General features: G+C 40.3%; 2 protein-coding genes across 2 annotated transcripts; one reads left to right on the top strand and one right to left on the bottom strand.

The window, feature by feature from the left end:
* Nucleotides 1-789: 789 nt before the first annotated feature.
* Nucleotides 790-68392, bottom strand: LOC117384235 (uncharacterized). Its single transcript, XM_055228094.1, has 5 exons — nucleotides 68270-68392; nucleotides 20499-20636; nucleotides 9237-9367; nucleotides 1123-4260; nucleotides 790-1065 (listed from the first exon to the last, which is right to left on the bottom strand). Exons 1-5 carry the CDS (start codon nucleotides 68390-68392, stop codon nucleotides 798-800), a joined length of 3798 nt encoding a protein of 1265 aa, XP_055084069.1. The 3' UTR covers nucleotides 790-797.
* Nucleotides 68393-118944: 50552 nt separating this feature from the next.
* steap4 (STEAP family member 4) lies at nucleotides 118945-128133 on the top strand. Its single transcript, XM_033981525.2, has 8 exons — nucleotides 118945-119159; nucleotides 120635-120742; nucleotides 121278-121348; nucleotides 121635-121719; nucleotides 125622-125900; nucleotides 126373-126467; nucleotides 126953-127106; nucleotides 127825-128133. The coding sequence occupies exons 1-8, from the start codon at nucleotides 118968-118970 to the stop codon at nucleotides 128131-128133; spliced, it is 1293 nt and encodes a 430-aa protein (XP_033837416.1). The 5' UTR covers nucleotides 118945-118967.
* Nucleotides 128134-129843: the final 1710 nt, after the last annotated feature.

Here is a 129843-nt window from a genome sequence, read left to right on the forward strand (position 1 = left end):
GGTGTACAAAAATACATTCAGTTGCAAATGAAAAATAACGAAGTAAAATCTACTCTTTATAGGTGACTGAAGAATTCGAAGAAAAAGATACCTATGGCTGCACGCATATGTAATGATGCTCTAAATCAGGTGTTAATATTGTGTTACCATGGCATCACAACATTCAATCAAGTTTAAATTTGAGCTGGAGGACAGATGGAGTTTGCTGTTTCACATTGCACATTTGTGGACGTGGTGTATGATTTATGGGTTAATATCTCTGTAATTACTGGGCCTATCCACATGAAACAAAAAATGGCACAACATTCAACATCTCCTCTGTTAGTGTGAATGAACTTTTTTAACAGTAGCTTCAGAACTCAAGACATAATGATTGTCAGCTGTGAGAACTGAAAGCCATAAGAATAGTGCAAGTTTGTGGAGCCAATGCCTATAGATTCAACATTTGTGGTTCATATGTTTTGGATATATATAATATTTTTTTCAGAAACAGTGACTTATAGTGAGTTATACCGGCTCCTGCCCTGCATCTGAACTGCTTACACATTATAAAATTCTAGTATGTGAACACAACCTGTGCTCTATATATTGGCCCAAAAACTTGCACTGTTTATATTTTGCTCTTGCCTGACAAAGCACAGTGTTAAGACTGATTTGGATGTGCCCCAAAATGAATTATTTTGCCCTGGGCTCATTGCAACTAAAGGACTTTGATCATGAAAATCACTCCCTGTGTCATGCGTACACCTTAAACCGTTGCACAGTGCTGTAGATTAATGTCAAACATGATGTGCCAGTCATAAAGCCTTCTGCGGGAACCTGACCGTCCATGTTCTGTCCAGAAAGTGCTGTGGGGCCAGAGGCTGCAGCGCGAGAGGAGAGAGGGAGGACAGGGAGGACAGGGCTGCTGTGTGGAAGGGGACAGAAGCGTGCAGGAGAGGGAGCGGTCGATGGGACAGCAGGATAGAGGGGAACAGCTGAGGCAGGTGCATGGGGGGAGGCCCAGGTGGAGGTATGTGGTGAAGAGAGAGATGGTGCAGTGGAGGAGCGGAGGGCGAGGGAGCACTGGGAGGTGCAGAGGAGGAGGGAGGCAGAGGCAGGAGGATATGGTGTAGAGGAGGAGAGGGGGGCAGAGGGGGGATGGGGAGGGGGATGGGTGAGGAGTAATTTTCATGTGGGAGGGGCAGAGGTAACTGTAGCGAGTGCTGTAGAGCAGGAGGCTGAGGAACAGTGTGTACAGGTACGTAGTGGTCCTCTCCTGTTCCTCTCTCCTGAGCGCGCCCGCACTCTGAGTACTTTGTGTGGGGTGTTTTCTCTGCTGTGTCTTGGCTGAGCTCCAGCACCTTCTGCATGTGCTCTCGGGCCTGCTCCTGCAACAGTCTGTACTTGTCCATCTCGTCTGCTCTGTAGCTGACAGGCGGAGTTGCCTCTGCTGCCCCCTGCGGGTCCTGGGCCCTGAGATTCAAACTGCTGCTTGTGCTTAGCTCTTGACCTGTGTCTTGATTGTTCAGTTCTACTGCTGTCTCCATCCCCATAACTTTGGCCTCTTCCATCTCGTCGGCTTCTTTGTCCTTACCCCTGTCTATCAGATTCCTCTTCAGCCTGGCCTTCCTCTGGATAGCAGGGCGTTTTCCTATCAGGGGAAGGTGTAATGTTTTAGCAGTTTTTTGGGACAAAGTCTGAGTGGTACAAAGTCCTGGGAGGATATTGTTGGAGGTACAGTCTATGTCTGGGGAGGTGGCCACATGAGAGCCGGTCTCTCGTAGTTCACACAGAGGTGTGCTTGCATTATGAACAGTCAGTGGAGGTCTGTGAGGGGAAGAACTGGGACAGGAGCCTGAGCTGAGGCTGCTGATACTCTGTGTCTCTGGAGAAGTGTTTATGGAGGCTGGAGTGAGCCTTTTACTGGAGCTCCCTGTCATCTTGCCCACAGAGACCCCAGAGCAGGTGCTCCACTCCCAGCTCATCTCCGACAGGGTGGTGCTGCAGGGGCTGCAGGAGCGGGGGCTCACCCGGCTCACACTGGGGGGACTGTGGGCCTGTCTGCGCCACCAGTCAGGACTGGACACGTGACGAGCACTGGAGGGCCTGTTCCCCCAAAAGTGAGCTCCTCCTGGGCTGTCTCTTCTGGAGTCAGACCTGAATGTGCCAGGATCGTCCCAACTGTCGGTGCTGCCACAGGTCCATCTGTCCCAGTCGCCCTCGCCTGTGCTCCCCCCTGTGCTGTCCCCTGTGCTGTCTCCTCTGTTGTCCAATCTGCTGTCCTCCGTGTGTCCCCAGGTGCTGGGACTAACACTGGACCTGAGTGGATGGTGCCACTCCTCAAACTTCTGCTCTGACCTCCAGCCGTCTGCTGTACTGATGTGTGCAGCGCCCCCAGGACCTGCCCCATTCCTCCACTCCCACTGCTCTGCGTCACACACAAAAGCCCTGTCACAGCCCTGTCCTAATTCCCTTCCCCTCACCTCCTCACAATGCCTCAAGTTCTTTCTTTTACTATGAATGGATTTCCTGTCCCTGTGGAGGAGTTTTCGCTTTCTTACTGGGCTGTTACTGCTGCTGTTGTCAGGGTAACAGCAGTCAATGAAACTCCTGGGGTTGCTATGGTGACCTCTTTCCCAAAACATCTTGGAGTCAGATCCTGGAGAGAGGGAGCGGGAGGAGAAGTGAGGCCGCCAGGGAGGAGAGGCGGTGTGCCCGTGCCCCTCCTGTCTGCGATGGCGACGCTGATGCTCGGAGCTCCTGTGAGGCCTTCTGCTCTTCGACGAGACACATCCAGGCATTTTCTCACCACTCCCCCGGGGACATCTGCTCCCCCCTCGCTCCCCCCCTGCTGTCTGCCTCTCCCCCCACTCTCCCTCTCTTCCCTCTCTACACGATGACACCACCACACTCTTCACTTTGCACATTTGCCGCTTGTTCGAAATCTTTTGCCTCTTTTCCCTTCTTCTTCGTCTCTGCTTTCCTGTCCTGTGTTTCCTAATTGCGCATGTCCTCTTTTTCCTTGACACTTTTGCTACGCCTACATTCGTCTGCCTTGCACTGCTGCATATTGTCTCACTATTGCTAGCGCACCTGGTTGGGCTCGTGTACGTCTTTTGGGTGACACCATCTACTTTACAACTCAGTGATGTGATAGCTTTCGCCGTCGCAACCTCTAATCTGCCCACCTGACGATTCTGGGTGTTGCAGTCAAAGGCGTCAATCTTATAGCCACATGAATGGGAAGTTGGCACAATGCAATTTTCAGTGTTTTGTTTCTCTAGCCATTCTCCAGTTGATGTAGGGATTTTGTCTTCGAGAAGCAGGTGCTCTTGTGTCTTGCCTTCAATGTGCTGAGTTTTCAATGCCTCTTCAGTTTGCCCCTGCACCAACTGTGTTTGGTTTGGAACAGAAACACCTGACATATACAAGAAGTGATTTGGATCCTCTATTCTCTCCTGGAGTTGCTCATGATCATGTAGTTTGCTGCTGTACGAGATACGCGGCTCAAACTTTGTAAACTTTAATGAACTTGTCGGCCATTGCAGCTGGGTGGTCCCATCTTTTCCCAAAACACAAATAGTCCGACTCTCATCTCCCTCTGATTTGTTTTTTGTCGTATCTTGCGGTCCGGTATACGCCTCCTCCAGCCCCGTGCCACATGCCGACAAGAACAGTGAATCATTGCTCTGATTATCTTGTGCTTCCGTGGAAATAGAGTGTTCCTTCCCCAAATCTCTTTTTTCAATTTCAGTGTCTTCCGAGGCGGGCTCTCTGGGGATCGGCTCCATGCTGCGCAGTCCGACACTGTCTGAATTCTGCTCTTCCTCTGTCCCAATTTCTCTGTCTATGTCTCTCAAGATGCGTCGTATCCTCTCTCGCATCTGCTCCTTTTTCTTGTACATTTCGTCTTCCTCCAGGTCAGAAAACACAGAGGCACAAGGTTCCAGTTTGGGACCCCTCCGAGAGAAGCAGAAAGACACCCCGAGCCGGCCTCCGACCCGCCTCCTCCCTGGAGGTAGAGGCAGCGGTGAGAAAGGGTCAGTGCAGAGCTCAGAGCTGTGGATTTGGGGGGATTGTGCTGCTAAGACCGTAGGAGACTGCTGAGAAAGTGGACTAGGGGGACGGATGTCTTCAGTTCTGGAGCTCAGTGGGGCAGTTGTTGTTGTTATCGGGGCAGAAAGAGTGTTTGGGGTGTGAGTGCGATCTTCAGGTTTGTCGTCCTGGTTGTGGCTGCGTTGATCACAGCTTATCAGTCCATGGCTCCGTCTCGTAACCCTACAGAAAGAAAAAAGAAAGAAAGAAAGAAAAAAAAAGGAGATTATTTCTCTTCCCTCAATGTTTCCATGAACATGAATTATGCTTTTTATTTATTTAATTCATCTGAAGCTTAAAACTTTGACACGGCAGTACAAAAGAATGATATGTGGAAAGATTTTATTGCTGGGTTTCAGTTGACATCACAACATTCTATAGGCCAATCATATTTAAGATGGGGAGCGAGAAAAAATATTATCATTCAAATGCTGATTTTTGTACTAATACGATGGGTTCTTGGGTCTAGTCACTAATAAAAATAATGCAGGTTCAGTATTTGTGAATTCTCTTTTGGATTTTTCATGGTAAGGTATAATCTGAAACCCACCAAAAGCTTTGAAGGTATTTGTGGGTTTCAGACAACACCACAAGATTCTATAGGCAGATAATATTTAATATAGATGACGGGCAGAAAAAAAAATATCATTAAAATGCTGAGTTTTGTTCTAGGCTCTGATCACTAATAGAAATGATCAGGTTTCAACATTTGTGAAATTACTGTTTGGATATTTCATGACAAAGTACAACATAATCTCAATAATGAAATCTAGCTCTTTTCCCCATCTGGGAGAATGACATCATCACATTCAGGAATATGAAAAACACCAGTTTGTGTTAATTTGCATAAAACAGTATTGAGTTTGATGCAGTGGCACAAAAGTCTCCAGTCTCCAGAGTTTTTTAGATTTAGATAATCAAATAAAAAAAACAACCAGTATCACATTGCAAAATTATATATATATATATATATATATATATATATATATATATATATATATATATATATATATATATATATATATATATATATATATATATATATATATATATATATATATATATATATATATATATATATATATACACAAAGTTAAACTTGTGAAGTTTTAAGCTTCACAAGTTTTTTGCCAATTTCACTATTAACTAATGAATAATAGCAATAACAGTAATGAAACTGTGAATACTTCTAAATGGGACTGGATAATTATAAACACAAACTTTAACTTTAATTAAAGACACTGCCATTTAATACAAAGAAATAGTTTAATTTATTCCTCCAAAGTCTGAACTCTGCTCCAAACCACATTCATTTGCACTGACAGAAGTTTGGCTGTAGACATTTAAAACATAACAACCCCAAGCATATCACTGACAATTTGAAATGATTGATTCAATTAAAATTCAATTAAGAGCACAGCTCCCCCTTAAGAGATACATACAAATGCATCAAAGAAAACTGCACAAGCTCATTATTATGGTACATAATATGCAATGGATCAAGAATAAACCTTTAGATCTCAGTGTAATCCCTCATTTCTCCAGAATTCCTTCAAACTTTGTACTGAAAGGGCTGCAGTATACAGTAGCCTCAAAATAATTAAAAATATAACTTCAAAGCCTGTGATGTCCCTGACCTTCTTTTGAACAGTGCCCGCCAGATGCACAAACTCTAGGGGGCGCTCTCTCACTTAGGCCAGTGGAGCCCTGCTGTGCTTTGGACCCACTTGTCTGTTTCACATTGCCACAAGCGCAGCTGCCTCTTGAAGGAGATCTGGCTCTTTTATTTTACAGTGATGTTTCTTTTTAGTTTATTTCAACTGCAGCATCTATAGATTTCTATGCTACAGGGCCACATATAAAACTACACTGTTTTCTACAGAGGTAACTTCAGAATAATAGTACAAGTAGTCCAAGTCCAAGTCCAAATGACTCAAGTAAGAGTAAAAAAGTATTTCATTAACTGGACATAACTAGACATAAAACTTTACTTACTTAATTCAAAATTTGGTATATGTAAAGTTCCTATATTATGCTAAATTGACTCTTATGAGCTTTAAGCCATGTTATAATGCTGTGACCTCATCAGAAACACACCTGGAGTTGTGTGTTGTTTCATTCACACATGTTTCAGTAACCTTTTATGATTCATTTATCTGCATCTCCAAAGCTCAAAATGCTCTGTTCCACCTTGTGAAGTTACAAAGCGGGAGTTTTCAAGTAAGTATCACCCTTTTATCTTTTGTTCAGTTGAGACCGACAATTCTAGGGCTGAAATTAGCAAAATGATTCCAGTGAAGGTGTATGAAGTTTAAAAACATAGTGGGGCACTTCCTGTATTACCACATGACACTTGAGAAAAGAACTCAGCCTTAATATGCAGGGTTTGTGTGTGAAACAAACACAAATCTGGGTACGTTTGTGATGAGGAAACAACATTATAACATAGCAAGGGCAGTGCTAGAGGGGAGGGGGCACTAGCCACCCTTAGAATAGCTGATGCACCCTCATAGCTCCCCCAAAGATTTTTGCCCCTCATCCAAATGAAATGATTAGTGTGTACCCTCACTGAAGAACTTAGCACCCCATAGCTCCTCCAACCAAAAATGTCTGGCGTTGCCCCTGTAACATAGATTAAAAAATAGCCTAATATAAGCCCGTTAAAGGATTGACCACAAAAATGAAAAAAAACAAAACAAAAAAACAACAAAAACTAAAGGAGCAATATAAGAAACACAAATGTTCACATCATTTAATATTGTCAACAAAGGTTTTTTGTCACTTGTAGGATCAATCAAAGAGGGGAGAGTTACAAAAACCCTTACTCAAAATGACTCAAGTAGGCGTATGGTGTCTAAAAACTATTTCAAGAAGTACAATTTTATTAAAAAGCTACTCAAGTAATTGTAACTGACTACTGCCCACCTCTATAAGACAACCTATGTCCAAAAGTACAGTGCATATGGATTCTAGTGTTGGCTCAATCCAGTTATTAGAACAAGACTGATTTGCACATTTTAAAAAGCGGTTGTAAATATGGCCCCCATAAGCCATGCAGACAGGCTTTAATGAACCAGCGTCATTAGCGTAAACACAGAAGCCGTAAACATGTATCAAAACAATGAGACACGAGCCGCGCTGCTCTCATCCTCCATCACGGCGCTCATAAAACACTCTTAATTGCTTCGGGAATAGGTGCAATCAACTTGATCATTAGCTAAGTTTTTATTTCACTTGTTTTGATTATGGACCTGAAGGCAACTTTTACACATCTCTTAAATACTTCAGACTACAGTTACTATATTACCTCAAGTGTTTTTGTATTGGGCTCTGGCTTGAAAAGAAAAGATTTGGAATAACAAACATTGTGAGACTCTTGTAAAAATTGAGAAGTACCTATTGTTGTCAGAATTTACAGTAAAGATGGCAATATGAGGAGTAAAAGTAGAAAGGCAGCAGTGGGTCTAGTTCACTCTGCCGTGTCCTTAAGCAAGACACTTCACCCAAACTAGCTGAATGTAAAGTGTGCGTGAGCGTTAGTGGTTGTAGGAGCTGATGGGGCAGATTGGCCTCCGTCAAACTCCTGTTAAACTCCATACAAGTTTGCTAGATTAATTTGGATGATTTCAGCTGTGGAATTTCCAAATTGTACTGAACAAAAGGTAAAAGGTAGCAGTTAACTTGAAAACTGCTGCTTCATGACATCACAACGTGGAACAGAGCATTTTGAGCTTTAAAACTGTAATAAAGGACCTTTTAGTGCAATATTATGATTATAGTACTTTATACTTTTCACTCGTATTTCACTTAATATTCTTTTATAGGCTTTTTGAGAGTTAAAAAACCTAACTTCAGTGTTTTTCTTCTTCCTTCTCTGGTAACGTATCAGAATCTTTCTTACACATCCTCCTTGAAGAGTATATACAGGTACGTGTTTGTGTTTTCATATTGAACATGCCTCAGCTGTGGCCCCTGTGTGACTAGAGCCATCACATGTAAAAGAGGCTGACAGGACATGACAAGCTCTGCCCCCAAAGTCACGTCCTCCCTCCATGCTCTTTCTCTTTGTCTCTCTCTCTCTTTCTCTCTGCTCCTTTGTCCTTCTCTCTCTGTCTCTCTCTCTATTCCTCTCTTCTTTCCTCTCCTACTCTTTTCCCCCTTTTCTGTCTCTACCCCATCTCTCTTTCTGTCCCTGCCACTGTCTCGCTTTCCCCCTCGCTTTCCCTCCTCTCTTCTTTCATGTCCTGCTCTCTTTACCCCTTTTCTCTCTCTACCCCTATCTTTCTCTCTCTTCCTGCCACTGTGTCTCTTTCCCCCTGTCTATCTCATTTTCTCTCTCCTTGTCACTCTCTACCTCTCTCGCTCTACCCCTCTCTCCATTTCTCTCCCTTTCATTTTTTCTTGTTCTCTCTACTCCTCTCTTCTTTCTTCTCCTGCTGTCTTACCCCTTTTCTCTCTTTCTACCCCACCTCTCTTTCTCTCCCCACCACTGCCTCGCCTTCCCCCTGTCTCTGTCATTTTCTCTCTCCTTGTCACTTTCTACCTCTCTCTTTCTACCCCTGTCTCCATTTTTCTTCCTCTCATTTTTTCTCTCTCTACTCCTCTCTTCTTTCCTCTCCTGCTCTTTCCCCTCTTTTCTCTCTCTACCCTTATCTTTCTTTCTCTCCCTGCCACTGTCTCGCTTTCTCCCTGTCTCTCTCATTTTCTCTCTCCTTGTTCACTCTACCCCTCTTCTTCTCTTCATTTCTCTCCCTCTCATTTTTCTCTCTCTCTCTACTCCTCTCTTCTTTCCTCTCCTGCTCTCTACCTCCTTTCCTCTCTGTCTACCGCTTCTCTCTTTCTCTCCCTTTCATTTTTTCCTTTCTCTCTACCCTCATTTTTACCCATTTTTCTCATTTTTTTCTTCACCCCTTTCTATGTCTTTCTCTACCTTCTCTCCAGCACTCTTTCATTTTATCTCCACCCCTCTCTCTCTACCCCTCACCCCTTTTTTCCCCATTTCCTTTTCACTCTCCCCTTCTCTCTCTTTCTATCTATATATCTTTTACCTCTCTGTCTCTTTCTATATAACTTTTACCCTTCTCTCTCCTTTCCTAACTCCTCTTGTCCCTCCTTCACCTCCTCCTCCTCCTCCTCCTCCTCCTCGCTCCGTCTCTCACCTCCCCGTCTGTAGCTGCAGTTGGGCGAGTTGGTGCAGCCTCCTCAGAGCTCGCTCCTGTTTGCGTTGGTCCTTCCACGATTTGGACGCCACATTTCGAGCGAACTCTCTGTGCTTCAGCTCCTTCAGTCTCTGCGGAGAGAAAAACAAACAATTCTTTTTCACTTTATCGTTTACTGCAGTGGTCCAAAGTTATTCCTCACTTACATTATGCATTCTGAACACCCTAATTATTCACCATGATGAGTTTATAAGCATTTTCCACAACATTTATAGGCCATAGCATAGTGTTCAGCTGAGATGGTAATGCTAACAACAACTAACACGTACTTCCTGATTATCGGACAATAAAACACTTCTCAGAGCTCCTTCTAGATTATATAATGTCCTGGGACAATTTTCCTCAAATACTTCAAGAAAAATCAGGTGCTTTAACCGAGACAAACATAAAAAACAATACTCCAGTGAATCACATTAGATCGTTGTGCCAGTACCAGCTAAAACCTGTACCGCAAAGTTACAATGTGTTACAAGTTTTATTTAAAAAAAAAAAAGTTAATAATGTAATGGACAAAATTATAAAGTTTCGGTGTTGGTTAAATGCCATTCTTGGAGATAAATTGCACAGTAAATCAATGGCTGGCACTATTCACCATTGCGGGATAAAAGCAGTACCTTGGCAGTGGTCGCTGCACTTTACGCACTTCCTCTTTCGATCTTTTCATTTTTTCTTTTTTGTCTTTTTTATGATGATGCACCTTAAGAGCTTTTCTTAAAACCCTGCTCCAAAATGTGACTGGACGGGGAGCAGTTTTTGGTGCCAAATGGACAAACTTATCGCTGAAAATGCTGAAGTTTGCAGATATGAAATGATACAAAATGCTGATATTCCTACAGAAACATATTAAGGTTCATAGAGGAAGGTAATAAAAATCAACAGAGTGGCACTTCTGTGGGCAACCGGAGCTTAAAGGAAGAACGCCCGACTGGTTTAAGCCTCACAGCGCATGAGCTACTGTACCACGTAATTAAACATGCTAACACATAATTACAAATGCATTTTAATTAGGTGTGAAGTGCACCTATAGGCACTTAGTTTGGAGCTCAAGTATATGATTTACTTACTACATTCTTTGTTATTGAGACTGTTGAGTTTTATGAGCTAGATGACTTATTTCCCATGTGGATTAATTACTTAAATATAAATAAATTACGTTATAGGATATGATTTTATAAGAAAATAAAAGGCCAGTATTGAATTTCTGAAGAAAATACTGTCTAAATCTGCCTCACATTACATATTTGGATCACTGTGTAACTTTTTGCTGTTTTGAACATTTGCAGAAAACAGCGTTTTAACATGTTTTATAAGTTTTATTGTTGTTTTTGGCGCTCTGAGTCCGCTCTCCCTTTGCTCCCCCTTCAGAGCGTTGTCACAACACAATCAGCGCACTTCCACTAATGAAACTACAGCACATCACGTCAGGTTTGTGAAGTTGTATGTATAATTATGGGAGATTATAACGCATAAAAGCAAAACATAATAAAAAAAAAAAAAAAAGTATAAAGACAGAAAAGCAACAACCAGACATTTGCAGCAACAACACATTAGTGAAATAGTAGCACTAGTTAAAGCCAAATCATAGAGGAGAGTCTTTAATACATTTTTAAAATGATCAATAGATGTGGCGTTCTTTATATGAATCAGGAGCTTATTCCAAAGTTTCGGGGCTATGACAGAGAAGGTCCTATCGCTTTTAGTTTTGAGACGGGATGGAAGAACGGTCAGTAACTGCGGGGATGTTGATCTGAGGGCTCGAGAGTAAGGAGCCAGGAGATCAGACAGCTAACCTGGGGCAGCATTATTGAGAGTACAAATAGTACAATTTAAAATCTATTCTAAACTTCACTGGCAGCCAATGGAGTTGAGTTAAAACTGGGGTGATGTGGTGGTCAAGCTGTAATCTGCCCATGCTGGTGTTTTGGGAGATCCACATATAAGAAGCTGCAGAAGTCCAACCCAGTGCTTATAAATGAATGGATTATTATTTCCAAGTCTTTGTGAGGCTGGATGTGTTTTCATTTAGCTGTGATATGGAGTTGGAAGTTTGAAGAACCTGATTCTAATAACATTACTTATTTGTTTTTTCAAAATTCAGAGGGAGTCAAGATAAAAAACAAGATTTGTGACTGAACTATGAAGGTTGACAGACAATGGGCCAAGAGCATCTTTAAGGTGATTTGTGTGGGGCCCAAATAAAATCATCTCTGTTTTGGTTTCATTTATCATCAGCAAATGGCTTGACAGGCAGCATTTGACTTCTTCTAAGCATTTATGAAGACTCGTTATAAAAGAACTGTCTCACATACAAACTTACAAACTAGTATGCTCAAATAGTGGCCGGGAGAGATCACTAGATTACTCAAACATGCATGGATGGCATATAAACCCACTTGAGGCATGTTTTTGATGAGGGAACAATGTTATAACATGGTTGAGTGTTCTAAAAAGTTGATTTTGCATAATACCCTCTGTTTAACGTATGTTTTTGCTTTGCCTGGAATTGATCAAAGTATAGCGTTCAACTGATCTATTGGGTCAAACAGATGACGTCAACAGAACAAGTTATAGGTCACATCTGCAAGCCAGCTCACAGCCAGAATGCATGTTTTTCAGGGGATTTTCTTTAGCAGTAAAAATACAATTGAACAAATGCATAGTAATAGTGATAAAAAGTACTTTATGTTCAGTCATCAAATAATGTTCCATGGGCTGTATATATAAATAGCCACAGCTGACCTGCTAGCCTCTGTGTTCTAAATAGGAGCTGAGCATGGGCGCGCTTCCAGCTCCATCGACTCTGGCTCCAATTCACTTTTTATTGAAAAACTGTCGGCCCTTTCTCTGTAACTGCTTCTGTCAGACTCGTCATTTTGGTCTTAAAATGTTTGTATTAACATCATCCTGGGGTTTTTATTTGGCTATTTTGCCCGTAAACCAAGACAGGAACATTAATACCACACAAATCAGGCGCCTTCTTTCCCTGAAGGTCTCTCCTGCTAGCCTTAGCAACGGGTTTGAATGACAGCATCGCTAAGCACTTGTCCCCTACCTTCAGCCTCACTCTGAACGGGCTCCTTGGTTACTATGACACTCACGAGGGCATGTCCACTAGCGGTCGGAATTCCGTATTTGGAATTCTGACCGTGAGTGTTGCCCTTGTAACTGCTTTAGCCTCGATGAGCTTCATTTGACTGGAGCTGAACGCTATGGTGACGTTACACTCACTTAGTGCACTTCTTTATACAGTTTATGGTATAATCACAACAAACTGCCAATTTTTGCAACTGTGGTGAAAAAGTAGTTTGTTTCTTTAAGGTGGATTGGACCCATAATTCGAGGTACAAGTTTACCAACCTAAACCAAACCAAAACACCTGCTTTTTGTCAATTTTACCGTAAATTCCTTTGCAGAATGGACCAGCTTCTACCTCATTGTTAATCATGTTCATCATGTCTGTTTCAAATATTGTGACGTCAGGTGAGAATCAGTATGGATGTTGCATGGGGTTAAACTATGTAGAAGATGAGTCTAGTTTTATAAAAGTCTCAGTGGGCAGCTGTCTTTCAAACAGCATACATCACTTGTTCTGCAGATGTTCCCCTTCACAGCTCATGTCCAATTAGCTCCATAGAGAAGAGAAGAAAGGGCTTTTCTCTGGAGCGCAGCATGAGAGCAAACAGCAGCCAAATGTTCTACGTGAGATTACAGATAGTGAAGATGACTGACAAGAGCCATTTAATTATAATGATCCTGACTCTGTTCTGACTGGCGTGAGGTTTCTGCGCTTGGCTGGAGGAAATGTTGATGTCGACACCAAACAACTGTGAGCAATTGAAAACGTTTGTCAAGACCAGAGGTAAAATGCAGTAAACACTCCTAAGTGTGTGCTGTTACTTCACAATGAGAAGAATTACACAAAAAGTAAAATGGCTCAACTAAAATCACTTGTTATGTCGATGGAAGCTGATCTGATTGCTACCACAGTAGAAACAACTTCAGTCACTCAGAGGTGGGTAGTACTCTAGCTGTTTGAGTGACTTTAAAAAGTATTGTAGTTTTCAGAGACTGTACTTTTTATATTTTACAAAGTACCTATATTTGAGTACAGTTTTTTGTTACTCTTCTCCACAGCGAGAATCAGCAATTCACAAAAGCTTCATGTGGACAAATATTAAATGAGTTCAACAGATACAATGGTGGAACTTAACAAAGTAAAAGTACTACCATACTAAGGTGAACATTTCAGGTATCTGTACTTTACTTAAATTGATTCAAAAGTGGATATTTTTACCTTTACTTTACTTCATTTGACTGCAGGTATCTAAACTTTCTACTCCACTATATTTTTGAACAGGACTGAAAAGTAAAAGTATTTTTTATTATTGTCTGAAACCTGCTGAAAAGCCTGTGGGTTTATTTTTAACAGAATTTGAGCAAACACAAGTATACAATGAAAAGCAAAGAAATTCATTTGTTTCTGTTAAACAAAATTCAGTACAAATCTTTATAAGAAAATCACTATATTTGAAGCTTTTTAAGATCTCAAAATCTGTGCAAAATACTTTTACTGTTTACTCTTTAAGTAAAATTTTAAACCGGTACTTTAATAGTTTTACTTAAGTAGATTTTTCATGTTGTACTTCGGTATCTGTACTTTTACTTAAGTAACAAAATTGAATACTTCTTCCACCACTGATGAAATATTATTGGCTTTTTTCATTTTTGACTTTGTTCTGTTTCTTCCACTTACATTAACTAAAAAATAAAGATGAGAAATGAGATGTGTGACAGTTATTGTTGATTTGAAACCATTGTTTGTTATATAAAATATCATCTCTATTATCACTGTAGCATGAGTACTATTTATGCTTCTAATTATACTGATAACTGTAACTGCTATTAAAGCACTCTCGCCCATTTAAAGATATAAAGTACTTGATACGCACACATATTTTTCTGTTTTTAAAAGTTAAATTGGATATAGTGAAACAGTTGCATCCACATATGGCCTTATAAACTTACACCTTCACAGCTGACTTCATAGTAGTAATATTTTGTTCAAGCAGGTGGTCTACTCCCAGGCTAAATCCAGACTGGTCCTATTTCCAGAGGAAGCGAATATAATTTTGTGAAAGTATTTGCAGTGTAGAGCAGTTCTAGGTGTGCCAGTCCTCTCAGGGAAACAATGATTCATGCCTCTTCCCGTTTCTGACACACTTAATCTGCTGCATTACCTCCGTTTGGCAGGCGGCTGGGAGTGGGTTGTTTTGTTTATATATGAGCCTAAAAGCCGAGTAGTAAGTAAAAGCCAGGACTCAAAAAGCAGTTTGCAAAGCTCTCACTCAATATCGCCTGTCTGATTCACTTTTAACTTCAAAGTGGGGTGTAGGAATATAAAGTAAGATGTATTTTATTATGCAAGTATAGAATGAAATTATTTCCTGACCTTCAATGTATCGCTGGGTGCTTTGGTGACAGAAAGAAATGCGTTGGTGGTAAGAGGAAAAAACTAATCGCTATACTGTATACTGCATACTTTATGTACTTTTAATACAAGATCCCATGATTGTTTAAGTAAAAGGACTGGCCACACCTCGACTGAGATGGGAAAATAAAGGCTTTTGACTGTTTTGCTTCAGAAAAATTGAATATATTTCAAGAAAAAATTGGATACTTTGATCCCACAAATGGCAACAAACTTTTATTCTCACACCTGCAGCAGTTTTTAATGTTTTAAATAGACTTATATACGTATTTGTTTTGTTTTGGGTCTGCCTGTATACATAAAGATAAAGAAGAAAAGATGTGGTCCATATATATTTTAAATGCTATGGCACCAGTCCTATTTTTCCATCCCTGTGAAACGCATAAATATATGATGCGTTTTAAAATAAGCTTAGTAACAATTGTGATGGTAGCTGCAACTATTATCTTCAATTCTTTATCCTGTATGGTTATAATCTATGACACCCGTGGATCAATATGTTATAATTTGTACATTTTAAATCGCAATTTTCTATAGCGACTATAAAGAAACAAATCTGCTGAGTGGTGCCCAGTGGGAGCTGACGTCTACGTAAACTTCATCACAACAAAGAGCCGACTACGCCACACAGCCAAAACCTACACGTATCACCAAATAAGAAAACAAAACTGAAGAACGGAGTGAGTACAGAGCAGTGGGTTTTTGCCGGTAGCGGTGAAAATACATTGATTGGCAATATGGCGTCTTGAAAATAAGTGATTAAAGATTCCTCAAACATGCACGAATCACTCCAAATACAACTTCGAGAGGGTAAATGAGAAGGAAACAACTACATGGTTAAAACCTCTGAAAAGTCAATTATGCATAAGAGGTCTGCTTTAAGAATCTCCTTGCCGGTGGTTGTTTACTGTGTATAAATATAAAGTTTAACATTAGCCCTTATTTTATTTCACTGCTTTCACTCAATATCTTTTGATGAGCTTGCCCTCGAACTCTGTACGAAGCAAAGGGAGGTTCAATTGCATTCACTAAATACCAAGAGTACCAGTCATATTATGAGTAATCATCCAATTGGCAATAAAAGTTTTTAGTAGCTGAGGTAGTAAAAGAATTGTAGGGGTAGTAGTCGTAGTATATGATGCTTATGGCAATGTAGTATTTGCCTGTAATAACACTGACGAAATATCATCAATGGTGAGACTGTGGAGCTGCAGCGTTTTGGTTATAAATATAGTGTTGGGATCACGATTAGATTTGGCATTTATGTTTTAAATGAGGGAGCACTGTAAACAACTCCAGAAGTGTCAGCATTTTTTTCAGAGGAGATGGGGAAATGAACTGATAAACGAATATAAGAGTCCTGTGAATTTCAACATGTTTGCAGAGGGCTAACACACAGGTACAACTGTTATAAAGAAATTTGTCTATTATCTATTGTCTATTATCAGGAGATTTGTCTATTATCTAAATCATCGCAGCGATTGCGATTTCAATTCCAGTGCAGCCCTAGATAGTATAGTAAATACTGTAGAGTTCTAGTGTAAGGAAACACTCCAAATTTCCTCTGGTTGTTTATTTTCTAAACACAAGGGCCTAAGGGCAACTGTAGGCCGTAACCCACGCCAAAACAACAGCAAAACAACAGCAATCTCAACTCGCTCGAGCCGGTCTCCCAAACAGACCAGTTACTGACAAACAGAGCCTTCACGTCAACTTGTCGGCATAGCAACCGAGTGTCAAACGCAATCACATTAACGACATAAACACATAAACAGAAGGTGTGCTAAACAACTCTGAGCTAAACACAAACTCAGATCATTACAATACGTTGATTGACTTGAGTATTTTAACTCTACTAAATGCGTCATTGCAATAGCTTGGTTTCTTACTGTTTATAATTATGCCTGAAAACCATTTTATGAGCAGTAGGTCTACATAAACTGTTGAAACCCCTTTCTTTCACTCAGTATCTTTTGATGAGTGTGCTGCGTGCGTAGCCTATATATACGTGGAATGTTGTTGATCTATTTTGTAGTGGGATTACACCATAGATTGAGTGTTATCCTAGCGCAGCAGTATTCATCAGATTAGCCTTTCATACATCATATTTATTTATAGACCCGCTCGCGTTCACTCACAGATCAGAGCCAGAGCTGACAGTTTTTCAGGTTAATCTCTGCTGATTCTCACACAAGCGCCTGTCTATTTATATTAGAGCATCAAGCCAAACATCCCATTGACAACAGACAGGCTTTGTAGGCTGCATTCTACCTGCTAACTGTAGGTACTATAGCCTGAAATGTAATCTATATTCTATACGGTGTGTTTTGAGAGCGATCATCCGGGGAAAATAAATACAAATTTGAAAACAAGTAAGGCGTAACTTTAAGATAATAACAATGAAGATGAAACAGCTTTTTCAGCAAGTTGAGGTTGGACATGAAGAGCACTTCATGAGGCCGTTTACGTCACCATCACAGAAATGACCATGCGGAAAATGACTATCAAACACTACATGACTGTTGGAACAATATATTTGGGGATCAATATTTACAGTATATACTTTTCACCATCAGGGAACTTTATTTAATTTATTTATTTAGAAGTACGATAAAATTTGAGCTGTAAAAGTTTGAAAAAGGAGCATATATAGATACTCACTAAAGATTTTATTTATTGCAGTTCATGTTTTTTTTCAAATATATATTTAGAATATGTGCTTTGGGGACTATCCTAAGTCAATTCAACTAAATTCATATAGCACATTTAAAAAACTTTAGCTGACCAAAGGGATTCACATAAAAATCAACAAAAAACAAATATACTGATAACATGATACATAGGAAAAAAAATAAAATAAAACACCAAGATATCTTGTCGAGCTTCTATTAAATGCCAGTGGGGAGAGGTGGGTGTTCAGTGCAGTCTTAAACTGTTTTAAAGACTGGGGCATTAAATAATATTACCATTTATTGTAATATTTTCTGTAACGACATATAGCACCTCAAAAAGTGGTTTTGTGACCGGCCTTAGTAATATTTCTATATTTGGTTTATTGCATTTTACAAGCTTGGCAATCGTCCCAAATGTAAAACGCCACACAATGACTAAAACCTCTCCCTTTACCCATTTGATCCTTATACAGAAAGGCTGTCTTTTTCTGGTAAAGATCAGAAAAAAGCTAATACACATATGCATCCCAACTCAATAATGCAATAATGAAGAAATGTGATGTGTGCACATCTCCTGTCAGGAGTCATAATGATATGCTCCATTGTGAATAAAAGCTATTTAAGGATCTTAAAAGTAATCTATTAAGTTGTTTTTCAAGCGCCATGCCAAAGACTATCTTTAATAAAGCAAGTGTCGGGTACAAGGCACTGCCAAACAGAAGAAGATGCTGCAGTCAAAAGTATAATATAAAACTCACAAATTACAAAAAAAAGTCTCATTGACTCTGAAGAAACTGTACTCCTGCGTCAGTGTGTAAATGTTATCGCTTTTAGGGCAGAATATCTCATAAAAGGTCATGTCAATGTGTGTCTCTTTAGGTTGAGTTGATAGCCCATTATGCCCTTTAGATTCTGACCCCGTGGTACATTCTACACTATGTACTTGTTAGCATTTGATATTGTAGGTACTTTGATGCCAAACTCATTCTATAGAAATATTAATCACACTCACGCAGAGAGCGATTCATAATGAATGACTGCGGGCGCGGCCAACAGGCTGAAAAAGTGCTGCTGCGGCTGTCCGCGGAGCAGAGAGGGAGGCTTGTAAAAGATGGAATATATAAAGATGGATTCTTCACCACCTCCTGCATTTGTACTCTGCCAGCTTATTGTTCCCTCTTAAAAACAAGTCCCACTGCAGCTAAACCTGTGGCTATATTTAGAGGCAAACAAAAGTATGGAGCAGAACGTTTCTCTCTGCACACACAGGTTTGTGTGGCTTTAAACAGCAGGGCATGTCCTAACAGTGGGATGTGATATTACCCTGCTCTCACATGCCACTCAAGCTCAGCGCTCTGAAGCCCAATCCGCCTGTCAAAGGCCGATCAATATTCCTTCAGAAGTGTTAAGGACTGCACAATGAGGCACACACAGGCACAGTGGGGACGGATCCGGCAGCTCTCTGGAATAACACATGAAGTTTTCTTAGAGATGCCAAATACAGGCTAATGCTAATACGCTCCGATTGCTTTTTTATTTAAAGGCAGTGTAGTCCTTATGTAATGAGCCATTTCTGTAATCAGCGGTAAATGCTGATAAAGCAGTGCATTCAGACATGTTTATCCCCGAATCGATGACAAGAAATGGAGACAGAGGAAACGCAATCAGCTTCCATTCTCCAAAGCCAATACTCCTGCAGGGGAGCTGTCTGCAGCTACAGTTTCATCTATGTCTGCTCAGTGTGTACGCCCGCCCACAGATGTGTGCCCTGTGTACAAGTGTGTGTGTAGTCCAATATGTGTGTACTACAATATATGTGTGTACTACAGTAAGTGTGTGTGGGTATGCGTGTACAGGATGGTACAGAGCCACTGGCTCCTGTCAGCTCACTGCCTCACACAGCTCGTTTCATGCGTCTGCCGCTGGCTAAAACAAAGCATTAACATTGGCCTGAAGTTGCCTGGATTCATTTTCAAAGAACAATGACAGTGAGGGAACAGTCTTATTTAATGTTTATTTCATGTTGCCCAGTGTGGGCGTTCAGAAGTGGGAGCTGCTTGGCTGCTTCATGCAGGGCCTGTGTGTTAGATCCAGTCTGTTTGTGTGAGGAGGTTCTGCCTGACAGCACTGCTACAGGAGTCCACCACAGTGGAGACGATACCTGCTGTGGGCGTGTCCTAATGCACCACCTCACAACCCAGACTCCAAACATACAAAGCTCCGTGTGTCATGGTTCATAGTAAATGGACTCTCTCTATGTCATTACACTGATCTGTCCAATTGAACAGATTAGAATCATATGGACATTTCCATGTATATATACTAAGCTTTAAATATAAAGCATTGTGCAAGTATATACTTTTGAATTTGACTTTTAGATGCAGTGGAGAGCACGTCCTCTTCAAACCATCACCGTTGGGCTCAGACTGAGTGCTGAAGCAAACTGCTGTGAATATGTGCCATTCACTTGTAAAGCAGTATACTTACACTATTGTAACAACGCTGCTCAGTATCTCATAGAGGAGGAAACATGGATGTTTACTACAGTTTATCACACGCTTGACATGAATTGCCTTCACACTTGTTTGCTGATGTGAGGGATGTGGTTCTGGTTGATGTGTAAATGACTTTGATGCTGTGGAGCTTTGATGTGGCCCATGTCAGGCTGATTACACTGTGGCCATGGTGGTCCAAACAGCAGTACATGAGTCTATAGCGATACAAGGCTAACACTCCGAGGGTCACTGTAGTTAAGGCTTAAAATAGATGCCCAACCCAAGGCTTCATAATAGTCTTTTATAAATTACATTTTCTTGTTTGGTTGCTGCTGTTCTGAGACTTGTGTAATTGTGAGCGCTGCTGTGTCTGGCCCCTCCGGGTGTCACTTCTAACAGATGATGGCAGTTGTCATACTCCCACTGTCACCCGCTGGGAGTCACATAACCCACCGGGCACACTTAAATGAAAATGTAAAATTGCTTGATTCTAGCAACACAATCAACTCAGCCCGTATCTATTTGCGTCCTGTTGTCATGGCGTTACCTGCTTGTGCGCATGGTCGTAGGAGTTGATGTGGTTGTCAAACTCTTGGTGTCTCAGGTACTGCTTGTCGCACAGCTCACAGTAGAAAAGAGCTTTCAGATCCTCCACTGAGCAACCCAGGGCTCTCTCCACACGCTCCTGGAAGAAAAAAAAAAACATGAAGGGAAACAAGTGAGAAGACGTCTTTGGAGGGGTAGGAAAAGCCTAGAATGTAGATCTAAACAGACAGAGACATAAAGGCCGGGATGGGGCATGAGATGGCACATTGTTAGCCGTTTAGAGCCAATCTGCATTCGGGCACATCAGCTGTAATAGCCTCCACATGGGAGAACTATTAAACCGCTTCCCATTAAAGAAGTGCTGCCGGAGGTCGGACAAAAGGAGCCGCAGCACTGTCCCCACGGCAACTTGCGCCCAGGGATGCATTTAATACATAATGGTAATAATAGGATGCAAATAGAGTGACTTGAAAGTGACAATTGCGGCTAGGAGACAAATAGCGCAGCTTAAATGCATGACTTTGTGCACGAGGGATGATAAGAAACGTCTAAATGTAAGTTATTTGTAAGTTATCATTACTTTATTAAGACTACCTTGTACCCAATAAAGAAAACGCACCATATATTTTGTGTTTATATGAAATACCGCTGTTTTTACTCATAAAAAGCCTGACCCTTTCCTCTGATCTCTGTTATCAACAAGATATTTCAACTAGTTAACTGCCAACCATTGACATTTTCTTGCTCCAATTAGTCTTTGCAAAATGTCCAGACTTGTTTCTCAAATATTAAAAAGTCCATGCTGTGTTCAAAGTATCCACTGTTTAACTTTCCCCGTGGTAAGTCTGCTACCTGCTTTTCCATGATGATATTGCTTTGCCTGAAATGTTCCACAGAATGCCATTAAAGCAGACCTATTACGCAAAATGAACTTTACAGAGCTTTTAACCATGCTGTAGTTGTTTCGCCTTCTCATTTACCCTCTTGAAGTCGTTTTTGAAGTGAATATTCGAGTAATCTTTAATCGCTTATTTTCAAGGCGCCATATTTCTCCCCAATCTCTATTTTCACCGCCCACTGCTCTGTACTTACTTCGTTCTTCAGTTTTACTTTCTTAATCGATGATACGCGCAGGATTCGGCAGTGTTGCGTAGTCACCGTGATACAAGTGAAGGAAAAAAAAAATCCGTTATTCGCTAGTGTGATCTGCAGCTATTCATAGGAGAGGCCGACAGCTCCATGGCTCTTTGTTGTGATGACATTTAAAGCGATGTCAGCTCTCATTGGGCACCGCAGTTTTCTAACGCAGAAGTCATCGTACTTGTTTCTTTTATTAAGTTGTTTTAGATGAATATTGCGATTTAAAATGTGCAAATGGCAACATAATGATCCACGGGTGTCGTAGATTACAGCTATACATCAGACACAAATACAATAGGTCTTCTTTAATAAGTGCATGAAAGATAAGTTTAATGCCATACAGTGGAACATTCCAAGCAATGCAACAACATCTCTCTGTAGACAAGCAGGTGACACATCCTCCACTAGAAACGTTACATAGTGGACCTTTAAAGCTGTGTCAAGTCTTTTTTTGGTTAAACATGTCTTTGTATTAACTGCTCTGTGATTGGCTGATGAGATATTTGCTTGTTATTAACTGCTCTATGATTGGATGATCAGATATTAGCTTTTTCTTAACTGCTCTGTGATTGGTTGAGCAGATATTTGCTTCGTATTAACTGCTTTGGCCTGACAATTTGCGGATAATACAGTTCAACTCAACATAATTGCAAGTAATTTGTTAATTTCTTACCGGACAGGAAAATGAGAAATGCTTTGACAAGAGACTAATTACGACGGCTAGTTCAGAATATCTCCAAAATTATAATTCTTGTCTGTGATCAAAAGTTCTATTGGTCGATTCAGGTTTCTGCCAAAAGTCTGGTTTTATTACCAATCCATTTGAATACATAATGCAGTACAGTCTGTTGGGGCGAGACAGGTCCCCTTAGAATTATACATTTTATTGAAATTCATTTTTCTGATTACCTTCTATACACTTTTTATCAAGAATTTATAGCGTTTGGTCGTTTTTTAAGGTTTATATGAGCAAAAACCCATTTCGCAATTCCACTGTGCTCTATGACAACTACCCAGAAGGCAGATTGAACCTTATAACTCTAAGTCTAAGGGGGCGGGTGGTCGTAATGTAGTGGCTGATCTTTGTATTAGTAAATAGCACATGGTCCAGGCTGTGGGGGTTAAGTGCTTGTCTGCAACCAGGATTTTCTCTGAGTTTACAACGCACAGGTTTAGGTCTGTGTACATGGTGTGTGTATATATGTGTGTGTGTGTGTGTGTGTGTGTGCATTCATGCTCTGCTTCAGAATGTAATTTCCCTGAGGCGAGGGGCTGCCAATAAACACTATTGAATTCTGTTCTACTCTGACATGATGGGAATTTAATTTGAGCTTGTCACTTCTTTCTCTCGTCCCTTCTCTCTCTCTCTCTCTCCCTTTCGCCGCTTCTCTCCGTCCATCCCGTCTTCTCCTCCTCCATAAATCCCTCTTTTTCTTCCCAGCTCCCAGTTTGATCCCATCTCTTTGGCGTCTCGTTTGACCCGGTTCTGTTTGGTAAGCTCTGGGTTGTCGAGTGTCTATTGGCCCCAATTTGCCTCTGTAATGCGCCTGCTCCGAGTGGCAGAGGTGAGAGGAAATGGACAGAAGCGCAGAGAAACTGGCAGAGGAGAAGATACACACTTAAACACTGAGTGGAGGTGATCGCATTACATACACTATAAGATACACATGGCTTTGGGGGTCTGTAGACTGTGGACTTTAAATGATACCGGCACAGTGTCATAACTGTTCAGCTCAGGCATTGCAAAGATCTCGTTGTCAGTAAATAGATGTAGAAGTCCAAGAGCCATGGTCAAAAAGGTTATAAGCATAGGCGGTAAATATAAATGGACATAGCTAACCTTCTGGCCTCCGCGCTCCAAATAGGAAGTGAGCATGGGCACGCTTCCTAGCTCCAGTTCACTTTCTATTGAAAAACTGCCACCTCCTCTCCGTAACTGCTGCTGTCAGGCTCGTTATTTTAGTTTTAAAGTGTTTGTATTAACCTGCTGCTGGTTATTTTTTATTTTTATTTCTCTATTGTGTCCATAAGTCAACATATTAAAATCAGAAACAGACAAATCAGGTGCTTCTTTCCCCGAGGTCGCTCCTGCTAACATTAGCAACAGGTTTGATTGACAGTATTGCTAAGCGTCTGCACCCTGAAACTAGCAGCTCCGAATATGGGACTCGGCTCCGAATTTGCCTCAGTGAACTTTGTTTGACTGGAGCTGAACGCTGTGGGTGATGTCGCTCTCACTTCACTCAGTCCACTTTTTTATACAGTCGATGGCTATAAGTAAATAGTTCAAAAGCACAATGAGATTACTGCATATTCTCAGTAGCTGTAATTATGTGGCTTTTTTGTTAAAATGTAACAAAACTCAAAAGTGGGTTTGGTTTAGTTTTCAGGAAGGTTTAAACGTGAGAAAAGGTAGAACACAGAAATTATAGATAGATTTCCTTATGAGGTAGGACTGCTATTTTTGTTGCCAGATCCTGTGCCATTGTAATAATAATAATAATGCATTTTATTTATAAGTGCCTTTCAAAACACCCAAGGACACTGAACGAGATAAAAATGAGAATAAAAATTTGATAAAAACATTTTTAAAAATCGAATAAAAATTTGATTTAAAAAAAAAAAAAAAAAGGTCAATAGGTAAAGCAATTACCTTGTCACACAATTTTAATAATAAACTCCTAATAGGCTTTTAAAAAATGATTTTGTTAGTGAAATAACAAACTTCACCTCTACCAGAAAAGTCATAGTCCACATTTAACCTTATATCGTCAGTATATAGTCAATAGTCAATAGCTCAGTCTAACTTTGGCTGTTTAGAGACATTTTCATACGTTTAAAATCTGTTCATTCCACACAGTTTTTGGATTTTGGTCAGGAGGAAAGCGTCGGTACGAGAAGCTGAACTGGTGGCTCTCCTCTCCGCTGAAATCCACAGACTGGTAACTAATATACATTGATTGTAGCGTGAGTGTGTGTGGTATCGATTTGCCTCGTGGGCTCAGAGTCACAGCCAGGAAATCATCCAATCATGAGGAGTGGGCCACCTCTGTGCTGGCGGGGCATCTGGAGTAATGAACACCGCGTATATATGTGTTCACTGGGAGCACATCACGGCTAAATGAAGCCATCCTGATGAGGGATTTACTACTTTATGGCAGAGAGAAGGGCTTTTTCTCTCCTTCAGCAGAGCAGCAGCTTAAGCCAGGTGTGAAAAGGCTGTTAAGAGCGCTTTAATAAATAATGATTTTCCTTTCTCTCTTTTTTGGGCGATGAATATTTGCAGTAATTGAAATGGTCAAAGATAATTTTAGCGCGGAGCCTGGAGAGTTTTAGCAGATTCTGTGTTTTTTGAGGTGTGAAGCACAGATTTTAATTTTATTCAGTTGAAAAATGTCTGTATTTTTGTAGATCATAGTCCATTGCTGTTCGAGTTGGGTTGAATGAATAGAGCAATGGACCAAAAACATCCAAATCAAACTGAAAGAGGGTGCATTCCAGTTCCAAGTTTAAGCCTAATTACTTAACCTAACCGGTTTAAAATAAAGGGGCAAATATATTAAAACGAGGTTGCAATGTACCCTTTTGCACCCCTGTAGACCTGGACCTATGCCCCAATGACACTGAAGAATGGGTCAAATACAGAGATTAAACTTCCTTACTAAAACGATACCTTAAACCTGTGAATTTTGTGTTTTTTTGCTCTTTAAGGCTGCCATTGTGACAACTTTTGCCCATTTAAAACCTAGAATCTTTCGTTTTTTAATTGTTAACTGCTATGGCAACAGTCCTAATTTGTAATTACCGTGAAAACTACATTTACAACTGCAAGATTTCTGTCTGTATTATCAAAAAAAACCCTCCACTTTATCCTTGCTGTGCCTTATTTACTACGATGACAGTAGCGCAATTGGTAGAGTTTTTCTCCACTGATCCGAACGTTGGCGGTCGCATCCACTGACCCACAAGTTTCAGCTCCCGGAGATAAATGCTGTTGTTGTGTCCTTGAGCAAGACACTTAACCCACCTTGTCTGCGTACACCCGCGTACGAAAGGGTGAGCGGCTTCTCGATGCAAAGCGCTTCGAGTGCCGTGGAAAAGCGCTATTATAACAACGTGACCATTTACCACTTCACTAATAGCTTCAATCTGTTTATGCCAAGAACACAATGGCCAGCACTTGCTACGCTGTCATTATTACACAAATACAATATATGGAAAGGACATTTAAACCACTTATGCCCATTTTGTGTTTATCCCACTTCTACAAATACGTCCGAGCACAAACCTACACAGCTCCGCGTGATGTAACGTCTTTAGCGGCTGTGGAGACGAAAGGGGTCGAGCTCAAAGTGTTTTACTCACTACTTTGGCATTTGCCTCGGAAAATAATGAGATCAAATGTGTTCATGGGAAAAAACGTAAAGTCCAGGGAGAGTTTCTACATTTAGAACGTGGTCGCACCTGTCACATGCAATTAACCTGCTACAGCTGGTGTAACCCTGTCAAAGTGCCCCGGCAGAACAAGCATATCCAGCCTAAGTATAGAAGTGACTTTAATCATTGGAGTAGTATCTTATTCAACAAAGAAAGTGACATTTTACACATTGTGCGAAATCTACTTGCACAAGATTTGAGCCGTGTTATAACAATAGACGATCCTTATCCTACTTCCAGTTGTATTTTGATTGATTTGTCCATGTTTAAGTCTTGCAATAAAGGCTTGAGTGCTCAGAAATCACATTTACTTTTCACCTACCTCTTAGCTCCGCCCACTGCTCTGTACTTGCGATTATTTAAAAAGCTAAACTCCAGATCATACGGTTTAAAATTTTGATTCTTCAAGCATAAAAGACAAGGAATTTTGCATAAACGGCCACACATATGTTATAGTTTAATATTAAGTACCAGAAAAAGCATATGTCTTCAGATTTATACAGTTCTTTTGTGTTTAATTATAGTCTTGTTAGGCAAGTTTTTCCATTTGAACCACCATTGATTTCCAAAAGTGTTTCCGCTTTTGTGCTGGCGCTGTTGTAAACACAGATCAGAACCATATGGTAAATGGATTAGGGTTTGGCACACTCGTCTGGGATAACGGCTGAACAAATTTGACACATTTTCTGTTTGGGAATTGTAGCCACACACCAGTGTTTTTATAGCTTATTGTGCATATGGTCAATGAATGGATGGGTATGACCAAACAGAATACACAGCAGTATTTGACGCTGTTCATGCTGCAAACAATCGGAATATTTTTGTAAAAGAACCAGGATGTGCTGTAGTGATATAGTGATCACGAGGATTTAAGGTTGTCTGGACTTTTACAAACCTAAAAGTTATATTACTTGAATATCAGTTTATATTTCTAAACTGCACTATGGCCTGGGGAGCACATTTTAATGGCCCTTAGGCTTCCTGCTGAATTGGCACAAAAACTCATATACTTTTACTATGCATTTAAAAAATTCTCTTACCAAAACCTAAATAACAAATGTTTTGATTCATGTTCCACAACTTCTCAAAGACGAGGAGGCTCTGTCAGACCGATGTCAAACTCTGAATGATTCACTTTATTGTCCTGTGTGTGGCCCTCTGGATTGTCCTAAACACATTAACCAGGTGCATTTTACTTATGGTGATCAGACGTCCCGTTTACCTGGGACAGTCCCAGTTTTGAGCCCTGTGTCCCCTGTCCCAGTAGGTTTAACCGTTGATTTGTCCCAGTTTTATTCAAGAGATGTCCCAGGTGTCCCTGTTTTTGACCAATCTGATCCCCAGTAGCAGTAAAGGGAGGAAGATATTGTCATTTGTTTAGCTAAAATACAGAAAAAAACATACTTGAAAATGAGCATAAGGCAAAACTGACAGAAGTCCTTCAGATTATAACTGTCCCAGAAAATGAGTTAAGAATGGACAATATTACACGGCCTTTTCACAATTTTATTCATACCAACCATCCCAACCTGGGTGTGTCCTAGTTTTGCTTAAAAGTCTCCAAATATTGTAGGTATTTCATCGATCCAGATTTGCTCTTAATTAAGAATAATACTATGTCTGGATGACTTCTCTTTTATCTAAATCCAAACTCAAACTAGCCTTTTAATAAACGTTCTGTGCTCTGTGCTCTGTGAAATAATCATTAAGTTACACCACAATGCTGTCTTACTCTCATACTGGTAACAGACACATGAAGATGTACTATTTTTACCAAGCACAATTTGAGATGTCTGACTTTCTTCACCAAACGCCAAAGTAATAATAACCTCAAGTTGGCTGAAATTCCTTCAATTAAAAAAAATCAATGTTGCCTCTAATTTTATCACTGGCAAATTCCACATGGGTCTCAATCCAAAAGTGCAACAAAGTACAAAAAAGTACCTCAGTATTCATTATATCCAGAGTTGGGAGATGTTCAAATGGGATGTGCAAACGTTTTATCAGCATCAGGTTTGCATGTTTTTCTTTTGTCTTACACAATTCGTATTGTCCTGCTGTTTTTACACTTTGCGTCGCAACACTATAATTTCCTCATTGTGGGAGAGGTAGAGGTTTTTTAATTATTTTCTTATTAACTTATTTTAATATGACCATGTTGTTTTTTTACAGAATTGTCATAGATCAACACCATTCACTTAACATTTAGGAAAAGTCACATTTCTGATTATTTTAGTATCTAGTTTTAATCGTAATTAGTCATAGGCTGTATAGATGTATGTATAGATGGACATAGCTAACCTGCTAGACTCGTCGCTCCAATTAAACCATGAGCGTACTTCATCGGCTCCGACGCTCCATTGACTCTGGCTCCAGTTTACTTGCTATTTTGTCCGTAATTCAAGATATGAACATTAATAACAGACAAATCAACTGCCTTCTTTCCCCGAATTACCTCCCAGTACCATTAGCAACAGGTTTGACCTGCTAAACCAGCGGTGCAGGCGGGAAGCGGTGTTACCTTCAACAGCCTCGCTCTGGATTCACGCTTTGGTTGCTATGATACTCGCGGTCGGATTTCTAAATATGGAATCGGCTCCAAATTCGCCGCTATAACTGTTAGCCTCGATGAGCTTCTTTTGACTGGAGCTGAACACTATCGGTGAATTCACGCTCATTTAATCCACTTCTTTATACAGTCTATGTAATTAGTGGTATCTGGGAAGTGATTTTTTTAACAACCCTCGTAGTAATCTGAGAAATTCGAAAGTAGTCAGTCTGAAATGTTCCTAATAGTTAAACGTGGGCGAAAATAATGTTGTGTTATTGAACAGTAAGTGTCTCTTTACGAGTCCTACACTCCTCCGGCCCATAGTTGCTGTTAAACGATACAGCCACCTGCACAACACCTATCACAGTTAAGCACTTTGATTAATGAATTTAATTAACATGGCTCAGCAACATTAATTATGCGAACATCACAGCCTTATGCTTTATGCCTCTTCAGCGCCACTCGGCTGTCAGCAGTGATCAAATATTGAGTGTGTGTTTTCACGGACAAATGGATTCAGACAGCATACAAACCGCCGCTCTTAAGTCTACAACAATTCTGCCTCTGGAAATACAGGCTTTCAGCTCATCTGACAACTCCATCTCAACTATTCCTGGCATTGCTGATCAAGGTAACGGCGACAATCTAATCGCTTTTTCACACTACTGAGGAGGAGACTTGTACACGGAGTTCGATGTGTTTCTGCAACAAGTGAGTGCATGGGCTGTCTGGTTTAATTGCAAAGCTCAAGTCACAGTTTTTAGGAGCTGGAGACGGGATAAACAAGGCTCATATGCAAAGAGAAGATGCAGAACAGAAGAAAACAGCAAGCTCAGATGAGTTACAAAGTACAGCCGGATATAGAGTGATTTTACCTTATAATATGAAGGAAAAAAATCGACTCGACGAGTTTTCAAGTGTTTTAAAATGATTCAGTTTAAAATGCACTTCTGGAGAATCAAAGGTGAACCTATTACTGATGGTTAAGATGGAATCAAGAAGTACAGTTTTAGCCAGTGCTGGAAGAAGTACTTGGAACAAAAAAATACTCAAGTACAAGTAAAAGTATCACATGGAAAAAAACTACTTCAGTCAAATTAACCATTTCAAAATTGACTTAAAGAGTAAAAAGTAAAAGTATTTTGCGCCAGTCTTGACATCTAACAAAGTGTCAAATATTCAAATGTATTGAGATTTGAAACACTTGAATTGATTGTTTTTTTTAGTTGTTTTAATTTGTATATTTTTGTTTGTTGCTCATAATTATGCCGTGTTCAAAATAAACCCCTCAGGCTTTTCAGCAGGTCTCAAACTGTAGCAAAAAATACTTTTACTTTTACAGTCCTGCTCAAAAATGTAGTGGAGTAAAAAGTACAGATACCCTCTCTCAAATGTAAAGTAAGTAAAAGTAAAAAGTATCCACTTTAAAATGTACTTAAGTAAAGTACAGATACCTAAGATTCACAGTAGTACAGTACAGCACTTTTACTTCATTACGTTCCACCATTGGTATTAGCAGTAGTAGATATAATTGTTTTGGTAATGATAGTAGCTGCAATATGTGCCTGTGCCTGGATTTCTAGTTGTAGTAGTTTTTGCAAAAATGTATTTATTATCCATATAATATCTTAACAGTCGGGTTGCAAGATTTATCTCATTTGAAACTAAATTAGCAAATTGTAAAGGCAACATTTTGCGGTATCATAATTTCCTCCACAAACAACCAAATCTCCAGTCTTATTCTGCATAAACCGCTCCTCCTGTAGTTTAGATCTGTACATGCTTTGAAATGTGATTCTTGTGTTAGTTTGTCAGTTCATATTTCAGGGTTTTTGTGTGGAGTTATACGGGCTGTGTTTAAAATGTGAACTTTGAACAGAATCCTATTATAAAACATCAATCACAAATCTAATGGCAATGCTTGAATAGCAATAACGTATTTTTTTCCCAAATCGTTCAGCCCTGCTAGTATGACTCTGAGGTCTATCCAAAATGAAGGAGTACATTTGTTGTAGTGGTGCGAACTCTTGTAAAAAACAGGAGCGGTAATAACTTAGTTAGGAGTGACAAAACAAAGGTTGGTGGTTCAATTCCTGTTACCATGGATACTGCTGTCACCCATGTCATATCTGCTTTGAATGAGACATCGTGGGGCCATTGGTGCCAAATTATAACCACATCTGTTTTGTTGCTCTTATTGAATGTATACTGGACTGGACTGTCATACTTGTAACATACAATATAAAGACATTACTTAAATTAGGGGTGACAGTAGCCTGCTCTTGACATAAACATCAGAGCTTGAGCAGTCAGATCCACTGATACACAGGTTAGCGGTATGATTCTAGCGCCCATATTTCAATACTGCCTTTGCACCCTTGGGCAAGACACTTAAACCCTCTTTCCCGAAGTGTCTGTGTACACTGATGTATGAATGTGTGTGTGAATGGGTGAGTGGTTCCTTGATATAAAGCGTTTTAAGGGGGGAGGTGGAAAAGCTATGTATAAAAATGTGACCGTTTTGACCATTTTAGTAGGAATGGCTGATAATAAAAACTTATTCAGACAATGATACGACAGTCGATCAGATTTGTGCTGAAGCATAGATGCTATAGTTGAGATTCAGATATCACACAAAGGTGCAGAACTATCACTGTATACACTACTATACTACTATATTACACAACAGTTTGGATTTTGTTTGTCCAGCCTTTTGTAGTTTTTATAAGATCAAATACATCACATTCCAATTTTGCATAAATCTACACGACTCAAACCATATGACGAAGTGGACTAAGTGAGTGTGACGTCACTTATAGAATGCAGCTACAGCCAAATGAAACTCGTCGGGGCTAGAGCAGTTATAGGGGCGAATTTCAAGCCAAGATTCATATTTGGAGCTCATACATTTAGTATCATAGCAACCGCTGTTGTGCATGAGGCAGGTGCACTCTCAATTAAACACTGTCAATCAAACCTGTTGCTAACACAAGCGACCTCATGGAAAGAAGGGGCCTCATTGGTCTGCTATTAATGTTCATATCTTTTTTAACGGACAAAAAAGCAAATATCATGTAGAGTGACTTAATACAACCATTTTAAGACCAAAATGATGAGCCTGACAGCAGCATTTACGGAGTGAGGGGTGACAGTTTTTCAATAGAAAGTGAACGTCGATGGAGCCTATTCAGAACGCGGCGGCTAGCAGGTGTCCATTTAAATATACACCCTCCAATACAACAAATGCACCTCCCACCTCTAGCTCTAAGTAGTTTTGTACCACACTTCCAGTTGTTAGCAGAACTCCTTGTACTATACTCCATTATAATAGACTACTTCACTTCTACATAATAATTTGACACATTTGAGTAGACCTGCGTTCAGTCCTCCTCCTCGCTCTCCGCCGTACGCAGGTGCTGCACATAAATTGAGAGAGAATCCGGTGACAGTGACAACAATGGCTGGGGACATTAACAATTTCACACAACTTCTAATTGCCAGTGTGCCGCACGAGAACAATTCAATAAACAATTCATAACTGTTTATCAAGCCCAATTAAACCTTCCATTATCTGCCGCTGTTCTCCCCCATTTTTTATACTTGGGCTATTGTGAAGAAGAGAAACCATTTCACTTGCGATAAAAATAACTATGCAGTCTTCCTTCAAGGTCTGTTGGTGTGTTTCTATGTGATTGTATTGAGCGTGTCTGGCAATGCAAGCAGATGACCATTCTTCTGTAGCTAATGACGACCGACCTGAGGGCTAAGTCGCTTGTTACCGTAATAACCTGTAGAGTCGTGCACGCGAATACACACACTCACACGCTCGCTGCCAAACAAGATAGCGTTGCGTTAATGGGCTCATATTTGCAGGCTTTAACTCGGCTCCCTCGGCTGCACTTGCCTTTACAGCCACAGTCCGCCCATTCGCTACGTAAAGTGTGTGCTTCTTTATACAGTGTTTTGTGTGTTTTGTGTGTGCTGCGGATTATTGCAAATGGTTATAAGCAATGCCAAAACAACAGCAAAATCCCAGCCAAAATGGGCCATAGATACACTCATTATGGAGGTTTGAAAAGAGCCAAAAGAACAGATGTGTTGCTAACAGGAAGCTGCATGCCGAGCCAATATACAAATCTGGGGGAGATAAATTCAAAATGTCCGCCCATTAGCTGTCCCATGTCAGGTGCGTTATGAGTCACTCACTTCCCGCAGAATCAACAATATATGACTTTGAACTGAGAGAAAGAAAGTAACCGCATACTTTTACCAGGTCAATATAAGGTTACATATCTCACTGGGATAAGTAAGACAATGTATAGACACTATATATTTGGCAGCTTTTGTACTTTGAATATTTTTGCTTGAGCTTGTATATTCAACCTTTGTCAAACAATAGACATATTTGTGCAGTGGGAGCAGTAAAAGGAAGCATTCACACCTGCACACAAAGCACATCAAAACTGCAACAAAGCTGGGACTAAAGCTGAGACTTAATCTGGACCAGGACTGGACCAGGACTAGTACCAAACCAAGTCTACATCAGAACTAACTGGGCTCAAACCAGCACAAATGGGCACGCACTCTAAGTAATAATAAACTCTGAGAAGGCATTGTAACATAGTTGTAAAACGAGCCACAGCAGTAATGGTAGTAGTCATCGGTAGTGCTTTATTGCAGATGGCTGGACCCCAAAATAGGCAACCAGGACCTCCACTGCAAAGGGAAATGTATGTTTATCTAACCAATCTGAGCAGGTTTAGTTGTATTTAAATAAAACGTCACAAAATAGTACAAAATAGATGAAATGCAGTGTCATGATTTTCTTTCAAGTTGTCTCACAAACCTCAGTGGCTCACTCCATATGGAAACCACAGCTCAACACTATTGTACCAGCAACAACAACAGTGGCAGCAGCTGTAGTTTGGAGAAAAAATGGATGCCACCATTGAAGCTCAAGTACCCAACATTTTTCCTGATAAAATTGTAAATTTTGGTTTTCCTTCTAGAAAGTGTATTGTAAATTGTAGGTCTGATCGGCTGGTTAACAGTGGGCCAACCTGCTTCACTTTTCTGTCAAAAAAAAATACATAGATTGTATAAATAATGGACCAAGTAAGTGTGACGTCACCCATAGCGTTCGGCTCCAGTCAAATAAACCTCATCTAACAGTTATACGGGCGAATTTGGAGAGTATCATAACAACCAAAGAGCCAATCTGGAGCAACTTTTGAAGGTAATGCCTCTTCCCACCCGGACCCCTGATTTAGCAGAGAGCAGGCGCTTAGCAACGCTGTCAGTCAAACCTAGTGCTAACGCTAGCGGGAGTGACCTCAGGGAAAGAAGGTGCCTGATTTGTCTGTTATTAATGTTCATATTTTGATTTACAGACACATTAGTGAAATGAAAATACCGGGATCTTGTAGAGCGGGTTAATATGAACATTTAAAGATCAAAATGACAAGGCTCCCAGCAGCAGTTACAGAGAGAGGGGTGACAATTTTTCAATGGAAAGTGAATTGGAGCCAGGGTCGATGGAGTTGGAAGCGCGCCCAGCTATTTCGAACCCAGCGGCTAGTGGGTTAGATATGTCTATTTTTATATTCATTTTATATTCTATTCTCTTATTCTATTATAACAATTTGGATGTGTACTTCAACTTACCAATAAACAGGGTTGGAAGAAGTACTCAATTTAGTTCAGTAAAAGTATAGATACAAAAAGCAAAAAAAGTAAAAGTATCACATGAAAAAACAAACAAAAAAAAGTACCTGTCTGAAAATGTACTTAAAGGGAAAAAGTAGAAGTATTTTGAGCTGATTTTGAGATCTTTAATTCAAAATGTAGTGATTCTGATACAGATTTGTGCTGAATTTGGTTCAAGAGAAATGAATAAATCAGTTGTTTTCCAGCTTGTTTCGTTGTACATTTTTGTTTGCTCGGATTAATATTTAAGTTGATAAAAATAAACCCACAGCCTTCTCAGCAGGTCTCAAACACTATTTAAAAACCCTGACTTTATGATGTTTACTTCGTTACATTCCACCACTGCCAGTAAGTGAGTAACATACATACTTTTGAAGTGAAAGTGCATTCGTACACTGAAGTTAATGAACATTTTCGAAAGCCTGTTGTTGTGTTTGTGGACCTCTTACAGTGAACAACCCTCTTTGTTTGATCCTGGATATTTCTTTGAGCTGCAGTTGGCTAACCCGGCGATCTCCCTTTGACCTTTCAAGTGGAGCGGCACGCACAAAACAAACAGCATAAATAAATGATGAAGAGATTAGATTTGCTAATTTCCCCCGGTGCCCTTTGATGCCTTGTTGAATCGCGCTTATGCATTCCCTCAAGCTCATCTTTAAAGTAGGAGAAGAAAACAAAGCAATATGAATAAAAAAAAACAAAAAAACATCTAAGTTAAACTCGTGACTGTATTTGTCTGGGGCAGAGGGTCTATACATCTCATCACTGACTTTCATTTACTTTGAATTCCTTCGGAGAAACTATCAGGCCAAAGATTCTGACCTCAAAATACCAGGATAATACTGTTTTTATTTACGTATTTATGCATTCATTCATTTATTGCACTGGCCGACTCACTTTGAAACACTAAAACTGTATAATTTTCAAAACAAGTAGTCAGATTTCCTTCTTTTTCTGAACCCAAATGTGACTGCTGGGAATAAAAATAAATTCATTAAAAATAAACGAACAGCTTTTCATAAATTATATCAGTCTTTGAACCTACCGTTTTGAAATTTTTACGGAAGATAATTTAACAATTGCTGGCCACTATTATCACAAGAAAATAGCACATTTTTCATAAAGTAGTACGCTTCCCCCTCTTGATTTTTGATTGCGTATTTCTATTCTCGTGCTGTTTCTTTGGCACAAACAAATACTGTCTTTTCTTATCATTATCTTTTCACTGAGTACACTATTTACCCAGGGGATTTAGCCTGTTGAAAACTATTTACTGCTTATAAAATCTGAAACGTTGTTGAAACTCACACTTGTTGACTATGACCGGTCAGCATCGAGCCTCCTCCTCATTCGAATCTCCTGTGTGTTGTAGAGCGGTGCACTTCACAGTCTGTTCTCTTCAACAATATGTTAGCGTGTTTTCACATACACACATATAACCTGCCAAAGAGGAGACGCACAAGCCCCCGCGCGCCTGCATACTAAACACCAGCCTTTTTTTGTTCTCCATTTATTAATTAAAATAGTTTCAATGACGAATAAATCGGCCCACACATCTGTCGAGGCTCTGACGACGATGACAACCGCGGCTTAGCACTAGACGCCGACTCGATTAGACAGCGACACGGAAGCTAAATTAGAAGGTTAAAAATAATGAGTGGTGAAATTGTAACTCTTTTTTTTTTAAACGTAAATTTCACTGGCCTCTCGCTGAAGGCAAATCTATTAAGTCAAATGTTCACTCTGTGTGCAGATATTTGAATGCACGGCTGTTTATACTGTGGACAAATACTGATGTTTCATGTGTTTAACCGTGTTTTATTCTCCAAACCTGCTGCATCTGTGTCATTGACTCTGTCCTCTGCCAATCAGAGAGACTTTAACAGCCAAAGAAATACAAATCACACATTATCTTGACTTATGAAGTTTCTTTTTCCCAAATCTTTCCCGAAAAATGACACGGCAATTATACTAGACTTATAAATGTGACACAGAAATACAAGGAACACTGAAATATGATCCCAAGTCTCACCTATAGTCTCACCTCTGTCCCACATTCAAATCCATGAAGACTTTTGATGTGAAGTGTTGTTCCCACATTCCCTTGAATATTTGAGGGTACATTCACGCTTGCACGACTCACATTAGAATTTGGATTAAACCCAAAACTACATCAAGACTCGAACAGCACTAAATCAAAAGTGTAATTTTCCAGCCATAGATTCTCCTGTTCCTCGCTCACATTTGGAAGAGATGGATAATTGTGACAAATGATGACACTTGTTTTACTTTAGGGATCAAACGTACACTCTTATAATGGCAATAGCCCCACATAACAAGGGTTAAACGCCTTTTGCTGCTTCGGGTCCATTACCCAGAATATATAAGCATGTATGCGGTAATTTACAGTGTTCATACAGGATTAAGGCTAGGATTAGGATTAGGATTATTCAAACCATGAAATGAATTAGAGAGACTGATGTGTCCTGTTTCCATGAGTAATTACCATGTAATTACCATAATGACACTGTTACGTAACATCACATCCCATTACTGCGCTGTATAAAGTAAAGTGCTACAGCCATAACTATTCACTGAGAAAACACAGGCTGAAGTGGTAGGACATTCTCTGAACAGTGAAAGCCAGAGTTATTGTAGTTCTCAAGGTACACCATATACCAACGTTTCTGTGCTTTTCTCCACAGATCTGACCTGTAACTTGGCCTAGTGGTGTCACCTGCTTGTCTGAATGTAATGCCATACTGCGAAACATTCTGGGCAAAGCGATAATCTCTAAGCAGGTGGCGGACCCTGACCTGAAAAGTTGCCTTGTGAAACTATAAGAAATCCAATTAAATTCCGCCATCTTTATAAGGATGTTTTTGCTGTTCGCTCACACCAACTCGATCAGACGATGACACAGCCAAGACCAAAATAGAAGGTTAAAGATGTTACTCTTTTCTCTGGTCTCAAATCCCACAGGCCGCTCGTCAAAGTCATAAATGTAGAAGTCAAACGATCTCTCAGAACGCAATCAAAGTTTAATTCCCCGTCCGTCACCATGCAAGGCTGTCTCTATCTCTCTTCCTCTCTTCCTCACTCTCTCCTTATATTCTCTCCTTCTTCACATTCACAAAAACAGGCCTCCCGGGGTCTGGTCCGGACTTATTCATGTGCCATCTCGCTGATCAATCCACTGCGCATTTAAAATCTAGACGCCTCTTCGCATTATTCCTCTTTCTCAATTCTCTGCTCTCTGCGCTCCCCTGAATACCATGTGAGCTTAAGCTTCTGACTTGAGCAATGACTCCGACCCGGTAGGCACACACACACACACGCACAAATACACACACGCACACACAAAGAATCTTATATTTTCACTCGAATAAGTACGACCCACTACTTTCTTTCCAGTCATTTTGTGAATAAAAATGGAGCGTGGGTTTGGACGGAGGGAGGTTGAGAAGCTAAGAGTGTGGTAATGCGAATTCTTAAAATACTCGAGGATGGTGCAAGTGCCTGCTCCTCTGTGTCTTCTAATGTATTTTTATGATCCTACAACTGGCTTTTGGGGCTCTTTAGAGACTTGGGTTTGTTTCTACAAGGAGGCGTAGGGGAAGAGGGTAAACCGATTATGGATGGTCTGAAGATGCTATTTGGAGCGTAGGAGAGTGTTGTCATGTAGAATACACATAATCTAGTTTGGATTATTCTGTCATGTCTTCAGGCTTCTGTAGAGAGCATTTAAATTTTTATGTCAATTCCTATTTTTATATTCTGTAAATACTATACTGTGCTATTGCATTTTCGAGTGCTGTATATGTATGAGCGGTGGGTGGGGATAGGGGGTATGTGAAATCTGCAGTTTTCAGATAGCTCAGGCGTTGAATACTCAAATGTTTATGAATCAATCAAAGAAAACGCATCTCTGAATGACCTTATGATATAGAAATGACATCATTAGATTGTTAAAGGTCCCATATTATTATAAAAACTGAATCTTATGAGCTTTTAGTCTTGTTATAATGCTGTTACCTCATCAAAAACACACCTGGAGTTATATTTTGTTTCATTCGCACATGTCTGAGTAATGCATTATTCGTCTGTCTACATCTCCATAGCTCAAAATGCTCTGTTCCACCTTATGATGTCATGAAGTGGTAGTTTTACCTATCTTTTACCTTTTGTTCAGTGAAGTTTGAGCCAGTTTAAGAGAAGAACGCCGCCGAAATATGCAGGTTTTGTGCGCTAAACATGCGTAAATTAAACAAAATGCAACTACGTGTATGTTTTTTGACAAAGAAACAACAAATAGATAAAAAAAAAATTGCATAATATGAGCCCTTTTAAAGCTCGTACAAGTCCATTTTGCACAACACGACCTCTTTAAATTGTCTACTCCACGCGTCGCCATAGCCCCAATCAAAAACTGTATAGCGTTACCACCTCTACTATTGTATATGTGGAATAATAGTAATAATAATCAGCCTCACCGCACAAATGTTTAGTATGTAATTTACTTTTTATAGTGTCCAGCTGCACAAAGCCCTACACGCCTTGACTGTATCCATAGTAGCTGCTAGTACGCCACAAAAGGATAATCTTTAATAACTCAACAGCTCATTGTAATTTGCAGTTAGTAATTATTATGATTTAATTTTACTCTGGAGTTTTCTCCCAACTTGCTTTTCATCCTTGCTCCTTTACACAGGCTACTGCCCTCCTCCACATTATAAGCACTTGTCAGTTCTGTCGTATCCATGTGCCTATTGAGCTCCCCCCTTCTCCTTTTAAATGTCATTTCTTGTATTAAATGCTCTCCACTCTCGGCTGCCGGTGAAAAAAAATGCAATTATGGACCATACACTCATGACATTTAAAGTACAGACACAATGGAATAGTGAGAAGCATGGAGAATAGATATACATTATGGTAGAATGGGAGCGAGGGCAGGTCTATAGAGTTGTCCCCCTGCTCCTGTCGGCTCCTGTCAGTGTTTAGACGAAGCAGATGACTGACTGCTTTAAAGCGGATTGTAACGCTATCTTTTAAAGTGATCAAACGCCACTGTAATCTGTCAGAGAGATGCCGCAGATTAGAACAGCCAAGAAGATGGGGGTAATCTGTTTAGGGAAGAGACAGATTTTGAAGAATGGGATTATTGAGAGCTCAGATTACACGCTCACTCAATTTTTAACTCAAATGTGTATAGACGGGGAGGATGACGTTGAGAGGGAAAAGGGACTCCAATGAAGAGCCCGGGGGACGATCATGAGGCGCTGTGAAATTTGGAGTGCTCTGACTTTATAGCAGCCTCTTCCAGATAAGAGTTTTATATGTACATTTAAAACAGGAAAACAGGAAATACTACATTGTGTTAAACTGTTATATATGTTTTTATTTTGTGATCAACATTTTATCAAGTTACACAAAGTAAACATAGCTCCGTGGAGACAAGCTGACGCCACAAGGCTAATTTAAAGGTCAGATCTGTGGAGAGGCGAGCCCTGTATACTTGTTTTTCAAGGTATTTACAGCATAATTAAAACATATGTATTGGAATTAATGCAAAATGGAGAAGTTTAACACCAGACTGTGGAACATTGAAACCAAATCAGGTGACGACCCATTCGCCAGGAAAATGACATACTGTAGTGTACCTTAAATTTGCAGACTGTGACACCATTGAAGTTCATCTAGGCTAGCAGTTATGGGGCGAATTTGGAGCCTGTTTTCATTTTTTGCATTTGGAATTTCAGCTTCGAGTATCATAGCAACTAAAGAGCTAATCCTGAGCGAGGCTGTTAAAGGTAAAGGTCCCGCCCGCACCGCTGGTTTAGCAGGGAGCGGGTGCTTAGCGACACTGTCAGTCAAACCTTTTGCTAACGCTAGTGGGAGCGATGTTGGGGAACGAAGGCGCTTGATTTGTCGATGGAGCCCATGCCCACTAGGATGTTAGCTATGTCCCATTATATATATACAGTCTATGTTTCTAAGCCATGTATACCACGTACTGCTTGTGATCTGAAAATAGTTCTGTTTTTGAAAGTAGATTTGTAAGATTTGTTCACAGTGTTTTGGCCAAGTAATTGGAATGAAAGCTCACTAAGACTAAACAAGAGGAACATTTCCCCACCCTTACATCTGATCCTCCTCGGGGAGAAAAATGTGTACATGGCTGCTCTACAGAATGATGTAGTGCTGTTGTCTGGGAAGTCCTGAAATAATTGCTTGTCTTGCTAGCGATGCTCTGTCACAGTGCACAAGTTACTAAAAGCCGGTTTGCTCTCCTCAAAAGACCGTGTAGCAGTTAAGACCCCACGTTGGCTGGGATTGAATTCTCTCCAAAGCTCCTTACTTCCTCCTCTACCTCCTTCCTCCTCAGACATTTCCTCTCCTCTGTCTCCTATCTCGTCCAACTTGTATCCTCTCTACGCATTAGTATGTATGACCATGCAGCGGAGGGTTTAGGGGTTTATGTCTCCTAATCGACACAGATTTGTCCTGTCCCGACACCCACATACATCTTACCGGTGTGGTGTTGCAATCTGGAAAATGAACAGTTGCTTCGTGCCCTACCTCGCCAAGAAAAAGGCTTCATTTCAGAACAATCATAAAGCGTTCATTTGTAGCTTTTGCTTTCCAGTGATTTTTTTTTTTTTTTTTTTTGAAATGATTGGATTAAGACTAAAGAAGAAACAGACTGAGAAGATGAAGCAGGGATGAGAGCTTATTAAACATGTGAGAGGTGTGATGACTTAAGTCGAAAGGGAGAGATTGAGAGCGAACGGAGTGTGTGTGCGTGTGTGTGCGTGTGTGTGCGTGTGTGTGCGTGTGTCTGTATTTGGGGAAGGTGTAGGGTGAGGAAAAAAGGGAGGAAGTGAGCCGTTTAGCCGTGGAGCACTTTAATCAAGGGGCGAGCGATCCAGCGTGACCCGTTCTGTCATCCATTATTGATGCCTGCTCCGGCTCCAGCCTGATGAATCATTAAGCCACTCATCAGGCCTGGGAATTCACACCCTGCGTCGGCCACTGGCTCTCATCTGCATAAATCACACACACACATTTTGCACACACACTCACCGAGATAGGAAGGGGCATAGGATTTCACATGTTTCATCACAGACAGGAAAAAGACTGTGCTAATGAGGAGCTTTGTGGGTAAAATAAAGCACGTGGAAGCCATTGAGTGATAAATCTATTCAAAGTGTGGGGTTTTAAGTGTTGAACGAACAGCAAATCAACAAGGCATGTACTGTGCAATCCACTCACGGTCACATCTGCACTTGTGAATCAGGGTCAATATTTAGATTAAACTGTAGTGTGACTAAATAATGAACTGTTTATCAAATGACTGTGTTGACCAAATGGTACGTCACTCAAAGACACAATAGTTACTTGATTTGTCATGCTACTTCATACTATAACAAGAGACCATATAGTAAAGAATGAGTTTACATGAAGTGTAAGATGAAATATACTTAAATGTGTTCTCTCCATTTGACCTATAGCTCCTGGGGTAATCTGTCTGGAGTAATGGGTGACCGCAGACCAAGGGCCCACCTCCGGATAATGAGCTACAGTATGTATAGTCAGGCTACCTAGCTGGAAGATTAATTATATTGCATGTTTTATGTTGAACTCCAGCAAAACCAATTTTCATAAACACATTCTAGCTAATAAGCTGGACACCACTGAGTCAAAATATCATGTAAAAGACCAGAAAATTTAAATTTCAAGTTGGAATTTGTTTCTTCCAAAAACATGTATGTGGAGTATATACAGGAAGAATGGATATAGAGTAAAATGATCCTCCTGAGATAGGAGAAAAAGAGCAACATCAGCAAACACCCAGGGGTCTGTTTTGACAGCACTTTTTTCACTGCAAGAAAAGTGGCTTTTACAGCCTGTTCAGCGTAAACAGTGAATCAAGATTACATTCACAGAACTGAATGATGTCATTGTTTCAGATGGACGGTACAGTATTACTATATCCAAACTTATGATCCAAAATATTTAACCTTATCATTCAATTTAGTTCAAATATATTTATATAGCACATTTAACAACTTGAGCTGCCCAAAGTGCTAAAAAGTCACCAAAAAACAAATATACAGATAACACAATATATTAAATAAAAACACCAAGATATCCTGTCCAACTAGTATTATTATATCATTAATTCTAGTATGATTATTAGGGAGAAGTGGTGGGTTTTCAGTCTTTTTAAACTGTGTTAAAGACTGAGAGGATCTGACAGGGAGGAGCTGGTCAGCTGACCTCAGGGCTGCGGGTGAAGTACAGGGCTGCAGTAACTCTGGGAATAAAGAGGACCCATAAAGTGCAGACATTTAAACACAATCACATAACATTTGGATCATCATGCTTTGATAGGGATTGTCTCATGTTATAGCTTCCGTCCAGTTGAAAACAATCAAGTCTACGAGGTTGAATAATGGTGCCACTTTATGAAATTACTGTAAAAAATATAGTTTAATTTTGTTGACAAGATGTTGAACTTTGTGCCAGTTTTTGTTCCACGTAGACAGCCCCAGTAATTACAGAGATATTAACCATAAACCAGGTCAAAACATCTGCAATCTAACAGTTAAGCACCAAAAGCCACCATAGAATTTTTATCTAAATATCAAACTAAAGAGCTTCAGCAGTTGACATGTCTACTCAAGATTATTCCAGGTCTTTCTACGTCTCAAAATAATCTGCTGTATTGTTTACTTCTGTGTCTCCAAACTCAAGCTGTGATCACACATGTAGATGAATACTAGTGTTTTCCCTCCTGATGCTTTGCTCACATGAACGTAACAAGACGTTTCACCAAACCACAAGTTGAGACAGACGAACAATGACAGGAGGAGGAGTGGAGCAGCCCTATCTGAGTTTGTGTTTACCTCTCGCCTCAGGGCCTGTACGGAAGAAACTGGGGGAGCTGGGAAATTGATGAATACCCATGACATGCCAGCGCCGTACCCACAATCACGCAGGCATCCCACACAGCAACAGCAGCCCCATCTTTGTAGGTCTTTTGCTCACTTTCTTTTTTTCATCTCCTCTGCCTCTTTCTCTCTTTCTGTGTTTCTTCTTTTCAGGCACTAATCCGATACCATGGGGTAGAGAGTATACCTCACAGCGAGAATAGCATAGGCAGAGATGATTGTGGATTTGTGGGGGGTCTGTGTAATACTTTTTTGGGGGGGGCGGTGTTTTGTCAGAATTGAGATTTTAACCAAGAGTGACCAGATTTTCAAAATTCAAAACTGGGACACACCCGGGTTGGGATCACTGAGACGGTTGGTGTGTATAAAATTGTGAAAAGAACGCCAGTATATAATCTGAGAGACTTCTGTCAGTCTATTTTTTGCATTTTCAAGCCTCTTTTTCCATATTTTAGCTAAACAAATAACAGTATATTGCCCTCTTTACTGTTAGCAGGTATCAAATTGGTCAAAAATAGGTTAGCAGGTATAAAAATTGGTCAAAAATAGGGATACTTGCGACATTTCTTGAGTAAAACTTGGACAAATCAGTGTTTTTTTATAAATCTACTGGGACATTGGACACAGGGCTCAAAACTGGGGCTGTCCCGGGTAAATAGGGACGTCTGGTCAACCTAAGATAAGGTTATGGTGTACTTTATAAATTAACTGCACTCGACTGACCCGATACCGCTGGGGCACAATGAGGGCCTGTCTTCAGATGTTTAGCTTGGTCAGGACTGTCATTACCCAATCTGAGTTATTTACCCAATTTGTGTCAATCATGCTCGCTGTTGGCTTGACTACATTTCATTATTTCACTCACCAGAACCAATTAAAATGTTAACTGTCAGTCGTAACCTTAGTCTGTCATTTAAGTTAAATCGAGTTGGCAAAGAGAGTTTCGTAACATTTATTTTTAGATAAAGACAAGCAAAACATCTACCTGCTGTCATCACTCACGCGTTGTTACACTAAAGTCAGCTGACCTCAATGTTTCTCCGTACTGATCTGTTCACTGATCTAAGGTTTATTAGGAGTTCAATGGGATGTTTTACGCAAATGTTGGGCTCATATTTCATGTTAATGTTTAAAAGAGTAAGCGCCATAGCATTTTAGATGTAGTTTGTCCTTGTATATGTTGCCGTAGTAGGATAAGCGTTCATCTGGGAATGCACAGAGCAAATTTGGTTCTTCAAATTGGGAATCACCAAGGCCACTGATTTGGAGGATCTTGCCTGATGTGCATGTTTTGGGTTGATGGGGAAACTGGAGAGCCCAGGGGAAACCTCGCTCAGACACAGGGAGAACATGCAAACTCCACACAGAAAAGCCCCGCGAAGTCGAGTCAAATCATGGACTGTATAAAGAAATGGACTAAGTGAGTGCAACATCACCCATAGCGTTTGGCTCCAGTCAAATGAAGCTCATCAAGGCGAGCAGTTATAGAGGCGAATTTGAAGTCGAGTTCCATATTTGGAAGTCTGACGCTAGCGGGAAAAGAAAGTGCCTCATTGGTCTGTGATTAATGTTCATATCTTGATTTATGGACAAAATATCCAAATAAAAACACCAGGATCATGTAGCGTGGGTTAATATGACCAAAGACCAAAATGACGAGCATGACAGCAGCAGTTATGGAGACAGGGGAGACAGTTTTTCAATAGAAAGTGAATTGGAGCCAGTCAAAGGATGCTCATTTCCTATTTTGAACGTGGTGGTTGGCGGGTTACCTGAGGTCATTTATATATACAGTCTATAAATCAAACCCATGCCACAATCTAATTTTTAAGCCGCTACAATACCATGTAATACAGTTTAAAAGAATGAAACAAAATTAGAATACGATGTACGGTTTTTGGAGGTTTTAGGATAATTTTTGGAGGTTTTAGGATGATTTTTTAAGGTTTTAAGATGATTTTAGGGCTTTTAGGATGATTTTTGGAGGTTTTAGGATTGTGTCGTCTGCATTTTTTTGACAACTTGCATGTTACTGGTGATATGAAGAGAGAAGAAAAGAGAAAGACGTTAAGTATAGTTATTACATTCACATTACGTTTATTTATGTATGAATTAAGCAGACCACTTCATATTTGATGCCCACTAAGGTAAATGAATGCTTTAGCACACCTATTCGACAAGACCAGTAAATTGCACAAGCTGCCTATGCCAGGAAACTGTATTAACAACAGCCCAATATGTTACAGCCCATGAAGCATGCAGTGGGCAGAGGAGTGGAGGGGGGAGACAGCGCTGGTTGTCCGGAGGCTTTCTGTAGACTCTGTGATCCTGCCACAGTGGACACAAAGCCAGGACATTTCTGCACTGAGCTAAACCCAAACCTGGCAACCCTGATCGGCTAAACATAGAAAGGCTACTGCTACTGCTGCTGCTGCTGCTGTCTGGGGTCATTGTAACTGCGGTGATTGCTCAGTGACTATAAAGGAAATGCGACCTCCCTGAAGTAAAATATACAAGCAGCGTTGGATTCAAATGAATAGAATTTCAACGACTATCCGTGGGTTTCAGAATGATGAAGAATTAGGGTTTTGCTGCAATGGCGATTACCAATTTAAAACAAAACAGTATATCTTTTGGATGGTGAATAGTCCTCAAAATGTCATGTATAACAGGAAGCTTAAACCTGTAAATAGCTGAATTGTCTTTTTCTGACCCCATTGGAAGAAAAACGAAGCAATATCTGCAGACCAAATCTAAAATAATCCAAACTACTGCATGAATTAAAGTTTAAATAATCCAGATCTTCAGTTTTTGAAGTGAACACTGAACTTTATATAAAACCATATTGTGGAGGAGTTCAGTTGGTCTTTATATAGAACCTCTTATGCACTGAAGCAAAAGATGGTCATGAAATATAATAAATAGATGTTATAAATGGAGCCTGGCTGATGATTGGAGGAGCGGACTGAAGAATATAAAGGACAGTAAACATACTTGTTACTGAAGAAAGATTATTCACAACCCAAAGAGCATGCAGTGAAGCCAGTTTCACCATATCATGTCATTATAGCACTGCAAACATTGACTCCAGTTCTTCAGTTCTTTCGATATCACCTACGAACAAACAAAACTCACACTTGTTTCATTAATCCCGTTTACAAGGTCGAGAACCACCGAGCAGTACTCCAATAGTTCAAATTAGTTTTTAGCTCCTGGTATAATGCATTCAACTTGTGTTCAAAACTAACACATTGCTTTATTAGCATGCTACGGTGGTCACAGTGCTAAATGACTGCATTTATTATTTGTTCATTGTTCATTCCCATGGCTTACATCACTGTACTCTCTGTGAGAAAGTAGGCTGGCCGTCACTATTTACTAGAAGAGAACAGCACTGTATGGAATGTATCTATAAGGGAATACTTCAAAAACTGTCAGAATACCTCACCTGCTCAGAACATTTAATACCAGATCACATGACTGCATAAGACTAAGGACTAGCCGCACCAAAACTGAGACGTGGAAGAGGCTTTTAGCTGTTTAGTATTCCAAGGAAAAGCAAAACCGGATACGTTGGTGACAATTCCATAATCTGGTAACAAACTTTTACACACACACACCTGCTCCTGTTTTAATATGGACTTGTATACTTGTTTGCTTTGTTATTTTTCTGCTTGTATTGTATTTTAAACAGACCGCCCATGAAAAAGACAACCCAAACGCTCTCATTGGGTTCCCCCGCTTAAATAAAAATAAAGAAAGAAGACAGAAGAGGGCGCTCCAACAACTAAACCGCAAATAGAGATACAGTTTTTGAAAGCGTTGTTTACAAAGACATGGTTTAAAAAAAATAAAAAATTAAGTTGAATAATTACATAACAGCTGCGTACCACCCTGCTTCTGTCTTTTTCTATCTCTCACGCTTCAGACCGAATGGCACGGCTTTGCAGCGAGCTTCAGAGGTAAATCTGATTTAATTCTGCACATTGTTACTGATGCATGACCGCGCCTGAAACCAGAATGTCCTAGCAGGTCCACAATACATAAACATGAGAGCACAATGAGCACACTCCAATGCACTCACAATGTTATTATAATCTGACAGTGGTTTTTGCAGCGCTTGTGCATTTTTCCTCTGTGCGTTCCACTGCTCATGCCTGATACGTGCAAATATTTCAAGTGCATGGTGCCGGTAAAATGTGATTTAATCAGCTATTAGCTCAATAGTTTTCTCTGGTAATCCTTGACCCTCGCATTGACCTTTCGGTGCAATTATTTTACTCGGGAAAGAGGGTCAGAGGGCAGAGGTGAGGGGTGGGAGGTCAGGTGGGAGCTGAGGTAGGAGAAAACAATAATAAACTCTAGTGCTGCCGGTAGTACTTTATTCATTACTGACAGTAGCATTAACATCATGAAATACAAATTAATATGTTTACTGTGTCTATAAATTATATTCAAATACACAATATTTACAAGTTATATATGGCTTAGCTCAATTAATTGTAATCAACTTTTATCCAGCTACATCTCAGCCATGTTAAGGCAAGTTTATTTAGCACAATTTGTACACAAGGTAATTCAAAGCGCTTTACAGAATAAGAAAGAGATTAAAGTCACAATACAACAATTCAAAACATAAATAATGACAAATAATCATTATGAATTTAACATTAAAGGAGAAAAGTGCAGAATAAAAACCTTTCAGTCATATGCACAGCTTAAAAGAACCGTTTTGAGCCTGGATTTAAACATTGTCAAAGTAGAGGCCTGTCTCAGTTAACACTTTATAGTCCCAACTCTGGTTAAATAAAGAAGGTTAAACTAACAATTGCGGCAGTAGCTCAGTTGGGAGAGTGTTTGTCTGAAGGTCGGTGGTTCGAATCCCGCTCTCGACGTAAACATCATTGGTTGAACTGTCAAATCCACTGACCCCCAGGTTTCTATTCCAGCTCCTACAGATGAACGCTGTCGTTGTGTCCTTGGACAAAACACTTAACCCATCTCTCCTCTCTCTTACACTGGGATATTAATGGGTGAGTGGTTCATTATTATCCATATTATAGACCAATTTGTCTTTCTGTCTTTAGTTGAAATTTTGTGTTTAACCCACAGTATATTATGGTCCCAACCCTAGTTAAATAAAAAGGGTTAAACTGATATTGTTACTAGTTGGTTAGTGTCTTTGGTTACTTTAAATTCTATGCAGATTTTTTTCCTCTTGTTAATAATATGCAAAATTTTGAGTTTAATCCTCTTTGTGCTGAGGAATGTAGCAAGAAAGACATCCAGTTTAAACCATATAATAGGCCTACGTTATCAATATGTGCTCAATCATTCCATATAACAAAGCTAATGATCAGTAACAACAAACGTTGTCAGAGGGAATCACAAAACTAAAGGTCTTTGTACCAGTTCCAATCCCAGTTAATTGATACTGATGCCAGATGCCGAACTACTGCACTTTGTAAACGATCCTTCACCCAAACCCAAAAAGAAAGACTAACTCGAATCTGAATACACATTTGAACAATTGACACAAGCCTTTTATTTTCATGCGCGGCTTCGCAGTTGCGCACTTATGAATATTCCTGTCCCATTTTTCATCACTCTAAAACCCTTTCTATCCAGGGCACAGCGAAATGAAAGCCTTGATCTTATGTCAGGGTCTTCTTCTGGGGAGTCAAACTTGTTCGCATGCATTCAAATTCCTCTCCCACTTTGATCTATAAATGCAAAGTGGCTGCTCGGCTTACTCCAGTCTCTGTTATTTTTTTGAAATTGGCCGATTGCACTTGAAAAGAAAGAATATACATACGGTGCGAAGGTGCTTTTTTTCTTACAGGCAGATCCTTGGTCAGGGTTTGAGGGCCTGCGACTCTAAAGTCTCATAGACTCTAAAGTCTTCTACTCATGGATTTCAGAATAATAAAACATGACTGTCACCTTTGCAATTAAGAAACACATGCTATCTTTTGAGCCTATGATAACACTGGTCAACACGAAATTTATTGTCTAAGATTGTTTAGCTGATTTAGGATAATTTTGATGTGCTGAATCCAAAAATCACATTGGTTTTGCTCAATCAGGTCAACGTTCTGAACTAAGCTACATATTTGTTTTTGGACGATTTTGTTTACATGTATGAGTATTTTCAGTCATATGATGCAAAATTCTGTTATATTTCTCGCTATAAACAAATTCTGAAGACTTTGCATGTGCCAACTTATGACTAATTGTTTTTTTTTTATATTACAAGTGAATGAAATGGCTTCGACTAGAAGATCTTGCAAAAATAAGCCTGACATATTCTGCTACATCTTCGGTGAATACACCAATGTTCCTAACAGGAATCAAGTCACAAGTTTCATAAAGCGTGCTTACCATGCTTATTTTGGTATTAAACTTGGTGACCAAGATGAAGCTTGGGCACCACACATGGCATGCAAGTCATGCACCGAGTATCTGCGTCAGTGGACTAAAGGCAAGAAGAGTTGTCTGAAGTTTGGAATTCCCATGGTTGGAAGGAGCCGACATCAATAGCTACTTCTGGGCTATTGATGTGACTGGGATCAACAGAAAGAACCGAAGCAGCCTCAAGTATCCTGACCGTGAATCAGCTCGTCGTCCTGTAGCTCACTGTGATGAAATTCCAGTACCTGTCTTTGTAGAAGTTCCTGACATCAGTGACAAAGATTCCTCCAGTGTGGTTTTAATGATGATGCTCCACATCCTTTTTCCCAAAAGGAGCTAAATGTTCAGGTTTCCTGAGAATCTGGGATCACTGAGTGATGAGCAGGTGGAGAGATTCCATCAGGACATAAAAGAGATGGAGTCCAGGTATCAGGGACGCTGGGATGCAGTCATGATGGCTGATTACTGTTGGACTCTGAAGAGAGACATCCCTGCTGCTGAGCATTCAAGGGGTTCATAAAAACAGAAGTTCATGTCCTTGTCCTAAATTTTGCACAATGATAACGTAACGTTCCAATTTACATGTACTTACCTTTATCAATTAACATAACGTAACATTTAATTAATACATTCTGTTAGAAAACTATTTTTTATCTCCTAAAACATTTTTGGATGAGAAATATTAAACAAAATCAACTAATAATGTCTTATCAGTTGGATTATCATTTTTGGATTCAGCGGTGCTAAATGGTCCTAATTCAGTTGAAAAAACACAGACAACTTTCAAAATTTTTTCTTTTGTAACCCAGTGTAATTTGATCATAATTTCAGATGGAAAACAGGGGCGGATTTATGTTTTTTAAAGAAATATCCAAGCTTATGATCCACAATCGTTGACTCTTATCATTATTTGTTAAATACCATAGCGGCTAACAGGCCTTTCAACTTCAATTCAATTATTTATTTTTTTCCTGAAGCCATAATGAGAAGAGCTTTGTGCATGTCTTTGTTTCATTCGGATAGCCTTGGTAATTACAGAGACATTAACCAAAAACCAGGCCAAAAACGTCTGCAACCCGACAGTTAAACAGCAAATTCCACCACAGAACTTTGACTTGACTTTAAGATTGAGGAATCTTAAATTATTCATGGGTTTCAGCTTCCTTTTATATGCAACATTAAGCTATAATATTTAGTTTGAAATTGTTAATCACTATGGCAGGGTTCCAAATTTATTATCACTCCAAAAAAAAAAAAAACACGGACAGGGATTATATTATAGATGCTGTGATGTCATGTGAACTCAGCCTATTAGTGAGTCATCGCCGGCTCCATGGGGAGATAATTCATTTGCGTTAGTTGCTCTTAACCCAGACCTGTTTATCAGCAGAGACAGGCATTGGAAAAACCAGGTGCCAGAGTGGCATCTGCACACCTACGTACATGCATTTACAGCAGCACTGTATGCTAATAGGCTAATACAGCGCTAATTGTCTGCTACATCTGCTCATGTTATAGAAAAAGCTCAGCAAAGGTGGTGGAAAGTACAACAAAAAATGCAAATATTTTAAAATGTGAGCTGCAAGAAAATAACACGGCCTAAAATGTGTTTATGCTAGGACTTAATTAATGAAGATTTGAAGTTGCAGTAGTAGAAATGGATGTTGTTGCAGGACGGATGTAGTAGTAGTAGTAGTAGTTGTAGTAGTACTGTATACGTTACCACATTTATACATAAGAAATCCTATAACAAATCCATGTCTCAACCATTAGGACAAATTTGGAACAAAAACATGGAAAAAACACTAATACTAAATACTCAAACGTGAAGCTTGAATTCTGTACTAAGGAAAATACTTGATACTGAACACATTTTGTACACTAAAATGTAACTTTCAACACAAAATCATAGTAGTCTCATTAATCTCTGCTGTTCTGTACTAATCCTGGTAGGTCAATGGATCAAGACCATTCGAAAACAAAAGTATTCACTCCTATTTATGTGTTTTTCACTGTCAATACTTCAAATGAGTATCTAGTTCGAGTACCCTCAGTGGTCCCAGTACCACAGTTTGAGATCCACTGTATTAGAAGAATAGTCCGGGCCAAAAAGCAGACAGCAAACACTCGGCCAAGCAGTAAAATAAAGCTTATTGAAAAACTGACCACAACAAAATATATTATATAAGCCTCTATTTTCTGTTATTCCTTCAAGGGATCGTCCTAGATATTGCCACTGCAATATTGCTCGCCTCCACACACGGCTCCCATATAGGCAGAATGTACACATAAATAAAGAGGAGAGGACGGAAAAGTCAGACCTTTGACCAGGTAAAGAGCTGAGGATATAAGAGGAAATATGGCTTTAAAGAGAAGGTCAATGATTGAAAATAACACAAAGAATGAAGCTGTGAATCAAACATGTCGACTATTACACGCACTGGACACGTGAACGGTAATCACATGTCCACATTGAAGTAACATTAATTCAGTCTATTCAGTTTTTCAAGCTGAAGACCCTGAATGTTTCAATAAGATTCAACATCGTGACAGGTGTGAATCATTGGAGTGATGCGTTGATGATGTGTTGCTCAAGGACACAATCGCAGTTCGCCTTAAGCAAGGTTTGAACCCATGTCCTTCTGGTTGTAACGCACCTTCACACGCTTACCACCTTTTTTTTATTTTTTTATTTATCCATAACATTACCACAATAGTTTCGTCTATTCTGTGTATCTACTCCATCTGTCTATATATTTTCAGAAAAAATCAATACCCAGATACTAAAACCAAAACTCATTTAAACAAGTAGGGATGCAATATTGAGTGTATAAAAAGATTGTATATTATAATGGTAGTATTGAAATTGGTATAGAGGTGCAGTATATAGCTGGGGTACCTAACTTTTAAACTATGAAAGAAGAAAGTGTGGAGCTAGTTCGTATCTGAAGACAAGTTACTGCTTTTACAATACAATACAATACAGTTTCTATAGAGAACAGTGTAATCCAGCCATAAATTGTGTCCTTATCAAAACTGTGTAGAACTTTTTACTATCAAGACAACCTTAAAGTCTCATCTATGTATTTTATAAAGATTTTAGCATTCTTGCTTTGTTTCTTCCCTGATTATGACACCAAACGCCAGCACTTTAAAGCTTTTACCCGTCCCCTTTCCTAATGCGCTCCTTTGGTACACCTGACTGGTTAGACCTTTGCAAGCGGCCCCATCCCTCCGTTCTTTTAGACCTGACTGAGCTGTGTTTCCAGATGGTTCATCAAACATGGCATAATTATCAAACGTGCACTAATTGTATGAGAGTGAGTGTTTACGGGCTCCAGGTAATTATCTAATGCGGCCATCACTAATGACCACACACACACAAACATCTGTCCCAAGGCACCGTCCCCAATGAGGGGCCGGCCATCTGCTGAGAGGAGCCCGCACTCCTGGATGTGTCACTGTATTGTCAGAGAAAATGTGCAAAGATGAAGCTGAGAGGAGGAGGAGGAGGAGGAGGAGGAGAGGGAAACAGGGGAAGATGAAGCTGAGAGGAAGAGGGGGAGGAAGAGGAGGAGAGGCAAAAAGGGAAAGATGAAGCTGAGAGGAGGAGGAGGAGAGGGAAACAGGGAAAGATGAAGCTGAGAGGAGGAGGAGGAGAGGCAAACAGGGAAAGATGAAGCTAAGAGGAGGAGGAGAGGCAAACAGGGAAAGATGAAGCTGAGAGGAGGAGGAGGAAGAGGAGGAGAGGCAAACAGGGAAAGATGAAGCTGAGAGGAGGAGGAGGAGAGGCAAACAGGGAAAGATGAAGCTGAGAGGAGGAGGAGGAAGAGGAGGAGAGGCAAACAGGGAAAGATGAAGCTGAGAGGAGGAGGAGGAGAGGCAAACAAGGAAAGATGAAACTGAGAGGGAAACAGGGAAAGATGAAGCTGAGAGGGGGAGGAAAGGGAAACAGGGAAAGATGAAGCTGAGAAGAGGAAGAGGAGAAGCGAACTAGCACTACTAGTACTGCTGCTGCTACTACTACTAATAATAATAATAATTTTGTGACTAGTGAGATCATTATGTTAACTTTAAAGGGGCACTATGGAACTTTTCTGAGGGGGACCTGCATGCTTGTTTTTATGAATTTCACTGCCTCTTTTATTTCTCTGCCTGGACATTAAACATCACCTTCAGCATGCGTTTATTCAATCATAATACATTCAAGAACCTCATTGAAACACATCGATTCTGACCTCAGATTCTGACCTGTTGTCTTCATGGAGATATTTATGTTTAATACCATACCGTGGGACGTTCCAAAGCAATAACATCTCCATTGAGATGTTAAGTAGAAAATCAACACATAATTAAATCAATCTTTCAGAGTACGCTATAGTAGATATTTTCTTTTAAGACAGGTTCACAAGGGAAATTACTCAAACATTTAATTTAGCTTCCAACAAAGGCACAACATAAATTGATATTTCTACTCAAGCTTCACGTTGCAATTTTGCAGATATTTTCACAATAATACTTTTATTATTGAATCTTCTGAGTAAACACTCTAGTTTTATATAATTAATATGACATAACATCTGAATGAGTGATTCTGGCCTTGGTGGCAATAAGGAGATCATAGTAGAAACAATCACAGTAACAACTCTAGATTAGTAGAAGCGTTAATGATTATTGTTGTGTTAGTAGTAATAGTATTCATAGGAACATCCATCCATCCATTTTCTTCCGCTTATCCGGAGCCAGGTCGTGGGGGCAGCAGTCTAAGCAGGGACTCCCAGACTTGCCTCACCCCAGACACGTCCTCCAGCTCCTCTGGTGTGACCCCAAGGCGTTCCCAGGCCAGCCGAGAGACATAGTCCCTCCAGCGTGTCCTGGGTCTTCCCCGGGGCCTCCTCCCGAGCCACCTCAACTGGCTCCTCTCAACGTGTAGGAGCAGCGGCTCTACTCTGAGCTCCTCCCATGTGACTGAGCTCCTCACCCTATCCCTAAGGGTGCGCCCAGCCACTCTGCGGAGGAAACCCATTTCAGCCGCTTGTATCCGCGATCTTGTCCTTTCGGTCATTACCCAGAGCTCATGACCATAGGTGAGGGTAGGAACGTAGATTGACCGGTAAATCGAGAGCTTCACCTTCCGGCTCAGCTCCTTCTTCACCACAACGGACTGATACAGCGACCGCATCACTGCAGATGCTGCACCAATCCGCCTGTCAATCTCACGCTCCATCCTTCCCTCACTCGTGAACAAGACCCCGAGATACTTGAACTCCTCCACTTGGGGCAGAGACTCACCACCCACCCAGAGGGCAAACCACCTTTTTCCGGTTGAGAACCATGGCCTCGGATTTAGAGGAGCTGATTCTCATCCCAGCCGCTTCACACTCGGCTGCAAACCGCCCCAGTGCCTGCTGCAGGTCCTGGCTCGAAGAAGCCATCAGGACAACATCATCCGCAAACAGCAGAGATGAAATCCTGTGGTTCCTGAACCAAACCCCCTCCGGCCCCTGGCTGTGCCTAGAAATTCTGTCCATAAATATAATGAACAGAACCGATGACAAAGGGCAGCCCTGGCGGAGTCCAACATGCACCGGGACCAGGTCTGACTTACTGCCGGCAATGCGATCACAGCTCCTGCTCCGGTCATACAGGGACCGGACAGCCCTTAGCAAAGAGCCCCGGACCCCATACTCCCAGAGAACCCCCCAAAGGACAACACGAGGGACACGGTCGAATGCCGTCTCCAAATCCACAAAACACATGTGGACTGGTTGGGCATACTCCCATGAAACCTCAAGGACCTGATGGAGAGTATAAAGCTGGTCCAGTGTTCCACGACCGGGACGAAAACCACACTGCTCCTGCTGAATCCGAGGTTCGACTATCGGTCGGATTCTCCTCTCCAGTACCCTGGAGTAGACCTTACCAGGAATGCTGAGGAGTGTGATTCCCCTGTAATTGGAACACACCCTCCGGTCCCCCTTCTTATACAGAGGAACCACCACCCTTGTCTGCCACTCCAGTGGTACTGTCCCCGACCGCCACGCGATGTTGCAGAGACGTGTCAGCCAAGACAGTCCCACAACATCCAGAGACTTGAGGTACTCAGGACGGATCTCATCCACCTCCGGAGCCTTGCCACCAAGGAGCTTGCTAACCACCTCGATGACTTCAGCCAGGGTGATGGTCGAGTCCACCTCCGGGTCCCCAGTCTCTGCTTCCTCCTCGGAAGACATGACGGGGGGATTGTGGAGATCCTCAAAGTATTCCTTCCACTGCCCGACAACATCCCCAGTCGAGGTCAGCAGCTCTCCACCCGCACTGTAAACAGTGTTGGTGAAGCACTGCTTCCCCCTCCTGAGGCGTCTGATGGTTTGCCAGAATTTCTTTGAGGCCGTTTGATAGTCCTCCTCCATGGCCTCCCCGAACTCCTCCCAACCCCGAGTTTTTGCCTCTGTGACTGCCCGAGCCGCGGCCCGCTTGGCCCGCCGGTACTCATCAGCTGCCTCAGGAGTCCCACGAGCCAACAAGGCTCGATAGGACTCCTTCTTCAGCTTGACGGCATCCCTTACTTCCGGTGTCCACCACCGGGTTCGGGGATTGCCGCCGCGACAAGCACCACAGACCTTACGACCACAGCTACGAGCAGCCGCATCGACAATAGAGGTGGAGAACATGGCCCACTCGGAGTCCATGTCTCCAACCTCCCCCGGGATCAGGGAGAAGCTCTCCCGGAGGTGAGAGTTGAAGACCCCCCTGACAGAGGGCTCCGCCAGACGTTCCCAGCAGACCCTCATAATGCGCTTGGGCCTGCCAGGTCTGTCCGGCTTCCTCCTCCGCCAGCGGATCCAACTCACCACCAGGTGGTGATCAGTTGACAGCTCAGCCCCTCTCTTCACCCGAGTGTCCAAGACACGCGGTCGGAGGTCAGATGACACGACAACAAAGTCGATCATCGACCTCTGACCTAGAGTGTCCTGGTGCCACGTGCACCGATGGACACCCTTGTGCTCGAACATGGTGTTTGTTATGGACAAACTGTGACTAGCACAGAAGTCCAATAACAAAACACCACTCGGGTTCAGATCAGGGAGGCCGTTCTTCCCAATCACGCCCCTCCAGGTGTCACTGTCATTACCCACATGGGCGTTGAAGTCCCCCAGGAGAACAATGGAGTCCCCAGTCGGTGCACTGTCTAGTACCCCTCCCAGGGACTCCAAGAAGCCCGGGTACTCCGCACTGCTGTTTGGCCCATAGGCCGACACAACAGTGAGAGACCTGTCCCCGACCCGAAGGCGCAGGGACGCGACCCTCTCGTTCACCGGAGTGAACCCCAGTGAGCCCACACCAGCTCGCCGCCTCTCCCCGCGGGCAATGCTATAGAAATGGAGAGTCCAGCCCCTCTCAAGAAGTTGGGTTCCAGAGCCCAAGCTGTGCGTGGAGGTGACTATATCTAGTCGGTAACGCTCAACCTCCCGCACAAGCTCCGGCTCCTTCCCCCCCAACGAGGTGACATTCCATGTCCCCAGAGCCAGTCTCCATGTCCAGAGATCCGGTCGTCGAGGCCCCCGCCTTCGACTGCCGCCCAGATCTTCAAGCACCGGCCCCTTACGGATCCTCTTGCGGGTGGTGGGTCCACATGAGGACGGCCCCATGTCACACCTTAGGGCTGAGCCCGGCCGGGCCCCGTGGGGAAAGGCCAGGCGCTCGCTGTCGAGCACCCACCCCAGGCCTGGCTCCAGGGTGGGTAACAGCTCTAGATTAGTTCTAGTGGTGATCAGTATTACAATTCCTAGTAGTAATAGCAGTCATAGCAACAGTAGTAGAATGCTACACTATCCATAAGTTTCAAAAAATATATTAATATATATTTTGAAAAGAAAAATCTTCACTGTTTTCCAAATACCGGGAAGCTGCACCCATGAATACAACCCTTTGGCCGTGTTTGTTAAATGCTTTTATTGCAAAGCAGTTTCAATACACAAACAATAACTCATGCTGCTACTACTTCACTTTTACATAAGCCACAATTGTGTGGTATATATTTCTTTTTTTATCCATTGAAAGTAATATAACAGTGACTTTAGTGCAAACCTCTTCTACCTTTCTCCACAATACTTCCCCAGCTGCTACTGTTCTGGCCACTCGCCTACGCAGGTGTGCGGCAAGCCACACAAGCAGATTGTTTTTACCTCTTAGAAACCAGACCCAAACATCGATAAATCACCACATTCAATTCATAAACTCACATCGGAGAGGCCCTTTTCAGAAAACAGGGTGAGTGGTGAGTGCAGGGAGGTTAACACCGCAGCCCAGTCCCTCTAGAAGAAGATGTGTAGCTTTAAGAGGTTGTTTAATTCTTAAACTGTGTGTCTGGTGTATCTGAACGGCAGGTCAAAGCAGCACCAAAAGAATGACAGAGACAAATATAGAATCAAAATAACTATGATGCACTAAGACGCTTTACCACAATACAAAAATACAAGAGCAAAGAAATAGGTGTATTTTAATGAGCAAACAACAGTGAAATCTTACATTTTCTTTCAGTACTGTTGTCTAATACGTTATCATTCACAATTATGTCAGCGGGGTTATGACGTAAAACTTCTAAACGCTGAGGTGTAGTTAAAGATACACAAGGTACAGTGTCATTTTTTCTGGTTGAGGGTCCACTACCTGCTTGTTTCCAAGAAGATGTTATCGTTTCGCGTGGATTACCACAGTATAGCATCAATCTAATCTCTGTCCATGGAAACAGAAATTAGATTGACGTGACCAGGCCAAGTTAAAGGTCAGATCTGTGGAGAGGTAGAAATGCTTATTTTTCAAGTTATTTTTAAGCAGTAAGACACTTATCGTTACATAAATGCAAGATAATCAAGGTTAATGCTGTACTGTGGGGCATTCCAAGCAAAGCAACAGTATTTTCATTACATAGTGCCCCTTAAATGTGACACTTTTGTTTTACGGAGGCAATCAAAATACTAAAACGTGCCACTGGGACTTTAAACCGGGACAAGGGGGCCCTTTTTACTGTCACACACCTGGGATACTGTCCTGAAGAAGTTGGCCTGTAGATTGCGATGTTATCCTGCTTCTTCTTATGATTGTTTGTGATATGAACAATCACAATTCAATTACTGAATAATCTTGACATTCAGCATCATGAGAGACAGTTTTATTTTTACTGTCATAGGCATAGCGACAGAAAACATAGTAAACATGTTTATAGTAATTCGGCACAGGGCCAGTAGTCTGTATAATAACATAGCTATAGCTGCAGGTTCTTTCAACTTAAAAATAGCTTTTACAATTATTTGCCGTCACTTAAAAACCTTATGCAGTACTTTTTCCTCCTCTTAATTCAGTCACACAGCAAAAATTCCTACGACACCTAAAGGCATCTTAGAGGAGAGCGGATGCAGCGCACTGTCAGGGGGAGCCATGTCCACAATCTGGCGTCTTATGTCACCTCCACACAGCAGGTTCATTTACAAGTTACACAATGTCGCGCAAAACAAACACGGAAAGGGGAAAAGAACAGGCCCGGTTTGTGGGAACGGAGACAGACTATCAAAGTGACGAGGAGTTTGGGCGTAAAGTTGGGAAATAGCTGCAGACGTATATCCTCCGGGAGCCTTCCTGGTTTTCAAGTAGAAGTTATTATGCTACGACGCGTTAATGAATTCGTTAGCTAAATGAGATGTCAATAAAGGCTTGAAAGTGTGTTCAAATCAATGGTAACTGTCTCCGTCCCCCCGCGCGCACGCCTATGCATTTGCTGTCTCTTTATGCGGCTTCAGCCATCTCCCCCCACCCCAATTATTCAGCCCCCCTCACGCGCGCTCCCACCCCCCTCCGAGTGTGCGCGGTGATGGAGCACATTAGCGGTGATCAGTAGGGGCACTTTGCTATGGTCAGCAGGAATGGTTGGCTAATACGGGCCCTTAGTATGCCGCGGTGCTCACCTGCTCAGACTCCAGCACCTTAAGACTCTGTCAATGTGTGTGTGCGCGTGTGAGTGTGTGTGTTTTTAAAGAACACGATGACTGCAGCATTAGCGAGAAAAGTTTAGGTGACATTTTCTTTTAAGCTCTCAGATATACCGAGACAAGCAGGTTCCTGAGCCCACCTGTCAAAAGGCGTCTCCGCTTCAAAGATCAACACTGCGCGGATTTATAATGTGCGTCATGCTTGTGCTACATTTACCTTTTTATTTCTGCAACTAAAGCAATGCATTGTACGAACAGGAATCCTCATTTTTTTAAAGTTATATTTTGACTGTGTCTTTTTAAACCAGAGGTCATTACAGCAAACTATGTACCATGCTGATTAGACTTTTTTTTAATGATCATTTTAAGGGTTATTATGTAACTTTTACGGTGAGCAGAGATCGCCTTCCCGCAGATCTGGTAAACAGTAAATGGTCACAGTTTTATGTAGCGTTTCTCCACGTTCAAGCCACTCAAAGCGCTGTAAATCAAGGAACCACTCATCCATTCACACACACATTCATACACCAGTGTACGCAGACACTGGAGGCGACGTGGGTTAAGTGTCTCGCCCAAGGACACAACGACAACGTTCATTGGTGGGACCTGGAATCGCACCGCCAACTCGTGTGTCAGTGGATGTGACCGCTCAACCACTGATGTTTATGTCGAGAGCGGGATTCGAACCGCCAACCTTCGGATCTTAGTAACTTGGCCTAGTGGTGTTACGTGACTGTCTCCATGGAGATAGACACGTTTTGTGCTATACTGTGGGATATTCCAGGCAAAGTGATAACACCTGTATGGAGAAAATGAAGTGGCAGACCTTCAAACATGAAAAAAGTTACATAAAACAGCTTTAATTATGCTCTTAGAGTGGTAATCATTCGATGTTTAAGTGAAATTTGATCTAGACACCTTCTGGTTTGGTGGCAGACTTAGCTTTCGTTCTTTTCTTTTCAATTTTATGGTAAATGTAAAGTCATGTAGTCACTCACTGATGACATAACAACGCAAGTAAATTCACTCTTTTCACTCTTAAACAAAATGCGGTCTTCTCCTGTGAAAGTTTACCCACCAAAACATGTAAAAATCAATAGCTCACATATTTGTTTTGCAGAGTTCTTAATTTATCCTCTAAAGGCCAAGATAAGACTGGAGCTTTTCAGATCTCCCTCGCGCTGAAACACTGCCGTATGCCGATCATTACCGGAGCTTGATATTCCGGTTGCTTGTTGTGCACCCGGAGCAGATTGGGACACCAAATGGCACAGCAGTTGGCTCTAGTCGCCCCGGTCCCCTCCTCATCATGATGCCTTCACTTCTGTCGCTAAGCTCTTGACTTTTCTAAACACGCCACATGTTTTTGTACAACTAAAGAGCAGTTTCAGGATAATTGCCCAGGCATATGTTTAAATGCCACCTCATTTCCATAAACACAGCTCAGAGCTCCTGGAATCACACAAGGGTACAGACGCAGAGGCATCCCCGGATTTGTCCTCACTTTAGCAGAACGCTTCAGAGACAGGAATTATTTGGTTTTCTGCAAGACCAGTGAAATATACATCAGAGGGACTTTACTGCTAAGCACGCAAATATAACCCAATGCTGTTCTACTGAGGGGCTTTATGAGGGAATCTGGTCAGAACTGTTACTAAATATAGACACTTTTTAGAAGCTTTTTATTTTTATTTTTCAAAGGTCCTATATTAATCAAAACTGACTCTTGTGAACTTTAAGACATGTTATAATGCTGTTCCCTCCTCAAAACATACCTGGAGTTGTGTTTTGTTTCATTTATGCATGTTTTAGTAACTCTTTATTATTAGTCTGTCTACATCTCTAAAGCTCAAAATGCTTTCTTTCACCTTATGATGTCATGAAGTGGTAGTTTTCATATTAACAGCTACTTTTTACATTTACTTTGATAGAGATTGGCAATTCCAGGGCTGAAATCATCCAAATGATTCTAGCAAAGGTGTATGGAGTTTGATAACACAGTGGAGCACTTCCTGTATTGCCACATAATGACATCACAAGGTGGAACGGAGTGTTTTCAGTTTGAGAGAAGAACTCGGCCTAAATATGCAGGGTTTGTGTGTTAAACTTGTATGAATGAAACAAAACACAACTCCGAGTACTTTTGTGATGTGGAAACATTATAACAGAGATCAGAAAGTAGCCTAATATGAGCCTTTTAAATGTTAAGAAACAATTTAAACCTTGTAGAAATAACAAATGAAAATGAATCGCTCCTGTTTTTCTTAGAGCATAATTTATGATTTTGACTTTTGTACATTTACTGAAGCGTTACATTGTCCAACCGATAAGGCTGGGTGGGAAAATGGCTGTGGTAAGCATAAAGCTGTTTTATAAAGAAAAGTTTGGAATAATAATATACGCTGTCTCCTGAAGTTATCTTAAAGCTGCCCTATGTAACTTTTCTGGTAGGGCTCCACCCCCTGCTTGTCTCCTTAAAGATGTTATTACTTCTCTGGACTGTTCATTAAATTTGATCTTTAATTTATTCAATTACAGATGTTTTTATGGCAAATATAGACGTTAAATACAAACATTATTCATTTAAGTGGGCTTGCTTCTCCACAGATCTGACCTGTAACTTCACCTGCTAGTGTGTAATGTGGAATATTCCAGCTTAAGCAATAACATGAAATGATTTTTAAAGCAAACCTATTCTGCAAACTCGACTTTTTAGAGCTTTTAGCCGTCGTGATCTGCAGCTATCTTTCGGACGAGCTGAGTCTTTGTTGTGATGTTTATGGCGACGTCAGCTCCGATCGGGCACAGCGGTTTTCTAACGCAGAAGTCAGCGCACTTTTTCTTTTATTAAGCCATTTTCGATGAATACTGCAATTTAAAATGTGCAAATTATACCATAATGATCCACGGGTGTCACAGACTATAGCTATAGAGCGCACACAAGCACAATAGGTCTTCTTTGAATTGAGCCATGATTGACCTCAAATCTGAGGAAAAAAAAAACACATTTCTCTTTACTTTCCTCCGCTTTTATGCTAAACCGAGGAACAAAGACTGAGGTGTTAATTGTATTTTGCAGACTGACTCATCAAAGTGAATAAGCCTCTTTTGAAAATTTGGTTTTACATATAAAAACAGGTAAGCATTGGAGGACAATTGTTGTGGTTTGTGTCCAGGCCATAGACTGTAAATGCAAATGGACGTAGCTAATGCGCTAGCCGGTGTGTTCTACATAGGAAGTGGTCATAGGCAAGCTGTCATCGCTTTGGTCTTAAAATGCTCATATTAACCCACTCTACATGATCCTGCTTTGATTTTTATTTCGTTATTTTGTCCGTAAATCAAGATATGAACATAAATAACAGACAAATCAGGCGCCATCTTTCCCTGAGGTCGCTCCCGTTAGCGTTAGCAACAGGTTTGATTGACAGAATTACTTAAAAATAAAAACTCATGAAACAGACCTGGACAAAAATGATGTTACCCCTAGAAAAGACTGAAAATAATGTGACTAAAGGGACATGCTAATCCAAGGTGTGTCCACTAATTAGCATCACGGGTGTCTATGATCTTATAATCAGTCAGTGGGCCTAGATATAGGACTACAGATCGTCACTGTATCGTCCAACAATTTTGTCCATGTGCGTAGTCCACTTTTATAGTCCAGGTATATTAATGTTTTTGCCTGCTGCGTTATTTAACCAGGTAATAATATTAGCAGCAGCAGGTTAGCGTAATCATTGTAATTGCAGTGGCGGCAGTTGCTGTATGTTTGTGACAAAAGCTAAAGCCATTATTATCATTAAGCTGTTTAGTTGTTGAAGTGAATATTTTGCTGAATACGTCCTCTACTTCTCCTTTTTGTTTCAGGCTCCACATCAAATACTCAGCTTCCTCTGCGTAGATCTTGTTGTTAATCTGCATACATATTTTGTCAGATACTCCCTGACTCCGACTCTCCTCCTGTCCTTACGTGCCAATGCAGATCTATTTCTCCTGGTATAATTAAAGGCCAATGTCATATCTTAAAGCTGCACTGTGTAACTTTTCTACCAGGTGAAGTTACACGTCAGCTCTGTGGAGATGCAAACCCGCTCACATTGAATAATATGCATGTTTTTCAACTATTTTGGAGCAATTTAAACGTGTGTAATTGAGTAAATGTGATGTGAATCTCTGTCTGCGACGTTTACAGTTTCCGTAGAGATGTTATTGCTCCACCAGAAAGTTACATACTGCAGCTTTAAATCAACCAAACGCAAAATATAACAACGATTGGGCGGTGTGTTATGAATGCAAATCCGGGGCTATACTTCCTCCTGTAGTTTTCCCTGTCTGTCTGGATTTTTGCTAATGTTTCGGCGCGCAGCTTATCAAAGACAGCTGTCTGACAAATCCCTGTGTAGCTAAATGCTTTGTTCTTTACTGATCTGATTCAAAGGCGATCTATACAGACACACTTGTTCCGCAGTGTAATGGACAGGAACGAACGGGGCGCCCCTTCATACCGTACCTCACCCAGGACAAGCCCTCTATGCTAAACCTCTGTCCCAGCTCACGGTAGGTCATCTGCGGACTGCCTGACCACTGCACTCTTTATCATGCTGACAGCCTCGTGAATTGGCTCACGTCCACACTAATAAGGATAAATCTGATCGGCTTTGGTGACCTTGCACAGGCCACCATTTTGAACCTAAACTATCCCTGTGCAAATGCGGATTCGCGATGAAGCCAAAGAGCGGATGTCCTTCACCGCTATAGTTCAGCACAATAATAACATTTATATTATTTGAGGGTAAAAAAAAACACACAGGGAGCGAGACCTTGTAAATACTGCATAGGGAAATTAATTTTATGAGGGTCATTCAAGGCACTTTCTATTAAAAATTCATGTTAAAATAGAGCTACATTTCATAGCAGTCCCGAGCAGAGATGAATAGGCTACGGTTTGCACTAAGTAGGGCATCTGGTTTAAAATGAACACCAACTCCTAAAACCAGCATAATGAGTAATACTGTACTGCTAGAACCTGCATAATATGGGCAGGTGATTTGTAATAATCTTTTCAACTATTTTATTAAAACGCCCACCAACACAGCTCGACATGTAGCCTGTGCACACTTTACACTGGGTTAGCTTTAGCTTCTTATGTCATATGTTATCTCTTCGCTGGCCTCTGCTTTGTCTAAATCAGGGGTCTCAAACTCAAATTAGCTCATCAAGTGTTCCACAAAAAAAGCTTTGCTAGAATCTTCTCAAACATCATCACTGTTTTCAACATACATGAGGAACTATGCCATTTCTTGTGGATTTTATGGATGTACATCGTTATTTGTTGAATCTTTTGTGACGGGAGCACACAGCGAGAGTGCTACGTGTGTTTGGGGTTTACCGATTTGGCGGAACCTTCTAAACGCAACAAGGTAATGCCACACTAACATTAAACTTGTCCTGTCTTGTTCTCATATTGTCCTGCGGGCCACAAAATATCGTCTCGTGAGCCGCAATTGGCCCCCGGGCTGCGAGTTTGTGAGACTCCTGGTTTAGATGATCTGATGATAGTGGTTGCTCTGGAATTAGAGAGGAATAATGCAAAACAAATCTGGAGAAGAAGTGGAAAATGCACATGATAGTGGTTGAAAGTAGCAAAGTAAAAGTAGTAAAGTACTGCACTTAAGGAAAGATTTGGGGTATCTGTACTTAACGTAATTACATTTTGAAGTGGATACTTTTTACTTTTACTTCACTACATTTGAGAGAAAGTGTCTGTACTTTCTACTCCACAACATTTATATGACTGAGACCTGTTGAAAAGCCTGACAAAAATATACAAATAAAAACAGCTGGAAAAAAAAAAAAAAAAGAAAAACTATGAATTCAGTTCTTTCTGTTCAAATCTTTAACAAAATCAATAAATCTGAAGCTTTATTAGATCTCAAAATCTGTGCAAAATACTTTATACTCTACATAGTTTTATACTTTTACTCAAGTAGATTTTTTCATGTGATACTTTTACTTTAGTATTTTTTTTATTTTATTTTTTTGCTTTTTTAAACTTAATTAACAAAATTGAATACTTCTTCCACCACTGATGATATCTGAAACAGTGTATGGTTTTCAGCTCCTTATACACAACATTTTGAGGACCATTCAAAAGATAAACAATTAAGTTTTAAATAGTTAATATCAATGGTCCAAAATGGTCATCATTCTGAAGCACATCCATAGAGCGTGCGTGACAGCGTGAGGGCGTGGTCAGTGGTCAGTTACATGGTTCCAGTGGTACGTTTTGGGATATGTTAGTTTAGATTAATTAGAGAGAAAAGCTTGCAGTGTTGGACTTATACCGAGGAGGTAGCCCAGTTCAATTACTAAGAAGGATGCTGCTGTGTTCAAGCTGCTGGTGGAGTCTGGGGACGATTTATGGATGTGGCGATATAAACAATACGAAGTTAGTTGTTTGCTCTTGGAAGGAAATGCAGAAGTTTATATAGAGCTTTGGATTGATCACAAATAAGATACAACGTGAGTGAAGACCATGTTCCCTTCTTTCTCTCACCCAGATGTTGCCCCGGGACTGTGTGGAGGGTCATGAGCAGTTGTTGTTTCTACATGGTTCTCTCCAACAACGTCTCTTGGATAGAACTTCCTGTTTCATGAGGTGTTATCTTATATTTGCATCAAAATGTCTTCATCTATTGCGCTTGTGTCTGCTGTATAGTTATAATCTATGACACCCATGCATCATTATGTTATAATTTCTGCATTTTAAATCACAATATTCATCTAAAACAACTTAATAAGAGAAACAAGTCCACTACTTTCCGCGTTAGAAAACAATGCTGCCGAATCCTACACATATCATCGATTAAGAAAATACAATTTAAGAAAAAAATAAGCCTAGAGCAGTGGGCGTGTGCCAATGGAGGTGAAAACGGGAACTGATCCTCAATATGGCGTCTTGAGAAGAAGTGATTAAAGATTGCTCAAACATGCACGAATCAGTCTAAATCCATCTTTCAGAGGGTAAACGAGAAGGAGAAACAGCTATAACATGGTTAAAAGCTCTGAAAAGTTGAGTTTCCATTATAGCAAGACTGCAGTACTGTCCAGTTAATGTATGTATTTATGTATTTATTCACAAATGCGTGCTTTTACAATTATGGACCAACAGATTTTTCCTGGAAGAATTGAAAATCAGATACAGGGCTTTTAAAAGCTCTGGGATCTTTGAAGATGCCTCACTGTTGTCCATCAGTCCAAATGAACTCGAGACCCGCTTATTGGATATACATTTTTAAAACTCACCCAGAGGCAAAGTTCTGTTATTACAAATCAAACCATTATGACCAAGAATACGCTACTGAAGATGTTTTCTAATCTCGTCTGTCTCAGAGGGAAAAGTGCAACCCAGGTTACTACAATTTACCAAAACAAAAAATCTTTTCAAACGCGCAATTTAGGAGATGTCAAAAAGTTTCCACGTGCGTCCTCGGTTTGTGCAGAACGCCCCTCTCTTTCACACTGTGTCTGCTGCTATGCGCCGCTCGCTCATTCCCATCACATAGCGGAGCGCGGGTTGAACATGACAGACTGGTAATGACTTGAGCACGAGCGCGCACACGTACGTACCCACGAACACACACATGCACACACATACACACACGTACCAGCTGCTCCTCTCCTCCCTCCTCATCAAACTTGTCATCAGCTCCGCCAGTTTGTCTCGTCTCACATTAAGAGCTCATGCATAATGTGTGATTACCGCGGACCCTCCTGAACCGCGCGGCGCTCCTCACTTTTACGCACGCTCCAGTTTAAAGCGCCAACACATTTACATACTCTGACAGTGTTTAGCAGCACTCATCGCCTCTTTGACATTCACCAAAACAAAACTGAAACCTCTCACAGCCAAATACAGAACAAAAAAAAGAAAAAAAAAAAGCCAAGTATAGTATATGGAGCCAAGTTGTTCTTCCAGGTCATTACAGTCCATGAGTCAAACATAAAATAACAAACTGTTTCTGAGTAATTAGAACTATTTTGATTCACTCATCAACCCACAGAGCTTAAACACTACGCTTTCCCTTCCCCGACCTTAACTAATGAATCATCTTCTTCCTCAGCGCTTAAAACTTAGCAGAGAAACCATATGCAAATAAATCCAGTCATGCAGCGGACAGCAGGCGGGTGAGATCCATCTGTCATTCTCCCACACAGCCACCGAATTCAACTCTAAAAGGTGCGTTTTTTTGCGGGATAACTTTTCTGGAGTGTCTGCTGCCCTTCTGTCTCCATGGAGATGTTATTGCTTTGCTGTGATGTTGCACATTGTGACATTAAACGTGCCTCTCTGAGTCAATACCAGCGGGGTAAGCTACAGGTCAGATCTGTGTTGAGCAATAAAAACACATGCAAAGGAAAAAATAAATGCAACATAGGCTTAAACTCATAATGTTGCCCTCAGTGGAGACAGTAAAAGATGGATCCCCTCCAGAAAAGTTGCACAGTTCACCTTTAAATACCCCACCAAACTCTTGCCCCAGGACAGGAATAGTTTATGATGATTAGACACGTGAGTTACCGGTGAGTCAGTGCTGGCAGGCGCGCGCAGAGGTCCCCTGAAGACTCCTTTGACTCTCCGGAAGTGTCCATTGTTCAGGTGCGTGGAGCTGATGACCAGGTAGTAGCACGCGCCGCACGCCATCCCCCTCTTTTTTTTTTTTTTTTTTTTTTTTTTTTTTTTTTTTTTTTTTTACCCCTTTTACCAACCAGCGTGCTCAGTCCCCGAGAGCGTGACGATGGAGTTGAATATCACTCCCCTGTTTTGCTGAGTGGATGTCTAGATGGGAAGATAAGAGACGGGATAAGTAGACCAACAGCATGCGCGCGTAAAAGCACAAAAAAACGCACAGTGCAAGTGGGTGCTGTACTAACCGAACTGTAGCGCTTGGCATGCTGTCATCCACCGGCTTTAGCGAATCATTAGGCGCCTGTAGAGTGCCAGAGAGAAGGGAGAGAGCGCGTTTTCCCCTCGTACACACTTGTTCTTCATTCACGGAGCGCAAACTATAACGAGCCCAAGGACGTTTCGGTTGGCAGCGTCTCCTGAAGAAGTGTCACGGATTTTCTTCTGTGATAATTCAAAAAAGAAGTCCGTTCCCCCCTTTCTGATTATCTCAAAGCAGCGACCAACACATCCAGGCACAGCACACAAGTCGCAGTCGTGTCGTACGCGCGGACAGTAGGCAGGCTCAAGTGCGTCTGGATCTTTTGCGAAGCGAGAGCACATTCCTCTCTCTCTCTCCTCTCCTCTCTCCTCTCTTTCTCTCTTTCTCTCTGTCCCCTGTGTTATGTGCAGTCTGGGTCTTTGGATTTGGATTGGCCAAATTGTTTCCCACGTCTGTCAAAGTATCCTCGAGTTCTTCTCTCTTCTTCTTATTCTTCTTCTCACTCTTCCTCCTCGTGATGCCATCAGTGGAGTAAAAGTATCGTGCCTGCTGTTACGAGTCTGATTATGGTGAAAGAAGCCACGCTCTGCTCGCCGTTCCTGCGCATACACGAAGCCTCTCTCAGTGACGAAGATGTGGTTACAGATATAAAAGGTCCTTGGCTGTGTGGAGTAGTGCGGGGCTGCGCCGTTTAAGCAGCCCGTCTGTGTATGAACGCCGTGTGTCTGAGCTGGAGCTGTCCAATGGCGCGGTGCTGAAAGTAAACTGCGAACACAGCACTCACAGAAGCGTCATGCATATTCAACCACATCAGAGCCCTAACCTCAAATACTTAACCAGGGGAACAGTGGGATGCCAGCCATGTTTTTTTAGTGGGCGTCAGGGTGAGGGTTTTAAAGACACGTTTTACATTTGAATGGGGCTGGTTTTAGTGCTACTAAAAGTCACTATTTTGAGTGAGTTTTATTCTTGGTTTACGTTTGCAGTCGCTGAAGCTTTTTGTTCAGTCGTTTGTTATTTTTTAGTTTAATCCGAGTCTGATTTTATCCAGTTTTGTCATGTTTAAACAGGACATATGCTTATTCTCATGTTTACTATTAACTTACTATTATACATGGATCATTCTTTTACATTTTGTTCACTGTAAACTATGATATTGATCTAAAGCAGCTTCGATCAATATCATAGCTCAGTTGGAAGAATGTTTGTCCACTGCTTTGAAGGTTAGCGGTTCAAATCCCACTCTTGACATACTGTAAACATTGTTGGTAGGGCGGTCAGAGCTGTCCACTGACCCGCAGATTGGTGCTGTGATTCTGGCTCCCACAAGTGACTACTGTTGTTGTGTCCTTGGGCAAGACGCATGTGTGAATGGGTCAGTGGTTCTTTGATGTAAAGCGCTTTGAGTGTCTTGAAGGTGGAAAAACGTTATATCAAAATGTGACCGTTTACCATTTATTAATAGAACTGCATCCAATCACTTCCTTTTCATAAGTTCAAAATGGAGAGGATGTGGGTGGACATAGGGGGTAGGTGAAAACTGAATTCAGATTCAGATTCAGATTCAGAAAACTTTATTGATCCCAGAGGGCAATTCATTTGCAGCATACTCCGAGCAATTCAACATACACGCAAACACACAGTGTGTCAGTCCAAGCACAATCTAGGAGCAATATACATAAAAACAACAGTGCAAAACTTCAAGAACCCCTACCCTTGGAATTTAACAATTTAATCGCTGAGGGCACAAAAGAATTTGAAAAACGATTAGTTTTCCTTATTGGAGCATAAAAGCGACGTCCTGAAGGCATCATGATGAAGTCAGGAGCCAGAGGATGGAGGGGCTGAGCCAGGAGACACTTGGCTTTGCTCAGCACCCGCTCCTCCCACAGAGAATGCAGCTCCCTCTGTTTAACCCCTGTAATTTTTGAGCAGGTTTTAACGATGTTTTGCAGTTTGTTCCTATCCTTCAAGGACAGAGACTGAAACCAGCAAATGAAGGAAAAATGAGCAAACTCTCGATAAAAGAACAATAAAAGTTGTTGAGAATATTTCTGTTTACATTAAAAGAGTTCAGTTCAAACATGCATCAAATCAAAACGATCAATAAAAACACAACTCTTGAGTAAATTCATCATGAGAAAAGCTTATAAAAGTTTTTTGTACTGTGAACTTTGATGTACTGTGACGTCTTTGAAAGTAACAGCAATAACATACTGCCTGACTGACTGGCAAAGGTTATGAGCCATAAATATCTGAGATGTACAGTGGGAAAACTATTGACCGCAGCCTGACAATAAGACATGTTTTATGCTCTAATCACATGTAAGTCTAACCACGCTGTTCTCTGCTCCATGATCCTTGCACTTTCACTTGTTATTTTCTCCACTTTCCTCCTACTACTAACGGTCAACCCGTTGACTGCAGCCTACTCATCCTCTGCTGTATCGCCCAGCACCAGTAGTCCATCAATACAGTCATGTTTGATTGGCCTCAGAGGTGGCACGCACATGTTAGCGCTACAATGATAGTGAAAAGACCAAAACACAGTGACATCCTGAATTCACTTGTATTCAGACTGGTTTATAAATCATCATTATGAGTATGTAAACAGCTTTACCAAATCAAAAAGTAGTGGTACAGCAAGGTAAAAAGCACTCTTACTCTTTATTCTTAAATTCACTATTATGCAAAATCAACTTTTCAGAGCTTTTAGCCATGTTATAGCTCTTTCCTGGTCTAATTTACCCTCTTGCAGTCGTTTTTGGAGTGATTCATGCTCCACTGCTCTGCACATACTTTGTTCTTCAGTTTTATTTTCTTAATCTGTGATAAGCATAGGATTCAGCAACCTTGCATAGTCATTTGGGTACAATTGGAAAAAAAAAAAAAAAAGTCTCTACTTGCTAGTGTGATTTACAGCTATCCATAGGGCCGACAGCTCCACGGCTCTTTGTTGTGATGAAGTTTGCGGCGACGCCAGCTTCATGGCCACAGTTTTCCAACGCAGAACTCACCGGACTTGTTTCTGTCATTCAGTCGCTTTAGATGAATATTGCGATTTAAAATGTATAAATTATAATATAATGATCCACAGGTGTCATATATTGTAACTACATAGCAGACACAAGCACAATATGTCTTCTTTAAAGCCACACTTTGCAACTTTTTTGCCCAAAACTGAAAGCTTGTTTTTTTTTTCTTAATAGATGTTTTTATTGCAGGGGAAAACACAGAAAAAACATGTGTCTTTACTGTGAACAGGCTTTTATCTCCACAAAATAGACCTTTATTTGGCCTGGAAGAGGATATCCTCCTGCTTGTTTCCATGGAGATGTTGTTCCCTTGACTATAATATTCCACAGTATGACATAAAACTCGTCTACCACGGTCTGAAGTATGATTTTAACTTTCTATTTTGGTGGAATCGTGCAGTTCACCTCCAGGAAATGTTACACACTGAACCTTTACGTTGAGTTTCTTTGAGCATAGATTCAACTGAAATGATGTATTTTGCTTTAGTTCTAATAATTATTTTTATTTTTATTCTGTCATTATGTTGTAACTTGTTTTCAGTGGTGGAAGAAGTACTCAGTTTTGTTATTTAAGTAAAAGATCAGACACCAGGGCAAAATGTACTCAAGTAAAAGTATTAAAGTATGTTTAAAATATACTTAAAGAGTAAAAAGTAAAAGCATTTTGATTTTGAGATCTAATGACGCTTCAGACGTAGTGATTTTTATACAGATTTGTGCTAAATTTTGATCAGCAGAAACAAGTGAATCCATAGTTTTTTGTAGCTGTTTTTATTTGCGCAAATTATGAATGTGTTAAAAAATAAACTCCACAGCCTTTTTTTTTTTTTTAGCAGGTTCTACTTTTACTTTTCAGTCCTGTTCAAAAATGGAGTCGAGTAGAAAGTACAGATACCTTCTCTCAAGTGAAGTAAAAGTAAAAAGTATCCATTTTTAGTACAGATAACTCATGCTTTTCCTTAAGAACAGCACTTTACTACTTGAACTTTGCTACATCCCACCACTGCTTATGCTTATTATTATTTCAGTAGTCGATGTGGTATTGATCTTTGATGCACATTGCCACTTGCGTCATAGAAAGTCCTTACACAGTACAAGTCAAAGCTGCGTTACATATGTTATCTGATGTCTTGTGTTTTTATGTGCGCGCCCCTTTTATACGAGAGGTCTGGTCTCTGGGGGCGTTTGTGTGGATCGTGCCTACACATCCCTCCTAATAAACAGCCTGCATATGTACTCAAAGCAGCTCTCTCTCGCACATCTTTCTTTACAGGCACGTGTGGTGACCCTGCACTGTTTCCCGGGAGACCGCAGACAGGCGTCCCCACGGTGATTGATTCACTCCATGTTGTAATGGTGCTGTAAGTGTACTGTGAAGTGTGATGTAGAGAGACAGCCGTGTCACTGTGCGCTGCATCATCTGCGTATGCCGTGTACAAAATATCACATCAGATACCGGGACCCTATACTTCAGATCTGCACCATGTGGAGATGTCTGGATACGCTTTGGCACAACAAGAGTGGAGCTTGTCCGTGATCATTACTCACAAGCAAATAAAGCAGAGACAAGAGGAGTACCCGAGTATAGAGACTTACTTTGGTGTATTGCAGTCAGGAGCAGTACGGGCTTATATGTGAGGATCTGTTGTTTGAAGGGTGCACAAAAGCAGCAGCACGGCGGTCCACTGTCAGATTCACTCTTATTTATTTTTAGCTGGCACAACATTACAAACACGTTCATCTCATTTACAGTGTTGACCAGGTTCTAATGTCCACCCTGAACACAAGTGCTAACCACTCTACCGCAACAAAACGGTCAATTTTTTGCTCAAATACCAAAGTGTAAAGCTTTTAAGTTTATTCATTTTAAGTTTTATATCTAGTAACATCTGCCAGGGCGAGGTGGCTGAGTTTCTTGCCCTCACAACATTGATTCCTTCAGTATTCCTGGCTTTCACACAACATCATAAAAATCTGTAGACTAATAATATTTAATACAGATCATCACAGTTTTGTATTGAGAAATGAATGGGTCTAGTCTCTCATAGAAATCATCCGATTAAACATTTGTGAATTTACTTTTTATATATTTCACAAGCACGGTTTAGTCAGTACATGTAATCATCATGATCTAGACCACCAATAGGACCTGTCTGTGTGGAGTTTGCATGTTCTCCTTATGTCTGGGTTTCCTCAGGTTCCCCATAAGCCATAATTTTACTCAAGATCTCTGGAAATGGTCTCTCTGGTGCTGTATTGCATAAGCCCACTCCTGACAGGTTTTCCTACAGCACGTGTCAAACTCAAGGCCCACGGGCTAAATGTGGGCCCCCATGTCATTTTATGTGGCCCTCAACAAGATAAATTAAAAGGTTTGACTGTCTTAAAATGTCAATTTATCAGGAGATAAAGTTATACAGTCATATTTTTTACATCTATGGAAATGTATATGTAACATTTGTAACTTGAATAAGAAATAAATACAGATGGTTAATGAACAAGTAAAAAAAAGGTATTTATATTTATTTTAGATGTGGCCCTTTGAGAGTGACTATTGGCCCTCGGTGAAAATGTGTTCGACAAACCTGTCCTAAAGGGTCATTGGTTGAAGAATGGGTCAAATGCTCAGTCTGTGTAATCCAGGTAGTATCCATAGCAAAAGAAAATTCAAATCTGTCAACTGGACATCGTTTTTTAGGATGAAGGGGTGTCGATGTTCATCCAAGCGGCCCAAAAGCACCCAAAGTAAACAAAAAGAAACAAAAGGGAACAATAGTAGGGCCATTAAAGGTTGAATAGGGTCATTAAGGCTGAAACTGGAAACGATAGCTGTTTACAGTTTCAGTGTAGTGGCTTGGATTATCATCGAAGACGTCTTAACTCCTACAACGATTGGTCCAGTTGACAGATTTAAACTTCGTCTTTTGCTATGGTCCAGACCTGGACGACTGAGGGATTACACAAACATTTAACCATTTACTTCAGTCCAGTAAACAAACTTGGATTGTTCTTTTGCTGCGTCAAACACTCAGCGCTAATTTTAATTCATGGTCGCAAACACTTAACTGGATGTTTGCTGATGCATTTACTTATCTTAATAAAGTGTTTTTGAAATATACATCATTATAAATAATCTAGCAAACAGCATCGGCCCAGCTGCGAAAGATGATAGTTATAATCTGTGTTTTATAATGACAAACTGAACCTTACCCAACAGCGATTTTTCTAGACGGTGAAATGCTGCTGACGAGCATTAAGCATTAAGCATATAGAGAGGATATAATCTCGCAGAGTCAGTTCCTGCTTATGGACTTTCAAATAAGTGTTATTTTCATCTCTCACTCCCGTCTTTCAAGAGTTGTTATTACTGTGTAGTATTTATTCTGCCTACACGCATCTCCAACAACCTCCAAACTTTGTCAAAGCACAGTGATTTTTGAGCTTTTACCTAAACCGCTGGGAAAAGTAGAAATTTACCGTCTGGTCCAATATTTTTTGCAGATATTTTTTTTTTTCACCCAGGAAGTCCATTGTGAATAAAAGCTAAAAGTTAAATTGAACTTTGCAACTTGCCAAGGCCCAAGCTCCCCTGCTGTCGACACATTTGCTGACGGTGTACTTTTGGATGAGTGCATGGCAGGATGACAACAGCAGTTTACCCGAGCTATCTGGGACGGTTCTGTCTCGTGAGTCAATGCTTGAAGCTGGCAGGCATCTTTCACTGCTCCCTACCTCCCCCAGGGTAAATCACAACTATGTACAACTAACTGCAGATTCACCCCGATGTCTGTTCTTATCTGTGAGCTTGTTCTGCGTTGTTTTTAAGCTCGAAAATCCGTCTTTACTACAATTTCCTCCCATTGTGACCAGCGCTGACCTCTGCAGATCATATCCACTCTGTAATTTAAGAGGAGGCAGAGGTCAGGGCAACTTTTGATATTTGGATTCTTGGACGTTCCGCTTTCTTTTTAATGTAACGCTTTAAACTGTTGACACTGAAAAATCTAATTTGAAAATATAAATACATTTCAGTGCGTTTTGTAACTCTTCACTTGAAATATCAACTCCAAAGGCCGTTTTCTCCAAATGAGTGTTTTTCTCACACTCTGAGTCAGATAGCTCCACTTCAGTAGCACCAAATGTTCTCATCTTCACTGTATTTTGAAGGCTTTTAGGGAGGTTTGAAGGGAGCTGTTTATTTGTCATTCCAAAACTGATTCATGGGATATTTAACTCCTAAAGACATTTTAAGCAAGTATTTTCCACTTTACTGAAACACTGAATGATATTGTGCGCAAAATAAGTAAAATACATAAATCTGTCAACAGGATGGTTTTGTTTTTTAAAGTTGGCAACAAAACAAGATTGAGTTTTACACCTGTCTGATTTATATATCAGCATTTTTAACTCTGCAAACCATTCATTTTTTGCAACCCTATTTCCCTATTTGCCAAACAACAACACTAAACCTGGATATAATTGTTTAATTTAGGCCACCGTTGGACTGAGAAGCATCTAGCACTCTCACCTCACAGCAAGAGGATTCTGGTTCTACTCCTGGGCTGGTTATAAGGCCTTTTTGTGTGAAGTTTGCCTTATCTGGGTCTGTTTCCTCTGGGCACTCAACTTTCCTTAAAGAGCCCATATTACGCTCTTTTGTGATCTGTTATAGGACTGTTTCCTCATCACAAACACACCAGGTATTGTGTTTTGTTTCATTCACACATGTTTAACACACAAATACTGCATATTTTGACTGTGTTCTTCCCTCAAACAGAAAACAAACTGTTCCACCTTGTGATGTCATGAGGTAATACAGGAAGTGCTGTGCCGTGTTTTTAACCCTTTAAGGACTGAGCACACTATAGACCAGTATAGCTCACGTAGACGCACACTTTTATTATTTATTTTTCACATAAAAATCATGTTAAAGGAAGTATCAGAATTTACTGCATTTTTTCACACAACTACCTCAATTTTACATATCCATTCGTATTTTTTCTTTTTTTCTTTTTTCTTTTACGTATCGAATAAGTGACTGGAAAATCCCTGCAGCACCCGCGCTCTCATTCGTCACCTTCGAGGGACAACGGAGGCAGTTTATTGTAATGACAATAAAATATTTAAATAGCCCCATGCCTCCGCTTTGAGATGCCGTTTGAATTTACATAATAACACAACTGGTTGCGGAGTTACGGTACTGAAAAGTCCACAACCGCGCTCTATAGGCGACGATAGCATCCGACGCTATAGGGTTAAACTCCATACACCTTCACTAGAATCATTTGGATGATTTCAGCCCTGGAATTACTCAACAAAAGGTAAAATGTAGCTATTAACTTGAAACCTACCACTTCATGACATCACAAGATGGGCCAGAGCATTTTGAGCTTTGGAGATGTAGACAGATTAATAAAACAGGATTACTCAAACATGTGTCAATTAACCAAATCACAACTCTAGGTCTGTTTTTAAGGTGGTAACAACATTATAACATGGAGAAACGCTCACAAGAGTCTATTTTGTGTAATATAGGACCTTTAAAATCACGCACAATGGGGTAAAAACCTATAGTCTAGTTGTTGTCCTTGAGCACTACACTGTGGTTGTTCACTGCTCCTGACAGGTTGCCCCAGCGGCACTGAAGGATGGGTCAAATGCAGAGGACGAACATCCTGAGGGGACCATAAAGTATACCTTAAACTTAACCTTATTCATCACACACAGCGGGTATTTCAGCATCACTTTCACACAGTGTTCATTACGGCACAGAAACCAAACTCCGCAAGCGTTTGTCAAACCAGTGGGGAGCCTGAAATAGAGCAAAAGTTACATTATGTTTCTTTAAAACCCGATGTATCCAACAAATACACCTACCGTCACCTGTATACACTTGTGTGCAGCCACTTACATTTCCACACAGAAAGAAAAAGGAAACCAATTTCACGGCGGGAAATTACCTCCGTGGTATCTTCCGGCGGACGCTTTAGTTAATGTCTACACTTAAGCGCTGCTAGGTAATGCTTTTTCTATGTCCTGGGGTGCCCCTGAGAGCTGCGAAGACGACACCAAAGCAACACGCACAAACTACCACAGAAGCCTTAATAATGACGAGAAATACGCTCCTTTGTATTTGCTAATGACCGTCTAATAACACCCCGGCTCGATGCTAGGTAAGCTCGGGGATGCTGCTCGCTCCCTGCAGGTTTCACGGTGAGGATGTTTACTTTGATCGGCCACAAGAGGCAAAGCAAAGTGTATATTTTAAACACTCTAATTCCCTAAAGTAGCTAGCTTCTCCCTCTGCTCTGGCTGCTCCTGGTGCACTCATTACTGCTGGAATTGATGCAGTAGAGAGAGAGCGGGAGAGAGGAAGAGGAGGAGAGTATGTGTGTGGAGGGGTATAAGACTAAGACAGAAAATGAGAAAGGAGAAGAGGAAAATCGCAGTGGTATCTGTTTTCTCCAGTCATTGCCGCCGGCTTTTTTTTCCCTCGCATCTCCTTACCAGTGAGATATTACACTCGGGTATATTGGTGTATTTCCATGCACACAGAATGCGTCTGGTCTGAATGATCTCAAAAGCGGCTAGGTTTAAGTGTGTCAAAACGCAGAGAGGTTTCCGAGAGCAAAAGAAGAAGCACCGTGGTATCGCTGTAAAATGTTGTGAACGTAGAGCGAGGAAGCAGGGAAATGGTTAGACAAATAGTACTTGCATAAATAAATAAAGTAATAAAAGGCAGTTGGCAGTATTTTCATCACAGAGTTCACGGTGAATTATGGCCAATAACGAGATTCAATTCTATGTCATCTATTCAGTGTTTTGCTTGAGCACTTTTATTCGATATTCTCACTGTCACAACTCAAAACAATTTGTCGATGCACGCCCAGGTTTCACAAAACAATCATAGCAGTACATTAAGCAGAGCCTCCTGGTAAAACTGAAGTAAATCGCAAATAATGGAAAAGTGAAAAGCAAATTGTTGCAGTGTAGTGTTAAATTACTACCTTCAATATGATTTAGTAAATATTATCATTTGGACTCGTTTGCAGCAAGGCGTCTTTTAGTCATTTGTAGTATTTTTGAAGTACGAGTTGCATGGGGATTTGCGTCAGATGCCCTCCCATGCACAATCATCGTAACTTGGTGTGTTAGTTACAACTTTAGTGTAAGACTTGAAGTTACAGCTTTTGCCTTATGTGTCCAAGAGTGTAACCGTGAATGACAAAGTAGTGACCAGGAGTGAAAAATTTGGAGAATATTCAAAAGAGTAATTCTCAAACTAACACTACTGACCTGGCTACAGATACTGCCCCTGACAAGTTGCCCCAGAGGCTTTGGAAGAATGGGTTAGAGAGGTGAAAAACTAATTTCTCTGGGGAGCAATAAACCCTCACCTTAACCTTTGGAGAGAGCGCATTTCTTGGCTATGTTCTTTAAGCTATTTTTGTCCTATACGCCAGACATACAGGAGACCGTGGTACTACACATTAGTTTGGGTTCATGTGAAGTTACATTTTTATGGTAAATTCTCACATTTTTATACAGCGCTTTTCCGCTTTCCAAGCACTCAAACAGGACTTTGACGGTAAAAAAGCGTCTTTTAACTGACAAAATGCAATGTTAATCGTGGTTTATGGGTAATACACAACTAGCAGCCGATCCACTTGAAATAAAAACTGGCTCAGAGTTCACCGTCTTCTATGTCAGCATAAATAAACAAAAGTGAAATAAATTTTGTTTCAGATAGTGATGCCGTTATTCATCTCCAATTGCTGTCAGTTGAAAGGACTTAAGCCACAAGATTAATACGGCAAGTTTTTGGATAAGGTTCAACATCTGTGGATTATGAGATTGGATATTTCTTTCAAAAACAGTAAATCTCCCACAGAGGTACAAAGGCCTGTGCACTCCATCTGAAATTATGGCATCATCAAAAACAAGAACACAACCTATCCATGGGTTTCAGAATGATGAAATATTAGGACTGTTCCCATAGTAATTAACAATTTAAAGTGCATATGGCAGGTTAGAGTTCTCATTTCACTAAAGCAGAGTTAACATCATTATATTTATACTGTATTTTTGTCAGGAGCTAAAGTCTTTAAGGTCACCAAGAAAGTAAATTTAGCACCTTTTAACAATGAAACGTACATCCCAACCTCCTAACATGTTTGTGTCGCTGTTTTAAACAATTTTAAAGCCATTTTTGAGCTTTTATTTTCATTTTTTTCCACCATATACCACTTAACTGAGGTAAAACTACAATAAATATTTATCACAAGTACTATCCCATCTAACCAAGTCATAATTTAAACAACACGAAAACCTGTTATACGCAATGTAAAGTTTCTATATTACACAAAATGGACTCTTGTGAGGTTTACATCGCGTTATAATGCTGTTACCTCCTCAAAAACATACCTGGAGTTGTGTTTTGTTTCATTCACACATGTTTACGTTAGTCTGTCTACATCTCCAAAGCTCAAAATGCTCTGTTCCACCTTGTGATGTCATGAAGTGGTAGTTTTCAAGTTCAACAGCTACATTTTACCTTTTGTTCAGTAGAGATTGAAAATTCAACGACTGAAACTATCCAAATGATTCTAGTGAAGGTGTATAGAGTTTAAAAATGCAGGGAGCACTTCCTGTATCACCACATGACATCACAAGGTGGGAAGAAGAACAAAAAAAAATGCAGGATTTGCGCTTTAAACATGTGTGAATTAAGCAAAACAAAACAAAACTCCAGGTATGTAACAGCTTTCCATAACATCAATCAGAAAATAGTGTAATGTGGGCGCTTTAAATGAAAATATCTTCGGAAAAGTCTTCGGAAGCTGTGGGATATCAACACATTTACCCTAATAAAACGTTGTCAAAAATGTGGATTCCACTCTTTAACAATACGTGCGTTTGTGTGTTGCAGGTGAGCCTTTAGATTTACACCCCCCCGTTATGAGCGGTCCCCTTACACCCGCAAACACCTGGAGAGAGGATAAAACGCCTAGAACAGTTGCGACTCATACGTGCACACATTGCTGCGAATTGATAGGAATGAAATATTCTGTAATCTAAATGTAAATTGAAGTGAAATTTACCGGTGGCTTCTATGTAATTACTGGTGGCACAATTTATTAGAGTTGTGTTTGTGTAAGGTGGAGGAGCCTGGATGGAGAGAATATGAGCGAAGAAATGAAGAGACAAATGGCAGCGTGTGAATGACAGAGAGTGAGGGAAGGGGGAGATTTATATTTAGTTTCAAGCTTGAGGAGAGCGGGCGTGCGGCTTTGAAAATAAGAAATCTACTCAGAAGGCCCCATTATGAAAGACCCCTTCCCTTAAGACGGATATAACCCTATAGACCGTATGTATAGGCTAACCGTATAGGCTAAATATACAGGCGTCAGTGTAGGAGCGGTGGACCTGCCAGACCAAGGAGGAGCCTATCTCTCAAATACTGCTCAATTAGTCACTGGGCAGTCAAGTGTTCACCAATGTGTATGATGTATGGATGGAGTAGCAGAGCAGTGCACCTTATGTGAACCCCGTACTGGCCCGTAGTGCACTAGAGGAGTAGTGTCATCAGGAAAAGAAGGGATTACTGGTTTGGTCATGCAGTGCTAGCGCTAATAATGAGAGTGGCTAGACTGACTCACTGACTGTGGAGGAAGAAGTGACAGGTTGAAGCGGAGAGAGGGCAGCCCGGATCCAGCAGCCTGTCTGTGCGAGTTGTTATGAGATGAGGCCCGTGTAAAGTGCTTGCATAAAAATTTCATCAGAGGTTTAAAATTGGGTCATTAGTCCAGTTGAAATCAGCTCATTAAATATGGATACGCAATTAAGAAGGACACAGGGCTATTTTTAATTTCGATTTTAATTTGATGGTTTATTTGTGTTTCCGTCCATCCGTTTTCTTACGCTTATGCAGGGTTGGGTTGTAGTGGTCTAAGCAGGGACTCCCACACATCCCTCACCCCAGACACTTCCTCTAGCTCTGCCGGTGGGACCCCAATGCGTTCCCAGGCCAGCCGAGAAACTCCAATATTTGTGTATTTTATTTAGAAATGGATATAGTACAGCTTTATGCCTTAATTAGAATGAATAAAGCATGAACAAAGACTTAATTCATATGAACAAAGAGTTTATTAAGAATGATTCAGGGTAACTACTTACTTAAAAGGCTAGAGCAGGAGTTAGGATTAGGAATTAGGGGAGTTAGGGGATTAACTATGTAATAAACCTGAATAAGTGTTAATAAACAGTTTGTTCAGTATTATTTCAGTCTTTGTTCATGCTTTACTCGGGTTGTATCATCAGTTCATTAACAAAATTTGTGTCTATAATGAGCCAGGCAAAGTCAAAGATTTTTTTTTTTTACAGATAAATGTAGCTGGTTTGGGTAATTGTGAGTGGAATGGAACTGAAATGATGGGAATGAGTCTGGTCAAGATGACACAGTAGCACTTCTGGATTACTCACTGGGGCAAAATGCACCCATTAAACAAAATTAAAGAAACAACCTGGTGTTATGCACTAAATATACACATATACACAAGTTTATGGGATGTTTTTGGGATGGGATGGTTTTGTAAGACTTTAATAATATAAAACTTGTACTAAATATATTTAAATACAGTGGTGAAAGAACTATTCAGTTTTGTTACATAAATGTACATATACTAAAATAGTACTCAAGTAAAAGCATTACCTGGAAAAATCTACTTAAGTAAAAGTATTACTCAAAAATGTACTTAAAGAATAAACATTAAAGGTATTTTGCACAGATTTGAGTTCTAACAAAGCTTGAAATGTAGTGATTTGATACAGTTTTGTGCTGAATTTTGTTCAAACGAAGGTATTTTTCGAACGTTTTTTTCTTTTTCCTTTCTGTTTTTGTCAGTATATTTTCATTTGCTGAAATTATGAAGGTGTTAAAGCAGGTCTCAAACAATAATAAAAAGTACTTTCACTTCCTTCTTTCAGACCAGTTCAAAACTGTAGTGGATTAGAAAGTACAGCTACATAAAAGTCTTACATAAATACAGTACTTTGCCACTTTGCTGCTTAATTATAATAATAGCTTGTACCTATTACACCAAAAGGTACAGACGAGTCCACTAGAGGCCTGTAAAGAGCAAAACGATTTCTTCTTTTGGCTGTAATCTTTCAGTATTGTCCTAGACTTCGTGCTCATTGAAGTATTTTCCCTATTACCTAAAGAAATAAATATCCATCTTGAGTTTATTGTGGTTCACTTGAGGGTCTTGGCACTGCATGTGATTTTACCTTTGTGAAACGTGACAAAAGCGTAGACTGCAGGACCGTCCTTGCAGCCCCTCCTCTGGCTCCTACTCAAACTGGTAATCAGGAGTTCTCTGGGGGTCAAACAATAGAGCACAGATATCAGAACACATATTTTCCTTCTCCATTTACGTCTCTTTTGTGCCACAATCGTGCGCAGCCTTCATCAGTCCTGCTTGTTCGGCCAATGTGAAATCTCGTTTAAAGTGCTTTTCAATGGGTCACAGGGTTCTGCGCGTGGGGTTGCCAGAAAGTACATGGACACGATTTTCTCTTGTTTGTGACAGTAGAAAGTAGTTTGTGCGGGCCGTTAGCTTATTTATTGGAATATCAGAGGCGCAGTATAAATAATAGATCAGGTGTGGTGCTGGGGGATTGTGCTCGGTCCCAGAGGACAATGGCGAGTGTGCTTTTGAGTAGAATAGAGGCGCAAACTGGAGCCCTCTCTGTGTGGCTGGAGAGGGCACTTCAAAGCAGGCAGGTAAGGTTAAATGTGTATAACAACAACACGTTCACGTCTAGCATCGCACATAATATTGTATAGTTTGTTGTATTTATTTATATTTTTTGCTTAAAGGGGTTGTGGCTGTTTTTTGCATGCAATAAAGTAAAAATGGTTTTGCACTAGTACAGATACAGCCTAAAAGCAGCTCTTAGGACACAGCGGTCTCATTTTGACCCTATCTGTATTAATTATAAAGTATTTTTATCGCTCGTGAACCAGGAAGTGATGCTGGTGCACAGTTTGCATGCTAGTTGTTGTATTACCGCAACAGGAAAACAACAAAACAGTTGTGAAAAGTGCTAATAAACTCTAACCCTACCCTAACCTTAAGCCTAATCTTAACCCTACCTTCGCTTTAACCCTAAACCTAACCCTACTTTAAACTAACCCTAACCCTACCCTCACCTTAAACCTAACCCCAAATCTAACCCTACCCTCACTTTAACCCTAAACTTAACCCTACTCTAAACCTACTCTAACGTAACCCTACTCTCACCTTAAACCTAACCCTTCTCTAAACCTAATTCTACCCTACTCTAACCCTACCCTAGTCCTACCCTCACCTTAAACCTAACCCTAATCTAACCCTACCCTCACCTTAATCCTTAAACTTAACCCTACCGTCACTTTAACCCTAAACCTAACCCTACTCAAACCATACCCTACCCTAACCCTACCCTCATCTTAAACCTAACCCTACTCCACACCTAATCCTACCCTAATCTAACCCTACCCTTACCCTACTCTCACCTTAAACCTATCCCTACTCTAACCTTACCCTAACCTAGCTCTAACCTAACCCTACCCTAACCCAAACGCTATCCTACCCTAACCCTACACTAACTCTAACTATACCCTAACTCTAACCCTAACCCTACCCTACCCTTACCCTAATCTATCCCTAACCCTAGCCTTACCATAACTCTACCTTAACCCTACCCTAAACCTACCCTAAACCTGACCCTAACCCTACACAATTAAGATGCTACAAATGCTTTAAATGTGGAATATTATGGGCTGCTGTTAGTAGTTTTTTTCCTCACATTTTAAAGAAGTATAAACCTGTTACAGCACATTTAAATTGTGTATTCCGACAGGCTTTAAAGAAGTTATATTTTCAATTCCTTTGGCTTGCTGCTATGTGAAATTGTAAGGCTCCAACCAAGGAAAACGAAAACGTAGCCTTTTGGTGACATTTAAAGCTAGTGAGAGGTCAATGTAGAAATTGTTCCTTTTTGGTGTGTGGAATGATAATTTGCAAAAGATTTTTGAACATTGTTAAGAAAGATAAAGCCATTTTGTGGATACCAACACCAACCGTGAATGTAAGAAATCATGAATACTGTGCATCTGGGACTCAAACGCATTCGTCAAAAGGGATGGTATAAGAAGCATAACATCATCACTGCTAGATTGAACCAGACTATTTTAATTATTTGGATTGTATAACGTTAAAGAAGAACTATTGTGCTTGTGTCCGCTCTATAATTATAATCTACGGCACCCCTGGACCATTATGCCACAATTTGCATGTTTTAAATCGCAATATTCATTTAAAACAACTTAATAAAAGAAACAAGGCGGCTGACTTCTGCGTGAAGTTGTAAGGGTGAAAACAGGGGTTGACGGCAATATGTCGTCTTGAAAATAAGAGATTGCTCAAACGTGCACAAATCACTCCAAATACAGTTTCGAGAGGGTAAATGAGAAATGGAAACATCTATAGCATGGTTAAAAGCTCTGAAAAGTCGATTTTGCGTAATAGGTCTGCTTTAAAATAGACTTTCTGCTTCTTACTTCGGCTTCTGTTATACATTTTAACCCTCACCTTTTCCCATATTGTTATGCTCATAGTAATTTGCATCAGGTATGGCATAGTTTCTATATCAGATGACTTTGTTGACTTCCTTTCTGCGATCTATTTATCAAGACTTGGCACTGGCATAAATAGTACACAGGCTTTTGACCTGACGTTGCTGGATTAAGTTCACCTCCTGATACGTAAGACAATACAGAACGAGCTCAAACTGACTCGGAGAAAGCGTATCGGGGCTCGGCTCTCGGGCCCGGCGCACACTTGGCGAGCTGCCCGTCGAGCCGCTCCTTATAGAGGGGTCAGAGGAAGTGAGGTCACCTGAATCATGGCCGCTGTTAAAGACCCACTTGGCAGATCCCTCAGTGAAGGTCAGGCATACATCACCTGACGCAGAGCAATAGGCCCAGAGCTGGGACAGAGGCGAGGCCAGATAAGCATCTCTCATCTCTCACTCCTTTGTTCTGTTTAAACACAAGAACCGCATGCTCACTGTAACGTATAGCCCTCAGTGGGAGCTTTATAGTGTTGTTCCACTGAAAACACAGAGAGATGCCAGGCAGATAAACCGCACTCGCTCCTGCTATTCATTTCACCCACTCCCCCATACAAAACGCACAGGGGACAATACTAAGAGACCTGTTTGAGAGCGCGGGTTGGTTATGGGACGCTTGATTTTAACTCCATGGAGGGAGGAGGAAGAGGATGTTTAAATCTATGCAACTCGTCCACAGGTCTAGAACTGTAATATCCACATGTATTCATTTAGAACCACCCAAGTGCAGCCAATCAGAGTGCTGCTTGGACAGGAGAAATAAAAATACGTTATTATTAGCTTACTCGTCTCATTTTGTTCTAAAGTTCTTGGCTTTGATTGAAAACACTGGGCACCACAGCTTTAAATACGCTTGTTACAGTGTCATTCCTGTGTCTGTGTAATCCATCAGGTCTGATCCATAGCAAAAGAAACAAAAAAACATGAAAAAAAAGAGAAGATTTGATATTTTTCTTTTGCTATTTAGTTCCTGTAAGTACTGAGGACAAGGCAAAAGTCCTCCCTCTGACATAATGTTGAAATTTGGTGTCACGATTATCAAGGCCAAAATAATTGTGATTAACGATTATATCACGGCAATTATTAAAGTTCCTGACAGTTTAAAAATGTGATGTGATATGAATGATTATAATTTTAATATTATGAATAGGTTCTATATTTAAACAGCTGTTATAGTGTTGTACATTGTCATCAGTGAAAACAACAATAATCTAGAAGAAGGAGTTTTTTTTCTGCACATTCTGGTGACATAATAATAATGTAAATAATGTAAAACGTCCCACTAACGATTATTGTGGACCCTTTTTATCATGACAAACGATATTGTTTCTTATCCCATCCCTATTACACAGCTGTCAGGGGGAGCTTTACAGTGTTGTCCCAGTCGAGAGAGATACAGGCAGATAAACTACTCTTGCTCCTGCTATTCATTTCACCCACTCGTCCATCCAAACGGAAGAAAGCAAATACTAAAAGACTTGCTTCAGAATACGGCTTGGTTAATTACACCTTATAAAAGCTTAATTATAGTTTAATTACAGCTGTTCCCTTGGTACTGGGGACAAGTGAAAGTATTCTTTGGAATGTGGCCTGTATGCTCAATTACACCTTATTTTTTCTTTATAAGCACACACTCATTGTAGCATATAGCCCTCTGTGGGAGCTTTGTAGTGTTGTTCCAGGAGAGAGATGCCAGGCAGATAAACCACACTTGCTCGTGGTATTCATTTCACCCGCTCTTCCATCCAAATGCACAAACACCTTTAATCCCAACAAAAGAGCCGTCGTTTGGTGGCATCCCAAAAGCTCTCCTCTGCTGGAGCGACACGAGGCAGAAGAGCAGCAGCAGTGACCTGACCGGAGCCAGCTCTAATTCAATCAAGCCTCTTCAACTCCTCCTAATGGGGCTGCGTCTCATGGGCTCTGCTGGAAAGGCTCTTCTTATCTGTTGTTTTTGGCTGTTTACCGGTGTGGGGTCAGCGCACCGCCTCACTCTGTGTACAAGAAAAACCAACGCCACATTACACGCAGCGCAGGCAATGATTAATGTGCGGCCGAGGCACCTCTGTGGTTATTCCATAGCAGTAGGGTATGTGTGTGCGTGTGTGTGCGTATGTGTGCATGTGCGAGAGGGAGCGAGGATGTGTGTGCGTTTTAATGTGCTTGGCTGGGTCTATCAGCCAGACTTTAATCTAATCTGGTAGCCCGGCTTGCCATGCTGACCTGTAATGATTTAGAGCTGACCTCACTTCTCCAACTCAATAGGCTCTTTTCCCACTCAGCCGCTGCATATGTGTGTGCAGGGCTGTGCTGCTCTATAGTCAATACAAGCCTATTAATATAAGGACAATGCACTGCTGTGTGACACACTGTGACATCCTGACATCATCCTTTGCCCTTTTTCACCCTTTCATTCATTTGTGTGGCATTGTGGCTTTTATTTGGTTAGCTGTTTGTTTTCACCTATTATCCTACTCCAGGAAAAGGATGCTAACACTTTACTGGCACACTTGTGTTAGGGCACAGTGGTGTTTTCTGAGTCACAATGTCTCAGATGATTGACGTATAACAGAGTAGGAAGTGCGTCTGATCTCTGTGTGAATGGGGGATTTATTTATTTAAAGGTATACAATGTAAAACTTGTGGTTACAAAGCCCCTACTGTCTTGTCTCCATGGAGATGACATTGCACCAGAGTTACTTTTTCAGCTTCAGTACCACGTCTAAATCAAGAGGTTAAGCGTTGATATATTTGTGTGACGTATTTTAGCTTTACAGTGGATCATTTACACCCAGGAAACTTTTTGTATTCGTCATTTGAGAGGATAGTTGTCTTTACGTTTGCTTAATACCAGGTCTTTGAGTCTCCGTCAGTCAGTAGATAATTCACCCTTGGACAAGAGACCATCACCACACTGTTACCTTGACATGGCTCTGTCCACTTCTCATCCCCTCATCCACCTAAAGTGTTAAAACATGTCTTTTTTTTCAGTTTTTCTTCTTCTATTTGACCTTCAGTTCCAGTTTATGGGTGCAACCTGCTATCTTATAAACAAGCACCCCCCCATTGGCCCATCCACACACACACACACACACACACACCCACACACAAACATATACACATGCACACACGCACACACAATGGTTATTGGATTCATAACTGGGAGACTCCTACTCCCTCCTTTCTGTGCAAGATGAGAGGTGTTGAAATGAAATTCTCCGGCAGAAAAGCCCTGCTCTTACCTAGGATTTAGAAAATATCTCTCGTTGGCACGGGCACACACACACACACACACACACACACACATGTCCAGGCTGCAGGTAGAGGAGACTATACTCTAAAGAAAAGAAAGGGAACAGAGAGAAAGAGAGAGGAGAAGTAAGTGGAGGGAACGAATGAAAGTCAGACAGACAGAGGAGGATTAGAATGGTGTGAGCGGAGAAGGAAGCCCAAATATAAAGCTGCTCCAAAAAGACATGAGCCCGGCAAAGTTTCAGACAGAATTGATCGGTCTATCTGAGGCTCTGGATGGAAAGTGGAAGGGTTGAGTTCTCGGTGCGTTTAGAAAAATGACCACACAACTGAAATGGCTTCTCAAGGTCATCATTCTTCAGCCGCGCTTCTGTGTCGGAATCCAGGTCGAGAGCCGGATCAGATGTTATTGCTCCAGAGACTTGAACCTGCTCTGCTCCTGTCTTTGGTTTGGCCTTGTCTCTGTCCAAATTATAGAGAAGCCAATATGGATTCACTGGGAGGATTAGTGGGACAGCAGGTATATTTACAAGGCCGAGTAGAATAACCCATTTTGGAGTTATTTTTGGTGTGTGTTTACGTGCACAAATAAATCTGAAAATCAAAAACTCCTGGTCAGACGTATCGGTGAATCAATGTTGTATTTTGAAGGTAAAGTACAGTTCATTAATTTTTGTCTTTGTCACATAATTTTTACCCTTTTTTGTTAACAGCGCACCAGCTTTACTTCCTGGTTCGTAGACGATAAAACTGCTTTATGATTAGACACAGGCAGCGCACAGTGACCTCATTTTGACACCAAGAGCTACTTTTGTCTGTACAATGGCTAGACATTTTTTTATTTAATGCATGAATAATAAAATCGGGTACAGTCCATAATAAAGAGATAAAAACCAAAATGAATTCCAACTCTTAGGGCAAATATTTTAAAAAGTTCTGACTTATACTAAATGTTGTTTATAAGGTCACAAATAAAATCAAATCCTCTTACTGCAGTAATAGTTGTCGTTAGAAATGGTATAAAAATGACTTTGACCTTTGCGACAGAGTGGTATCAAACTGTGACAAATACCGATAATCAATTTTCACTTATTTTATATTTATTTATAGAGAATTACTATTATAACCAATGCAGATAGTACTTTTGGAACAACATGAGATAATACAAGTTGAAGCATTGAAATGTGAACTTTAAAGACGACCAGTAGCACTTTAACATAGGGTCTTATAGATACTTACGGTGGTAGTTAGTAGATACTTGACGAGATTCATATGCCTAATAACAGCAAATACTTTAATAATGTGTGTTTACCACCAATATACCCTTCAATAGATATCACTGTAACTAACACTATAATTAACTATTCACTTAACATGACATATTACGATAAGTACCAGTGCTAGTACCGATAATTATTAGTGCAAGTATCACTTCTTGTACCACAATAAGTACCGCTGTAAGTACCACTAAGGCAAGGCAAGGCAAGTTTATTTGTACAGCACAATTTGTACACAAAGTAATTCAAAGCGCTTTACAGAATAAGAAAGACATTAGAGTCACAATACAACAAATCAAAACATAAATAATCATCATAAAATTAACATTAAAACAGAAGAGAGCAGAATAAAAACCTACCGCTATTAGTTACAAAGTGTATATCAGTAAGTATCAGTGTCATTACCAATGTATGGGTAGATATTAGTATGATTACCAGCCAAAGTACCACCATACTAACTACCCCAGTCACTACCACTGTAACTACCACCATAATTACTAGTCAAGTATCTACTAACTACCACCGTAAGTACATAGTAAGTCCCGGTCCTGTTTTAAAGTACTACCAGAAGATTTATTCCGCTTGTGTCTGCTATATAGTTATAATCTATGTAACCCATGGATCATTATGTTACAATTTGCACATTTTAAATCTACAACGACTTAATAAAAGAAAAAGTCCACTCACTTTTGCGTTAGAAATCTATGGCGACGTAAAGGTCATCAGAACAAAGAGCCGTGGAGCTGTCGCCTTCTCCTATGGATAGCTGCGCATCACGTGGATTTTTTTTCTTCATTTGTTAGAAAATCACTGCTGAATCGTACACGTGTCACCGATTAAGAAAATAAAACTGAAGGACAAAGTAAGTACATAGCAGTGGGCGTATGTCGATGTGGCGATATGGCGACTAGAAAATAAGCAATTAAACGTGCGTAGATCTCTCCAAATACAACACTGACAGGATAAATGAGAAGAAAACAACTACAATAAATATGGTTAAAACGTGTAAAACCTCTGAAAAGTCAAATTTGCATAACGGGTCTGCTTTAAAACTAATATAAGTATTTAAGTCAAACTAATCACCGACTATACTTACAAAATTCACAGTATAAAATGTAACTATAGAAACAAAGTACAACCCTCTGAAGCTTTAATCATCAAAAACAAGATCATGAACCCCGTTTTTTCCCTTTTTCTTTATCGTTTCCATGGCAACATCAGGTCAAGTACGCGCTAATTAAAAATCAAATGCTGGTTTAAAATGAATGCCACTGCAGTCCTGACTTTAGCGGGCTACTTAGAGGGCAGTGTGATTTATATTCAGATAAGAGTGTGACCTTAATAACCTGCAAACACGCACTTTTCTTTGTGATAAGTATAAATGACCAACATAAACGCAATTACACCTGTTCAAAAGGCAGCCTGCTTTCTGTTCCCCGGGGAGGAGGCTTGGGTTGTTTTCAGATAATAATACATAATAATGATTAAAGTAGCGCTGACTTGTGCAGGTTGTCTTCCTCATATTTTTACGCAGCCTCATTGTTTGAATATGAGGTCTTGAAGTGGGCCTAAAAAAGCAGATGAATCTCGTGAATTATTTGGTAAGGTCTATGCTTTAATTATAGCCGGGGTCTCGGTGCCGCGGTGCTCCCCCTTAATATCGTTCTATCTTTTAATTATCCCGCGGCCCTCTATGGAAGCTGCAGAGGAGTAGTGATAGGTTTGGGTCCCTCATCAGTGCCTGTGTGAAGATGGAGTCCTCACTGCCTCCTATTTCAAGTCTCGGGTGAATATCGCAATGGATTATTCATCTGAAATCTCTCTCTTGTCCCTAAAGATCCTCTTAAACTCTTGTCTTCTCTACTTTTTTCAACCTACTTATCAAGTCTTGTATCTTGACAGAAGTGAAAAAAATGTGTGCTCCTGGTTCTGGATGTATTCAAGCTGGAGAAAAACGACATTTTTGAAGTTGTCACTGCAAATCATGTGCTTCAGTGACTAGAGGAACTGTTCATATTTTTAGATAGAGAAGAGCAGATAAATGTGGCAATTAAACAGGCAATAAATAAACAATACAAGACTACATTCATGCAGTAATCTATACAGCTATACAACAACTCATCCTCATGCCCCTGTAGTGGAGCTTCTGAAATGTATTATTATGCCTAGAATATTCCACACTATGGCCATGAAAACCTATATTTCTCAATGAAGTTGAGCAGATGACGTTACCAGACCAAGTATTCACAAAAAAATGTTCCCGACAAAGCCAAATCTCCTTGTCAAAGCCTGATCTCAAGAGATCTCAGAAGCTAAACAAGGCTGGGCCTGGTTAATGCTGGGATGGGAGACCGCTGGGAATACCAGGTGCCACAGTGGGGCGCCAGTGACAAAACTGTAGCTGTCTCCTTGGGCAAAGCTCGTCAACCACCATGTCTCATATGAATGTGGTGTGTGTGTGTGACTAGCACAGTCGGTGGAGTGTTTGTCCACTGATCTGAAGGTTGGTAGTTGAAATCGCTCTCTGGACATAAACAAATCATTGGTTGAGCAGTGCAATTCCAGCTCCCACAAATGAATGCTGTCATTGTGTCCTTGGGCTAGACACTTAATCCACGTTGAGCCTAGTGTCCACATAGACTGCTGTGTGATGTAAATGCTTTGAAAGTGGAAAAGCGCTATATAAAAATGTGACCATTTACCCTTTGGTGGTGATCAGAGCGACCTATGGCACAGATTGACAGCCTCGCTTCCCACAGTCTACCCCAGGGCAGCTGTGGCTACAATAGTAACTAGCACCACCGAGTGTGGAGTGAATGAATAATGCACAAAACTGTAAAGAGTGTCCTGGAAAGCACTATATAAAGCTATTGCATTATGATTGTTGTTATAAAGCAAAAACAATATCCACAAGACCAGCAAGTAGCGTACTCCTCACCAGAAATGTTACATAGTGCACCTTTAATCTACAAGCTGTACATTTTGCACATTCTACAGCATATTGTGCTGGATAATACTGTAAGAAGGAGAGAACTATTCAGTAGAGAAATGCAGTCCACACACATGTAATCCTGTGAAGAAATGCATTATGGGACTTCACCTTCTGTACAATGAATCAGTTCTAATGGCTGTGGGTTTACCTTGACCCTCTGGTGCTATGGCTTTATTCACTGCCTCCTGTAAAACACAAGCACTCAGGCTTTTCCCTTCAAATGAGTTAGAACAACTTCTCAGGGCAATCAAATCATTCTTTTGTATTGTAAAGACTCACTGATCTTACACACAGGTACAATATTAAACACATGACATTTCTACAGCCCGACTTTCACGAACCTTTGTCTCTAAATAGTAGTAGTCATAGTAACAGCAGTAGAAGTAGTTGTAAAAGAAGTAGGTACAGTTATAAAAATGTAAGGTTACACTGCCAAGACACTAATGCCTTAAGCAGAATTTATGATGAACAGAAACACACACGCACTTATACTTTTTACTCATATACTACACAACCAAAAGTATTTGAATATGTCTCTTTGCACTCTGCTGCTTTCTGAAAAATCTGTACTAATTAGATTGAAGTTTGTCCTTTTTGCGCAGCCCCATAAATAGACATGGCATTTCTGCTGTCAAATCTTGTGAACTCATGTTTGTTTGCCGTTGTCTCTAATTCATTATTAATCACTGTCGCTCACACATTTGGCACCTTTTGTTTGGAGAGGCAGAAGCGTCTCCTGCGTCCCGCCTGCTCCGTCCCGTCCTCTCTCTCCCGCGGGGACGCTCTATTTTCAGCTCCTGATGTTGTCTGACAGCTTTCGCACATTTAGCTTTGGCGCTAATGCTAAGGGACACACACACACAGAGACACACACAGCGTTTACGCCAGGGCTGAGGGCTTTCTCCAGTGATAAAATCTACAGACATGTCAGGCACACTCTGCTAAATTGGCCTCAGGATGGACACTATCAAAACACTGCACAATGACGTCCCGCAAGCCACATCGCACAATACAAACCATTAGAGGAATCATTTATTTATTTCTTTATTTTAAGAAACACTGAAATGAAAAAAAAAACAAAAACAAAAATGCATAAACACATAAGTCAGGTGCGGCAGGACGAGGAGGGATAGGTTTCACATCTGCCATCTACTGGTGAAAAAAAATCTAATAAACCAACAGATGGTAGCTTTAAAGGTAAGCCACCTTTCAAATGTTGGCCTACTTTTTGTTTTCCGAAAGGCTTCCTCTAATGGAGCACAACCCGAAACCTCATTTTCTCTTCTGCTATTGTACTTTAGGGTTAGGGTTAACGTTAGCACAGTATTAAATATCTAAGCCATTGAAGCGAAAATGAAAAAAAAAAAATGAAAAAGGACCAGTACTTCAGTTGTTTTCTGTGTTAAGTCATCGGGGTTAGCGCTGAAGTCAGTCCAGCCGTAGACAGTATTATTTCTCCAGACAGTCTCTAAAACAAAACTATAGTCTATGTGCTATTATCGGGGCGTTGTTAATCCCCGTGGCTGGGTCTGGGTCACGTCTGCTGTCCCGTCGCCGTGGAGACGTGAGGAAAGTGCCTATGGAAGGTCTTTACTGGGGAGAGTAATTAGTCCCACACTTGCTGGACTGCAGATTGACATTTAAGTGCGATTATCCGCTCTGGGTCCGTTCTCTTGTGTATGTGTGTGTGTGTGTGTATGTATGTGAGTAGATACAGACTTTCACAGCCAGCTCAGTGTTCTCCCCATGTCCAGATGACTTCTCCCTCTTCTGCTCGAGATGGTAATGTGATTTGACAGGACTTGACAGTTACTATGACATGGATTATCTCAGTACTGGACTGGACTCAAACACAGGGAGACTGACTCACTGAAACATACCAGCGCTCACTGTCTGTTGTATTGTAATTTATGGAGCTGTCTTCTGGAGCGATAACTATTTAACATTTTTTCTGAGCTCATTCCTGCACATAGGGTCTAGTTATAATCTGTGTGGGATCAATCGTAGCAGCTAGTCGAGTATCATACACCATTTTTCTGGTGTTTTAGAGTAAAATTTGGTGTATGCCGTTTCCAGGGAGTGATTGGTGCATGTTTGAGCAACCTTTAATCGCTTATTTTCAAGACGCCATATTCCCGATCAATTACCGTTTTTGTACTTCGTTTATCACTTTTATTTCTTAATCGGTGATACACGTACTGTAGGATTTCGTAGTGTTGCGTAATCTCGCTAATGTGATCTGCAGCTATCCATAGGAGTTGCCAGCTCTTTATTGTAATGTCAGCTCCCATTGGGCACCACAGTTAACGTAGAATTCAGCGGGCTTGTTTCTTTTGTTAAGTCGTTTTAGATGAATATTGCCTGCCTAAAAAAAAGGTCACATGCTCTAATATTTTGTTGGATCGCCTTTGATTACGGCAAGTATTCGCTGTGGCATTGTTTCGATTTCGCTTCTGCAATGTCACAAGATTTATTTCCATCCAGTGTTGCGTTAATTTTTCACCAAGATGTTGCACTGATGATGGTCGAGTCTGACGCTGCACAAAGCCTCCTCCAGCACATCCCAAAGATTCTCAATGGGGTTAAGGTCTGGACTCTGTGGTGGACAATCCATGTGTGAAAATGATGTCTCATGCTCCTGAACCACTCTGTCACAATTTGAGCCCGATGAATCCTGGCATTGTCATCTCGGAATATGCCCGTGTCATCAGGGAAGAAAAAATCCATTGATGGAATAACCTGGTCATTCAGTATATTCAGGTGTCAGCTGACCTCATTCTGTTGCTGAACCTAGACCTGACCAACTGCAGCAAACCCCAAACTATTCACTTAGTTAAATCCAGGTAAGATACATAAAGATCTATGGGTGTCATAGATTATAGCTAAAGAGCAGACACAAACACGATAGGTCTTCTTTAAGGTTGACCATTTTTGTTAAATTTGACTTAAACTATTGCACTAAATTATAACAAACAAAAATAAGAGTAAACAGACATCAATATTTTATGCTATTTCAGATGAATTATTGGCAAAAATGATGTGTTAAATGTGCCCTTAAGACGCGGGTAGCTTTGTTGTCCACCTTCGGCCATTCCCTGGGTTTGTAAATACTATTTTTCTTTAGTTAACTGAAAATACTATGTTAGAATGTGTGCACACAACAACTACTATTACTACAGCAGGTGTATTTATAATGATTCTTGTGTTTAGTTATTATTACTCTCCACTTCTGCCCTGTATAAACAGGTGCACAAATCTCAAGTCATTTTATCAAACAGCAGGCAGCGTCTTCTCCACTCGAGGTCCATAAGTGACACAGTGTGAGGCTGCAGTGCTCAGTGTCAAGGGCGTCTCTGAGGGTGTATTCAGATTAATTATACATTTCTTTCTGCCAGCCAATCAGAAAGAGCCAAATGCACGAACAGACAGGTCAAAGGTCAGAGCTCTCCACATGGTCATGCAACAATTAACCTACACCCACAGCACTCTGCAGACTGTCTCCCCTGGTACTCTACACAAGCAGATGCTACTATTACTGCTACTGTTACTATCACTCCTACCACTACTATTTGTTGAACAAAATTCAGCACAAATCTTTATCAAAATCACTACATTTGAAGCTTTATTAGATCTCAAAATCTGTTCAAAATACTTTTACTTTGTACTCTTTAATTACAAACGGCTACTTCTTACTTTTATTTAAGTACATTTTTTCATGTGATACATGTGGGGGGTTTTTTGTTGTTTTTTTTTTTGCTCTAGTATCTGTACTTTTACTGAAATAACAAAATTGAGAACTTCTTCTACCACTGATTGTTATTACTACTTGCCATTATCACTATGGCCATTATCACTACTGTCATTATCATTGCTGTCATTATCACTACTGCTATTATAACTACTGTCATTACCACTACTGCTATTATCACTACTGTCATTATCACTACTGCTATTATCATTGCTGTCATTATCACTACTGTCATTATCATTGCTGTCAATTATCACTACTGTCATTATCATTGCTGTCAATTATCACTATTGTCATTATCATTGCTGTCATTATCACTACTGTCATTATCACTACTGTCATTATCACTACTGCCATTATCACTACTGTCATTATCACTAGGGCCATTATCACTATTGCTACTACTTTACCTACACACACACACACACACACACCCACCCAAATACATACATACAAACACACACATATACACACAAACACACACACAAATAGATGCAAAGTGAATTTTTCACATAATACATTTGTTGCATTATGGTCACACAAACACACACAGATGCACACACACATATACACACGCACACATATACACACACAAACACACCCCAACACACATACACACACACAAAGAAGCAAAGTGACTTTTCCATGTACATTTGTTGCATTATTACTGTTTTCCTTGTATCTTTCTCATCATGTAATACATCAGTTTCTTCTCGCAGCATAAACTCTTATCACTGAAACAACATAGTGGAAAAATATGTTTAGTTTCTCTTGAGTTGTATATTTTATTACAATCAAATGCAAAACTAATTATTATTCTTGGAACAAACTCCCACATATTGCATTGCCCTCTCTCACCATATTTCCCGTGTTTAGTGTCATGGCTGCTCTCTTCTTGTTGTTATAACCTCTCCCACAGACACCTGCCACTTGAGCTGTGAACGCTCCACATTTTTCATCTTAACATTTAAATAAGACAAGGACACGGCCTCCTCCCCAGACAGCGCCACACCTCTGCATAGGCTCCATTATTCACACTTCCTGCATCTTCATGTTATCACCAAAACACATTTATTATTATGTGACGTATTTACCCAAACAACTGCCATGTCTGTGCCATCTTTCTCTCTATTTCCCTGCAAAAAGGCAAAGTTCGAATGACTTTGTTCAAAATATCAATCAGTATTTTTTCACTATTTTGGATTTATTTAAATGATAGACATCCTATTTTCAAGTTAAAGGTCCTGCATTACACAAAACTGACTCTTCCGGGCGTTTAATCATGTTATACTGTTGTTACCTTTTTCGAAAACACACCTGGAGTTGTGTTTTGTTTCATTCACACATGTTCGAGTAGTCCTGCATTATTACATGTTTACATTTTCAAACCTCAAAATGCTCTGTTCCACCTTGTGATGTCATCAAGTGGTAATTTTCAAGTTAACAGCCACCTTCAGTTCAGTAGAGATTGGCAATTCCAGGGCTGTGATTATCCAAATGATTCTAGTGAAGGTGTATGGAGTTTAAAAACACAGTGGAGCACTTCCTGTATCACCGCATGACATCACAAGGTGGAACAGAGTGTTTTGTTTTCTGTTTTGAGAGAAGAACTCAGCCTAAATCTACAGGGTTTGTGTGTTAAATATGCGTGAATGAAACAAACGCAACTCCAGGTATGTTTTTTTTTTTATTTTATTTTTAATTTTTTATGAGGAAACAACATTATAAGATGGATCAGAAAACAGTGTAACATGGGCCCTTTAAAATTCGCCAGTGGGTTGGAAATTATATTAGCAAATTTTCATTCTTATCTCAAGATTAATTACTGTCAATCCACTCAAAGATGTCATATAACAAGTAAAAAAAATAGGTCAAATCAGATGTTTTTGATGAGGAAACAACATTATAACATAGATCAGAAAATAGTGTAATATGGGCCCTTTAAGCATTTAAGAATACAGAGTTAAAGCTACCATTTGCACGCTTATTTGATTATTTATACTGATCACTGGTAAATGAGTGGTAAATGGCAGATGTGAAACCTTTTCCCTTTCACCTCATGCTCACCTGTGCTCTCTGCTCTTCTTCTGTCAAACAAAAGGCTGCACACTATCAGACAACAGTAACGTAGACAGCATCTAGTGGTGATATGTGAGAATACAACAGGAGCGGCTCATCCGGTCTAATCACAGACGGTAGCTTTAAGTTTTAGTACTGTGCAACTATTGTTATATGTGTTTCCAATATTTTTCTCCGTGTGCCTCATTTTGAACACTCCACATAGAAGATATTGCAGATGTTTTCCAAAACCTTCAATTGCAGTGCCTTTATACCTATTATTTTGAATTATAATAGATATTTCTTTATAAATGGATTTTTTTTTGGACAATTTCTGGGTTACACAGGTGAAGCACGTTATAATGGAACACATTAGTCAGCCAGAAGCATCCGCACAAAATAAAATGAGAGTAAATTCCCTTAGCGAGTGCAAGCTGGCATTATTATTATTCATTTATTTGTTAACCGCCTTGTCGCTGTTACTGCAAGCAAAACATCTGCTATTTAGTGACACTGAAAAGCACAATAATGCTCAACACATTGTGGGGAACATAAACTGATTGTTTGACAAATGGAAGAATGGGGTTGCAGACATAACACATTAGACAAAGAATAATTCACATTCAAATAGCAAAATACAAGGCAGTCCAGTGGAGCTTATCAGCGCTAACAATGTGTATGCTCGTGTTTTTTACAATAGAGCTGGAGACATAGTGATAATGAACCAATGTGAACAACTAAATGTGTTTTTATATAACAGCGGGGAAATTAAGTAGCAAAACATATGAATTAACAGCATAATACAGTCCAGCAATAATCACTTGAATGTATTGCTGTATTATCACATTTGGAGCAGTGGTTCTCAAACTCGTCACACCATACACCATCTGTAGGTCTAAAACAGGACTAACAGCGCTAAACTAGGCTAAACCAGGTCTAAACAGAAGGACTAGCTAAGCCAAAGGAGGAAAAATGTGGACAAAATGGACTCTAAATAAAAATGAAGAATGAAAACTAAAAGTGAAGAGGAGAAGCTCTGATTTAAAGTCTTTATACCATGGTCAGTGAGAATTCCAATGCTAACTGCCGCGCATTAATTTTGCATAAACCACAAGTAGTCCAGCAACAGCTAAATCATAGCTCTATTACTGTGTTCATGTGAGTTCATGTGCGAACTTGGGAAAATTATTTTCTGAGTTGAAAAATGGACAAGACGTGAAAATGACTTGGAAGCTCAAAGGTCAAAATCACCTGCCCGACTTCCACACATGACGTCACCTGCTGTGTGGAGAATATAGATGGTATAAAAAAGTGGACTGAGGGAGTGTGACGTCATCTGTAGTGTTCAGCTCCAGTCAAATGAAGCTCATCAAGGCTAGAGCAGTTATAGGGGTGAGTTAATACAAACATTTTAAGATGAAAATGATGAGCCTGACAACAGCAGTTACTGAGAGAGGGGCCACTGTTTTTTAATGTAAAGCCGGAAGCGCACAGGCTCACTTCCTCTTTGGAACACGGCAGGTAGCAGGTTTGCTCTGTCCATCTATATATACAGTCTATGGTGGAGATGGACAGAAATCAGCAGATTTTTCATTTCTCTTCAACATTTGAGCGCTTTGGCTAAAAGCCAAAAGTAAAATCTGTCAACTGAGCAAAAAGTTTTAGGAGTGAAGATGTTTCGCTGCTCATCCAAGCTGCTTCTTCAGTTCTGGTCAGATTGCTGGTGGACACTGCCTTATATTTATCTGACTACACTGAAACTGGAAACAGCTGTTGTTTACAGTTTCTGTTTGTAGGCTAGGTCTGCTGAGCTACACTAAGTGTGCACTGCGCCTGAGTCACACTTTATTATAGCATATTCATTCAGCTCTTAATGGGTCCTTTCACACCTACTAGCATTCTGGCTAGCTCTATTGTTTCTTTGTTTCCTTTGTTTGCTTTGGGTCTGAGGATGGAGTTATAGGTGGGAGATAGATGATGTATAAGGCTCCCATTCCTGTTCAAGGAAGGATTGTCTTTCCTGACAAAAATGACTTTTTTAACTCTGCTCTCAAACCATTTCTTTTCTTTGCTAAGATATGAACCTCACTATCTTCAAAGGAGTGGTCAGTGAGATGGAGATGTATGGCAGACTGGGGTCCAGAGGAGCTTTTGCGATGCTGTTGGTACATTCTCTTATGGAGACCATCAGTCGTCCATGTCGATCCATGACTTGAGCCACTGAGCGATTACACAGACCTCATTGGCTAAATATTATATATTTGTTTAGTGTTAGCTAAACTAAACAAATATGCTTTTTTAGCTTTGGAGAAGAACAACAACAAATCTTACTGGTTAGCTCTGTTAAACGCTGTTAATGAGCGGACTCAATCATTTTATTATTGGTGACATGAAAATCCCAACTTTCTGAGTTGAAAGCACACGTATGTAAACAAGGACCACATGAACGTACAATCACCACAGCAACATGTAAACAGATGCTTAACTCTAGAATGAAGAGACCAGCTTCATGTAAAACACAGAGATAACAAATATTTGACACATTTACAGACAATGTAGGATTTTCTGATTCATAGATGAGCCATTTGAGTTTGTAGCTTTGGTATAAACGCATGGTATCCTGCAAGCGATGTTCAATGTTTACTGAGGAAAATAAGACTGAATAAAAGTTGCAGATACCTTTTTTATAAATATATCTAAAATCATTTGTACAGCAAAGAACATCTTATTACACACAAGTTTCGTAATGTAACAGCCATCTTGTGTTATGTAGATCCTTCAGTTGCAGTCGTAAGAGGCTCACAGAATGTATTCTGTTTCAGTTAATTAAAAATCACGCCACCACTTTCAAACACATACACCATTAGCATTAACTATTCATTCATCATACATTAGTTGTCCATCACTGAATCAGTCCTTCAAGTTAAACCACTGAGTTTAGAAGGAAAAGTCTAAGGTCTAAGGATGGTCAAATGTATCTTATTTTATTTAATTTAAAATGTTTATATCTTTTGCTGTATTATAAGCTCAAAACGTTCAGATATGTGAATAAGTTAATAATGAATATTCATACAAGTCTTTTAGGGGCAGATGGTGATGTAACTATTTCAGTTTTGCACTCCAATTTCAGGCTTGGTTTCTTCTTGTGATCATTTGGACTTTCGGAAAAAAATCCAGACTTAAATGATAAAACTGACTGAACTAAAACTTAGCTTAGATTTTTGTTGACTTCATTGTCCCTCATTTTGACTCTGAGATCAAGACGACATCTCAATTTGTCAGAAAAAACAATCCATCTCTGATCAGAAATGAGAGTAAAAACAGTCACCAATTTATAACTTAATCCACAAAATCCCAAACTGAAAAACTAAGTACTCAATTGGGATAGTCGGAATCACACAGTTAAGGGTGAATGGTCACATTTTTATATAGTGCTTTTATAGCTATTGCACCTTCAAGAAACTCAGAGTGCTTTATATCAAGGAACCACTCACCTATTCACACATCCACTCAGACACCAGTGTACACAGACACTGAGGGCGAGGTGGGTTAGGTGTCTTCCGAGGACACAATAACAGGATTCATCTGTGGGAGCTGGAATCGCACTGCCAACCTGTGGGTCAGTGGATCTGAACGCTCTACAACGATGTTTATGTCAAGTGCGGGAAACAGTACGAAACACCAACCTTCAGCTCAGTGGAGAAACACTCACACAACACAAAACACAGCTACTGTCGCCCGGTGTAATTAGGGTTTGATGTAGTGAGCTCCTCCCTTCAGGCTGATATTTAAGGCAGTGAACCTTTCAGAAATGAAGAAGCCTCCTGTATCTTTTGGCCAGTTGACACAATTACATTCTCTTTTGCGCCCAAATGTACTTAACAGGTAAATGTTGTGCATCAAAAACACACACATGCCTCACCATCATGCCATAAACACTGTCCACACATACAAACTAGACTTGAGTAAAATGTCCCTTTTAGCTGCCATATAGTTTACTGACGAAAGCGCTGCAGAGCTCACACTGATTTCACTCAGTTCCTGTCCTGCTGATCTAAAAGCCCTGCTGGCCGCTAATTATTTTTCACCAATCATGGCTCTGCGTCGCCTCATTTGACCATTGTGTCCCAGAAGGCATTTTGAATGAGAACAGTGCAGAACCCTCTCTTTCTCTCTCTCACTGGGGCACGTTTTCCCTCTTTATGCTCTATATTCTTATGCAGAGTTGTACATAATGAGCCAAACTGCTGCATTATAACTGCCAGCACAAATTCAGGTTAGAGTGAAGCCAAATGTGTAAAATGTTATGGAATTGTGGACTATATGACCATCTGTAGCTGAAATGCCATTCCTCCAAGTTTGTGAAAAATACTGCTGCATTGTAAAATCATTAATTAATCTCCTTAATTAACCTTATTAATAATCCAATTACAGTTTTCTTTTCGCCTCAGACCATTTTAAATGAGCTTTGGTCCAAGCGAGACTAATATATCTGGATTTGTTTATAAGTAAGCCATGATGAAGACCTTGAGAGGGAATCTATTGGTATTACTCCTGCCAAAACAAGAACTCTGTGTAGCCTTTTTTTTTTTTTTAAGGAAATCAAACATTTTGGAGAGGTATTTGCATTAAACTATAACAAAGGCAGATCGTTATTTTACATTTGTCATTGTAAACTATAATGTTCTAAAGTGGTTTGATATTTTCTCTGTAACAGACTTTGAAATTGACAACGTTATGTGACAGTTTTGAACAATATATGTATGAACTGAGGTGTGAATGTTTTGAATATGTGTAAACATGTGTTAACTTGTGTAAACCATAAACTGCACATATAAATAGACATAGAAACCCACTAGCTGCCACGTTCCAAATAGGAAGTGAACATGAGCGGTTCCATCTACTCTGGCTCCAGTTCGCTTTACATTGAACAACTGTCACCGCTCTCTCCATAACCGCTGCTGTCAGATTTAATTTTGGTCTTAAAATGTTCATATTAACCTGGTCTACATCCCAAAAAATGACCTAATGTTTTATTATTGAGCAAGCAAAATGAATGAATGAGTGAGTATAGTTGATATATGAATTTAAAACTAGTTTTGACGTTCAGTTTCAGGGTTGACTCTCCATTCTCTTTTATTTGTTTTTTCCTTTCCTTATTTTTTTCCTTTCTTCCCTTTTTATTTTCCTTTCTTTCTTCCTTTTTTCCTCTTTTCCTTTCCTTTCCTTTTTCTTTCTTTTTTCTTCCTACTTCTTTTTTTTTTCCTGGTATTTTTTTTATTCCGCTATTGCGTCCATAAATCAAGATATGAACATTAATAACAGGTCACTCCTCTAGCGTTAGCAACAAGTTTGATTGACATGGTTGTTAAGCGCCTGTTCCCTCCTAAACCAGCGGTGCGGGTGGGAAAGGGCGATTCTTTCAACAGCCTCGCTCCGGATTGGCTCTTTGGTTGCTATGATACATGCGGCTGGAATTCCAAATACAGAACGCTGCTCCAAATAATCGGTATAACTGCTAGCCTGCTGAGCTGAATGCTACGGGTGACGAGACACTCCCTTAGTCCACTTCTTTATACAGTCTATGGCAAAATACTCCTGCCACCGTCCCTTATCCCTGCTGTTATTGTCAGTACAGACTCACATCGCGTCCTAAGGTGGCCTCAAGATTAGCAGCATAGCATCAAATACAGCTCTTTTCCAAAAACACCCCTTTTACCTGACATATTGCTTAAATCAAGTTGTTTCTGATTGCTCCCATTCACAGATCTGTCATGAAAATGCAATACTTGTGATATATGATCTGCCGCCGCACCTGAAGTTTTTCGTTTGCACTACGGCTTAACCTGCTCCTGTCACCTGCGTCTCCCTACGAGGATACAGACTTCAGAATAAAGCAGCCAGTTTAATTGCAATCAAATCAAAATCGCAACTTGAATAGATGCAATTAGCAAAGACCTCAATTTTTGTACCATAATTTCTTCCACAAATAACAAACTGACTGTCTTATCTGGCACGAAAACGGCTAATTCTGTAGTTTAGATCTGCACTAACGTGTTCTGAAACGTGACTTTTGTATTGGTTTTCAGTATTTTGTGTTTGTTGGATGTGTCTAAAATGTGAGCTTGAACAAACACCTATTAATAAAACACAAATCTAATCACAATGCTTGTCAGAAGAAATCACAATTAGATATTTTTCCCCAAATCGGAAAGTGTGTCTGTGATGAGTCGCACTTTTTCATCCCAGAAGAATTAACCGTCTGCGTCAGCTTTTTTGCACCACGTCAGCTTTTTCACATGCACCATCTGAGGTACGAGAAGAGGCGAAAATACACTTTAGGTCTGTTCCGTTTTCCTTATAATGGGGCCGCCTTTCCCTTACTAGCCTCGACACACACTATTTGCAGACCACAGCTGTTTGTCAAAGATACGATTATACGCAATGACGCAAATACATCCCGCGATTTTAATCTTGCCTTTCTCTGCATGGCGTCCTAAAATGCTTCTGCTCAGCTTCAGCCATCTCAAATCAGACCAAACGTGACACAGGCAGAAAGAGGAAAGAGAAGATGATGTCATTCTCTTATCTGAGCTTTCTAAGGACAGCCAAGCCATTGTCTCACTTGGTACAAAAAGGGCTGAATTTTGAGTTTTACAAGCTTCTATAATTTAGTCTGGAAGACCAAAAGAGGAATATCTGCAAATCTCCCGGTTCACGCAGCTCCTTCTGCTTCTGATTTTTGCCGCTCGGGTTGTCAGATAAGATTGGGGGACTTCAAACGTGCCGTCAATGCACATCTCACCGAGGAGCAGATAGAGAGCTGGAGTTTGGGGATAGCTGCCTCCGTATACGATGAGTCTGCTGTGGAGAAGCTGATAATGTAGGAACGCATGTAGCTCTGCAAATTCAGCCAGCGATACGAAGAAATGTGCAAGGCGTGTGCTATCTAAAAACTCTGAAAAAGTTTAAAGTAGGGCTGCGCTGTCCGAATTTGAATTGAGATTAACATTCTGTCATTTCTAATTGATAACGATGAGCTTGGGTCTTTTTAATCGAGAGGTCTATAGACAATTGTTCGTTTTGGACTTTGGAGGAAGAAACATTTTTTCTGAGTTTCTGTGTTTCAGTTGTTCAGACGGAAATGCAATTTTAAGTATATTATGGCTTAATCAAGCAATAAAGCTGAAGAAAGATCTAGTTAAGTTGATCTAATAAAAGAAAGCAACATTTGAGAGTCATTTGTTTTCTTTTTGCTCGCTGACACTAGCTTATCCGGGTTCTGGAATGTCCTGCGACTTTCCGTGTTGGAAATCCGAGAACGTCTGGCATTCCTTTTGTCGTATATAAGTTGGAATTGGGAAAATCCGACCCCCCAGGATGACTGAAACGTACCATGAGAAACATATACCACATTATACTATAATAAATGTGATGATTGATAATGCTTAGTTTTTAGTTGGGGATTTCTTTTTCGTTTCTTTGGCCAAATAACACTACACACAAAAAGGATAAATAAAGGTAGAACTGCATACGGCTGCTGAGTGTGCTGCGTGGCTGTATTCCCTCTGCGATCTGTCTGGAAAGCTGCCAATGGAATATTTATGGGATATTTCTGGGAATACTTGAGGGAAACCCTGGATGTAACTGGCCTTTTTAGTTGAACTGAAATACTTGTATTCTCATAAGTTGTGTTGCGTCTTTCATCCTCTCCTCACTGCCTTCCCCGCGCTACTTCTGCCTCTACCTCATTGTCTGCGTTTTTCTATTCCCATCCGCTCTTCATCTGGTTCAAAGCGCTCGTCCTCTCCCAGTCCCAAACCAGTGCATTAAGTGACAGAAATAATGTCAAGCAATCAGCAGGAAGTCTGAAGTGTGTGCATTATTTAGAGACTTGAATAAAAATTTCCAATATGATGCGTTTTAACTGTCACTCCGGTGTGAATCTGGGCTGAGGCGTAAGTATGTCTGATCAATAAATAAAATGAAAAAGAGCACATTTTTACAGATTAAAGTGCATATGCCAGGTTAGACTATACTTTTCATTAATACATAGTCAGCATGATTATATTAATGATTTGGTTAATAATTGTGCTTAGTTTTGTTCCAGTTCAACAACTTTGGTTAAGTTTACCATTTTACTTCCGCAGATATGACGATCAAACTGTAAACAAGGGCCAAAGCTCATCTTATTTGCACAATGTGGATCATTTAACAAATAGAAATACATGACAACTCTTTCATTTTGTTAAATCTGTGGTTAAACTGTGAGAAAACTGCCTTCCTTGTGCACTTAGGTAGACGAATTCTGCTTTAGAACTCACTGTATTTCCCAACTTTTTGTTTTCTTCTCAAATGGCACTGACTTATGCAAAATTATAATGAATATTTACCTTGGGTACTATCCTCTAAACCAGGCATTATATTATTATTATTATTATTAGAGGTGAGGGGTCTAGCTACAGTGTACAAATCCCATTAGATCTGTCAGCAGGTTCCCATTCTCATTCTGGAGTTTTGAGCTTCAGACTTTCACAGTAAACCTCGTCACCCTGGCCCTGTGCGCTTTGGTGTATCGCCCTCCAAAGTTCAATAAAGATTTTATTCAGGACTTCACACATCTCCTGACAGACCTATTACTGCACTATGACCAGTTTTCGATTGTCTGGGATTTTAATATGCATGTCTGCTGTGAATCCAGACCTCTGGTGAAAGACTTTTTAAACTTGATGGAGTCGTTTAACTTAGTCCAGTCAGTGTCAGGCTCAACGCATGAGAAACCACACACCCTGGACCTGGTGTTGTCCTTTGGCCTTGACGTAAATCTGATGGAGATTTGCGAAATGCACTTTACTGAACACTTTTGCTGTGTTATTCTCTATAGCGCTGCCTCAAAGTGCGGTTAGCCCGTGCATCACAGTGAATTCTAAGACTGCCTTTTTGTTTTCTGGTGTGTTCAATGATGATTGGCCAAACACCCCTCCGGATGCTCTGCTCTCTCGTTTCAATAACACTTCTTCTGAGGTTTTGGATGCAGTGGCTCCATTAAGACTAAAGCGCACAAAGCCCGTGGCACAGCCTTGGCTTAATGAGAATACACATGAGGTCAGTGCATGTCGACGTGCTGAGAGGAAATGGAAAAAAAACACGTCTACATGTTTCCCTGCAAATATTGAGAGACAGTCTTGCTAAATATCAGAGGGTAGTTAAAGCTGCCAAATGTAGTTTTATATCAAACCTGGTGTCAACAAACGATCACAAACCTCAGTTTTTATTATTTTGAAGTCTCTTATAAATGCATGTAACTCAAATGTCGCTGTGCTCTCATCTACACTGGGAAAACCTTTTATCATTCTTTAGGGATAAAGTCTCTGTTCTGAGACTGCCACTGCCCTCTGCTGTGGACCTTGTAGCTCCAACAGTTTGTAATTCAGTTTGAGTGTTTTGAGCCAGTGTCTGTCTCGGGCTTGAAAAAAAAAAGTTCAAAGCTAAAACCTTCATTGTGTCCACTAGATATTGTTCCAAGTTGTCTGTTCAAGGGCTTTTTTATTCTATTGGACCTTATGTTGCCAGTGTTGTGAACTTGTCTCTGATTGTTTTCCTACTGCCTACTCATCAAAAACCTAATCTTGACCCAAATATTCTTTCTGACTTTATAGCCATCTCAGAGTTGCCCTTTTGTATCTAAGGTTTTAGAGAATGTTGCATGACCAATTGCAGGCTTACCTTAATCTTGACAAAATTGGTGAAAAATTCCAATCTGGTTTTAAATCCCAGCACAGTGCCCAAACAGCTCTTTTACAAGTTTTTAATGACCTGCTTTTAACTGTTGACTCTGGCAAATCTGCAGTTCTTTTGCTTATCAGCTGCTTTCGACATCACAGCATCCTTCTGTCCCATCTGGAGACACACGTGGACATAAAGTGTGCAGCACTTAGATTCTATTTGTCAGAAGTTTTTCTGTGAGGACAGTATTCCTCTGTGTCTCCCTCAGAGTTTGGTGTGACACAGGGATCTACATTAGCTCTGGACAAACTGGACGAGCGCACTTCTTTCAGTTGAAGCTCCTTGCTGAGGTAAAGCCCAACCTTCCACGGGCAGATTTAAAAAAAAACATTCCAGGCATTTGTAATGTTGTGTCTGGATTATTGTAATTATTTTTTATGTGGAGCTGGACCAGGGCAGCTCTTACAGAATGTCCAGAATGCTGCCGCTCGTTTGCTCACAAAAACTAAGAGACAAGAGCACATCACGCCTGTGCTGTGCAGAATGCACCGGCTCTTTCATTTCAGGTGAGATTCAAAATGTTATTGCTTGTGTTTAAAAGTCTGTACTCTATGGGTCCACTTTAATCAAGGGTGTTACTGCAGCTCTGTCCTCCACCCAGAGCCCTGAGGTCAGCTGACCAGCTCCTGCTGCTGTGCCCAAAGCCAGGCTCCAGACCAGAGGTGACAGAGCCTTTTCTGTGGCAACACCCACACTGTGGAACAGCGCCCTCTACCTGTCAAATGCTCTCAGTCTTTAACACATTTTAAGACTAGGCTAAAAAACGATCTCTACGCCCTGGCATTTAATATTAACTAGGCAGGATATCTTAGGTTTTTTATTGTTTTATTGTTCTTTTCTTATGTATCATATTATCAGTATTTGTTTTTGGTGACTTTTAGATGAGGCATTTTGGGCAGCTCAAGTTGTATATAAATGTGTTATATAAATAAAATGTAATTTAATTATTTGACACAATAATCTGTCAATGTGATACATGTTTTACAGTGTTGAGATCTTTCAGCAGGTGACGCAAGTGGCACCCAGTTTTCAGGTCTAAAGACATTTGGTCTGAAGTATTAGTGAAGAGTATCCCATCCTGCTAACATTGTGCAACACTATAGATTTACCGTGTGCTGTGTTCTTAAAACTGCTTCATATTATAATTTAAAACACAAATTTTATGCTTCCGGCTAATTACACCTTACACTTCTTTGGCTAAATGAGCTGTGTTTGTCACTTTAGGTGTAATTTACTACAACACACTGACATTTATAAAATGGCGGATCAGCATGTGCTTGATAAAACATGTCCCAGAGCACAGAGCTGAGAAATGTCACAAGATGTTTTGGGATAAGTATAAAGTAAGTCGGCCATGTTCCTCCACACTTGACACTGATCATGAAGAATTGGTCCAGTGAGATTCACCTGATCTTCCGTTAATTTATTTTAATACATTCTTTTTTCAGATTAAGGTTTAGTTTGTTTTCATACCTGACAGTTTGGACTGCTCACTGGCGGTCTTCCTCAGAGTGGTCACATGTTGCTGTAACGAGTTAGCTCATTTACCAAATACGTGTGTCCACATGACTATAAACCTGGATGAGCGGGCCTTTTTACTTTCACACACCAGGGATACTGTCCTGAAGTAGTTGGATTGCAGATGGTGCTGTCGTCCTGCCTTCATTGGTAAGAAAACAGCACCAAAACCTGTTTAAATCGGCTGACCAGACACGTCACAGTAACATCACATGACCACTCTGAGGAAGAGCAGTCCAAACTGTCAGGTATGAAAACAAACGAAACCTTAGTCTGAAAAAATTATCTAACAAAATGGGATTAAAAAAATTGTCCTAAAGTAGGGCTGGACAACATGGCAAAAACACATGGTAAAACACTATAATAACGACACTCTAATTAGCCTTAAAGCTGCACTAAGTACTTTTTCTGTGTCTATGGAGATAATATCGCTTTGCCTAGAATGTTCCTCGGTATGACATTAAACATATCTATCTTGCGTTTATTCAATTACAGCTGTTATTGCATAAAAAAGAATAATTATTACTGTAAGTGGGCTTGCCTCTGCACAGATCTGACCTGTAACATAACCTGGTTCATTCCAGGAAAAGTGGTGACATTTCCATGAAAAGAAGCATGTGGCAGACAGTGGACCAGAAAAATTACACAGTGCAGCTTTAATATAACATGAACAAAGACTAAATACATCATAGTTTATTACAAATGATTCAGGCCTAGTAACTACTTAATGAATACACCTTAATTAAGTAGTTACTAACCCTGAAACTCATTGTTTATTATGAGTTAATAATGAACAATGTTTTTTTTTTTTTTTTTTTTTTTTTTTAACACATTCATAAAGGGAGCGAGAAATAAGTTTGGTTTTATTCTTGTAACTGTTTAAAATTCTGTTTTTCCACATTTTTAAGACAGTAAAAATATCCAGTACATTAATTCTTTGTTCATGTTTTAATTAAGGTGTAGTTTTCATAAAATGGTACCAAAAACACAATTTTTAATTCAATTTTATTTGTGAATCCTAATCTTCGTGAACATAAATAAGACTTTTAGTGTTAGAGTCAGTGGCATTTAACACAAAAAACAGTCTGTCTGTATATGTTTGTTTGTATATTTCTATCATTTTAACCAATGTCGACTGACTTCGAGTGTTGAAAGCAAAAACTTACCATGTTCCAAGATCCTCTAGAAATAACTCCTTTGTCTTCTGCCATTTATCACCATAGTGGGATGTTTCTCACTGGAGCCAATAGCAGGTCTTCACCCAGGAACATCTTTGACAATGTCCAGGTGCAGCTGACTCACACTTAGACATGCACAAAGTTCACATTTTCTGTCACTACAATACACACCTTGAACGCACACAATGGAATAACCTTCTTGCTGAGAGGGATAGCAATGAACCACTCACCCATTGTGCAACTGAAATATCATCCATGAGTTGTATTGTTAATTTTCCCATGTGGGCATAATGAAGACCAGATAAAACCGGTTATATTTGCCTACTGTGGTAGTGTTGTCACGAAACTGAACTTTAAAATCTATTTTGATACTAAGGAACTGCCTTGATAAGGATTTTGACACCGCAATCACAATAATAAGTTAAAAAAACACATCTCTTCTCAATTACCAACAACAAAATCGTAGTACTAGTTCTAACAGAGGTCAAGATCAATCTAGGAAAGGTTCATTTTTTTCCTGGTCATGTCATTTTTTTGTATTTTGCTTAAAAAAAAGTATTTGTTTCAATATTTTTCACACTCCTCTATGGTGGTACAATCTACTCAAAGATAGTCCATCTGTCTCGCTTTGAGCATTAGACACCCAATTTGTCCAAGAACATGAAAAGAAGAAGTAAGAACATGTCATCAGAAGTAATGGCACAGAGGAGGAGAGAGGAGGAGAGAGGAGACATGTCTTGGAGGCAGAGATTGTAAATGACTTGGTTCAGTGGTAAATCGTCCATCGGGTCTGTTCAGTTGCACACGTGAATGTGGCCCAGAGGTTACGATAAAACAAGCCTCCTCCAGGTGGTCAGTCTTTTATGATGTAATTATGGACTTCAAACTGCATGCCATCCATCCATCGCTGACTTCCCTCATCCCAGACACTTCCTCCAGTTGCAGCTTCCTCCAGTGGGACCCCGAGGCGTTCCCAAGCCAGCCGAGAGTCACAGTCAAATATAATGTGTACGAGTAAATACGGGGTGGGCGATACTGCATTGTGTTCTACGTCCTGATTGGCTAAGGGACTGCAGACCATTGTCAATAAATCTCCAAATGCACATAAATGTAGGATCGCAGTGTGACTCTGAAGTGCTGTATGTTTACAAGTTTCCTCACCGACAAAACCCACAATGTCGATGAAACGTTCTGCACCGACAAAGGCGCCTACGAAGGTTTGAACTTTGAGAGTGTTTAAACAAGAGAGAAATGTGAGAAAATGTTAATGCCTGTGTGTGAAAAGTGTATAAAGTGTGTGGTGAGGGGTTTTACAGCCAAAAAACATATAGAATAATTGTAAAAAATAAAGCTGATACTTTGCGGATTTCGTGTAATGCGCGTTATTTTTAGAACGTAACCCCCGCAATAAACGAGGGACCACTGTACATCATCTTTACGTGTACTATTTGAAGTTTAAGTGCAGAAATATCACTTCATACCCTTGAATACTGCTACTATTACACACCACATTCATGTAGTGTGTTCAATTCACTGTAATATGGAAGACTGCGATGAACAGTACATCAGGGAAACTAAGCAACCCCTTCACAAGGACGCCATTCTTGTGAAGAAAAGAACGACCTCTTTGAGCAGAAATGGTGGATTGAGATTTCAACTACCAGCTGTTTACAGAAGCATTCTCAACCCGTGCAATAAAACCACAAGAAGCCGATCAGATGCTAATCGGCTACTTAACAATGCTGAAGGTCAGACAGACAATACAAAACAGAGGCATAACGACCCATAAAGACGTTGGCTAGTAAACAAGGGCAGGGCGGTTTCACTCTAAAACTCAACATGAAACTATTCACAATTTGCGGGTTTCAGATTTTAAAATGTGATGATGTCATACACCCAGATGGGGGGCAAGAGCCAGATGTTCTTATTCATTACATTGTATTTTCCACTGAATCACACTAAATCTGATCATTCCAAGTGGTGAATATAGACCCCAGAATTTGCTATATTTCAACTAAAATCTATTTCAAGGATAATCATTTTAGCCTCCTCCATCTGTCTGTATTATTTGCCTATTTCTGGGTTTCAAATGACATCATAATAATATTTAACACAGAGGGGGGCAGATCAAATGGATATTGTTCAAAAGCAGAATTGTGTTGTAATGAGTAATGAGTGAGTAAGTAGGTTTAGTTAATAGGAATAATCAGGTTCAGTATTTGTTGTTAAAGTCCTTGGCCTTAAGTTCTTTTCATTTGTTATGTCATGAAATCCTGGCTGTGTGAGACCTTGCCTGTGATTGGAGGACTGTTTCCCTGCCTGGCCAATCCTGTGGCTCACCTGCAGTTGTCTCCCTCTACTTAAGAAGGCTCAGCGCACCTGTTTGTTTTTGTTTTTTTTGTGTGTATCTCTTTCGTCGTGTCACATGTGGAAGTGACTATGTTTCCGAGGCACTCAACTGCGTCAGTACTGATTTTGTCATGTTATTGTAAAATTAGTTTCTTAGTTATCTTAACCTGTGTTACTGTTTTGTTTAACCCTTGCACGTAACCTTTTTAGTTTACTTTTTACAACCCAGCTCAGTAAATTACTTCTTACTTTACCGTTTTTCTTGTTTTTTGTTTCTTCCCTGACCCTAGACGAGCTTGGTTGTAACATTTGTGAATTTAATCAATAAATGTCATACTCCCCATCTGGGAGTATGACAATCTCATTCTAGACTCTGAAAACCGGCAATATAATGTCATAATGTCGTCACAAATCCAGCAATACAGCACTTTGGCTATGTTTTCAGCCTGTAACCAAATCATAGACTGTATAAAGAGGTGAACGAATGGAGTGTGACGTCACCCGTAGCGTTCAGCTCCAGTCAAACGAAGCTCATCGAGGCTAAAGCAGTTATTGGGGCGAATTTGGAGCCAAAATTCCAACCGTGAGCGTCATAACAACCAAAAAGCCAATCCGGAGCGAGACTGTTGAAGGTAACGCCCCTTTAACTCCTGCAACGCTGTCAATCAAACCTGTTGCTAAGGGTATCGGGAGTGACCGCGGGAAAAGAACACGCCTGATTTGTCTGTTATTAATGTTAATTTACGGACAAAATCGCAAAATACAAATACCAGGATCATGTAGAGCGGGTTAATACGAACATTTTAAGACCAAAAATGACGAGGCTCACTGCAGCAGTTACAGAGAGAGGGGCGACAATTTTGTAACGTGAATTGAGGTCAGTCGATGGAGCCAGAAGTGCGCCCATGATGATCACTGCCGATTTGGAAAACGGCGGCTAGCAGGTTAGCTAAGTCCATTTATATATACAGTCTCTGAACCAAATACACTCCAGAGTCTACAGACGGATTTCCAGCTGCTAAAGAGCCTCCATCTGATTGTATATGACATTATTACTACCACTGTCAGTCCTCATGAATCCACTGCTGTAAACCTTTGTGACACTGCGGTGCTCAGTGCGGTGTGACGCTGTGTGACTTGAGCAGATCCAGGTGCATAGTGATCTGCGGAGCACTCTGTTAGCCTCCTGTGCCCTTGCCTCAGTGCCCTGGATCACAGCTGGGACTCCTCTACCTCCCACATGCATCACACCTCCTGACCCCCCCTCCTCCTGCATCCATTAAACACACACACTCATTTGGGGTTTCCATGCTTCCCGAGGACCTTACGTTGAATTAAAGACGCTGTACCTGATTTTTACTGTCTGAATAATGTGAAAACAGAACTGGGTCGTTGTTCAAAGTTATTTCTCATTGACTTTATGCATTCTGAGCATCCTAATTATTCACATCAATGAGTTTATAAGTGCGTTACAGACAAGAATGGAGTTTACAGTCACAGTAAAGCACACAGTAGACTTATTTTGTCCTCAAGAGCTGCTTATACAATATATCTGTACTGGGGGAAGACAGTTTTTTCTCAAATACGTAGGAAGAAATGGTGTACTGGCCCTTTAATTCCTGGAGACTGATCCTAGAACCTTAAACATGGTCACTACTTACATAACCTTGACCTAAACCCTAACCTTGACGTGTTTTAACTCATATCTGAGCTTTAAATCATGTCGTGGATCCAATAATAAGTTTTAATAAGTATCTAATAAGTTTTTTGGGGTTTTTTTGTCACCACACTATAAAAAGCAAGTAAAGTGATCTACCAATGGAATGGGTTTTTATTTTATTTTAATTTATTTATTTTATTGTTATTATTATTATTTTTTATTCAAGCAACATCAGATCTTGATGCATATTTTAAGATCTATTTTTTTATTTTAAGTACAAAAACTCTTGTTCCGTTGGTTCAAAACTTTATGTGTCAGATGAAATTTATTCAAATCATTATAAAACGGTAGAACTTTAAAATACAGTCCGGGACATATGAGGATTTACGGTGGTAGTTTGTAAATACTTGACTGGTAATTACGGTGGTACTTACAGCGGTAGTTACTGGGGTAGTTAATGGGGTAGTTACTATGGTACTTCTGGTGGTACTTTGGCTGGTAATTATACTAATACCTAATGGTACCTTGGCTGGTACTTATACTGATATATACTGTATAACTAATAGTGGTACTTTGTACTGGTAACCATCAATACTTTAACTGGTATTTTAAAGCGAGACATTATGGTACTGGCACTAGTAATTACTGGTACTATCTATACTACTTACTTTAGTATAAACTGGTAATTACTGGTACTTTCCATAGTACTTACTGCTGTTTGTACTGGTAATTACCGGTACTTTCCGTGGTACTTACTACTGTTTGTACTGGTAATTACCATTGTAGTAACCAGTGAGACCGGACTGTATTTTAAAGCGAGACATTATGGTAGTTGGCTGGTAATTACTGGTAGCTTTCCGTGGTACTTACTGCTTTTTGTACAGGTAATTTCTGGTACTTTCCATCCTACTTACTACTGTGTACCGATAATTACCATAGTAGTTACCAGTGAGACTGAACTCTTTTTTAAAGCGAGACATTATGGTAGTTGTGCTGGTAATTACTGTTACTTTCCATGGTACTTTCTACTGTTTGTACCAGTAATTACCGAAGTAGTTACCAGTAAAACAGGACTGTATTTTAACATGAGACATTATGGTAGTTGCCCTGGTAATTCCTGGTACTTTCTGTGATACTTACTGCTGTTTGTACTGGTTATTGCCATAGTAGTTAACAGTGAGACCAGACTGTATTTTAAATTGAGACATTATGGTAGTTGCTCTAGTAAGTACTGGTACTTTCTGTAATACTTACTACTGTTTGTACCTGTAAGTATTGAAGTATTTAACAGTGAGACTGAACTGTATTTTAAAGTGAGAAATTATGGTAGTTGCACTAGTAAGTACATAATTACCAGCACAACTACCATAATGTCTCCATTATCTATTAGTTATACAGTATGTATCAGTAAGTATCAGTATAAGTACCAGCCAAGGTACCCTTAGGTACTAGTATAATTACCAGACAAAGTACCACTAGAAGTACCTTAGTATCAACCCCAGTAACTACTGCTGTAAGTACCACCGTGATTACAAGTCAAGTATCTTCTAACTACCACAGTAAGTCCCGGACCGTATTTTAAAGAGCTACCTATAAAACTTTCTTAATTCAAGTCATTTTTACTAGATTTTTTTTGCATTGCAGGTCGTTATGATTTAGGACTGCACAATATATCACAGAAACATCAGTACTGCAATATTAGGTGACGTAATAATCGATATTGCAAGAAAATAATTACATCACAACAGCACAAAAATCTCCATTTATGGAAAGTAAAATTAATTAAAAAAACGCATGATTATTTTTATTAGGTTCTGGACTTGGGTTGGTCTTTTACGAAGTTTGATTTGTAAATGAAGACATGCGCATTTCTTGTTTTAAATTAACTGAACTTATAATGCCAAAGAAAGTATATTAAAATATCACTATAATATCGTTATAGCAATACAAAACATAATTATCGAATATTGCATCTTTTTCCTCATACGTTTACAGATTTAGTCCCCATAATGTGATAAATCCCTGTCACACACACACAGACACACACACACGCAGGGAGCCCATCACTTGTGCTCCAGCGCTCGGCCCGTGTCACAGTTCTGCAGATGTTTGGGCCACGGGGACACGAGCACTGAATTTGCCCACATTTTCTTCCCTGTCGTTTGCTTTGGAACAGTGCGTTTTGAAATGATAATACATCTGTGTGCCAGCGTCTCCCACACGGCATCAAGTCTACAGTGGAGGCACAGAAATAGAATGAGGCGAGGTTTTTTTGTTTTTTGTTCTGCTAAATGTCTGACGCGAAAAACAGCAGTTCGCTCTTCCGCTCTACGAAAGAAGCTCTGGAAATCTATATTAGCTTCAAATTAAAGGCCCCATACTAGTTTTTTTTCCTGTATTTGGACAAAATTAGTCTTTCCCCAGTACAGATACATTGTATAAGCAGATTTTGTGGTAAAAATAAGTCCACTGTGTACTATTTGCATCTAATTATAAAGTTTTGTATTGTCAGATAATCAGGAATTGTGTGTTAGCATGCTATTAAATGTTTTGATTTCATTCAGTCATGCAATTTCAGTAACGTGTTTTTAACAATATACAGTTTTATCAACACATGGGTGAAGAAAACCATGTCTTATTATTACCTGCTTCTTTTAACAAGTCAGCCGTCATAAAATAAGCGATTCCAGACGAGGTAGAGAGTTGAAAGTTTATCTGATATCAGAGGAGTGTAGGTCCAAACAGCAGGCGCATGCGGGAGTGTGAGTTACGTTACAAAGGAGCCATCCAGTACTTATACCCCGAGAACGGTACTATCTATAGGAGGCTGATCCTCTTTACGTTCTGTCGTAAATGGATATACCTTTAGCTGTTTTCAGGAATGTAGAATACAGTATGTCACTAAAAAGATGCTTGCATTCACTGAAAAGATGTATTACGAGGCCTTTTGTCAACCGAAAGATGAATACTCGTATCATGTAAATGAAGTAGCAGGTTCCGGTGTAGACGGCGTAGAGTAATACAACAAAAATCACGCTTTCAGTCCGTTTATACAACACATAATATTTTCATTACTGTTCCTCAATTCCTCGTGCTACTTTTATGATGATGGTAAAACTCTGCTCTGGTTTCTGAAAGTTGTGAAAAGCACTTATAAACTCATCACTGTGAATACATAGAAAGCTAGGAATGCATTAGATTTGGATGTTTTTAAAAGGTACTGCACCTTTTATGTGAATTTAAGACCAATTGACTGGTATTTCTTCAACAACAACTACAACTACTACTACTTTTACTACTACTACTACTACTTCTACTACTGCTACTACCAATGCCTCTATTTTCAACAGCCTTCTACTACACTTTGACACGAAAAGTAACAGGCTTTTAAGGTAACTTGGGTTTATCTTAAGCGTGATTAGAGGACAGACGTGATATTTATACGTTGAAACAGACAGAATTGTATTTGTACTTTAGTTTTTAATCATGTTTAAATCTCTTATCACACCTGGAAATTGCAGTGTATAATCTATTCCGGTAGTAAACTATGAGAACACAGTGATAACTTAATAGAGGTCAATGGGGTGAAAGGGTCATATCAACATAACAGTCACAATGCGGCCTGCACCCTTCTGCACATGTGATAATGATGTAATAAATACAGATAATAAAGTGTAATAAATATAGTTATCAAAAAAGGGATTGCCCACACTTCAGGTCAATATCCGGCGTCGTAAAATACTCAACAAAAACCTCACATTCTGCACTGTCTGCATTCAAGTGTTGACCGTGGTAAGTGCAATGTCAGAGGTGACGCTAGGAAGCTTTCCCCTGGGTCCCGTGGGTGCAGGAGCAGCTGGGGAGCCCCTGTGTATCTTTGGGACGGGGGACTTGGGGCGCTCCCTGGGTCAGCGCCTGCTCCAGACTGGATACAGGGTGGTGTACGGCAGCCGCAGACCGGACAGCTGTGGGCCCGTACCACAGGGAGCTCAGGTAAGGCTCATGTGGAGGAGGAAGAGGAGGATGGAGGGAGGGAAAGAGGGAACGAGGGACCTTGGGATACTGAAAGAGCTAAGAAGGAAAAAAGAGGATTAGAAAATACTTTGCACTGTTTTAAAAGGAGGGTATATTGTATCACTGATTTAGTTTTAACTGCAAAAACTCTAAACACGATGGTCAAATTGTTGAGATTTAAATTTAGTGTTTTGTAATCAGAAGAAAGAATTACCCTCACAATAGTCTCTCATTTGGGTTGCCAGTTCCTGTGACTGTGACCAAGAAACACAAACCTAAAATGTCTCTCTTACTTGAATCATCACTACCTAAACCCCAGCACCTGCAGCCAATCATTAGTCAGTGCTAGTGCAGCCTCTGCAGCTCAGTGAGTGAATTCTATAGGTTTTGAGTTTTCACATAAGGTCCATGTGTCAAACTCCACATCATTTTATTTGGCCCTCGACAGGGTCAATTAAAAGGTATGGTGGTCTTAAAATGTCATTTTATCAGTACGCAGTTACACAGACATATTTTTACATCTAGACAAATGCATATGAAATATTTGTAACCTGAATAAGTAGTAAATACAAAAACAGTTAATTAACAAGTTGACATAACAAGACATAAGGCATGACCTGTCCAGATACTGACAATGATGTAATCTCGTAGACCATGTGTCCTCCGTGCAGGATAAGGCACAGGCGACCCAGGTTCAGCCGGAGGTTTATTGCTATGAAGGCGTGCCAAAATGGTAGTATCCATCTAGTAGCAAGAGCTGTATAACTATAAGTAGCAGTAGTGAGGTAACAATCGCACAGGTGGTTAGAGAGTTGGTGGTTCTGATTCCTTTCTAAATCTGCCATTGTGTCTTTGGGGAAAACATGGCTCCAAAATAAGTGTCATGATGCAGCTGTGGCGTCAACTTCACAAACAGCTTAATACCAGCCTATAATAAATAAAGACGATTGCACCAGTCGCTATAACGGCGTTGTGCTAGTACAAGAAATGTGAACACAGGCCGAGCTGGTAGTGACCTTTAGTTGTTTATTTACCTGCTTGTCCTTATGGATATGTAATTACCCTGTCTGGAATGCTCCACAGTATGGCATTAAACTTAAATAATTGCACATTTATTCAACTGCAGCTGAATAATTGAAATAAAATGCACTGGAAATAGAAACAGAATGTACTGGAAATGTACTGTCAGCAATGTCACCTCTCCACAAATGTGACTATTAACCTGGCCTGGCGATGTCACTTGCTTGATGTCTCCATGGAGGTAGATAAGTTTAATGCCATAGTGAGGAACATTCCAGGCAAAAGGGATAACATTTCCATCCATGGAGACAAGAAAGTGACAGGCCCTCCACCAGAAAAATATACAGAATGTCAGTCAAATGTGTGGTAATTAGATACCTCTGGAGCTGTGGCAGGAGCAGCGTTGCTATATCTGTACGTGTGTATGTTTACAGGTGATGAGCCATACAGACGCAGCCAGTGCAGCCAACCTCGTCTTCTTATGTGTGCACAGGGATCACTACGACTTTCTGCAAAACATGGCGCCATATCTGAAAGGAAAGGTGAGAAATTGAGGAAAGATGACATTTTTATTTCTTTATTATTCTTTATTTACATGCATTTAAGTCAGGGGTCTCAAACTCAGATTAGTTGGGGGCAGAGTCTGGGTGAGGCTGGGCTAAAAAAAAAAAAAAAAAAAGCTTTGTTAAAATCACAAAATATCCTCTTGCGGGCCGCATTTGGTCCCCGGGCCGCGAGTTTGATACCCCTGATTTAAGTATATTTAAAGGTGCACAGATGTAACTTGTCTTCCACATGTGCCTGGCCTGATCCACAGACATTGTTACTTCTCTAATCTTAAACTTGGCCTGATGCCACCCCGCCACCTGCTTGTCTGTATTGACATGGATAAGGTTATTGCTGTACAGTGGAACATTCCAGACAAAGCAATAGAGACAAGAAGGTGGTAAAAAAGTTACATAGTGCAGGTTTATAGAGCATTTATCCCTGAACTAAAGATCACCAGTTTAACGTCAGATCACGGCGCTCAGTCTCAGTCTTTTCTGTGTATTTAGTCTTTGTCCCGTCTGTCTGAAGGTGTTGGTGGACCTCAGTAACAACCTGAAGAAAAACATATACCCAGAATCCAACGCTGAATTTCTCCAGAGGTAAGTCGACCCGTCCCATTCACCCATTCTCAGCAAAACGCAGCTAATAGTAGGGGACTTCTTTTCAACATGCTTAGTAAATAAACAATATTATTTCATGAAAGAGCTCACAAATGCTCCAAGATGTGCAGAAATAAAAGGTGCTGCAAGGTTACGGCTCCCTCTGTGGGACATCCTGCCGCGTGTCTTTTCAGCGGTGGTGGAAAACATTGATTTGGAGCGTTTTGTGGGCCTTTCTTTGAGCTGGCAGACAGAAGCTAAAGTCCGCACTGTGTGTTCTGTACAGGCTGGTCCCCGGAGCGGCGGTGGTGAAAGGCCTGAACACGCTCTCTGCCTGGGCGCTGCAAAACGGACAGCTGCAAGGAAAACAGGTGAGGCGAGAGAGCGAGGAGAGAAAGCGTTCGATAAATGATTTCAGAGGAGCAAAGCGGAAAGAGTGGTATTTTTGAACACCTAAAGCGAAATATGAGTTGCAGATTTAAATCTAAAACAGCAGTGTGATTTATAAACAGCATTTCATTTGATGTTTATTAAGAACACGAGAGCAGACACATGATCCAAGCTAAATTAAAAAGAGCATATTATAAAAAATTAAAGTAGCTTCTTGTGTGATGATGTTCTCCTGTCAAAACATGCTGGAGATATATTTTGTTTTTCAGATATCCAGACACCAAGGCCCCATATTCCTCTTGAAGGGTTTTGTAAATAATATTGGCTGTAAATCTGATTCCTTGTTAGCTGAAATACAAAATCTTGCAATAATATTAAATAAAGTGTTGGAAAAAGGGTTAACACACTGAAAACAATGCCAGGCCACATCAGCTGGTTTGAATCTGATTTATAAGTATGACCAGATTATATAAAAACAACTTTACATCTGTGGAAGGAACTGTGAATGCTTTTGTCATAGTTTTTTGTTCCTTCCTTGCGTTTTGGTGCTATGAGTTTGGTATGATTGGAGCTTTTTTGATTTTTGAGCTTTTATCAGAGACACCTTAAGTTGCTAGGGCTGTATTTTGTCAAAAAGCTACAAATTACACAGTGGTAATTGTTAAAAGTATGTTAAAAGTACAGTCCTGGAGTTCCTGGGTCTGTTTTGGTTGTGTTTTATTAGCTACAGAGCTGTGGAGCATGCCCATGTTTTGTAACCAGGAACAACACCTTCTCTATTAATAGCACCATTTCCTCGCAATACTTGCATCATTTCAGAATTTATAGCTCAGCGGCTTATTATTGATCTTCGTCTTTCTATAACTGTTGCAATGAAGAGGAGGCAGGCAGCGCTCATCTGAACAAATAAACAAACTCGCTCTGGTTTCAAAGTCAGACAGACCAGTGAGCGCTGCGGCTTCCCTTTCACAGCTACAAAGAGAAACTCCAACTCCAAAAACGCAGCAAACCTCAGGAGACCAAACCTGGATCTGCCTCCAGCCTTACTGCGCAACACACACACATGCACACGCACACACGCACATGTAACACACACACACGCACATGTAACACACACACACGCACATGTAACACAGCACTGCTCTCTTTTCTCTGCTAGAAGTATTTGAATATGTCTATTGGTATGTTTACACGCACCAAGAAAAACATGTTGCGCTCGTTCATTACAATGTTTTTGCTGAATTGCTAAAAAGATATATCAGTGTTATCATTTACATTGGCACTTCAGTTGTTACTCTTGGGACGTTTACTAAAATATACAAGTGTCAGCATTTGCCCAATATAGAAGTTATGTAATCATTGCTGATATTCCAAGCTCAGTGGAACATTCCAGGCAAAGCAATGACATGGAAATAAGCATAGACTGTCGCTTTTCTGGCTCCGTTGACTCTGGCTGCAGTGAATTGGCCCCTCTTTTTCCGTAACTGCTGCTGGAAGATGCATCATTTTGGTCTTAAACGGTTCATACCTACATGATTCTGGTATTTTTATTCTCCTACTGTATCCATAAATCAAGATATGAACATTAATAACAGACAAATCAGGTGTCTTCTTTCCCCGATTTCACTCCCACTAGCGTTAGCAACAGGTTTGATTGACAGCGTTGACGTCACACTTCCTTACTCCCCGTCTTTATAAAATCTATGTAAATAAGCAGGTGACAAAAGTTGAATAATGCACCTTTAATTTTTATTTTTTCTGGCATTTGAATTGAACTTTTGTACTTGGACAGCCTGATCATGGTGTAAGGTGTCACAGAGCGATGACCACAGTCTGACCGTGAATGTTCAGGCCTGTATAGAGTCAGGGGCTTGTTAAAGTCTTCTATTCCCTGGACAGCCATTTGATTATACTCACAGTGGGGCCAGGCCTTGGTCATTTACATTCAGATAGAGATTTAGTGTGTCTCTGGTGCAGTAATGTGTGGAGACATGGCGCCTGCCTGCTCCACTTATGCCCACACCTGAGGGAAAGTGCTCAATTCCTCTGACTACGCTGTGCGCTCATCACTGCTCTCTCTCTATTATTCTCCTTTCTCCCTTTGTTTAGTCTCTCTCTTTTCTCCATTCTCTCTCTCATTCTCTTTCACTCTATCTTCTCTCTCTCCCTCACTATGATTCCTCTCTCTCTCTTTGTCTCATATGTCTCCTCTCCTCTGTCTCTCTTTTTCTCCATTCTCTCTCTCTCAGTCTCCCTTTCACTCTCTCAGCCTCTTTCTGTCTCCTCTCTTTGTCACATCTCTCTTCTCTCTCTTTGTCTCTCTTTTTTCTCCATTCTCTTTCTTTCTCTCTCTCTCTGCTTCTCTCTTTGTCTAATCTCTCTCTCCTCATTCTCTCTCTATTTTTCCATTCTTTCTCATTCTCTCTTTCACTTTCTCAGCCTCACTCTTTCCTCTCTCTCTTTGTCAAAAATCTCCATCCTCTCTCTGTCTTCTCTTTTTTCTCCATTCTCTTTTTCTCTGCCCCTCTCATTTTCTATCTCTGTCTCTCTCTGTCTCTCTCTCTCTGCCTCTCTCTTTCTCTTTTTCTATTCTCTCTTTCACTCTCTCTCCTCTGTCTTTGTCAGATATATTTCTCCTCTCTTTTTTCCCCATTCTCTCGCTCTCTCTTTCTCTGCCTCTCTCTCTCTCTCTGCCTTTCTCTCTTTCGCTACATCTCTCTCTTACTCTCTTTCTGCCACTCAGCCACTCACTCTTCCTCTGCCCCTCTCTCTCCCCCCAAACTGTCCTGTTCATTCCTGCCCTCTTTCCAAAGTCCTTAATCGTCTTATCACAGAGCCGTCAGCATGTTAAAAAGGTTTAGTCAGCACACTTAGATCTAAAAGTGGGATTACACATTGGGTGGTGGTGGAGACTTAAAATGAACTGTATGTACAGAGTCTACAGTGGGACGAAGTGGTGAGGAATAATCTTTATAATACGTTTGCACATTTGCGCTCAGTTTGTTGTTGATCATTGGAGGGACCATTTTTTAAATATATTTTTTTCCTAATCAATTTTGAACCCATGTTTGATATGAGTTGAAATAATAATAATAATAACAACATAATAATAATAATAATAATAATAATAATAATAATAATAATAATAATAATAATAATAATAATAATAATAATAATAATAATAATAATAAATAAAACAACAATAATAAAACAAAAAATAACAATTATAATAATACATTGAAAAATCATTGAAAAAAAATCTTTACATAAACAAAAAAATAAAATCAGTTTTGAACCCATGTTTGATGAGAGTTGAAATAATAACATAATAATAATAATAATAATAATAATAATAATAATAATAATAATAATAATAATAATAACAATAATAATAATAATAATAATAATAATAATAATAATAATAATAATAATAATAATAATAATAATAATAATAATAATGTCTTGGAAAATCATAGAAAAAAAATCTTTACAAAAATAAAAAAATATATATACATAAAGTAAACAAAAGAGCCATGGAACAACCCAATAAGCTCACTACTGCTATACATGTGCATTACTCACATTAGAAGTACGTTTAAATGAACACTGAATGTAGTTTTTAGCATCTTAAAATCTCTGTTGGTTTAAAATTCCAAGTCCTGAGATGACACAATACCAGTCTCTATCTCCAAGCTGCAAAGAAACATATTTGCTCTAAACCTATGACTCAAACAACAGCCGTCGACAGTGGCTCACATTTTCTGTTACAAACACTGCTCTTACATCACTGTTATTGTTTCATGCCTTTATCTTTACACTGTATCTTTATAGCACAATAAAAACACCGAGGCTAATCTTGACCCTGAACCCTGTGCCCTTGTAGACGTTCATATGCGGGGACAGTGCCGAGGCGAAGCAGGCGGTGTTAGAGGTGTGCACCCGGCTGGGCCTTTTGGTGCTGGACAGGGGCGGTGTGGGTGCGTCCCGGGAGCTGGAGGACTTCCCGCTGCAGCTCTTCCCAATGTGGAGGCTGCCTCTGAGCATCGCCCTGGGCCTCAGCGCTGCCTTCTTCTTATACCTGCTCATCAGGGACGTCATCTATGGCTATGTGGAGGACGGGAAAGACATCTCATTTAGGATCATGATTGCTCTGCCAAATAAGGTCACGTTTTATTCAGGAAATCACTAAAGAGCCTCACAGTACATTTGACTCATCGGTGCTTGGTAGAAACACTTGTAATAAACGTAAATATTTGATAACATTTTCATTACAACTATAGTGAATATATACCTGAACATTCGTAGTGCAAATAAAAGTTTTGATTAACTCTATAATTTAACTTTAGCAGCTCTCCAGGGACAGACAGATGTGGTCTAGACCTCTTCAACACTTATTTACATATAATAAACGAAAGGATTTTGCTCAAATACGCAATATCAGACTGAACTTGGGAACTCAAAACTCCACAGTATCTGCTTGTACACATACTTTCTGCACTGACACATGTGCTGTCCATTCTCTGCAGAGCTCGTCAGTAACTCAGGGAGACTTAAGTGCCCCTCAGTTGTGTAGAAACAAGAGTATTTTATATAATGAATGAACTGAAGAAAGAATCCTATTGCTCATCTTTCAGGTCTTCCCCATTGTGTCACTGGTCATGCTGTCCCTGTGTTATCTGCCCGGGGTGATTGCCGCTTTCATCCAGCTCTACAGAGGGACTAAGTACAGGTCAGACAGAACATCTGCGTGTGTTTTAATCTACTGCGAGTTTAGTTTAGAAAGCTAGGGCAGTCGAAGAGGTGGGTTAAAGAGATCTGTTGTCCCGGGAAATCATCCAAGGGGCTCAGATTGAAACCTTCTTCCTCGGACGTGGGCGATATGACAAACTGATCACAATTTTCAGTTAAATATTATTGTGTGTTATTCAAAATGGCTTTTAAATATTCATTTTCTGAACTTAAGAAATACAAACTTTCAATAATTTCCACCCATTTAACACAAAAAATCATCCATTGCCCAAACTTCAAACTGCATCCTAGGACAGAATCTCATATGATTAATTGCACAGCCTTGTTATTTTCTCTCAAAGTGGGCCCCTGGGAGCCTTTATGGTCGACCCGTTCACAACAGGTGGCCATTATACACCAGGGTTTGAATTTGAACACTATAGTAGCCTCTGGTAGTAACTTCTGTCTTACATTATACTTTTGCAGGCGCTTCCCGGACTGGCTGGACTGCTGGATGCTGTGCAGAAAGCAGATTGGTCTATTGGCTCTTGGTTTTGCCCTGATCCATGTCCTCTACCTATTTATTCTCCCCATCCGCTACTCCGCCAGACACAAGTTCATCTCCCAAGTGGTGGACGAGGTTTGACTCTCACTGATCACAAAACTAATCAAAGAACAAGTTCATAGTATTTGAATACACTTGTACTATCCCACATCCAGTTTTGTTATCAGCATCAAAGAAAGGAACTACATTAGAGCGTGATTTGGTGTATTTTAGTGTAGTAAAAACCTCTACATTTAAGAGTTTCTTACAAAGTGTTAAGTGGTTACGAGTGGCATGAGCGCATGAGTCTAAAAAGAGTCATTTTACACTTTCAATGTCAGGTAGATTCTTTAGATTATGTTTTTAATTAAGAAAAAGCTGATCTTTTCCATCTCAGCAAAAGCAGATATGAAAGATTGAATTTGTACTTTTTATTTTTTATTACTTTTTTCCATTAATCCAGCTTTTTCTTCTTATTCCGCAACCTCAACCCTCCTCTGCGGGCCCTTTGACAGAAAGTTTGGGGCCTGGGGCAAGAGGTCTCACATGGGCCTCCTTCAAATATAAATTAATAGGAGGAGAGACCAGTTCTGGGCCCCTAAGACTCTGGAACCTGGGACAATAGACCTCTTTGTGCTTCCCTGTCGACTCTCCTCTCTTTTTCTTCACTTTACCATCATTGTTCAGGCATTAAACATCTAGCACTTTTCTGGCATCTTTCACACACAATCTTTCCCTGCATATTCCCAATAATCTTGAGTCTAGTTTGCTGGTTTTCCATCTCTCTTTTGTTCATGCTGGGGTTTTTTTTCAGATGAAGAAGAACAAGACGACCCCGTTTTACTTCGATAAGACAATTGCGTGGGGCACGGACTCTCTGATGGGCCTGGGGGTCCTGGGCTTCTTCCTGTATGTGCTTTTGGGCATCAGCTCTCTGCCCTCAGTTGGAGCCACTCTGAGCTGGAGGGAGTTCAACTTCATCCAGGTCAGGACTGCTCACATCTGTGCATCTGCAGACTTTATCACAAAGGTCACAGGGGACACAGGAGTACAGCCTAACAGTTCTCACAATCGCAAGTGTTTTTATTTTACTGGAAGAAAACATCGTAATCTAGTGCCATAAAAAACAAATAATAATCAAAGTAAATGAGGGCTGGGCTGAATATAAGTTTCAATAGCTGCTTTTACGATAGATCTTCATATCTTTTTTATTGAGCTTGTGTCCTTACACCTCAAAGAATTTTCAGTTTGACTAATATTACACAAATGGAGATTTTAGGGAGCTATTTACTAAACATTGCGTTTAGAGGTATTTTGACACCACAGTGTGATAAATATATCTATTAGTCGTGACCCAGCAGCTTATCGGATTGTTCTAAGGCTCTCTTTTTTTACTGTTTTTGCTAATGCATCTTTAGAGATTTGGGAATCCAGCCAGTACACTCACTTTTTCACTTTTAATCCCTATGTTGTATAGAAAACTACATGCAAATGTATATCTTTCACAAATTATATTGATATATTGCCTAGCCCTTAAATTGCTAAACCAAGGATAAAGAAGAGCTACCGCAGAAACAAACTATGAAAGTTCAGTTCTATGGAGCTCTATCTAACTGCAAAAAAAACTAAAGCAGAATTAACTTTAAACTCTGCCAGGGCTGAACCAGGTTTAAGACAATAACAAGAATAAAGCAGGACTACACCAGAACTAAACCAGGGCTTAAACAGGAGGCAATACAACCAGGTCTAAACTAACTATTCTATGTCTAAAATGTGGGCCTTGCAGGACTAAACCAGGACTAGAATTAAAAATCCCAACTTTGTGTCCTGAAGACCTGTGGATTTCAGCACTTGAGTTGTACAGTTCTACTTATATGACTGTTTACATGACATTGTGCTTATCACAGACACATGCTGTTACTATCAGTTCACACACATTTGGTGCCTCTGAGAAAATCTTGATTTAGTCTTTTCAGTGTTTTACCGCTGAGCTGTTGAGGTAATATGTCAGTGGCACTTGTCTCCCGTGAGCGTAGTTAACTAGCTGGCTAACTCAGGATCTAAGAGCGGAGGAAAGCGAGCTGGACTTTAAATGTTAAGTTATTCATTAAATAGAATTATGGTGCCAGGTTATAATCCCCAGGCAGAAAATTGTTAATACGGGTCACGGGCCACATTGTGTAAAGGGCAAACTTCAGATGGAAAAAGCAGGCCTAAGTCGAGCTTATCCTTATGATCTCAAGTTATAACATGCAGCGATAAGGATTCAAGAGTCATTAGTGCTATTTAGAGGGTTTAGGGCCTAATGAATCGAGTATTAAACATATTTTGTGTAAATATAATTGCATAAGTCAGAGGGAAATATATATGTTTAAAGGAAATATACTTTTCAAATTGTAATTGTATAGTATGTATGTAGTAGGACGTTAGTAATGGTGGTAGCACAGACTGTATAATGAAGTGGACTAAGGGAGTGTGCCGTCTCCAGCTAGAATGTTGTCGAGGCTAATAGTTATGGGGTGAATTTGGAGCAGAATTCCATATTTAGAATTCCGACCTCCAGTATCATAGTATCCAAAGAGCCAATCTGGAGCTGTTGAAGGTAAAGCCCTGTCTTGCCCACTGTGCTGGTTTAGCATGGAATGGGGCCTTAGCAATGCTGTCAATCAAACCTGTTGCTAATGCTAGCTGAAGCAACCTCAGAGAAAGAAGACGCCTGATTTGTCTTCATATCTTAATTTCTGGACAAAATAGTGAAATAAAAATACCAGGATCATGTAGAGTGGGCTTATACAAACATTTTAAGACCAAAATGACAGCAGCAGTTTTTCAA

The sequence above is a fragment of the Periophthalmus magnuspinnatus genome, chromosome 16, assembly GCF_009829125.3.
Source record: "Periophthalmus magnuspinnatus isolate fPerMag1 chromosome 16, fPerMag1.2.pri, whole genome shotgun sequence".
NCBI classification, from domain to species: domain Eukaryota; kingdom Metazoa; phylum Chordata; class Actinopteri; order Gobiiformes; family Gobiidae; genus Periophthalmus; species Periophthalmus magnuspinnatus.

Coding starts and splice junctions, on each gene's coding strand:
- LOC117384235 (XM_055228094.1), bottom strand. CDS start 68,392: ATGGCGTGCGGCGCGTGCTACTACCTGGTCATCAGCTCCACGCACCTG. Junction 9,368..20,498: donor ACGACCATGCGCACAAGCAG/GTAACGCCATGA, acceptor TTCTCTCCGCAG/AGACTGAAGGAGCTGAAGCA. Junction 1,066..1,122: donor ATCCCCCCTCTGCCCCCCTC/TCCTCCTCTACA, acceptor TGCACCTCCCAG/TGCTCCCTCGCCCTCCGCTC.
- steap4 (XM_033981525.2), top strand. CDS start 118,968: ATGTCAGAGGTGACGCTAGGAAGCTTTCCCCTGGGTCCCGTGGGTGCA. Junction 125,901..126,372: donor TGATTGCTCTGCCAAATAAG/GTCACGTTTTAT, acceptor CTCATCTTTCAG/GTCTTCCCCATTGTGTCACT. Junction 127,107..127,824: donor TCTCCCAAGTGGTGGACGAG/GTTTGACTCTCA, acceptor GTTTTTTTTCAG/ATGAAGAAGAACAAGACGAC.